Below are 144179 nucleotides of genomic sequence, written 5' to 3' on the forward strand. Positions count from 1 at the left end.
GGAGTCTCAGGATTGATCATTGAGCGCATCAGACAACTTACCCAACCAAGTCTTGTCGAGCAAAAACACTGGGCATCACCCCACCCAGTTCTTAGGCCCCCCTTAACGGACTGCACCCTGCCCACCCAACACTTTCTTCCAACTAATGTACACAAGGTGGTGGTTCTGTTAGAGCCTGTCTCCTTGTTATCTGCCAGCAAGCTAGACTTTCCCTCCTCCAGGTCTTTCTTCAAGCGTATCCCCCCAAGTCAGAAATGCTCCCCTTTCTTCTATCTGCTGAACTCTTTTGGTCAGAACAGGCTAGGCATCCAAACAACACCCGTGCTTCAGAGAATTATTGCCCTGTGGGTTTGTGTGAGATTTTACTCCTTACAGCTTCTTGGGGATCTGGTTTACACTGCACCATGAGAACACGGCCTCTTCAGGCCTCATGGCAGGGGAACAGAAACTTGAGAATTACACGTGGGTTTGTCACCACCTCGGCTCATGAGTGCTCCTCGTCACTTGTCCTATTTTATTGGCTAAAACTAGTCAGCTGGCCTGTCTTAGCTACAAAGGGCTGGGAAACTTTGGGGGAGCAGAGGGATATTTGGTGAGCCTCATTCTTGAGGGCCAAATAGTCTTACCTTTGCCCTTTGCTCCCTCAACATCATTCTCCAATATTCATTTTTGATTGTTATGACTGGAAGTCTGTGGGATGCCAGCATCTAGCAGCTAGAGGGGTGCTGTTAAACATCATCTAATTTACAGTCCCCACAACATAGGACTGCTCAGCCCAAAATGTCAGTAGTCCACGATGCTGTGTTAGATGTGGATAGGTCTTACGTTAGCCCAGCTAGATTGCAGCTGCATGGCAAAATTGGGGAGCAGCCCCTTAGGTAGGTTCCGTGACACTAGAAGAAATGAAGTGCAGAAGTGACCAGGTTATAGGCTATGGAGAAAGCAGGGAACCTGAGCAATGTACACAATCTCCTCTCCAGCCTCTGAAATATAGATGACAGCAAATCCAGTTGGGGCTTCTCCGGAATATTCCTCAAGTCACACATGGCTGAGGGCCTTAGCTCTCTGGAAGGAGGTGGGGGGCCCCAGCAATATGTGTACACGCACCTCTTGCAGCCTGAACCTCACTGTTTCTTTGGCACTGCTTGCTCCTGGTATGGGAGTTGAACTGAGGTGAAGGTAACCCCAGTTAGCAGGTCTGAGTCGTCATTCCTGCTCGTCCTATCAAGCAGACTGGCTGCTGTGATCTGGCTGTGCCCAGCACTGGTCTGAAATGAGACAAATTCTAATTCCAACTCTCTCATTTTCTGCTGTGACTTTAGGCAAGGCATTTAACCTCACTGGATTTTTTTTAACTTATTTTTTAAATTGTATAATAGAACATATATACAAAACAAAGAAAGAAAAAAGAAATAGTTTTCAAAGCACTCTTCAAAAAGTAGTTACAGGACAGGTTACTCCCTTCCCCCTTCCCGGGCCGGCTGGGAGAACTGGAGAGGTGGTCCCCTGAAACCAAGGCGACTGGCGCCCACACCACGCGCAGCCCCCGGATCAACTGAGAGAATTGGATCGGAAACCCCCAGGCCGCGGAGAACGGTGACCCCGTGACTCCCGGGGAACGTGCACTCTCTCGGGCGGGCCGCTGCCGCTGGCGCCCTCCCGCCACGCTTGTTGCCCAGGGCCGACTAGGAAATTCGGACGGGCTCTTTCCCTGGCTGCGGCGACCAGCAACCCTCCCTGCGTTTGGACCGAGGGCCGGCTCAAGCCGCTTCGGCTAGCGAACCCCCAGGACGGCGAGAGTTTTCCAAAGTTTAAGGTCCCACAGCACCTTTTACTGGTGGGACCCGCAGACAAACGGGTGCCACGAGCGCCACCTACTGGGCAGGATAAGAAAAACAGAACCCAGAGATTTCACAGAAAAATATTACAACCTTGCTGGGTCCAACACCAAGAGAAATCTGAATAAATGCCCAGACGCCAGCAGCAGAAGATAACTGTCCACGCTCAAAAGATTGAGAATATGGCTCAGTCAAAGGAACAAACCAATAGCTCAAATGAGACACAAGAGCTGAGACAACTAATGCTGAATATACGAACAGAAATGGAAAACCTCTTCAAAAACGAAATCGATAAATTGAGGGAGGACATGAAGAAGACATGGGCTGAACATAAAGAAGAAATAGAAAAACTGAAAAAACAAATCGCAGAACTTATGGAAGTGAAGGATAAAGTAGCAAACATAGAAAAAATAATGGATAGCTACAATGATAGATTTAAAGAGACAGAAGATAGAATTAGTGATTTGGAGGATGGAACATCTGAATTCCAAAAAGAAACAGAAACTATAGGGAAAAGAATGGAAAAATTTGAACAGGGTATCAGGGAACTCAAGGACAATATGAACCGCACAAATATACGTGTTGTGGGTGTCCCAGAAGGAGAAGAGAAGGGAAAAGGAGGAGAAAAACTAATGGAAGAAATTATCACTGAAAATTTCCCAACTCTTATGAAAGACCTAAAATTACAGATCCAAGAAGTGCAGCGCACCCCAAAGAGATTAGACCCAAATAGGCGTTCTCCAAGACACTTACTAGTTAGAATGTCAGAGGTCAAAGAGAAAGAGAAGATCTTGAAAGCAGCAAGAGAAAAACAATCCATTACATACAAGGGAAACCCAATAAGACTTTGTGTAGATTTCTCAGCAGAAACCATGGAAGCTAGAAGACAGTGGGATGATATATTTAAAATACTAAAAGAGAAAAACTGCCAACCAAGACTCCTATATCCAGCAAAATTATCCTTCAAAAATGAGGGAGAAATTAAAACATTCTCAGACAAAAAGTCACTGAAAGAATTTGTGACCAAGAGACCAGCTCTGCAAGAAATACTAAAGGGAGCACTAGAGTCAGATACAAAAAGACAGAAGAGAGAGATATGGAAAAGAGTGTAGAAAGAAGGAAAATCAGATATGATATATATAATACAAAAGGCAAAATGTTAGAGGAAAATATTATCCAAACAGTAATAACACTAAATGTCAATGGACTGAATTCCCCAATCAAAAGACATAGATTGGCAGAATGGATTAAAAAACAGGATCCTTCTATATGCTGTCTACAGGAAACACATCTTAGACCCAAAGATAAACATAGGTTGAAAGTGAAAGGTTGGGAAAAGATATTTCATGCAAATAACAACCAGAAAAGAGCAGGAGTGGCTATACTAATATCCAACAAAATAGACTTCAAATGTAAAACAGTTAAAAGAGACAAAGAAGGACACTATATACTAATAAAAGGAACAATTAAACAAGAAGACATAACAATCATAAATATTTACGCACCGAATCAGAATGCCCCAAAATACGTGAGGAATATATTGCAAACACTGAAAAGGGAAATAGACTCATATACCATAATAGTTGGAGACTTCAACTCACCACTCACATCAAGGGACAGAACATCTAGACAGAGGATCAACAAAGAAATAGAGAATCTGAATATTACTATAAATGAACTAGACTTAATAGACATTTATAGGACATTACATCCCACAACAGCAGGATACACCTTTTTCTCAAGTGCTCATGGATCATTCTCAAAGATAGACCATATGCTGGGTCACAAAGCAAGTCTTAACAAATTTAAAAAGATTGAAATCTTACACAACACTTTCTCGGACCATAAAGGAATGATGTTGGAAATCAATAATAGGCAGAGTGCCAGAAAATTCACAAATACGTGGAGGCTCAACAACACACTCCTAAACAACGACTGGGTCAAAGAAGAAATTGCAAGAGAAATTAGCAAATACCTCGAGGCGAATGAAAATGAAAACACAACATATCAAAACTTATGGGACGCAGCAAAGGCAGTGCTAAGAGGGAAATTTATTGCTCTAAATGCCTATATCAGAAAAGAAGAAAAGGCAAAAATTCAGGAATTAACTATCCATTTGGAAGAACTGGAGAAAGAACAGCAAGCTAACCCCAAAGCAAGCAAAAGGAAAGAAATAACAAAGATTAGAGCACAAATAAATGAAATTGAAAACATGAAAACAATAGAGAAAATCAATAAGGCCAGAAGTTGGTTCTATGAGAAAATCAATAAGATTGATGGGCCCTTAGCAAGATTGACAAAAAGAAGAAGAGAGAGGATGCAAATAAATAAGATCAGAAATGGAAGAGGAGACATAACTACTGACCTCACAGAAATAAAGGAGGTAATAACAGGATACTATGAACAACTTTACGCTAATAAATACAACAATTTAGAGGAAATGGACGGGTTCCTGGAAAGACATGAACAACCAACTTTGACTCAAGAAGACATAGATGACCTCAACAAACCAATCACAAGTAAAGAAATTGAATTAGTCATTCAAAAGCTTCCTAAAAAGAAAAGTCCAGGACCAGATGGCTTCACATGTGAATTCTACCAAACGTTCCAGAAAGAATTAGTACCAATTCTCTTCAAACTCTTCAAAAAAATCGAAGTGGAGGGAAAACTACCTAATTCATTCTATGAAGCCAACATCACCCTCATACCAAAACCAGGCAAAGATATTACAAAAAAAGAAAACTACAGACCAATCTCTCTAATGAATACAGATGCAAAAATCCTCAATAAAATTCTAGCAAATCGTATCCAACAACACATTAAAAGAATTATACATCATGACCAAGTAGGATTCATCCCAGGTATGCAAGGATGGTTCAACATAAGAAAATCAATTAATGTAATACACCATATCAACAAATCAAAGCAGAAAAATCACATGATCATCTCAATTGATGCAGAGAAGGCATTCGACAAGATTCAACATCCTTTCCTGTTGAAAACACTTCAAAAGATAGGAATACAAGGGAACTTCCTTAAAATGATAGAGGGAATATATGAAAAACCCACAGCTAATATCATCCTCAATGGGGAAAAATTGAAAACTTTCCCCCTAAGATCAGGAACAAGACAAGGATGTCCACTATCACCACTATTATTCAACATTGTGTTGGAGGTTCTAGCCAGAGCAATTAGACAAGAAAAAGAAATACAAGGCATCAAAATTGGAAAGGAAGAAGTAAAACTATCACTGTTTGCAGACGATATGATACTATACGTCGAAAACCCGGAAAAATCCACAACAAAACTACTAGAGCTAATAAATGAGTACAGCAAAGTAGCAGGTTACAAGATCAACATTCAAAAATCTGTAGCATTTCTATACACTAGTAATGAACAAGCTGAGGGGGAAATCAAGAAACGAATCCCATTTACAATTGCAACTAAAAGAATAAAATACCTAGGAATAAATTTAACTAAAGAGACAAAAAACCTATATAAAGAAAACTACAAAAAACTGCTAAAAGAAATCACAGAAGACCTAAATAGATGGAAGGGCATACCGTGTTCATGGATTGGAAGACTAAATATAGTTAAGATGTCAATCCTACCTAAATTGATTTACAGATTCAATGCAATACCAATCAAAATCCCAACAACTTATTTTTCAGAAGTAGAAAAACCAATAAGCAAATTTATCTGGAAGGGTAGGGTGCCCCAAATTGCTAAAAACATCTTGAGGAAAAAAAACGAAGCTGGAGGTCTCGCGCTGCCTGACTTTAAGGCATATTATGAAGCCACAGTGGTCAAAACAGCATGGTATTGGCATAAAGATAGATATATCGACCAATGGAATCGAATAGAGTGCTCAGATATAGACCCTCTCATCTATGGACATTTGATCTTTGATAAGGCAGTCAAGCCAACTCACCTGGGACAGAGCAGTCTCTTCAATAAATGGTGCCTAGAGAACTGGATATCCATATGCAAAAGAATGAAAGAAGACCCATCTCTCACACCCTATACAAAAGTTAACTCAAAATGGATCAAAGATCTAAACATTAGGTCTAAGACCATAAAACAGTTAGAGGAAAATGTTGGGAGATATCTTATGGATCTTACAACTGGAGGCGGTTTTATGGACCTTAAACCTAAAGCAAGAGCACTGAAGAAGGAAATAAATAAATGGGAACTCCTCAAAATTAAACACTTTTGTGCATCAAAGAACTTCATCAAGAAAGTAGAAAGACAGCCTTCACAATGGGAGACAATATTTGGAAATGATATATCAGATAAAGGTCTAGTATCCAGAATTTATAAAGAGATTGTTCATCTCAACAACAAAAAGACAGCCAACCCAATTACAAAATGGGAAAAAGACTTGAACAGACACCTCTCAGAAGAGGAAATACGGATGGCCAAGAGGCACATGAAGAGATGCTCAATGTCCCTGGCCATTAGAGAAATGCAAATCAAAACCACAATGAGATATCATCTCACACCCACCAGAATGGCCATTATCAACAAAACAGAAAATGACAAGTGCTGGAGAGGATGCGGAGAAAGAGGCACACTTATCCACTGTTGGTGGGAATGTCAAAGGGTGCAACCACTGTGGAAGGCAGTTTGGCGGTTCCTCAAAAAGCTGAATATAGAATTGCCATACGACCCAGCAATACCATTGCTAGGTATCTACTCAAAGGACTTAAGGGCAAAGACACAAACGGACATTTGCACACCAATGTTTATAGCAGCGTTATTTACAATTGCAAAGAGATGGAAGCAGCCAAAATCTCCATCAACAGAAGAGTGGCTAAACAAACTGTGGTATATACATACGATGGAATATTATGCAGCTTTAAGACAAGATAAACTTATGAACCATGTAATAACATGGATGGACCTAGAGAATATTATGCTGAGTGAATCCAGCCAAAAACTAAAGGACAAATACTGTATGGTCCCACTGATGTGAACGGACATTCGAGAATAAACTTGAAATATGTCATTGGTAACAGAGTTCAGCAGGAGTTAGAAACAGGGTAAGACAATGGGTAATTGAAGCTGAAGGGATACAGACTGTGCAACAGGACTAGATACAAAAACTCAAAAATGGACAGCACAATAATACCTAATTGTAAAGTAATCATGTTAAAACACTGAATGAAGCTGCATCTGAGCTATAGGTTTTTGTTTTGATTTTACTATTATTACTTTTATTTTTTTCTCTATATTAACATTCTATATCTTTTTCGGTTATGTTGCTAGTTCTTCTAAACCAATGCAAATGTACTAAGAAATGATGATCATGCATCTATGTGATGATGTTAAGAATTAATGATTGCATGTGTAGAATGGTATGATCTCTAAATGTTGGGTTAATTTCTTTTTTTCCGTTAATTAAAAAAAAAAAAAAAAAAAAGAGAAGGGATAATTGGAGATGAAGGGATACAGACTGTACAACGGGACTGGATATAAAAACTCAGAAATGGACAGCACAATACTACCCAATTGTAATGCAATTATGTTAAAACACTGAATGAAGCTGCATGTGAGGTATAGGTTTTTTGTTTTTGTTTTTTTTTGTTTTTTTTTCTTTCTATTATTGTTTTAATTCTTATTCTGTTGTCTTTTTTTTTCTTTTTCTAAATTGATGCAAATGTACTAAGAAATGATGAATATGCAACTATGTGATGTTATTAAGAATTACTGATTGTACATGTAGATTGGAATGATTTCTAATTGTTTTGTTAATTCTTTTTTTAATTAATAAAAAAAAGAAAAAAAAAAGAATTAATGATTGCATGTGTAGAGTGGTATGATCTCTAAATGTTGGGTTAATTTCTTTTTTTCCGTTAATTAAAAGAAAAAAAAAAAAAAAGAGAAGGGATAATTGGAAAAAAAAAAAAAAAGTAGTTACAGGACAGATCCCAGAGTTTGTCATGGGCTACCATACCATTATCTCATATTTTTCCTTCTAGTTGCTCCAGAACATTGGAGGCTAGAAGAAATATATGTATCTTTTATCATCACTTTTTTTGTGTGTGTGAAAAATAACACATGTACGAAAAAGCAATAAATTTCAAAGCACAGCCTAGTAATTATTTGTAGAAAAGATTTCAGAGTTTGGCATGGGTTACAGTTCCACAATTTTAGGTTTATTATCTAGCTGCTTTAAGATACTGGAGACTAAAAGAAATATCAATGTAATGATTCAGTAATCATACTCGTTTCTTAAACCCTACCTTCTCTGCATAACTCCACCATCACCTTTGATCTTTCTCCCACTCTGTAGGACTATTTGGGCTATGTTCATTATAACTTTTTCATGTTGGAAACAGCTGTCAGTCATAAGGGGTAGGGAGAGGGAACTAGCTATGTTCTGGAGAGGCTCAGCCCTCTAGGTTTCAGGACTTACCTGGTCCAGGGACCCATCTGGAGGTTGTAGGTTTCTGGAAAATTACCCTAATGCATGGAACCTTTATAGAATCTTATATATTGCCCTAGATGTTCTTTAGGATTGGCTGGAATGGTTTTGTTTGTGGTTCGGTAAGTTACAATAGGTAGCAATGTCTAACTGAAGTTTGCGTTAGAGCAAACTCCTAAGTAGCCCCTTGACTCTATATGAACTCTCTCAACCACTGATACCTAATTTGTTACACTTCTTTTCTCACTTTTGGTCAGGATGGCATGTTGATCACATGGTGCCAGGTCCAGACTCATCCCTAGGACCTCAATTTCTGATATCTACACCTGTAACATATATTTTCTCCCTAAATAGATAAAATATCTTCTCCCTAAAGTTTGTAGGTGCTCAGGACCCATTTTCTGTTCCTTTTGGCTTTAAAGCAGCAATGGCTGTTCATGTGCCCTGTCTACTGGAACAGCCTGCTCACCTAGCTCTGAGGGAAGGTTATCACGAAATGCCCTAAAGTCAGAAATTAAGAGACTTGGTACAAATTCCGAGAAATGATGGCATGTAGCAATGAGGAACAGGCTATCTTAGAGAAGACCATTCCTTTATTCATTCATTCAACAAATCTTTACAATACTCCACTGGGTCCCAGGCACTGCTGTCAGTACTGGGCATATAGAATGAATGCATCAAAGGGATCCCTGTCCTCACCAAGCCTCCATATCTCCCACTTCACTTGGCACTGGGGCAAGGACCCCATGTGCTCAATAGTTCTCTCTCAATAATTCATGGCAGAACTGGAAGTTATATCTCTCTTCTCCAAGAAAGTTGCTAAAGGAGTGAGCCACCCTCTGTCTTTTCTCATGGCATAGGGGAGGCAGGAGGCTGGTGTGTGGGGGAAAGAAGGGGCACAGAGAGTGTACATCACCATGTGACAGAGCACTGTGCAACTATCCAGAGCTGACTGTGCTGCATCTGGTGAATGCATGTGCCCTGGGCCTGGTTCAAAGGGAACTAACAATGTCTGAGAATAAAAGCTACTTTTTTTCTTGTCCCTCAGACTGTGGCAGAAGATGGAGCTGGTTAAAAAATGGCTCTGCCTTAATAAATTTCATCCTGGTATGTGTGGTGATTTGGCCTTGGGTACATGTTAGGATTTGAAAGCCCAACTCTGGACTGCACAGCCTGGGTCTTGACCTTGTCAGTTCCCACCTCCAAAAATTCTTTTCAAATCTGTAAATCATAAAATTAGAGCTCAGGGTTTGTGCCCTGATTCTAGCCAAGCCCTGAGGCTCCATTACCCAAACTCCTCTAGGTCCTGCCCCCCTGCCCACCCCGGGCCCGGGGCAGTGGTGCTATTGTAGAGGAGCCAACCCCCGGTAGCTCACGGCCTTCGGAGTCCTGGGACTCACAGCCTGCCCCTACCTAAGCTGTGTCAGCAAGGCAGATCCAGACACACCTGGAGGACAGGTGGCAGTGAAACCTGGCATGTGGCAACAAAGGAGCTTTTTCAAATTATGTATCAAATATGTGCTAAGAAACCAAATAAATCAAGCCCCTGCCTTCATGGAGTTTTTATTCTAGGAGAAGGAGATAAAGAATAAATGAACTACCCAGTGATAAGTGCTATGGAAAAAATATACCATGAGGCACATTGGAGAGGGAGTGCTAGAGTTGCCATTTTATAAGTGGGGGTCAGGGAACTGGGAAGGGAACACCTGAGCAGAGATCTGAAGAAGTGGTAGGAGGAGACAGGCAAACACCCAGAGGGATAAAGCCAGACAGAGAGGGTGACAGAAGTGCCCTGAGATGGGAAGGTTCATGACATGTTGAAGAAGCTGCTAGAAGGCCAGTGAAGGAGACAGGATCTCCCACAGAAAGGTAAGGCAAATCTACAAAATCGCCCCCCAAATTTGCAAGTGGATAGCCTTCTTAAAGAATAATAACAGAGTCTGGCCTGAACATACAGGCAGTGGGGTGGGGATGAGGTTGAGGTCTTTCAAGGCTTCTAAGAAGTTCATTAGCAAGCAGTTCACTGCAGTCTAGCTATAAGGTGGAAGGAGAGTTTGAGGGAGAAGCAGGAGGGAGGCTTGGTAGGAAGTGGGTGCTGTAATAAGGTCTGAGCCAGAGCAACAGGGATAGAAAGCTGATGAATATGGAATCTATGAAGAGGACTGAATGGAGGGTTTGGTGCCTTGTGCATGCAGTGTAAGGGAAAGAACTGGGGGCAAGTTTCAGGACCCTAGCTGGAAAGGAATTTATGTTTTACAACACCTATTATGGCCCAAGCGCTGGTGCTGGACATTCTACACAGATACCTTATGTGATTATATTGCCAAGCCTATGAGGTGGGTAGAAATATTCCCTTTTTTTAAAAAGGAAGTAACTGAGCTTTGAGATGAAGGGACTTGCTCAGTGTGGCAACAGGCACCAGACTGGCAACCAGGGCCATCTGGCTCTAAATTCACGTAGTTCCCACCGTGCCCTGTCTTCGCTTTCCCCAACAGGAGTGTGCACTGCTCTTCTCCAGTTCAGAGTAGGTGCAATCCCACCCATCCTTTCGTTAATGGCTGCAGGTCAGAAAGCTAGAATTTTCCATCTGAGCCCACATTTCCTTCTACCCACAATCACTCCTTTTTGCTATTTCTGCCTCTGCCCCAAGGCCCTAGACACAGTATTACTGTGGAGTACAGCTCATTGCTTTAAGACCTACGAGTCAACATCTCTCAAAATTACCTCTTTTCCTCTGGGAGGACTGATACAGTCAGCTGCAATAACTCTGGATGCCTCAGGAGTCTGTTTGGGCAAAACTCACTGGATGGGTGAAGTGGAAATGGAGATGGAGCTCTGACCTCAGGCAGGCTAGAATCAAGCTGACTCCAGTGAGAGGCTGGTCTGTTTCCTTCAGGCTAAGAAAGAGAGCTCAGGAAGTTAGTCCAGGGATATTGTCTCCTGTTTGGATGAACAGATAGACCAGCCAGTTAGGGGCCTGCACCCTTGGCTCCCCTCGGGGTCTGCCTGTCCTCTAACTTCCTGCCTGGGCCCCTGGGCCTCTAGAGCATGGTATCGGTTGATCATATATTTTTCCAACAACATAACTAGAGCTGGGACTGGATTAAAATATTCCCTGCACCACCCCTTAACTAGACAAAATGAAGGTATTACATACCATTTGGCATTTCCTGTTACTAACTTGGAAAGTGGTATCAGAAGTCCATATATTCAGTTCTTAAGAGAGATGGAGGGGGATCTTTCAAAGTCAGTTGCCAGTTTCCTCTTCCCCATCCCCTGCCAACTGGGTGAACTCAGTGACCCCAGGCAGCTTTTGGCTAAGGAGAGCAAGGGGGCAGTCAGGAATCCTCACCTTCCCAGATGACTCAGAACCAGGAAGAGATGAAGGGGCATGTGAAGGCAAGAGCCAGGAGTACTGTTGTCTGGATGGAGGCTGAAAAGGTTCGTAATTTGGGGCTGGTGTACCCTAACGCGCCTTGCCTCCTTTCATTGCTCGACAAAGTCAATGAAGTTGAGCTTGAAGTAGAACACATATTTTGTGCTGCTGCTTGCTTTATAATTTGCAGCATAATAATGTGTATTACATTCAAACAGCATATGCGTTTTGTCCTAACCTTATCGATTTCATAATATAAATGGCAAACCCGTAAATTACTGGAGTTTATTGAATAGCTTTTCAGTATAGTTACCAAATTGCATTTGCCATCTCCTTCAGTCTTTTCACGTGGATATCTGAAACAATTATTTAAATGAGTGATAACTTATTATCATTTTACATCTGTGGAAAGGGGTAAAGATGAGCTTTGAGGGCTGAAATGGTGCAAAAGCCCCTGCACCCCCTGGAGTGTTTGTGGCACCGGCAGGGCCAGTGAGATGCTGAAGGGTGCCCTGGGGGACACCTAGGGACAGGCATGGCCAAGGCTGGGGTTTTGGTGAGTGGGAACTGCATTTTAGTTCCCGTTTTTTTTTTTTTTGCAGGATTCTGAGTCTGGGGAACTGGGAAGGGAAAGTATTTGACCATCTAATTGAACTTTTCTATTTCTAATCTCATGCTGCATTTGTGCAAATAGAGAAGCATGAGAAATGCAAATGGCAGCTGCTTCAACATAAAAGGCACTGGGCTCAAGGAAGATGTTTAGAGTCTGAAAGTTAAAATGGGGTTTCTTAAAAGACACGTTGCATTTTTCTCTCTAGGACTACAAAGAATGCTAGGAGTAGAGGCTGGATCCCAGACTCTAAGATAACTTCCATGTCTGGCACAGACCAAATGGCCTTTCTGATCAGAGGCAGTGTTTTTCCCTGGGGTCTTGAGCACTAAGCCCTGGGGTCGAGTCCTTGGCCAGGCTGATCTTCAGGCCAGGCAGATATCTGGGTAACCTTTTCCTTCAAAACATGACATAACTGTTTATTTGGGCATGAAGGGTATGGAAGGTGCTTGGTAGGAAACAAAGACAAGTCCTAATTCATATTTTTCCTCATCTTCCTCTGCCCCCTAAAATCACAGCGTGTTGAAGTATGGCCAATGACAGCATCACTGTTTTTAATCCCTCAAACCGAAATTCTTGAAAAATAATCCACACCGAGGAAGATCAGGTCTATTCCTAGTCCTGCCTTGCAGCACAGTAAGGTGGACAAACTTTTTCGAAAGCATTTGGAGAGGGATCCTAATCATGGGTTTGCCTTTGAGTAGGTGCTTTAATCTTTGAGTCTTAGTTTTCTCATTTCTAAAATAAGGATAACACTTTTCCATAGAATTTTAAATTTAACTTATGAATGTGTACAGTACTGGGTCCTCAAATGTAAGTGGTCTCCCTGCCAGCATTAGCTCTTCAACAGAGCAGCAGTTATAAACTGGGAGGAAACGCTTGAGGAAAACAGTCACCCAATTTCACCTTACCTCTTCCCAGAAATGGACACGGCTCTCTGGAGCCTGCAGAGCACCTTATTGCTCTGTCCAGATGGACACTACAAGTGCTTACTGGAAGGGACCAATGTTAGGGGTATGTTGGATGGGAGGAGAAGAGGTGCAGCCAGGTTGGCTGAGGCTCACCCTTAGGTATAACAGTAGAGCTTAGAAGGGAGTCAGCAATGGACAAATTAACTGTGAGATTCAGTAATGTTTACTTTATTTATAATCATTTTTTTGTTGTTGTTATTCCATTTTCTTCCCTATCATGATACACAGAAAAACCTTTAAACCAAGAAGGTCCTAACTCTGGGGGTAACAAAAAAATGGGTTCATAGCCAGGCCTGTGTGGACAGAGGAACTTAAACTGACCAGGGAGAAAGGGCACCATTGTCCCTTTGCAGTGCGATAAAAGCATGTTCCTACAGTTAAGATTTTGACCACATTTGTGGAAAGAGAAGGGCTTGCTAACGGCACAGCCACTAGGATATATAGACCTCCACTTGCAAAATCTCTTGATAGCCTTTCTCAACTGATGCCTGAAGGTATGAAACAAATGAACTTCTCTAAGTTACGTATCTTCCTTTGGAAAATTGAGAAAACTCATTCAAACCACTTGTACTCTGTGGTTTGGACAAGGAATCCCAGTTGAGAAAGGCTTAAGATAATGAAGATTTTTGAGTTCCACCTAACAAATGTTAAAGACCCCACATACACCACAGGGTTACTTAAATGACATTTGGTCTGTACATAGCTCTAAGAACCTAGTAGATGCTTATTAAAATTCTGTTGCTTCAACATAAGAGGAAAAATCTAAGACAAAAGGAACCTAGTTCCGGCAGCGCACTGATGACAATCGCCCCATGGACACACACTTACTTGGCCATGTGTTATTTTACACAGGGTGCGGATATGTTGGACACACGTGTGCACTACGTGGGTAGGTTTATCACCAAGTAACCATGGGTTTCTTATCAAGACTGTCTACTTTCCACTCTCAAATTCTCTCTTGCTCTCATTCTTCATTTCCACCTGTGGGAAGGGAGGGCAGAGTGAGTTTCTCATATAGCACTGTTCTGTTTGAATCTAATGAGAGCCAATATGATTCTTAGCATGTTTTTCAACGTGCAGTCAGGAAGAGCTCATGGTTTTTCATCCACGCTGGGCAAACAAGAATGCAGCCTGGAGGATGGAAAAGATCTGAGTCCTCCCCAAAGGTGTGCAGGGCAGGGAAGGTCTCCGACCCTTAAACTTCTGCTCTGTTGTATAATGCTGAGGACTTGATGTCCTTTAAAGGTTAAGATCCTGAAGTAGATCGCTATCGTTGAATATATCCAATTACACTGACTGACAGAATTCAAACTCTTCCACAGCATAACTGCGTAGAGCTCCCTCCAGAAGGAAAGCTCTAATGAGAACATTAAAAAGTATTTGTGGGCTCTGCAACACTGGCAGAATTCTTGCCTGCCATGCCGGAGACCTGGGTTTGATTCCCGGTACCTGCCCGTGCGAAAAAAAAAGAACAAAAAAAACAAAACTATTTCTATGAAAAAGATCAAGTCATTTAAATAGCAAGTGTCATCACTTACTTAACACTTATAAGGAATCAGTATGTTCAAAGGGTTTTGCTTGTTTCAACTCATTGAATCTTAATAACCCTAGGAGATAGGGGCAACGATTACCTCCCTTTAGTTGTCTTGTCAATTTGGTACATCTAGGAAGGGTGGAGCAAGGACTCAGACCAAGTGAGTCTGTACTCTTAATCAGGAGGCTGGTGACAGGACCTAGAGAGGAATAAATTTTTTTTAAAAGGTTACTTTAAAAATCTTAAAAAAAAAAAAAAAAATCCAACGTTAAGATTTTTAAATATTTCTTAAAAATCCTTATAAAAGTCTTTAAAAATACCAAGATGAAGACTGTTGACTCTTAAGACAGCATCCAAGGCTGAGGTATGAATGCTAAAAAATAAGGTTTTTAACAAATGAGAGCCCCAACTATGTGTGTCTGATATATATATTTAATTCACCATTGCTTTTTTATACATCTTTCCCTTTTCCAAACATCATTTAACCCTTTAGGCAGGGGTATCAAGTTGGAAGAAACCAAGTACTAGTTCTATCAGGGGAGCCTCTGGCCATTCAATGCTTATTTTGGTTATGCTGAGCTCTCTGCCAACTACTGCTTAGCATCAACAGTCAAACCTGCTGACAAAAATAAATTGTCTAAATTCACAAGATCCCAATTAAACAGCTTAGGATAACTGAGTGGGAAAATGAATACCTGACAATGGCAAGTAGCAATTTTAGGATAAGATAACCTGAAAAGTAAAGGTTTAAAAAAGCAAAGAAAGGGGGAAATCTGCCCTATGATATCATAGTCTCTTAAACTATAATTTATATTTAATATAGTGTATTAAATCATGAAGACCATCACACCATTTTGGCACTGTGACCACATCTGAAATGAGTATTGTCAATTCCTAGGTAAGATGTGTAGGGACCTAGGAGTGGGGCACAAGCTTTTAGCAAGATAGAAAGCTGAATTTATGCAAGGAGAGATGCAGAAAACCAGAAAGATCTAAAACTCACAGGGCACAGGGGTGATGGTAGCAGCCTCAAGGCAAAAAAACAGAAAGAGGTTAACTATTGATAGCAAATTCTTAGGAAAATTGAATCAGGAAGACACTGTTTTCTAGAATAGTAGGGCTAAAGCAAATATTCTCGTTTTACTTCAGCTAGAACAAGGTGGCTACAGCACTGCTCAAATGTATTCATTTGCATCTGTCCTTGAATCAACGTCATCCTCACCACCACCACTGTTTATTTCTTCACAACAAACCTATCAGATATTAACACTATTTTCAACTGAGTTAGACTCTGAAAGATGCCCAAACTGTACTTATTGTGCATGTATATATACATATATCTATATGTAAGCCTGGAAGCTGACTGCAATCTCCTTCAAGTCTGTAGAGGTATTTTTCAGAAGTAAAGCAGTTCCTAACAGGGATGTAAGTTTTTCAAACTCAGCTATTTGAAGGGATAAAAATTTCCGTAACTATCCGTTCAATTGTTCAGTCTGTTTTAAACAACGTCCTTCTTATTCACGTGAGCATGCTGCCTTGTAGATTACAGCACAACTGCAGGGGGAGAGACAGACTTGCCCAGCCTTCCTGTGTGCCGGTGCCTGTCAGAACCACACACATCAGTGCGCAAACCAAGGTGGTAAAGCACAAAATTATTGTACGTACAGCCCCACTGATGCGAATCTTTTCCATACTTCCCCACTGCTGAGCAGCCATCATAATCAGAAAAGAGGTGCCAGTACCACCCAGCATTTCTTATAAACTCGCTGGAGAAGGCCCCTGTTAATCACTTTGCCTTAGAGGGCTCTATCGTCACTAGATCCAAAGAAAGAACTGAGGGACAGATTAGAAAGAAAACACTCTCACGATGTCTTAGGGTATGAATAATTGTCTCCATTTAATTTCAATTTTCATATGAAGTATTTCTGGCTCCAGCATTTACACCAAAACTGAACACATGCTTATCCTACAGAAAACCTCGTGTTATTAACCACTAAGTGCAGGCAAGCCTGGAACTAGAGGGAAAGATAACAGTTTTGCTTATTTATTTAGCACATGTGCTGCTGGCTCTAGGAAGTCAATTTCTTCCTGAAACAAAAGTCAACCACAATAAGAAAAGAAAATTTTGGGGGGTCTCATGGTCTGGGAATCCAATCTGTGTCTCTCACATGGAAGGCAAGTCTTCTACCACTTAACCATCTGTGCACCCCAAGAAAAATTAATTTTTAAATTTGTTTTCCTCAGTGGCAGAATCACATAGCTGTTCTGATATGGGTCTCCAGTAGGTCTAAAATACTGCTTTTGGAGCTGTAAAAATTCCATTACAGAAACACACAGAATGGACAAAGGATAAATAAAAATCATATCAGTTTATCAGATGGTTGCTTTAAACATATTCTTTGCTTTATTTTTCCTATAAGAAAAGCCTAAAGGATCAAAATCAAACAATCAGAACACAATTATTTTAATTGTTTGAAAGAACAAACCTAAAAGGTAAAGATAAAATCAGAAACCTGGTATACTTGCAATGCTGTGTGTTTCTGAAGAAATTGCATGTTTGGAGGTATTTTGTATTAGGTAGAAAATTTTAAATTTCAAGATTTTTTTTTCAAAAAAAAATCCAAAGAAAATTTTTTGTAAAAACAAACCATTGCTTTTCACTGTCTTTTTCCCATGGGACATAAACAACTTTGAAAGGGGCAAAAGCTATCATGGGCAATATTTTATTTTTCATCTGAAATACTTCCACAGAAAACTGGCAAATTTGGAACATGGTTTAAAAAGTGTAACTCTGCTAGCCTGCCATGCCAGAGACCCGGGTTCAATTCCTGGAGCCTGCCCATGCCAAAAATAAAAATAAAAATGTGTTTAACTCTGTATTGTACAGCTAGATTAAAACATGGACATTTTCCCACTGCCAAATGATCAAAGCCTTAAGTTGTTTTAAAATCTGAAATCTTAAATAGGGGAAAACCCATTTCTAATACATAACAGTATTAATATTACAGAAGTAATAAGCAGGTAAACAGGCAGCACTAAAGAAAAAATTAAGTAACCAGTTAAAAGAACAAAGACCATTAAAAGCCAGAGTTGTGTTCTAGTTTTTAAAGAGTATTAACTACTTAAGTGGATAGTATTGGTCAAAACTATTTAATATTCTTATGAAAATGTTATTGATGTAGCATATTATAAAGCACAATGAACATGCTCAGCAGTATTTCCTTTCAATGAATTTAAAATTACACATGATCATATTAAGAAGAGCATTCATCAAGGATGCTAAGGTGTCTAAAATATCTATACTAAAGATTTGGACAGAGAAAACAAGGATACACTTTGTTTCTTATAGAGAAAGTCACAATACAACAAATACACTCACATTATAGCTAAAATTATACTGATCACAATTTTTAATCTTATAGAATAAACCTGCAGTATGTAAAATTACAATGTATTTATCTTCTTCAAAGCCATTTATAAAGAACGGCAGTCTGTCATGTAATAGAAGCCAAAAACCAAAAGAAAAATGTAACTGATCAATGCAGTCTTTAAAATATTTTGTGGCAAATGAAGTATATGCTAATTTTCAAAATACAATAGAATTTTTGGTCCATAAAGACATTAAAAGTCAAAGAGTAGGTAAGGGATTCCCATCATTTGAAAGTAAAGTTCATGGAAAATTTCAACACTTGTTAAAACATCTTTTCACAGAATATTGTTTTTTGGTGGTTAAACACAAGAAATATCTCTAATAATTAATTAATAATGGTGTGACCAGGAAAAAAACACATAAATGGGTCAAGATGCTTTAATATGACTGCCTCACAATCTTCTTCTAAAAGCTACCAATAAGTAGCTTTAAGCAGGATTTTCTTACTGTGACAACTGAAATATAATGATTGTTTCTTATATCTGAATTGATGGCTTAATATGCCTGTTTTTCTCCTAGGGAAAGGGTCAGCAAACTGTGGCCCTCTGGCCAACTCTGGCCTGCTGTCTGTTTTTGTAAATGCAGTTTCATTGGAAAACTGCCAAGCCCATTTGTTTACAAATTGTCTATGGTTTCAGGCTATAATGGCAGAGATGAGGAGTTTCTGGAGACCAGATGATTCTCAAACAGTGAAAAAGCTACTATCTCATTCATTCTTTACAGAAAACTTTTGCAAACCCTTCCCCTAAAATCTAAAATGATGTATATATCCCTTTATTTTTATTAACATTTTGCTTTGTCTTATTCTAAAGAATGTATGTAATCCATCTTTTTAATACTTCATTTATTTGTTTTGTATAACTTGGGAGCTTAACATAAAAGCTGAGTTTTCACATTTACTATATATGGAACAGAAGCATTATCTCTGTTCATAACTTGTTTCATTTCAGGTCATTTGAGAAATTCTCCAGGAATTAGATGATCTCAACAAGGATGTAACATATCAATAGAATGTTCACAAGACTGTGCATCTTATTTTATCTTGAATAAAGAAGCTGGATTGGTGTTAGCAAAAAGAATAATCGGAAGTCAAATATACTTTAAACACCATTATAGCAGGGAAAAACAGCTTAAGTTTTCAAAACACATATGCACACATGTACACATGCCCACATATTCAGAATTTTTCCCCACCTATCACAAACTAATTGCTATAATATAATCAAAGCATATTTGTTTCATAAATATATTAATGTCTATATACATATCGATACATCCACAAAAGACATGTTAAATAATATCTGTATAATTGATACTACTTTGAGTTTTTTTAACATTACATATTCTATTAAAATTGTCAAAATAATTATTTAAAAATACCATAAATAAAACCAGTGAAGAGTTGCTTTCCATTTAAGTAGTCCTAAATCATATCATTCATCATTCAGACTCAAGATTTGGTCATCCACACTTCAGAGAAACACAGTTTGATCAGGTAAATGTTGCCCATCAAAAGCAACCCCCTGTTATTTAATACTTCATAACAAATATGTATGTGTGTGTGAGTGTGTATGTATATATATATATATATAAAACATTCTTTTCAATTATATTATATTTTATCATAAATGAATTTTCATAAAAACACAAAACTTAAGTTTCCACCAGCACCAACATTTTATACTGGTGTACATTTCTTTCAAATGTTTAGGTCAATGACAAATCTATCAGGATATAGAGACCATAAAAACGAGACTAAAAACTTATGTATTATGTGCAAGAAAGGAGGAAATACAAAGAGCCAATATTTGGCCATTTGGGTACTATTCCCTCTGTACTAAGACACAGAGACAATGGATGGGCTAATTACTGTGTAAAGTACAGTCAACTGTCAATTATTCTGGGGCAGAATATTCAAATCTAAATCCTTTTCCTTCCTTCAGTGGACCACTTCTGGGCAATTGCACTACTTAACAACAATAGCAAGTTTGGTAAAAGATATGATTAGGGAGATTTTGGCAAAAATGAAGGCTTGGGATCAGCTGTGGATTTAATTTACTATGGACTCCTTTTACTTATTGCTTTGGATAGTTAAGAATTTGCTGTACCTCGAATCTGCCAACTATCTCATTCTTAGGTTCTGAAAGCAATGTTGGTGTCTTAAAATAAAGGGACAGATTGTCCTCTTGACAAAAGAAAGCTGTTATTTCTTAAGTCACAGTTAGTCATTGCTGAAGGATTTCATAGGGGTAGTTCAGAGATCATCACTTCAGTACAGGAGGTGGCAGGCTACATTTTTTTTTTATTGTTTAAAATCAACGAGGCAATAACAAATAGTCAATTGGCTAAAACCGTTAGAAGGCCAAATTAAAAGTGTGATATATATTTCACTTAAGACCTCACTGAAATAAATTCAGTAAAGTTTGGCAGAACCTTTGAATAATTAAAACTCTATGAGTGAAGAAAATAGAAGTAAAACCTACATGTATAATTTCAAGGTATGATTTTGTACAAAAAAAAAATCTTAAAATATGACTCAAAATAAAAGCTACTATGCATTTGTAACCCTATTTTTGGCACTGGTGTAGCCTCTACATTTAAACTTGTTCTACAGATAGTGACCGACAAAATCAAGAACAATTTTCACAAGTGAGTAGGGTCGCTCTCAGACAGACACCACTAGGAATGGCTTGTGTGGCATCCCCCATATTATTTCTGGGTATGGATGAGTGCCACACTCACCTCAAAAACAACTGCAATAATTGTGTAGAACACCACTTTCCTGAATTAAGTTTGCTGAACACGGTTCAGATTATTGGATATGTCAATATGCATAATGCCTTTTAGAAGCATTTACTGTATACCCAAATCCTACTTCATGCAACACATGGTGTCACATAAGTAGTGAAAATGTTATCCTAGTCAAAGGTGCTTGGACATTATTTTCAGGCAGCATTTTACCTTTATTTTAAGTTCATACTAGATAAATTTTAGGAGAAAAAAGGCCAATAAATTTATTTAATATATTTGAATGTATTATATAAAACTAAGACAGACATTTTTATTTACCTAAGTTGTTACTTTTATTTTCTATGCTATTCTAGACCTCAATTTTACTTAAAAAATTTATATTTAAATAAGGGATAAAATGTTGCCCAAAAGTCTAATCATAGTTACACATTTGTGTTTTAACTAGATCTACAAATCAAAATAGTTCTTATAGTTAAAAAGATACAATTTGTATCAACAGTAAAAGGTACTTTCTGGTTTTTCAGGGCTTTCTTTCAAACTGTAGCAAGTAGAATAATCAGAATAACCAGGACATCTAGGCAGACTACAGAAACAGATCTGAATGATTCTGTTACACTAAGGAAAATTCAAAAACCCTCCAAGTATGTCAGTCACACAATTGTCTGCCATTCATTGCAAAAATCTATCTTTCAACCAACAGAAATGTATTCGCATCTAGCAAAACCCATGACTTTGAAACCAGAAATATCCCTTACTAATACCAGAACAGACTTTAGTCTGTATCTAAAACTACACTATTTGTGGCAAGAATCTGGCCTTAATAATACAGCAGGCCCAAAAAAACTACTGTCAAGAAAATGGAAAATATACAGTATCTTACAAAAATGTTTTAAGTTACCATTTACAATTCCTCCACCACCATCTCTATAGTGCAGTATCAATAAATGTTGCATATCCTCAACACATAAAACCACCTCAGGCCAGTCTTGATAAATAGCAGGAAAGCTGACGAGTATATTAAATATAAAAGTTGCATTGAGAATAATTAGATTCATTAAAAACAGGCAAGTACTGCGAAAGGGTCATTTTATCCAGTATTGTTGTGCCCCAAAACAAAAAAGACAGACACATTAAAAATACAGGTTAATGGAAATCTAGGAATTCAATTCCATTTCTACTGTCTAGAAGCACATAATAGCTGGATAACAAAGCTCTAAACTGTAAAGATACGGCTTTTGCCTTACTCATAAAAAAAGAAATGGAAACAATTTTTTCCATTGATTGCATCTGCTTTCCTTTAAATCAACCATATTAAATTAATGAATTACTTAACAAAAAAGATCCAAACAAAAATAAAACAATGAAAAGTGCCATACTGTAAAATCATTCTTATACTGTTACCCATTTCAACATAAACTGGTAACTTACATTTTGTTTAAAATATAAAGTCAGTGCTGTAGTATATTTTTGTTTCTATAAATAATGATTCTAGCACAAAGGAGCCCACTTTCCCTAAATAAAAAATAACTTAAAAAGCTGTAAAAGGTTCTAATTAAGCTCGGTTTGAAAAATAGTTCGCTAGGTCTAGTCAAATGTTCAACATTCTGAAGGTATTGTAATTGCTTGCAATTGATAGACAAACACCAAGTTAATAAAACACGAAACAAGGATAAAAAGTGCTGCATATAAACCCCTGATGCACCAAAGATTAATATCAAAGATCACAGATACATCTATTAAATCAAACTGGAAAAATTTCCAGCGAAGGATATAGCTTTAAAAAGGAAATGGTAAAAAAAAAAAAAAAAAAAAAAAAAAAAAAAAAGTTTGACTGTAAAGCAATCCCGTGATACTTCCATCATGTGGGGCTGTACATACAGATTCCATGATACAGTATTTCACATAAATGGATACTATATAACCTCCTTGCTGAGAAGGAGATCACATGTGCTATTGTAGCAAACCTCCTTCAGCATTTGTGCTGAACAAAAAACTACTAAACACCACAAAGATGCATCATCATCTTTCAATAACCCAGCTGTGATTTCTCCACTAAAATGGCTGCAGCCAGCTGCTGGGCATCTGTCATGTGAGGGTTCCTCTTCATGACAATTCTCACAAGATCGGGTGGGAAGATGTTGCACAGGTTGACATAAACCTTTTCTCGGTTGTCTTGATACCTTGGAGGATCTTGTGGCATTCCACAGTACGGTATTCGCCAAGTTGGCTCTTGCTGTTCAGGTAGGCTCTGGAAGGTGAATTGCTCGTAACATGGCTGAGAGGAGCTATCTGGCAAGGAGTAAGTCTGCCGATAGCCATATGCATCGATCCCGTAGCTCTGTCTATCCCAGCCTCCCAGCCCTTCTTGGCGGGAATAAGGCTTTCTCTGTCTTGAAGGAGAACTGTCATAGAGACGAGAATCGGAAATGCTGTCTATTCTTGTGGCCACTAAGGACCTCCCTAGGTGTGGTGCCTTAGCGTGTGCAGAACTTGGCGGAGAGGGGTAATCTCCAGGACAGCTGGACCGGGCACCCACAGTGGGGTGCTGCAGATGCATAGCCAAGTGTGGAAGAGGAGGCTTGTGATGGTACTTTGGTTCTTCATGACTGTAACTTTGCACTCTGGTTAAGGGGTCATGGAAATTCTGTAGGAAGGGCTGGGAATTAAGGCGGCTGTGAGGGTGCAGGTGTTGACACTTCAAATTCTCTTCTAGTTGTGGGTCAGGAGAACTGACGTAGGATCGGTCATTGTATCCCACATATGAATCACTGCTCCCACAGCTCATGCTCCCTTCACTGCTGCAGTCAGAAGCTACAGAACCTATCCTATAATCTGTGTCTAAGGAGAAACGCCTTTCAGGACTTCGTGGGCCTGAGATACTCAAATTTGAATATGCGTTCAACATGGAATAATATCCAATGTCAACAGGTGAGTCACATTTTGGATACTGTTCATAAGGCATTGGCGTTCCATGATTTTTGGTTGCCATCATCATTGGAGGATATTGTCCCTGTGGTCTTTGATCCTGAGGTGGGAAATGAATTCCAGATGGAAGGCCATTGCTTAAAGATGTAGTGCTTTGGGGTTTTGCAGTAGAAGTAGCCGGTATACTAACTAAAGAAGGTACAGACCTGGTTTCCAATTTGTTTTTGGTAGGAAGCTTTTCCTCTAGGTCTTGATAGACCTGAGTCCGTATGCTTGGATCCGACTGCCTCTTTGGAGCACCTCGCTTGCCATCCGAAGTGCTATCAGCCTTAGTGCTACAAGGTACACTGTTGCTTTTCACCAGTCCTCCTTCATTTGCAGTTTTGGCTGCTGTATTTCTAGACATGGCACGGAGTTCGTCAGCCACTGACCGCTGAGGCTGACTGCCCCTTTCGGGATGGTAATATTTGCACTTGTGTCCATAGGTGCACTTCTTTCCTATGAAGAGCAAAATTAATTAGGTAAAGAAGCACATTGCCAGATCCTGAAAATTCAGTTTGGCACAATTATTTTAACTCACGAAAGAAACAAAGACACAAATGGAAGACATGCTAAGGTTTACTCTATTGCTTATATTTGAGAAATACCACCGTTTAGTCTTCTTACTTCCTACCAAGAGCAGTAAGAAAGTTGGCCAAATGATTAATAATCTCCTCCAGAGTTTCTGACTAATACCCCATTGCCCCCAACACACACCCAACTCTTCTCTTCCAGAAGGACATTACGATCAGGTAGGACATTCTGCTTTGAAGAACATGCACTGCATTACATTACAATGTGATAAAACCATGCTCATCTGAATTGGAATTAGATGTAAGAACCCCAAATTGTCATCCACCTGAAACTAATTTCATGTAGAACTGAGTTTTTGAAATTGTGTTTCAATTCAGGGAACCCCAACTACGTAAAAATAATCCTTTTCCATGGTTACCCATTTTCTTAAATTTCCTCACAAGCAAAAGAACCACATTTAAATTCAAAATTTAAAATGTTTATTTTATTAAGAAAAGCATAGCAATGTAATTTGTTCTAAAGGCATCTATTAAATACTTATTAAGAAAGTTACCATATGGACAAGGCTGCTTTTTGTGTTCAGGAACAATAGGTTTCTTCCTCAGAAAATTATCCAGGCTTGGGCCATGTCTACCAAGAGGATCATCAGGGGGCATGAACCTGTCACAGATTCAAGACAAAAAGTATACCTAAGTAGGAGGATGATAATCTAATTCTAAAGACAAGAGTACAAAGACTTATTCATTCTAAGATGCTTTTTAGAAATTTTAATCCAAGTAGTTTGATTCAGCATTTACAGGGTTAAAAAAAGACATATCAGTAAAAAAAAGTTCAAAATTAAAACATTTCAAGCTGAACTTGTATTTGTGAGTCTAGCAGATTCTAATTATTTCTTCCTTTCATTTTACATGGCTTAAATCAAACAATAAATATAATTTTGTCTTAACATATATTTTCCCATGACCTTCACAATAATTCCAAACTGCTATATAATAGTCAACAAGGCAAGATATCACAATTTAATTGAGTTTTCTATTGTATGTTTAGTTTGCCCTTGACTTTTTTGCAATTATATACAATATAGTAATAAATATCTCTGGTTTTTCTTTCTTCTTTATTATATATTTTGAGAAATGGGATTATAGGGTAGGTCACAAATATTTTTAAGGCTTCTGATAAACCATGAAGCCAGTATAAGGCAAAAGGAAAAATGCTTTACAAATTAAATGGGTGAAAAATATACTCTTTGTAGATTTAATTTGCATTTTTGATTAGCAACAGGTGAATATTTTCCTACATATTTATAATTATACTTCTCATGGGACATGCTTGTTTATGTCATTTGTCCATTTATCAACTTGTACAGTCTTATACTGGTATAACTTAAAAAAAAAAACCATATTTAGTAAGCAAGCAATGCTCTAAACAGAGTTGCAAAGGCATTTCTGGCATGACTAGGCAGTTGTTCTGACTGCCTCTGAGAATTAGTTAAGAAATCAATTGTTAGACAAAACCTGACTTGGTCAGTGGCAAAAAAAGAGGGAATCTGTACCAGCTGCCAGTGATAATTATATTTTTTAGGGAAGCATTATTGTAAATGATTTTACTTACTTGTCATTGACAAAAGAATACATTAATAATCGCTCATCTATGAACTTCTTCCATTCTGGTTTTTCATTAGCCAGATCCCTGTAGTTATCATTGGATACAATTATGCCATCTGACTCAAAAGCCAGCTTCACGATGAACCTGTCGTCATAGCACACCACTCGTCTCCCTTGGACTCGTCGGGATGGTGTGAACACCAGGATTTTCTCTTTCTCTAGTTTACGTAAAATTTCTTGATCTAAAAGAAAAATAATAAACCCAGAATAAATTACCGTTATCATTTTGGCATGTTTCCTTCTAATCATTTTCTGTGTACTTTTCTCTTTCTATTGTTGCTATATGTATACATTTGCATACACACAATAAAAATTTGGCTTTTATGTAAAAGAGCACGTCCTCAGATCACTGAAAATTTTGCTTAAATATTTGAACACATACACTTTCATACTGATATATCCTAACTTATTGAACCATTCTTCTAATGATGACTATATAGTCTGTTTTTACCACAAATAACGCTGCACAAATGTCTTTGGACATAAATGTTTGCTTGTATCAGATTATCTTCTTGGAAATTGTCCCTAGAAGGGGAACTAGGAGATCTAAGGGTATTGATATTTTAAAGACCAAAGTGCTTTCCAGAAAGGTTTTAACAATTTACATTTCCATAGCAGTATATGAGTAACTTCCTCAAGGCACTGATTATTAACAGTTTAGTCTCTGCTAATTTGATGGGTGAAAAAACAGCAGATGCTTTAGTTCTCATTTTCTTTAATTACTAATGAGGTTGAATATTTTTTTCTTCATATTTGATACTTGGCCTGTGAGTTATCTGTTTGTGACATTTTATGCTGGAGAGAGCATTATGTTGGTTTTATCAATCTGTAGGAGTTCTTCCTATGTTAAGGACATGGATTCCCTATTTATTTACTGTATTTTCCCCCCTTAGGCAATGGTTGGTTTTCATTTTTAAGAAAGTTTCCCCAAACACAGAAGTTTACATTTTGATAGTAATCAAATCTATATTTTCCTTTGTAATTTATTCTAAAACTTTTTCTAACTCTTCAAGCCATCTGGAATTTACTACTTAACGGTGTAAGATAAGGATCTATATAAACATATTCTTTTCCAAAGTGTCATCCAGTGTTTTGGTACTGTTGGTTGAATTATGCCTACCTCTCCCACTTTGTATTTCTATATAGGCTTAGGTAGAATCTGATTCCATGAGGGTTGGACTTCTCCATTGCTAGCGAATCTATTCTTAGAATAGCTTAACAATTATTTAATTATTGTAGAAAAAGAGAATGATTAGACCAATTCTCCCTTCTCCCATTAGGCTTCTTTAGTTGTTCTTGCTTCTATCTTTCCAGATGATTCAGAATAATATTGTCAGGTATTAAAGAGAAGAAGAAACAAAAAATGAGTACAGAATTAGGTCAGAATAAACATCTTTATAACAGTCTTCCCCTTCCAATACAGTTCTTTTTAAAATAAAGAGATAAAGATCTTTTCTATTTTATCTTTTAAACTGAGGTGAAATTCGCATAACATAAAATTAACCATTTTAAAGTGAACAATTCAGTGGTGTTTAAATACATTCACAATGTTTTGCAACCACACCACCTCTGTCTCGGCTCAAATCTCCATTTTTTAAGAAGTTTATATTTTGAAATAATTTCAAACTTATAGGATGCTGCAAAACTAATACAAATTTCATACAGAGAACTCCAACATAACCCCACCCCCAATCCACCAACTTTATCATTTTGCCACCTTTGCTGCATTGTTCTATCTATCTCTCTGTTTGTCTGCCTAGCTATCTACCCATCCATCTTCTGAACATTTGAGAGCAGGCTGTACACCTCATACTCTTCACAAAACTTCATGTACATTCGCTAAGAAGAAGGATATTCACCTACATAATCACTTTAAATGCAGTTATTAAATGCAAGAACTTTAACATTGGTACAAACCTTACATTCTACATTCCAACTTTTTCTTATGATCCAATAATGTCTTTTTGAGCCTTTTCTCCTCCATTCTCAGATCCTATCCAGGACCATGTATTGCATTTGTCATTACCTCCTTCGTCTCTACTTCTTTTTTTCTTAAATTGTGGAAATCTATATATAACATAAACCTTCTCACCCTCTGCCAAGTACACTATCTGCTGGGGTGCACCATATTCACAGTCTTGCAGTGCCCTCACCACCACCAGAGCTTTCCCTTCACCCCAGACAGAAATCCCACACTCATTCTGCATTAACTACCCACGACCCCTGCCCCCACCCCACCCAGGTGTTCTTGCTGGTCGTCAAAGCTTCTGTGGGGAACAGAATCCTGAAATATCTCATTCCGCCATCTTGATCAGGGCAAATTCTTTCAGTGTCTTTACTTTTTTTTTCACACTGATTCCCAACAGATTTGTTAATGTTGAAGTGGGGAGAGGGGTAAGAAGGACCGGATGCTTGTTGAGAATCACTAAATTGGAACAAAATGGCAAGCAACAATAACTGGCAGCTATAGAGGACATCTTTGTCTGATATTTACAGATTACAAAATTAAGGGGAAATACTAACTATTCTACTGGGATGAAGTAATTTCCTTCTACTTCTACAGTCAGCCCACCCCAAGGTTTTACAGGTCTTTTTTAATCTGTAGTAATTAGAATTCAGCACTCACTTAGTCTACTTTCATTTCATATAGCAGATGAGAAAACTGGGGCCAAAGAGATTCAATTTCTTGTACAAAGTCCCATCGCTGGTAAATGTCAAAGCCAGAACATGAATTTAGACAACCTGACTCCTAGCCTGTCTCTAAAGATCAAAATTTTATGAAATGTGAAGTGAAAAGTGCCACACAAATGAAGAAAAACTGTCTTAGGTAGCAAGGATTAAAATTTAATTAATGAAATCAGGTACTTTTCAAACTTGAAAACGGTTTTAATGTCCTACCCCAGCCATGCCAGTGTTCCTTATAAACTGAGTAAACAGAAATGGATTAGCATATTCTTCAGCAGAATACCTGACAGTGCCAGGTATCTGCATAGGTATTATACAGAAGCTAAGAACAAACTGCTAACAGGGCTTACCTGTAATGAGAGCATCAGGTCGGGACTGCTCTTTTCTCCAAGCAGGAACAAAAACGGTAACATCTTTGTGGCCTCTGTCCAAAAACCAATCTACTGCCAGTTTTATTCCTCGGCAGGAAAATACTTCTTTGTTTCCATGGCTGAAAAATTATTTTAGTATACTTGAAACACAACAAAACCTAATTCAATGAATTCAAGTTTGTAAACAGAAATGATTGCACAGTTACGAGAATAACAGGAAACTTACAATTTAAGAAGGAGTTCAGAGAAACATTAAGTAACTTAGGAGATGAAACTCAAGATCAGCGGGGGGAAAAATGAGAAAATTGGAATGATTGGTGGAGAACAAAGAAAAGTGAGTCTTCAAATGTAAATTTGTCAAGTTTAACTAGTCACAAAGACACACTTTTTTAAAAAAATCAAGGCAGGAAAAAAAGGCTTTAACCACAGCAAGAAGAATTTCAGTCAAATGTGAAAAAGAAGTTGCACAGAAAATATTTAAAAACAGTAGAATGGAGTATTTATGGATTTCTAAAAACTGTTCCTCCTCAAGAGTTCCTAAGCCTATGGTCCAATCTGATGATTAAGTTACATACAAATTTTATTACGTAAATAACATACCACATATTCACTTAAAAAGCATGTTCACAATGCTCAGTCTTACACAAGAAACACTATCCATGTCTCTCAATAAAGAGACACCTAGTTTCTGTTCAACAGTATCGTGTTGGCAAGAATTAATAATGCAAAAGGGCACTCGAAATTGGATTAGCAGTTTTAGTGCCTAAAAGAAAATGCCCAACTCAGAGAGGAACATAATCATTCAAAAAGTGTTAATCTAGCACCAGGCTCTGCTTGTGCACTTTAACCTAACAATTAAAAAATAACTCAACCCAATGGCTTTAAGGAAAATGGTTTTGAATCCAGTAATTATGGTTTGTTTATTTTTTTCTCCTATAGTTTGAGCTCTAATGGCTCCATTTTCTTATCTAAAATGGACAGAGGTATTCTTGACTTCTTGAGGCTAAAACGGCTGAGTGACATAATACAGACAAATGCTTTGATAATTTTTAGCACAACTCACACATCATACATATAGTAACACTGTTCCAGCGGTCCCTGGGGAAGCACTAGAACCATCTGACGTATGTTAAACATTTTTGGACAAAAGAAGAAATAGAGCAACTGGTTCTGTAGATGTTAATGCTATAAGTGCAAACCATAGAAACTGTTCATAGCTTCACTGGCCTGTTTGAATAGTCCAGGATAATATTAAAGATAGACTCAGATGCTCTGGAAGTTTCAGAGGATAGATTTAGGAAAGTGAGAGCCTGAAGTCTCATTTCCTAACAGACTGGCTAGTGCCCCAGCAAAAGCTACTAAGTGATGTCAGGTTTTATAGAAAATACTGCACTTTGACCGGTTTTTGGCAAAACTGTGGATAATGATGGTATCCCAATCACTTCGATCTGAAATGATTATCATAAGTAGATAATCATAGGTAGAAAAAAGTAATGCCAGAAGAACAACTAACTGCAGAAAGCTAGCAGGGGTTAAACAGAAGCTACATAACCCAGTGGCCTCATTTCTGACACATGCTGACTATTTCAAAGGAATTAACTTATATAAGTATCATGCATATTAAACAAAATAAAACAAAATAAAAATGCCACAGGGAGAAGATATTTGCAACACATAAGAACTAACCAAAAGGGTGGTCCTCAGAATATATAAACTGCTCTTATATATTAAGAAGAGTATCCATGTCGTTTTATTTATTTAGTTTTTTAAAATTTATTTAGTTTTTTTTTTTTATTTAGTTTTTAAGGCAAAGAATATGAAGTCAATTCACAGAACAGGAAACACAAATGACCAATAAGCACATGAAAAGACGCTCAACAGTATAAAAATGCAAATTAAAGCCAAAATGAGACACTATTTCATATCCATCATATTGGAAAAAATGTCGTCTGCAAACACCAGATGTTGCCAAGCATGTGTGAAAGTAGGAATTTATACCTCACAGGTGGGAGTGTAAATGGGTGGAACTATTGGAGAGCAATTTGGCAAAACTTTCTAAAGTTGAAGGTACATCCTCTAAAATATAGCAATTCCATATCCAGGTATAATAAAACCCCTACACGTAACTTGAAATTAGATATAATGAAATAAACAATTGGGCTCTAGCCTCTGCCTGGCCTTATATCCAACATGGACGCAGGCTGATTTTCTTATCTTCCACAGGGAGAGGAAAAGGCAGACAATTTGGGATAAGGAGACTGGGTCCCTGAGTCGCCAATTCTTTCCCAGCCAATTTCTCCTTGCTGAGGCTAAATAAATGAATGAAAGCTAATTAGGAGATCCCTGGAATGGCTATTGTTGGATTGGAAGTCCTTGATAGCCACCCAAACTCACAATCATTCCCAGCAACATTTAAGCCTGAGCAGACTGTTACCAGGAGGCTTCAAACTGCAGATGGAATATTGGCAGTCCAGGAGAACTGTGGGAGACTGAACTTGAGCTAACTTCACTAAGTCATGTTGAAGGATCATATGTGCTAGATACACTGTAAGGGGCAACTGTAGGAGGTAATAAAGCATTATAAAAGAGTTTGTCAGAGTAAGCTCAATGTAACTTCTGATGCAAATTAATTATCTGCTGTTTACTAAACAGATGTTTAACTGCAGGTTTAATTCCATATAAATAGGGATGAAAATTCACTATAGCTTTGTAGTCATTTAGTTACCTATATGCATTTAAGTTTTTTCCCCTCAATAAAATTAGCTAATTCTTTATTTATGAATTGACATGTTTCTTTAGGTCTTGGTTTTTCCCTTCAAAAAAACTGGTAAAGAGGACTGGTACACCTCAAACGAGTCCTTCTGCAGGGAGAATTTGTAGGAGGATTTGTGATCACCTCTGATAGGTAAGAGACCCTAACTCTGCTAAGAAGTCTTCCTTCAACAACTTTGGCTTACTGGGATTGGTTCCCCAGGAAAAATTCCAAAGCCTCTGTAAAATTTTGAGTTACTACTGGGCAAAATGGATAATACTGGTTCTAAGCTTCCATCTGATGTGCCACTGGCTTTAATCGTAGAAAAATATAGGAAGCCCAGGATGTTGCCAGCGGGTCTCTTAGGTTTATTTTACTCTGTTATGTTTGGAATATGGAACAAAATTCACGTTTGGAATTGTGAACGTCCTGTTTTACAATGGAAGATCTATTTGAAGTAGACAAATTGGTGCACTTACAGAGATTTTTTTGAAAAATCCAACTCAAAACTAAAGGATCTCAGAAAATAAATAAAAGAATGAACTGGACAGCCGTAAAGAATGATTAAGAAAATGGAGGAAGAGATTAAGAAACTGAATCATCAGGTTCTCAACTGTTCTCTGTGGTTTGTTCTGCTGCTCCCTCTATTTCCCTTAACTCTTCTCTGCCTCAGTCTGGGACCTGGAAGAGAGCGGTGATGACCTCTTGGATGGATGTTTCCCAGTGGTTATGGGATCTACAGATGATTTCTGTTTAGGAGGGGGCGAATTGCCAGTCTTGTTTGAATGTCCTGTTATGGATCTCACCTCCAAAAATCCCCCTAAACTGGAAGATGGCAAAGGTGGAAGCTCCAGGAATCAGTTTCTCCACCACAACAGCTACCAAACAGACAAGAACTGTCTAAATCAACTATTCCAAAACTTTGAGGTCCAGTAGAACACTTCCTAGCATGCTTCCCAGTATCCAGGAAAGAACTACAGGAAAAGGGTGGTAAATTACGGTTAATACCAGTAAACTGCTCTTTCCACCCAAGGCTATCATATCCCAGCCCCAACTCTTATGGAAGGTAGCAGGGGGGTCCAGCTCCAGGCATCGCTTGCTGGTACATAAAAATCCACTTCCCCAAGATCTAAGAGTGGGGTAAGGGGTGGAAGTGGGGAGTCTGATTACTGATCACTGCTTTTGATTAGCTATTTGGATTGTTGGGAACCAGGTTCTGAGGGTGGTCACAGTTCCAACCCCTCCCAGAGAAAAACAGCAGAGGACACTTACAGACGGTACACTTCCTCAAAACTGCAGAGAACCGTTGAAGGGCTGAATTCACTAGTCAGGAGCCAACTCAGGGCAGGGGCCAAGTCAAGAAAGCACTTTGGGAGCTTTAGAAGAAAGTACCAGCACCCTTCCTGGCCCCTTCTTCATACTCTCCCCAGGGCAGTTTGGAGCTGGTGTTTTAGTTTGCTAATGCTGCCGAAATGCAATATACCAGAAATATATTAACTTTTATAAAGAGGATTAATTAAGTTTCAAGTTTGTAGTTCTAAGGCCTTAAAAAGTCCAAACTAAGCCATCCAGAGAAAGATACCCTGACTCTGAAGAAAGACCAAGGTCTGTCACAAGGGAAGGCAAGTAGCTGGCATCTGCTGATTCTTGCTCCTGGTTCCACTGCTTCTAGCTTCTGATTCCAGTGGCTTCCTCTTTAAGCATCTGTGGGTCCACACCTAGATACTCTGGGGCAAACCTTAGGGTTCCATCTCTCAGTTTAGTATCTCTCGGAGCTGGAGATTTCTTCTCTTCAGGTTCTAGCTATTTCTGTGTGTCTTTGCCTAGTACCCAGTCTATTTCTGTTCGGATCTCCAAACATCTCTGTTGTCACTCTAAGCATCTCCAAATGTCTGCATTTCTGTCAGAAACGATGAACAAAAGTTCATTCCCTTTCCATGAACTCCAGTAAAGTCATTAAGACCCACCTTGAATGGGCGGAGTTACATCTCCAACTAATCAAAAGGTCCAACCCACAACAGGGTGTGTCAAATCTCCATGGAAACAACCCAATCAAAGGTTTTCCACCCTAAACAATAGGTCTGCCCCAATAAAGATTGGATTAGGAAAAAAGAACATGGCTTTTCTAGGGTACATTAATAACTTCAAACCAGCACAGCTGGTCTGTGTTCCCTTTGTGGGTACCTGGCCTTGTTTTACCTGGGAAAGACTGACTTGAGAAACTCTTCTCTGACATGCCCTCTTCCAAAATTTGCCCTCCAGGCAAAAACAGCTTGACATGGGCAGCCTGGGGCAAAGGCTTACTTACTTTAAGTTCTGCAGTGAACTTAAACTTAAGTTCTGCAGGGAGAGAGAAAAGGTCTATATTCAGGGAAGCAGAGGGGGCACTTAAACTCCTATAAACAGGAGAACTTCTAAAGCCACAGTAAGCACAAGCAAAGGATAAGAAACAGGCCAGAAAGACAGGAAGGACCTTGCAACTTGCACTTGCTTTGGGCTAACCTTCCTGACAGAGGAGCTGAACTCTGATGGAGAGCACCAGCCACTGCAAAGCCAATTTACAAAGATGGTGGAAGCTGGGTTTTATTTATTTTTGCTTAGATTTGCTTGGTTTTGTTCACAATTTACAGTCAAGAAAACCTCTGTCACATCACAAGCTAGATACAAACTCAAGAAACAGACATCTCAGAAACAAATACCCAAGTTAACATTTTAAAATATTAAAACGCGTAGTGTGCAACAAAAGACTGAAAGACAAACAGGAAATGATGGCTCAGCAAAAGGAAGAAGATAAAAAAATTGACGAAATGTCAGTGGACAAATTAGGACCAGGAATTTAAAACAATGATCTTCAATATGTTCAAAGAGATGAAAGAAAATACAGAGAAAGAACTAAAGGATCATTCAGGAAGACAATGATTGAACAATATGAGAATCTCAATAAAAAGACAGAACATTTTAAAAAGGAATCAAATAAAGCTACTAGAGCTAAAGACTACAATAATGGATAATGAAAAATTCCCAGGAGGGTTTCAACAGCAGATTGGAGTTGGTAGAAGAAAGAAAGACAACTGAAATGAGTCATGTTGAGAAGCAGAAAGAAAAAAGACTTATAAAAAAGGAAAATAGCCTAAGAGAACTCTGGGACCTAAGGAATACTCAAAGAAATAATGATAGGAAACTTCCCAAACTTAACAAAAGAGGTGAATATACAAATCTAAGAAGGCCAGAGAACAATACAGGATAAATTTCAAGTATAATCAACTCATCATATACTGATTGAACTGTCATTTGCAAAAGATAAGGACAGAATTCTAAAATCTGCAAGAGAAAAGCAACATGTATGTACAAGGGAGTCCCAATGAGATCAAGTTCCAATTTCTCATCTCACTGCATGTGCTGGTTTGAAAGGATGTATGAATCTTAGAAAAGCCATGTTTTAATCAAAATCCCATTTTGTAAAGGCAGAATACTCCCTATTCAATACTGTATGTTTGAATCTGTTATTAGATCATCTCCCTGGAGATGTAACCCAATCAAGAGTGGTTGATAAACAGGATTAGGTGGAGACATGTCTCCACCCATTTGATGGGTCTTGATTAGTTTACTGGAATTCTATAAAAGAGAAAACATATCGGAGAATGTGAGAGATTCTGAGAGAGCAGAATGACATAGCCACAAGAAGCAGAGAGTCCACCAGCCAGCGACCTCTGGAAATGAAGAAGGAAAACGCCTTCCGGGTAGCTTCATGAAAGAAAGCCAAAAGGAAAACGCCTTCCGGGTAGCTTCATGAAAGAAAGCCAAGAGAGAAAGCTAGTAGATGACGCCAAGTTCACCACATGCCTTTCCAGGTGAGAGAGAAACCCTGACCCTGTTCATCATGTGCCTTCTCACTTGAGAGAGAAACCTTGAACTTCATCGGCCTTCTTGAGCCAAGGTATCTTTCCCCAGATGTCTTAGATGGACATTTCTATAGACTGTTTTAATTGGGACATTTTCTTGGCCTTAAAACTGTAAACTAACAACTTATTAAATTCCCCTTTTTAAAAAGCCATTCCATTTCTAGTATATTGCATTCCGGCAGTTAGCAAACTAGAACACTGTAATAAGACAATAGGTTGAAATACTTAAAGTGCTGAGAGAAAACATCTGCCAACCCAGAATTTTATATACAGTGAGACTTTTTTTCAAAAATGAAGGAGAAGGTGGTGTGATGGTGGCTCAGCGGTAGAATTCTCGCCTGCCATGACAAAGACCCGGGTTCGATATCAGGTGCCTGCTCAGGCAAAAAAAAAAAAAAAAAAAAATTAAAAAATGAGAGAGGGCAGTGCAATGGTGGCTCAGTGGCAGAATTCTTGCCTGCCATGCCAGAGACCAGAGTTCGATTCCTGGAGCCTGCCCATGCCAAAAAAAGAAGGAGAAATTAAAACATTTCCAGATAAACAAAAGCTGAGGGAGTTCATTACCACTAGACTTGACTAATATGAGAAACTAAAAGGAATTCTGCAAACTGGAAAGAAAGGACACTAGACAGTGGTTCAAAGTAACATAAAGAAATAAAGACTTCCATTTGGTTCATTTTAAACACCAGTAATACATATATTGTATTTTTTCAGTATGTAACTCCACTTCTTACTTCCTAAGTTGCTAAAATGCAAATGCATACAAAGTAATGATAAATCTTTGGTTTTCGACATATAATGTACAAAGACATAATTTGCAACAAGTACAGAATAAAGGTGGGGATACTGAGGGGTATCGTCTATGTATGTGTATGCTATTGAAGTCCAGTTGGTATCAACCCAAATATAATTGTTATACATTTAGGATGCTAAATTTTAATCCCATGGTAACCACAAGGAAAATACATGAATACTATACTGAGACAGGAATTAGAAAGGACTCAATATGGTACAATACAAAAAAATCAAATAATTACAAAAGTAGGCATTAACCAAAGAACTGAGGGGCAAAAAGGCATAAAACTTATGAAGACTAAATAGCAAAATGGTAGAAGAAAGACCTGCATTATCAGTAGTGACTTTAAATGTAAATGGATTAAACTCTCCATTCAAAAGTCAGAGATTGGCAGAATAGATTAAAAAGCACAACCCAACCACATGCTGTTTATAAGAGGGTCACCTTAAATTAAAAGAAATAAGTAAGTTGAAAGGATGGAAAAAAACATATCATGCAAGTAGTAACCAAAAGAGGGCTGGGATAGCTATAGTAATATCAGATAAAATAGGCTATAAGTCAAAAACGTAATATTACAAAGGCTAAAGATGGTCATTATATACGGATAAAGAGGTCAATTAAAAAAGAAGAAATAACGATTATAAATATATATATGCACCTAACAGTAGGGCTCCAAAATATCTGAAGCAAATACTAACAGATTTGAAGGGAGAAACAGACAGTGCTACATTAACATTAGGAGACTTTAATACACCAATTCCAATAATGGATAGGACATCTAGATAGGAGATCAATATGGAAATAAAAGACTTCAATGATGCTCTAAACCAACTAGACTTGCAATAAAAGGCCTCCCAACAAAGAAAAGCCCAGGACCAAATGGACTTTACTGGGGAATTTTACCAAACATTCCAAAAAGAACTAACACCAATTCTCCTCAACCTCTTCAAAAAAACTGAAGAGGAGAGAACATTCCCTAATTCATTCTACAAGGCCAACGTCACCTTCATAGCAAAGGCAGATCAAGATACCACAAGAAAAGTAAATTACAGCTCAATATCTCTTATGAATATAGATGTAAAAATCCTCCACAAATCCAACAGCATATTAAAACGATTATATACCATGATCAAGTAGGATTTATCTCTGGCATGCAAGGGTGGTTCAATACAAGAAGATAAACTAATGTAATACACCACATTAACAAATAGAAAGGGAAAAAGCCATGTGGTCATTTCAACTGATGCAGAAAAGGCATTTGTCAATATCTAGCACACCTTCTTTTATTCATATCTTTTTAAACTTTTTACTGAGAAATATCCACATACATACAGTCCAAACATATTATACAATGACTTACAATATCATCGCATAGTTGTGTATTCTTCACCATGATCATTTTTGGAACATTTGTATCACTCCAGAAAGAGAAATAAAAAGGATAAAAAAGAAATCATATATTCCATACCCATTACCCTCCCTCTCATTGAACCACCGTATTTCAATCTACCCAATTTTTGCCCTTTATCTCCCCCTATTACTTATTTTTTATCCTAATTTTTTATTTTACTCATCTGTCCATATCCTGGATAAAAGGAGCCTCAGACACAGGCTTTCACAATCACATAGTCACACTGTAAAAGCTATATAGTTATACAGCCATCTTCAAGAGTCAGGGCTACTGGAACGCAGCTCAACAGTTTCAGGTACTTCCCTCTAGCCACTTCAATACACCATAAACTAAAAAGGAATATCTATGTAATGTATAAGAATAACCTCCAGGATAACCTCTTGGCTCTGAACTCTCATTTCTCTCTTCCTCCTTTTGACCAGGAAGGCTTTCTTATTCCCATGATGCCAGGTCTGGGATCATTCCCGGGAGTAAGGTCCCGCGTTGCCAGGGAATTTACATCCCTGGGAGTCATGTCCCACATGGGGGCGAGGGCAACCTGCCAAGTTAGTTCAGAGAGAGAGGCCACATCTGAGCAACAAAGGAATCTCTCCGGGGGTGATTCTTAAGCATAATTTTTAGTAGACTTAGCCTCTCTCCTTTGCAGGACTAAGCTTCCTAGGGGTGAGCCCCAATGAGGGTTCAGCCTATGGAATTGGTCGTCCCCAATACCTGCAAGAATGTCAAGAATTTCCCAGATGGCGAAGTTGAATATTCCTTCTTTCTCCCAGTCCCCCAAGGGGACTGTGCAAATACTTTTTTATTCTCTGCCCAAATTACTCTGGGATATATCAGCACATTAACCTGTACGAATCAACAAGATCTCACACCCGATTTATGATTCCATGTAATTATCTAGAACCCCTTCTTGATAAAACACTTAGAAAACTAGGGTTAGAAGGAAACTTCCACAACATGATAAAAGGCATTTATGAAAAACCCACAGCTAACATGATGCTTAATGCTACAAGAATGAAAGTGTCCCTCCAAGATCAGGAACAAGACAAGGATGCCTACAATCATCATTGTTATTCAACACTGTACTGGAAGTTCTAGAGCAATTAGGCAAGAACAAAGAAATAAATGGCATCCAGACTGGAAAGAAAGAAGTAAAATTTTCCCTATTTGCAAATGACATGATTCTATATACCAGAAAATCCTGAAAAGCACACACAAAGCTCCTAGAGCTAATTAATGAATTTGGCAAGGAGGCAGGTTACAAAGAGCAACACTCAAAATCAGTATATGTTTCTATATACCAGTAATGAACAATAGGATGAAAAAATTGCATTTATAATATTGCAATACCTAGGAATGAATCTAAGGACATAAATGACTTGTATACAGAAAACTACAAAACATTGCTAAAAGAAATCAAATAAGGTCTAAGTAAACGGAAGGCCATTCCATGTCCATAGATGGAAAGATTAAATATTGTTAAGATGCAATTCTACACAAGGCAATTTGCAGATTCAATGCAATCCCAATCAAAATTCCAACAACTTTCTCTGCAGAAACGGAAAAGTCAATCATGAAATTACATGGAAGAGCAAAAGGCACTGAATGGCCAAAGCCATCTTGAAAAAGACCAAAGTTGGAGAACTCACACTTCCTGATCTCAAAACTTATTTCAAAGCTGCAATAATCAAATCAGCATGTACTGGCACAAAGACACACAATAAAGACAAATGGAATTGAACTAAGAATTCAGAAATCAACGCTCACATTTAGGTCCAACTGAATTTGACAAGGAGGCAGAGACAATTGGAGAAGAATAAACTCTTCAACAAACAATGCTGGGAGAACTGGATCTTTATATGATTCAACTCCAAATGGATCAAAGACCTAAATATAAGAGCCAGAACTATACATCTCCTAGAAGAAAACATGGGGACGCATCTTCAGGACGTGGTGTCACACAATGGTTTCTTAGACTTTACCCTCAAAGCACAAGCAATGAAAGAAAATATAGATACATGGGACCTCATCAAAATTCAAATTTTTGTGTAAAGAAACTTAAAATGAAAGAAAAATGACAGCCCATAGAATGTAGAAAATATTTGGAAACCACATATGTTACAAAGGTTCAATATTCAGAATAATTAAAGAAATTCTACATATCAACAAAAAAACAAACAACCCAATTAAAAAATGGGTAAAACTCAAATAGAATTTTCTCCCAAAAAGATACACAAATGACCAAAAAGCACATGAAAATTTCTCAACATTATTAGCCATTAGGGAAACACAAATCAAAACCACAATGAGATACCATTTTACACTTACTAGAATAGTTACTATTAAAGAAAAAAACAGTAAAATTACTAGCATTTGTGAGGATGTAGATAAACAGGAACTCTCCTTCACTCGTGGTGGGAATGTGAAAATAATGCAGCCAACGTAGCAGATAGTTTGATGGGTCCTCAGAAAACTAAGCATAGAATTACCATACGATCAGCAATCCCACTACTAGGTATATACCCCAAAATTGAAAACATGGACTCGAAAAGACATTTTTACACCAGTGTTCACAGCAGCATTATTCCCTGTCAAAAGAGGAAACTAGTACCCATCAAATGATGAAAGGATAAACAAAATGTGGTATATATACACAATGGAATGTTACTTAGCTGTAAAAAAAAAAAAGGAATGAGGTTCTGATACGTGTAACGGATGAAACCTGAAAACATCATTTTCAATGAAATAAGCCAGACACCAAAGGATAAACATTGTTATGATCTCACTGATATGAAATAATTAGAATAAGCAAACTCAGAGTCAAACTCTAGAATACAGGTTACTAGGTGATAGGGTGGGCATGGAGAATAGGGATTTAAAGCTTAAAATATATAGTTTCTGTTTGGGACAATGGAAAAAATTTGGTAGTAGGTGGTGGTGATGGTAGCACAATATTGTGACTGTAATTAACAGCACTGAATTATATATTTGAATGTGGTTAAAAGAAGGAAACTTCAGGTTGTATATACGTTTCTAGAATAAAAATTTTTAAACAATCCATGGAACTGCACAGCACAAACAGTGAATCCTAAGTCAAACCATGGACTATAGTTAATAGTGTAATTATAAAAATATGCTTTCATCAATTATAGCAAATATATCACACCAACGCAAGGTGTTAAAAAAAGGCTGGTATATAGGAACCCCTGTATTTTATTCATGATTTCTCTGTAAACCCACAATTTCCCTTAGGAAAAAAAAAAAAAGATTCCCCCTAAACTGAACATATAAAACTAGCTAGTAAAGCAGAAATGACTTAGCGGAAGGAACAAGGAATCTCAGAATCTGGATAAGAGACTGCGTCCTAGAATTAAGTCAGGTTGGTAAGTGGTTGCCCTGGAAGAAAGGGAAAATAAAAGGAATCAAACTACCACACAGGAAAACAAGAATGAAGTTTCAAACCAAGTTATTTTTCAACTCAACATGAAGAAAATCAGCTCTCCCCTTTTGGAGCTCTCATGATTCAAATGCTTCTAGGAAGTTATCTGGGGCTGCTCCCGCCCCAGCTGATATTACCCATTTTAAGATTATTTTCCAGCGCTCCAGAAAGATCTGCAAAATTTGTCAATGTGCACCACAGGACTGATCTAGGCCACTAACCAAAAAGAGGGACCCCTAATGAGAAGTCAGTATGTCACTAATGCCTGTAGCCAGGACAATAGAAAAAGGAATGCTGGAATGAATCTTACTATGAAGCTTTACTACCTCCTCTAGGAGACTATCTCCTCCAGGAAAACAGACAAGAAATAACTGGCAACTGGTACAAACAAATGAGCAAAATTGACATAATGTGGGAATCTTGGAACTGGGAACAGGAGAAACTCATGTGTCTGTTGTTGGTTGTTTTTTTTTTTCCCTCTGCCTTAAACTTTTCTGGTTCTTTCTTGGAGCATTCTGCAATTTCTACTGACCTATTTCATTTTGCCCAGAGCCAGAAAAAGAACCGAGTCATGGGCACTTCTGAACAAACTTTTACCTGTTCTTTCACCTCTGAGATACCTGAGCAAATAGGTTCTCTGTTATAGGAAGACGCTCCTCTTTTGTCACTTGATGCTGTTAATCTGCTGGGAAGATTCCTGTTGTGTAAACTAAGGGCTATGATACTCTGTACTCCAGGTAAGTGCTTTTGTAGCTCCTGGGAAGCAACACACTTAAGTTGTGAATATACGGATAGGTATAGTCTATCTATACCTGTACTATTCTATATCTATACTATTCTATCTGTATGTACAGTATCTATACAGAAGCTGGGGGCCTGTCATGTTATAGGCCAAATTTTGAAAAGCAGAGACTTTCTCATGCCAATGGGACCTAAAATATTACACGAGCAACTTTCCCAGCAGATTTCTGTAATCCATTCTACAACTCACGTATTTGCAGATCAAACCACGAAAAGGGCTACAGGGTTTGAACTGGGGAAACTGAAGTCACTGGGTAACTTTGGTCTCCATTTTTCTTCTAAGAGCCCAAGCCTCTTTTATAAATTTGTAAAAATTATCACTGAAGACAATGGGTGATGTGAAATTTAAGTAAAAATTAAAATACACCTATAAATCATGAGAATAAGATGGACTATTAAACTGCTGCGGTTGTTAGTGTTGTATGAAAAAAACTGAGATAACTAACTTTTCAATACATTAGTTACTACATCCTGGATTGGGAGATTGGCTATTTACTGTAACAATAAATATAATTTATTGAGCATATTTTACATGTCAGGCTCTTGGTATTATTTATCTCTAATCCTATAACAAGTCTCTAAGAGAACAATTCTCCTTTTTTTACAATTGTGGAGTCTGGGGCTGGAGAATTTAAACAACTTGCTCAGAATCACAAATGTAGTATGTACAGAATTAAAGATGCTTTTAAAAAGTCTATTTTGGTACTTTTAATGGAAATGTTTTACTTTCCTACTTTGAATTTAAATCTAAAGAATCATTTATACTAGGTTCTGCGACTAGCATTTAAATGAAACTAAAACATATTCATCTTGCATAGGAAATAACCTACCCGGGAAATCAGAAAGGAAATAAAATAGTACTCTATTCTCAACTAGTCCCTCACATTCATTAATTATATATAAATTATTACCATTCATATAAATGTATTACATATACACATACATATAATAAATTTGCTAAACTTATGCCTAAAAATTTATTTTAAAAGTAAAAGCATCTCAAAAAAAAAAAGGAAAAGCATCTCACATTTTAGGCAACTTGAACTGGGTGAAATACTTCTGCATTTTTGTTAAATTAAGATTTTGGACCTGAAATAACTTGGTATTTTTAAATGACTTTGCTACTGTCAAAGTTATGAACGTGGTATCACATTTTATTGTGACTGACAGTATAATGCTGTTATAATAAAAATTTCCTGTCAACTTGTTCTCTCCTGAAATGCCTGAGGCACTTCAGTTTAAGTGTCAGATTAAAATATAATGATGGAAAGAAGCATTGAATTTGCACTGTCCCATCTTTGTAACAAGGGAAACAGGACGGTGCCAAAACAATATTTGTTTTTTATGATTATATAAGAATGGGTTGTTTGAGGGAATGGACAGATGAATAAAAAAATAAGGAAAAATAAATAATGAGCAAGGGGATAAGGGGTAAAAAAGTTGGGTAGATTGAAATACTACTGGTCAATGAGAGGGAAGCGTAAGAGTATGGGATGTATGAGTGTTTTTTCTTTTTATTTCTTTTTCTGGAATGATGCAAATGTTACAAAAATTATCATAGTGACGAATACACAACTCTGTGATGATATTGTAAGCCATGGATTATATACTGTGGATGGACTGTACGTGTGTGACGATTCCTCAGTAAAACTAAGAAGGGGTTGTTTGAAATACCGTAAAGTTTTCCTGTGGATAAGTCTCACCATGTGAGATGAGTAAGATTTAGATTTTTTTTGTAAATTTTTAGTCATCCAAGTAACTTCGGTTTCAGTTGGGAGGTAGGTTTCAGTCATGTGAGTTGACATGAGACTGACCCAACTGTGACATCACTTACCTAAATGACATCCAGCTTAAAAATTCATCTCTATGGACTCTAAGTTTTATAAACCTTATGCTGCTTTCTCCCTCCAAAGGTCTGTTTTTGCCTATCTAAAAGTGTTTTTCCCTCCAATGCCCGATTCTCCACTTGTACCTTTCTGGTCTCCTCCTTTAGAACTTTGCTTTAAAAATTAAACACAAGGGTGGGCCACGGTGGCTCAGTGGCAGAGTTCTTGCCTGCCATGCTGGAGACCTGGGTTCGACTCCCAGTGCCTGATCACGTAAAAAAATTAAATGCAAGCTCTCTTTCTAGTGGTCTCTTTCTCTCCTACGGAGACTCCCTTTCTTCCCAGTTCTTCTTCTTCCTCTTTCTTCCCTTTCTCTATCACCTTTCTAGAATAATACTCTGTCTCTACTCTTTCATTTCTTAATCCCCTGTACCTGACTTTCTGCCTTCAGTACCACATAATATTCTGGAAGATCAGTGACTGCCTCTGGTCTTTTTCTAGTATTCTTCCTCAACTTCTCTACAAGATATTCTCTCCCTACAGACTTCTTTGCGTTTAATGACATTTGCGTGTCTTTTGGCTTTTCTAACATTCTGCTTTTTTCTAACACTAATGGTATGTACTTGGCTACTTCCCTTGATCATCATTTTCTTCTGTCTGTCTACCTGTAGATCTCAACATTTTCCACACCGAGCGGCTGTGCATCAGCAATGCACAACACTGGAATGCAGCACTGGAGAAAATTATGGTTCTGTGGGCTCTATCAAAGCCCCATTGAATCAGATTATCCAAGCGTAGGACCTGGGAAAACATTTTTTTTAAAAACTCCTCTCACAATTTTGGCATATAGTGATGGTTATAGGTATTCCTCAATTACCTTCCCCCACTACTCTCTCCCTTGGGAATTTCATGGAGTTTGACCTTAAGTATGATTACTCTGCTAAGGTAATTGTTCACTAGATCTGGATTATTATAGGAAAAAAAATCATTCTGTAGCCAAAGTTGAGAAAGAGGTTAGAGAGGTTATCTTACTGAAGGGTTTCTCAAACCCGAATGTACACTTCTTAAAACCTCTAAGACACTTGTTAAAGCCCTCTTTACTCCACTAGGAAGGGGTGCTTGTATCCAAATGATTTCTTTGCTTCTGGTTTCTCCTCTATTATCCCCATTATGAATCCCCGCCAGATTACCAATGTAAGGCACAACTCCAATGTGGATACTCCTATACCCAAAAACCTTCAACTTTTTTTGTATTACAGTGACTAGTTTAAATTCTCTAGTTTGGCATTCAAGGCTTGAAACTTTTCAATTTGCTTTTCTCTTTCATTATACAATAGAAGAGTATAGATTCTGAAGTAAGACATATTGGATTTGAATTGTTTTTTTTTTTTTGCATGGGCAGGCACCGGAAATCAAACCCGGGTCTCCAGCATGGTAGGCAAGAAGTCTGCCTGCTGAGCCACTGTGATCAGCCTTGAATTGTTTTTAAATTTTAAATATTTTTTTTTTACCTTTGATAAATAATTTAAATCCTGTAAGTTTCAGTTTGCATAAGGGTAATATTGCCTCACCCCGAAAATGTTATTTTGAGGAGTACACGTTGCTCCTTTTTTATACTCTATGCTGAAGAACTTGCTATCACAGTGGTTCTCAAATCTGTTATTACCATCTTTGTTAAAAAATGAGATGCCTGGGCTAGACCTTGAAGCTTGACTTAGTCGGTCTGTGTGAGGCTCTAGAACTCTACCTTCCAATATGATAGCCATTAGCCCCAGGGAGCTAGCTACTGAGCACTTGAAATGTGGCTAGTCTGACTTGAGATGTGCTATAAATGTAATGTCCACATTAGACTTCGAAGGTTTAACATGAAAAATATTGTAAAATATCTTGCTAATTTTTATTGGTTACATGTTGAAATAATATCTTGGAGATGTTAGCCTAAAACAAAGATATTAGCCTAAATAAAAATCAAATTAATTTTACCTGTTTCTTTTTACTTTTTTAGAAAATTTAAAATTAGATATGTGGCTCACATTATATTTTATTTGAACACTGCTGTTCTAAAATCTATATTTTTAACAAATTTCTCAGATGATTCTGTGTTAGGAATCATATCATCTTCTGAGAAAGAGCAGATAGAAAATCTAAGCTCTAGAAAAGAAGCAATACCTTTTTATATTCCTATGTCCCCAATGAATGTTGTGGGTAGTTAACTATGTACTGATTGAATATGGGTGCACTTTAAATTTTGAGCTATTACAAGTCATCAAAACAATATTTCAAAAGAAGCTTTGCTTTTAGTTCCAGTTCCTAAAGAATTTCTTTGAACTGCAGTTCATGAACAGAACAAAATATGAAAGTAGAGCTTTGACTGTTCCCAAATCAACAGAAATAGTTTGCTTTCTAAAATAATTAGGGTTTTTCCCTATAGTTATTTAACTTCATGAAGAACTAATTAGGTTATTTGAGTAGATTCTGACATTGCTGGATATTGTCATAATCAACTTTCTCATTTGCATCTGATGAGTAACACTAAACCAGGAACACACAGTAATTTTTATACCATGGCAATTTAGCCAGATGAAAGTAAAAAAAAAGAAATATATTTGGGGAAACAGTGTCTCTATTTAGCCAGGGATGGGGTGAGGATGCTGAGCACCCTGGAAGTGGAGCAGTAGAAGACTAAGAGAATCAATTAAAAAATATATATGTAAGCTATTGTTGAGGTGTGGAATAATCTCAACTTTAATGAGAGGAGAGAAATAGCTACACAACTGGAAATAACTTTTAAAGACTGTTGAGTGATAATTATCAGCAAACATTTTCCCACTTACCTCATTGCTACATTGCTGCCATCGATAACTATTGGTCTCAGATTTTCACCATCATCTGTTACAATCTCTTGCATTGGAGATTCAGACCTCTGAGATTCCAGGGAAGACGTTTCCCGTGTTACACTGTTAATTGTACCAACTGTTTGATCAGTCTCACTTTTATTTCCAAGTTTGACAAGTTCTCCCAAAATATCATTGATTAAAGCATCGGTACCAAGTTTGTTTAGCACAAGCTGAATTTGCTCTTCGGAATAACCTAACTTAAGTGCAAACTCCAGTTTTGTTTGGTATTCTCGTACCACATCAGGGGGTTTCTTCACTTCCTTGGGTATAGTCTGGGACTCTTCAGTTTTAAAGTCTTGCAAAATCTCATTGCGTTTGAGTATGTGAGGCTCTAAACAGGGGGACCTACATAGTTGCCTGTGAGTCTTGGTTAATAAGCATGGCTCTTCTGAAATGCTACACAATTGCTCTGACTCATTATCAGAATTTGTACTTTCTTCGGAGTCACCAGAGCTTGCTTTCTCTTCTGATACCTCTTTTTCTGTATCCTCCTTTGTCAAGCTGACTTTATCCATCGTTGGTTTTTCTATCATTGACCAAGAAACCGCTGTACTTAAATGTGGGTCAGGGCTCTCCATATAAAGGTGGCCGAGGTTATGCCCAAGACGATCCTTCAGGCCCATGAAGCTGTTACATGTACTTGACTCCACTTTGCTGCCTTTTCTGTATTCCTGGATGCAAAGCGCCCCATATTCCTAGAGAAAAAAAATGTAAGTCAGAGGAGAATGACCATACCACTGAATACCTACTTTGCATTTTGTCTGTCCCTCCCATCTGTCAAAACACCCTTGCTAGGACAGTATTATGCCCAATTTTTCAGATGATGAAGTTATGAATTAGGAAGTCCACGTAATTGCTCCAAGGCCACAAAGCAAATAAATAGTGGAATAGAATTTTAAACCAAATTTTGTCTGACTCCAAAACCCAACCTTTTTCCACTACACCATACTGCTTCTCAAACTAGATAGAAGAGAGTTTTCCACTTTTAGAAAAGAATATGCCTCTAGAGTGGCACATCAAACATCATCATAAGCCATATTTTAGATGTGCTATGACAGGTTACGTATATGTTCCCTAACGAAATTCATAAAATCTTAAAAATTCTTTAAAAGGGAAAGCCATGTGGAAAGAAAGGGAAGCATTAACTTACAATACTTGAAACATTATCATTAATTTCAGTCAAGATTAATAAAAATCTACAATATATAAGCTTCAAAATAATTTAGATACTGCAATGAAAGACCACATTTTCTAATATAACCAAAAAGGAATAATTACAAAGTGAACAGTGACTTATATCCCACTTAGATATGAAGACATGATGAACATAGTATTTGCCCACAAAATCATTATTTTGTGGCTATCACACATGGTGATGGAATGCAATTTTTAATGTTATGCCACCCTTACTATGTGTCAGAGACACTCTAGTCTGTTTTGTTCCAGAAACAAAACAAAACTCTTAGTCTACATACATTCATGGAAATTCAAGAAATTAAATAGCTTACTTAAAGTTAGCAGCAAATAAATACATTAAAATTATTTCTGAGTTTCTTGAATTTTATGGCAGAAAATATTTCTGTATTGCATCAGATTAGTCATTATCTGCATTTGGTTAGTTGTCTTTTCTCCTATTTTTTATACTCTAGGAATTATTTTATTGTTAAAATGCTTCTCTTGTTTTACTGTTTTCCTTAAAGTTTATTGGTAGTAATTATTAATCCTCTACCAATAACAGGTTAGCAAAATAAAATGATTTATTCTTATGCTGTATTGTAAGGACTATATCCACATTAGTAATTTATTTCTAAAGGCAGTTTCAGTGTTCCATCCAGGGATAAAATTAGCAACTCAGCGGTAGCTGAATTTGATACTGTCATAAAACAACTATTTAAATAATCTAAAAAAGAAAATTGGGAAAACATTTTATTCTGAAGCTCTCCAACATCTTATTTACACTAGAAAGGAGCTATTATATAAATGTTAAAAGAAAATGCTAAATTATTCTCTGAGAAGTCACAATCTGAATGTGTACTTGGTGAACCTGAGCGTGAGGTATTTCTACATAATGACATGAATTATACAAACTATGGTAAATACTAAAGATGAGAACATGGAATCTTTAGCTTGATAACAGTACACTTGAAATTCCTTCTGTGTAGAACTCCTACTCACTTCTAGGGGAGTTTCTTTAGGTTTTATTCCCTGAGAATGATAACTTCAATATCATTGTTCTACTAATTACACAGCATTCTTTGGTTTTAAAGAAACATCAAAATCTCCTAGCTCCTGACCGCATAACTGAAAAAGAAATGTCTCTTAGGAGAGGTCCATCCCTATACATCTGCTCCATTATGAAGCTGTATCATTTCAATTTTTTTCTATTAATATGTATGCATGAGCCCAATTATTTAGATTAAAGGAAGGAATTTTGAAAGCAAATCTTCACACTCAGTGATTTATTAACTACTGTAATATACTGACACCATAATGCAAGTAACAAATCACAACAGCATCGTTATAAAGGGATACAGTTAAAAGAAAAACCTGCACTGTGGCCTTCGTAGAGCACCCACCAAAAGTATCTTACACAAGGAAACCTATTGGAAGCTGGGCTGCCTGGCAACCAAAAGCTGGTTGCTAAGCTGCACTCCTTTAACATGCCATCATGAATGCTAGCACAGTGAAAGAATAATTTGGTATGAACAAAAGCCTATAAAAGAGACTGGGACTTAAGTGCGTCTGGTTTACCCTCTGAGAACAATGCAGCTGCCAAACCAATCTGGAAGCTCCGACATCATTGTTCTGTAAACCCCACAATCTGCTCTGACTGCAGGAAGTGTATTTAACAGGCAGCATTTTTGATCTCCCCTGAAAAGTTTGGGTTTTGCATAAGTGCTGCTGAGATAATTCTTCAAGATAAAGGATTATTGACCAAATTCCTGAATTGAACTAGGAAATATTATTTTAATATTAATCTGCAAGGCTTAATCTTTGGGACTGTATCAAAGAAGATGAATACCTTTTAGAAATATAGCTGGAGGGGAACACGAATGTTGCCTTAAAAGGATAAGTGAAATTATTCTTCATTTTCACATTTTTCAAAGAAACAAAACCAGGTGCCGCAAAATTTTTAAAATGAAAATTAACCGTTAAAAATATATATTTATATATTTCTAGATCACCTTCAGTATAAGATAAAAATATCAATAACATTACCTAAATCTGCTCTGCTATATACCTTTACCATGTAGCTATAATGATGAAATAGGGAGAAAAATGGGATTTTTCTCAAAAACACTGAACTGATTTCTAAATCAGTTGTTTGCTTTTTATGACATCAAACCAGATAAAACTCACATATATGCCAATATATTGAATGACAATCACACAATTTTGATCAGTGAAATTCACATAATTCACATAAAGTATTTAAATTAAAAGTTTTGAACCATTGGGCTAACATGATTTTTAATGCTAAGGATACGTGCAAACTTGACCTGCTTTATTTTTTAATTAACATCTAATTTTACTTAGACAAAACAATTTTTCTTTTAAAATATTCTAGTAAAACTTTCTAAATACTGACAAGTCTTTCTTCATCTTCTTTATTTCATTGGTTAGCTCAGAGAAAGTTATTTAATGTCACCTTATGCTAAACAAACAGTTAAATAAATTTTAGAACCTGTGAAGCAATAGGCAAAATGTGAACTAGAATAAGGACAAATGAGTTCAATTACTGGGCCTATAAGCTACATATATTTTCTCCATCACCTGATACCAATTTGATATAACCTGATTTGTACTGACAAATGGTAAAGATCTGGTTTTTAAAACTTAAATCTCTAAAATACTTTCTTACCAATTTATAACTAGCAAAAGACTGCCCTGACTTAATAGGGTAGTAAAAAATATTAGAATTTGGCAATATTTTGAAATCATTCGATAACAGATAAAGGCTAATCTAAGATTTAAAAGTGGATAAAAAATATTTTCATAGACTGTGGCACTTGTTAATGCAATGGAATGCATAAAACTTATAAGGGAATCATTAGTGATTTTAGGATAAAGAATGGCATTTGGCCTTTACTTTTGCTCAGCATCTTAAAAATTATCAACACAATTTTTAAAAAAGAAAATAAAGGATTCATAACATTAAAAAATTTGATTACTTCGTTAGGTAGAAAATAGCTTTTCCTCAACTTTTAAATCATGTATTAGACTTTTAGGCTGTTGCATTTACTCAAATGCAAACTTAGGTAAATCATTTTTAAATTAACAATCACCTAATGAGATTAATTTTCCTCATTTCATTTGAAGCAGCACAAAGTTTCACACGCAAGGTAGGTTAGAGTTTATTCTCCCTTAGATATCAAAAACTCCAAGAAATATGGCTTAACTTTTAAACTTTACATCAGGAACCCATTATAATTGGCCTTTATATTCTTGAACACAAGTAAGATTGGGCAAAATATAATGTCTGAAAACAGATTTCTATACTTAATAATCTATAGATTCTCCCCAGATATTGTATCTGAAACTCAAGTTTTCTTGCTAAGGGCCGTGTAAGTTTAAAAATTAAATAATACCATTTGTTGAAAACAAACTGAATTTTCATGCTTATTTTTTAAGTAATGATGAAGTGAAACTAATTTTTTTTTAACTGACAAAAAGGAACCCTTTATATTAGTTGAATGCAGTTTTATGATATAATGGCTATTTACTAGAAATTTATTGCATGCACTCAGATTTCCCCCATTTAGCGAGTAAGCAGATTTGCTGAAACTTCTCATGGCTAACTCCAGCTCACATAAGATAAAAAAAAATTTTTTTATATTCTAAAGAGTCTCATATTAATCAGGAATATTAGGCCATAAACTTGTTAAACCAATTTATTTGTGTGTAATGTAAAGTTACAAAGCCATGAAAATGGGTTGTTGTTGTTAGCCAAATGGTAACACTGAGAACAATGAAAATAAATAATGAATATGTAATAAATACCTATGGCTGTAGTCTCTATTTCTTTAATTACCATTGTATTTCAGTGAGTGCTGTTGTCTGCACCCCTCTAGCTAACAAAGGAAGGATGTCCCTTTGAACAGATTGGTTAATGCTCTGGGGCAACAGATGTCTACTGGAACTGCAGGAGACCAGCAACTGGTGGCCTGCCCATCTTCTGAAAACTTTCAATAGACTTATGCATATGTTCACACAATAGGGCATGTGGTAAAAATGAAAACCTCTTTTAACCCTTTAAGCTCCTTCTTTCCTTCCCCACTGATAGATGAAAGTCTTTGTCTCCTCTCTTCCCCAATACAGAACTCTTGAAAGTACTAGTTCTTGGAATGACATCTTCAATCTAATACCTGAAACTAACACAAGAAAAAAAAAGATGGAGAGAAAAAATTAGAAACTATACATTAATTTTTAAACTACTGATAAAGCAACTGAATGCTTAAATATCATATTTAAAACAAGCTATTTTGAAACACCTACCAATATTAATCCATATCCCCAAATTATTTACTTAAAACAATGGAAAAAATCTATCAAATGTTACCATCATTTTATGACACGTAGGTATAATGGTGACACCTTAAGAAACATAAAAATTTGACAAGATAAAATCTAAATTCACCATTTATCAAGATATCAGAACATTTGTTGTAACTTGTCTTTAAGTTCCAAATGATCACATGCCATCCTAAAGCCTTGTAAATGTTCACAGTGCTATAGCTAATTATACAACTCCAGAATATAAAAACACAAAAAATCTTCCTTATAGACCTATTTTACAGAAATAATTCAATTATCTGGATTTTTGGCATTGTACAATAATTTGTAGGCTTTTACTTGAGGTGCTTTATATCCTTAACAGTGTTCAGATGAACTCTGAATTTGGCGAAGTTTAACTTCGAAGGCACAAAAATAACATAGATACTCACGTTAGCAGGAAAATACAAAGACATTGGTTTCTGTAGCAGCTACAGCAGTAACTCCTTAACACAATTTTAGCTGCAGACTTCCAGGCAGGCAAGAAGAACAATGAATGGCTGAGCAGATGGAACGGCAATATCTTTGCTTAACCTATTACTGAGTGGAATAACAGCCAATCATAGGCCAGAAAGTGCACAATTAGTTGGCCAGGCAGATGCAAGACAACCTCAGCACCCTGCGTCAGGTTCTCGGAGGTTTCTAAGATAAGCAAGTTGATGTCATTCTCGGGGTCTGCCCCAGGCAGCCTGTGTATTAACGAGGGGTGTGCAGCAACAATAGCCCATACAAAGCCGACTGTAGGCAGCTGCTCTGCGAGAGCAGTCATTAGGGAGCAGGCTGCCAACAAGAAACACCTGGCCTAGGCAGACTTCAGTTTTTCCTACTTGTTTTTAATACAGGAAACAAAGAAACCAATTACATTTTAAAGCAGTAAAAGTTGCATGTTTCCAAAAAATTGAAGCTATATCCTAGACAATTAGCTTTCATTTCTACTTGAGAAATAAAGAAAATGAGGTGTGTCAAAGTAGTAATTAGCCACAGTGGTAATCCCTTTTCTTTAATAAATGAGTTACTAGTGAAATGAGACAGAAGGTTGTAGTAGAACTACATCCCTGGAAGTAGTAAAATATCTAAAAAGTATTTGTAAGTATTTATTAATCTGCTGCAAGATAATAAAACCAATAAAGGAGATGGAAATAAGAATGAGCAAAATAAAAAAATTTAAGGGTTTACAAATAGAACTGATTTTTAAAAAGTAATTCCACCAAAAGTTATAGTTAAAACAAAAGTTTGACCCAACCTGGCACCAAGAGTCATCTACCTTTACAGTTAAGTAAAACTATTTAACTCAAAATCAACAGAACAGTCCATCTTATGTATATCTAGTAGCAATGTCAAATTCTCTTATTATGTATAATAATTCATAAGTTATAACTATAATAATAGTTATGTAATTAAATAAAAGCAAAAATCTTTCGCTAAGCTTCTATATACAAAATTATTTTACACCTGTTAAAAGTATTTGTATTTCATACAATTTATAAGATGTACTACTCAACTTTCAGTTCAGGTACAAGTTAACTTTATTGGAAAGAAAAGTTGTGCTATTTTTAAAGGCTATACAGTATACAAAAAATAAGCCCCTTCAATAAGGAAGTCTGGCATTCCTGGTATATTTCAAAGTTCCAGGTTAAACAGCATTGGTAATACTACAGTCTATTTGCTTTCGACAGCTGCATAAATCATATCTGGAGTGGCCTCGGATTACGAAAAGAAAAAAAAATTCAATCCAAATTTAAATATCAGAAGGTATTGTAAGACTTTCTCTACTAAAGAAAAAGGAAATCTGTAACTGTCCTACTGTCTTTTTATGTAATGGAAACACCGACACACATAGACACATGCAGACACTTACAAAAGTATACCCTTTTTATTCCAGTGAAAATTAAAAGAATGAAGGCAAAGAGCTGCTCTTAATTTATAATTTTCTAATGGGCTGATTTATGTAGAGTGCCCACACTTCATTATGTGACCACGAACTCTAAAAATATAGAATTGGAACATGTCAAATATCTAAATCAATTTTTCTTTCACACAAATACAGAATTTACTCACAATTTGGCTCATTTGTGAATACCTGGAAAAAAGTAACACTGGTTTGGGTCTCTTAGCCATGTTCTTTCTTATTGTGCCTACTCAAATGCAAATAAGACCTTCTCTATTTACAAAATAGAAGGAAGACTGATTCTATATGGTTAAAAATTTTTCAATTTATCTCACTGAAAACATTCCTCAAGCCTACTGAACACATTTAAAAGTTATTACTACTTCAGAAAAGAAAACTAAAATATAAAATATTGTTGATCATCATTTGTCTATCGCTATCTTTCCCCCAAAAAAGCTTAATATTTTATGAAAGGATGCCATTCCAAAAACGTTAGAAAATTTTTAAAATGTGTGAAATATTTTCACACTAACACAATTATTACGCCCAAAAGGCCAAACTATTTTCTCAAAGAAGATCTATTCTTTTCTGCCAGTGGTTACAGTAATGTTACTGAAATAATTATGCCCATGGTCTTATTTCATAGGGCAGTTTAAACTCATTAAAAACCAAGATGTAGCATCTCTAGTATTATAATTTATTGCCAATTATAATGTGATTTACATAGAATTCAAATTTCTTGTCTTGGGTAAGCATATTAACATCACAAAAATTATTTACAATTTGTCTTTTCTTTTTGTGATAGTGGTGGTAGTTCTTTGAAATTTCATGAATAAAAGCTACAAACTCTGAATGGAATAAAAAGGATAAATCAAGACCATTGTTATGGCTAGTCAATTTAATTCTTCTAGTAAAACTTAGTTTTGAGTTCACATAAAAATGAAAAACAACATACATCCACTCAGAGTAGATACAACTAAATGGGATAAATTTAACAGCTATGCATTGACTAGAGAGAGACAGTCAGGTCAATATTTATGAATTCTTATTTTAAAATACTTTTTCTCTTCTGTTCACAAAAAGGAAACTTTTTAGCATTAATAGACAGTTTTCTCTTTTCCTTTCCTTGGGTTTTCTTCCTTCTCTTCATCTGTTGCTACTATAGTTACTACTTTAGAGCTTTAATTCAGGAGGGGGAATCTTCTCACTAATTCCTGCCACTGTGAACACAAAGAATGAGAGAAAACTACCCAAGAGCTCGGCAGGAAGCCTAATCTCCAGCACTGGATTAAGCTTTTTTTGCAAACAGCAAATAAAGGCAGTGATCTGAAAAAGCTAATCAGATCCTGCTGTGGTATTTAGACTATCTCAGTTGCTAGTACTGGATAATGTTAAGCACATTAAAACATCTGTAGGTGAAAAGACAGCCCTAGTCTGGTTTCCCTAGTTTTTCTCATCCACTTCCCTCCTCAGGGCAAAGAGAAACAGCTGTACAGGGCTGCTTGAATCATTGCAACAATGACTGAGCACAGTACCCCATTATGGCAGAAAAACAAAAAAAAACACAACAGTGTAGTTTTAGTATACTAAAATGTGTGAATGTCAAGAGTGGGTGTGACGTTGGAAACTTCAACCTTCTGAGGGGCTATATTTTTATTGAAGCATGAATATGAAACAAGTATGCTCTAGAATCAGGTCTCTTTGCCAGTGGTGATCCAGACTGATGAAATTTCTGGTACCTCCTTCCTAATATAGATTTGTCCCCCTTTAATATGTAATTTCTTTAAACATTAACAATAACAATGAAATTTTTGAATATCAAATTTACCCAGTTATCCCCCAAAGATTTAAAGAGTAAAATTTTATCCAAAAGCCAACCAAACAACCAATAAAACACACACACGTTCAGACCATGGAATAGAAGAATGGCACAAAATCAATCAGGCAACTTTAACTTCCAAGAGTTATTGTATAAGGAAGTCAGATGGGCCATAAGAGCTTTATTATAGAAAATTACTCTTTTCAGTGTTATTTGAAAGAGTTAAAGACTAACTTTAAACCACAAAATAATTCTAAGAATTTTGTCTATTGAAACCATTCTTGATGCAAATGTTCTAAGAAATGATCATGATGATGACTATACAACTATGTGATGAAAAAAAAAAGAATGTTCATATTGTATGTTGATTGGTTTTATTAATAAAAATTTAAAAAAAAGAATATTGCTTATATGAATTAAAGACAAATAAACTGCTGACTCTCTAGACAGAACCAGGTAAAAGAAAGTCGTAGGGGTCAAACGTATCAAGCCTGATGACACCATCCCTGTCATGCTGACTCAAGGACATTCTTTCGAACAATCTTTGACCTCTTAACGTCCTTCTGCCAATGAAAACCATGTCACTTTTCAGGTTTGTTTTTAACCTTGGCCCAAAGTTGGAACTTGCCCTGCATGTAAACCATCCAAAGGGCATTCTAGAAAAATGTATCTTTATATTTAATATTAACTGGAAGAAAAGAGACTTCCAACGATAATCAGGATCATATTTTTAAAATAAATCATCTATAAATGATTATATATTAAAATAAGTTCAGAAACTGGAAAGTATTCATATTAAGATCTAACAAAGGACACTAAATTTGAACTGATAATTTAAGAAAAAAAACAACCAAAAATCTATGAACATGGCACTAAAGGAGCATGCACTGAATATGAAAAAGTGCCAAACACTTGTTCTACTAAAACTTCATCCAAGGAGATGTCCATCTTTGCCATTTCTCACTGTTAACAAAAACAAAGTAGTGGGTAGGAGTGAGGAGTAGGTTAAAATTATCACCAAGATACAGCTATCCCTATGGTCATAACATCCTGTTTTAATAATGAGAAAACTCCATTTCCTATCCATGCCAAGTGAAACTATCAGAAATCATATTTTATCATAACTCATATTTGCTCCTAAAAATACTAAGCCATTATCAACAGGTGAAGAATGTTTAAAGGGAAAAAGAATAAGCTATAATGGATACATATCAAATCAATCCTTTTTTATTAGCAATAGAAACAGACTCTCAAAAAAAGGGGGTAGGAGATTAACTGGAGGAAGACTGGAAGAGTGCACAAAAATCAAAGGGAGAACTGGACACTCAAGCTTTGGAAAGCCAGGGACCAAGACTGAACTCTGGGTTTCAGCTGCAGAAACTTCTAGAATGCCCTCAGGGGATGATTCAGCACTACCTGCTCTCTCAGACCTTGTCCCAATAATGTTTTTTTTTTTTTTCACATGAGCAGGCACCAGGAATCGAACCTGGGTCTCCGGCATGGCAGGTGAGAATTCTGCCACTGAGCCACCGCAGCACTGCCCCCCAGTAATGTTTTTATTTCTCTTTTGAGAAAGGGTGAACTTAATCAAAGGGCCTCAGTTATAAATAAAGTTCCCACAGCTCTGATACTGCTGACTTCTTCCAGTGTTCAAGGAAGCTGTGGAACTGAGTGAGACTTTCTTTTCCCGAAAGTCTCCTCTGGCTTCAAGTTCCCAGCTTGAGCGGCAGTGAATGAGTAACACTGAGCCTGCCTCCTCACCGAGGCTGACTTTTTTGATGGGTGAGTGTGGGAAGAGGACCTGTGTGGGCAAAGCCCAGCCCCTCCTCTACCCATTTTTCTTGGGGATCTGCCCATATGCAGAGAGTGCTTTGCTCACCAGCACTGCCTGAGACCGGGTGGCAAAATCTTCCTAATTCTGGACTTCAGTGTTACTAAGCCCTTTATGCTTGTTCTGAAGTTATTCTCCAATAGTTCTATAAATTTTTGAAAGGTTGCTATTTTGATCTCCATCTCCCTGGCTCCTTTGTGTGCTTCAGTTGGTTCAGAGCTGGGGCAAGAAAAAGACCACCTGAAACTTCAACAATACTCAACAATAAAGATGACGATTTTGTTATAAAGAACTGTTAAAAGAAAAAGAGGGTAGTAAAAAGTCTAAATAAATTAACCCTGGTCAAGCTCTCTTGTAATACATATGAAGGGATAAATTAAAAAACAAGCAAAACCAAAAAAAGAAAAGAAAAAATTCATTAAGAAAGAAGAGAATGCTTCTTCTAAATCAAAGTTCTTTGGGTTGATTGTAAAAATCTTTCAGTGCCATGGCATGGAGAGCAGATATGCCTCAATTCTCTTTACAGTTCAGAGACAAATATAAAATAAATCCACAAAACACCTTTTTTCTTGGTAGTTGAAACATAAACTCTTCTGCAGTCATTTTAAATGGCAATATAATCTATATCCTAAGACTTCAGATACTTCCCGAGTATCAGCTCCCCATTTAGTATTTTTCGAAATCATAAGCAAATAAGTCTTTTTTAAAAAAGATGATTTTCAATTCCTATAAATCCTACAAATAATTAAGGAATAAAGGTTTTAGAAAAGTTCAGGGAATACAAATGACATCCAAAATGATGATGTAAAAGGTGACTAAAGCCCCTATGAATTGGGGGGGGGGGGAAGAGAAAACTCATAAGGAAAAAAGCGCACATACGATTTTAAAGGAAGCAGAAAGTACATGATATCATCCATGTTTACAAAACACGCTCGCAGTTTTATTAAGTACAGCTGAAATTCTAAGGAATAGCTGACCAAAAATGTATAATTTTATAGAAAATAAAATGCATAACCAAGACTTCCTTGGAATTAGATGGTGGTTAGATGTCACTGTACCTCTTACAAGGCAATGACAATATTTACAACAAACTGAAAATCAATCAAGGCCTGGACAAAACTCATCTCTCTTTGTGAAGCCACCATATGACTCTCTTATGGCATTCCCCATATGTATGATGTATGTTTGTATTCCTCATATGACCATGTATGTGGGCATCTGAGCACATCATAGTACCTCAGGCTGCATAGCTGAGGTCGGGGGAATGTATTGTTCTTCTTTAGGTGTAAAATTTCTACTTAAACTAATTCAAATCTGCTTGACCAAAAAGCATTGTTAAAAATGAAATTGACAGAGAGGCTATAAAGAATAATTATATCACATAGAATTAAAAGAGGTCTTTATCATCAAATCTATCTGTTGTCACTAATGGCCTGCTGTAACAGCATAATAAGTAGTGTATTAAATGATTGTGAGTGAACTTACGGAAAAAACATACTTCACAGCAAGCAAAACAAAAAGAACTGCAAACCAACTATGCCCTAATAAAAGGAATGTGTTAATTAGAACCCTGATCTAAATAAAAATTTTCATTAAGAAACAATGTGGAAGGCAGTTCCTTCTATATAAATCCTTATAAGATAGGAAAAATGAAATACTATGTTAGCACTTTCAATGGCCTCATACTCTGATTTAAAACAGCTTAATATTACTGATTTTAGACAACCGTTATGATGTGCAATAAAGTAAAAACACTGAAGAACTAAAAAGTTTGGTGATTGTGATAGAAAATGTTCAGTGAAATTATCATAAAAATTTATTTAAAAAGTTTTCTTTGTATAGAGTTCTACCCTCAGACCACAGGGTGATAAAATAATTTAGACTTAAATTAAGAATCCTGGGCATTCAAGACAAGATTCCTTCTAAATATAAATCATTATATACCATAATTAGTTAAACCTCAAACATGAATCATCCTAAAATAGCTGCCAGTGCAATTAGGCTGTAAGCTTCACAAGGACAGGGTTTTCTGTTCTGCATTCTGTCTCCAGCACCTAGTAGAATGTATGGCACACAGCAGTTACTTAATAATAGTGTTACATGAAGGCATCTTAATACCTGGGCCAAACTCTCTTAGCCAGATATGTATTTTCTTTACTTCTCTTCATAAAACCTATACTCCAGCCAAACTCAAGTATTTAAAGCAAGTTCTCTCAATTTTGGTTGCACACTGGAATCATATGGGGAGATTTAAAATATACTGGTACCCAGGTCCCATCCCTCAAGTTTTCTATTTAGTTAGGTAAAGCCTAGCCATAGGTATTTTAAAACTCCTCAGGTGATTCTAATGTGTAGCCAACTCTGAGAACACTGTTTAAAAGTTTTTTCTTCTAAAACATCTTTCTTCACAGCTTCAAATGTTAAAATCCTACTGTAATTACTGAAGATTCAGTTATTCCCCAAACTCTACCATGAATCTTCATTGCTAAACTTATCTTTGCATTATCTGAGTTTTGCACAGGACCTGGCATAAGGCTAGCACTTGACAAATGTTTGAATGGTGAATAATTCTGGGAGAGTGTCACACAGTACAAACTCAACAAATATTTATTGAAAGAATGATGTATTTTCTCCCTCTCTTCAAAAGTCTTAGCTGTTTCACCTGTAATTTTAAATAGCAGTTTCATTTAACAAATGGGCACCTGCCGGGTGCCAGGCACTGGGAACATAGCAAAGAATGAAGCTGATCCTCTTCTTTCATGAAGGCTATAATGGAGCATCTGTGTGGAGGGGAGAGGGAGAAAATGTAAACAATCAGCACATGACAGGCGATTGTAAGCCCTATAAAGATATTTTGGGTCAGGGAAAGTTCTCTGATAAGGTGATATTCATGCAAATACCTAAACGAAGTGAAAGGAAGTACTTACAAGGTAGAGGAAAGATTAAGCACAAAGCCCAGAGATAAGCATGTACATAGTATGTTTATGCAATGGGGCCAGTATGACTGATGGCAAGTGAGCAAGAGGAGGGGTCAGAAGATGAGGTCAGAAAAGTAAGGTCAAGGGAAACCAGATCATGTCGAGCCTTAAAAGACAATGCATCTCAAATTTTAAATTGCATTTGAATCACATGATGGTCTTGAAGATTTTGATTCAGGGGGTCTGGGGTGGGTTCTGAGATTCTGCATTCTAACAAGCTCATAGGTGATGCTATTGCTGCTGGTTCATGGATGACTCTTTGAGTTGCAAGATTAAGTCCCAATTTTATTCAGCTATGGGAAACCACTGGAGAATTTTGAACAGAGGAGACGTATGATCCAATTCATATTTTATACTAACTTGTCTTATAGACTTAAGCTTTCAATTGTGTTCCACGGATCTTTTTCTATTTCTGTGCCTGTACCACACACTGATAACTTAATATTTATAATATATTAGGTACCCTATATGGGATGTACTCTATCATTAAAGTTTTCTTCCTCATTTTCTGATTTTTATCCTGGCTATTTTTTCACATTCATGCTACCAGATGAACTTTAGAATTGTTTTGACAAGTTTCAACCAAAAAGTTGCTGGGAGTTTGATTGAGATTGTGCCACAGTAATACTTGCTTAAAAAGCACTGCTTCTTTATTATATTAAAATGTTCAATCAAGAACAATTTACTAAATTGGCAGATGGAAATACTAGTGGTCAATGAGAGGGAGGGGTATGGAGTATGGGACGTTGGGACGTTGGAGTTTTTTCTTTTTTCTTTTTTTGGAGTGATGCAAATGCTCTAAAAAATTATTATGGTAATGAATATACAACTATGTGATGATACTGTGAGCTAACAATTGTACACCATGTATGGAATGTATGTGCATGAAGATTTGTCAATAAAAATATTTTAAAAAGAACAATTTATTGGAATTTTCTTTATCTTTCAATAAGGTTGCCTATATTTCTTCATGGGAGACTTACACATTTCTTATGAAATTTACCTTAAAATATTTTGCTTTTGTTGTTGCTGCTATGAAAGGAGGTTCCCCCTTTACATTTTCTAAATGCTTAAAAAATACTTTTGTATAAAAAACTATAGTGAACTAGGTATCTCAGTCAACTCAATGTTTCTATTAAGTGTTTCAATGAGTCTTATGTTTTCTAGGCACATAATCATCAGATTGCCTCTTCCTTGACAATTTTTAGATCTCTTATTCCACGTTTTTGTCTAATTGCATTGTAATATTAAAAAATGGTTATATTGCATTGTTCCTAATATCATTGGGAATGTTCTGGTATTTTAGCATTAAGCATTATACATACACATATATAACATACAGGCACGACACCTTGGACAGTTTAATCTCCCCATAGCTCAGTTTTCTCAATTGTAAAAAAGAAAAAAGGGACAGCATACAGTTGTTTTGAAATTTAAATACATTAATAAGTATAAAACACTTAGAATAGTGCAGGCACATAGTAAACTCTCGTAAGCGTTAGCTGTATGTAATTATAGTTTACGTGTATCTATACCTATCCATACCACACTACATACAACCTTTAAAAAAATCATTTGGGGGCGGGCCGCGGTGGCTCAGCGGGCAAAGTGCTTGCCTGCTATGCCGGAGGACCTCGGTTCGATTCCCGGCCCCAGCCCATGTAACAAAAACGGAGAAACAGAATACAATAAAACAAGAAAATGTTTAAAAGATGTTTCCCTTTCTTCCTTCCTTCCTTCCTTCTATCCTTCCTTCCTTCTCTCTGTCTTTCCTTTAAAAAAAAAAAAAAAAAAAAAAAAAAAATCATTTGGGGTGGAGCAACGGTGGCTCGGTGGCAGGGTTCTTGTTTGCCATGTCAGAGACCCAGGTTTGATTACTGGAGCCTGCCCATGCCAAAAAAAAAACAAGTAAAAAAAAAATCATTTGAAGAAATATGTTTTTCTCCTACATGAGGATCTGGGGGAAAATCAGGAATGCCGGGTGGATTAAGATGATCTATAAAGATGATGACAATTTTTTTCTCTGACTTAATAATATTGTGAATTATATTAGTAGTTTGTGAAATATAGAACCATGGTTACAAGTTTGAGAGGGTTATATATGCTGACATTTCACTACAAATTCTTATATCAATAATCATAAAACCGACCTGTCATTTTCTTTAATTTGTTTTGTCACATTTGGGCACCACGATTTTGCTGACTTAGAAAAGGGACATGGTACTCCATCCAAAATGATTTCTCAATGGCACACCAACTAGTCAGTGCACCACAGGGAGCTAGCCCAGACCAGGCCACCTGTTCCCATATAGGAATCACTATTTCTATAAATCTGATTTACCGGTATTCTGCAACTTATTCCTGAACACTTACTGTAAATTCCAGGCTGGGGTTTACTCCAGCATGGCGTCCAAAGAAAAGAGGGCAAGCAAGAAAGCAAATTTATAGTTAACAGATACAAGAAGCAACACCATACCACATCAAATTACTTAACTCTTTCTGTGTCTCAACTTCCTCAATTCTAAGCTGGGGATATACTGACACCTATGGCACAGGATTGTTATGGAGATTAGAAGAGTTAATATACTTAGAATACTGCTTGTGACATAGAATACTAAGTGTTATCTCAAAAAAAATTACACTAAAATTGAAATTTCAGTAAAAAAAATAAGAAAACCTGATTTTCATTATTTTTATATTCTTATCAGTATAATTCTATAAAATCTCTCCTTATTACTAGGCAGGAAAGAATTCTATTCAGGCAAAGGCTACTATTGTGTCCTACTAGCTATTCTTACCATATATCTATATAACCAAGGAATCAAATAACGCCCTATTCTGGGTTTTTTATCATGATATCTTATCACATGTATTTTTTAAGATCAATAAAATTTAGAACAATAATTCTCAAAAAGGATGGGAATAATACATATTTTGGAAAAGCCAAACTCACCAAGTCATTTTTATAGGAGATATACTTATTCATTTTTGTAAGAAAAATCCTTGAAAATTAAATGCCATGGAACATTTTGGCTAATGAGAATAATCAGAAGATACTGTTAGAAAGTTTGGTAAGGGAAATGAGTGTAAAAATGGTTGGAGACCAGCGATTTCGAAGAAACACATAGAGTTGATGGAGGGCAGGAGTAAAGGGAAGAGGGAGAAAAGGGTAGCATAATTAGAGGAAAGTATGTATGACAAGCACCTGAAGGGAAACAAATATTTTTCTTCTAGAAAATGAGAAAACATTCATTTCGGTTTAAAGATATACATGATGGAGAGGAAAAATTAATTTTTAAAATAAATGGCTATTTGGGGGTGCAAGGGTAGTTCAAGTGGTAGAATTCTCGCCTGCCATGTGGGAGACCCAGGTTCAATTCCCGGTCCATGCACTTCCCAAAAAAGCAAACAAACAAGCAAAACAAACAAGAAAATCTAAATGAACAAAAATACAACAAATGGTGCTGCAATAATAGGGCAGTCACATGGAAAAATAATGAAACGTGACCCCACCATACAGCATACAAAGAAAAAAAAGAAAAGAAATTAAATGGCTATATATGAACTAAGATCACCTATACCCTCCCACTTCCCCCACAATATAATTTCATTAACATTTTACTTTCTGGTCACAGAATTTTCCTAATGTAATAAATTGCTACACTTTTCAGAGTTAGCTTTCTCCCAAGATCTATAAAATTTACTAACTCCTAAAAATTAAGCCATGATATATTTCCCCCCAAAATAATTGTACTTAACAGAGTCATTCCTATGAGTGAGTTTATTTTATTGATAGTAAATAATATCACTTCAATCTAAGTACCTTAGTTCTTAGAGTATTTTATAGATGTTATCTAGTTGACCAAATTTTAATTTAAAATTGGGTACAAATAATACATTTTAAAGGTAATCTTCTGATGAGAGAAAGGAAAATAGCGGTATAGTCTATGATAAGCTAGTCAAATTAAATGAGAGATTAAGATAATATTCAATGAATTCATTTACTCCTTCGAGAAACATCCAGATGCCTACTACGAGAAAAAGGTAATACTAACAAGATGGGACAGATTATAAAAGTGAAAACAATCGCTACCCTCAAGGAATATAAAACTTTACTATGGAAATCAGATAAATTAACACTTACATAAATCAGAACATGCCAAAATTAATGCTGTTAATGTAGATAGATATAGCATAAGGTATAAGAAAGAGATAATTAACTGCTTCTGATTTGGGAAATTCTGAGAGGCAATGTATAAGGCAAGAATAGAAAGATGTGATGATGTGTACTACACACACCATGAGAGAGAGAGAGAGAAGGAGGGAGAGAGAGAGGGAAAAAGGGGGAGAGAGGGGGGAGGGGAAAAGAGAGAGAGAGAGAGAGAGAATGTGTGTGTGTGTGTGTGTGTGTGTAGGGGGAGGGAAGCGAGGGAGTAGGATAAGGCAGGGGAAGAAAGGAATTCTGCTCAGAGAACAGGATCGAAAGTCCAGAGATGTGAGAGATGATAAGATGTATAGAACACTGTGTGATTAATAATAAAGAAGAAGGGGTTTTTAGAAAGTCAGGATGTGGCTTGTTCATGGAAAATCTTCAAGGCCTTATTAGAGAGTTTCAGCTTTGTAATAGGAAATTGTTGAAGCTTTTGAAAAAGGAAATGGCATATTTCTACTTAAATTTTAGAAAAGTAATAGGAACCACTGAAGGTTTATGTAAATGGGATGATATGCTTCCAACTATATTTTAGGATATCTCTAGTTGTATTAGCTCTTGGCAGGCAAGAAACTCAAAGACAAGTTAAAAAGTATTATAATAGTCCAAGCAAAAGATGGCTGATAGCTAGAGTTGTGCAGAAAAATAGAAAGGAAACAAATATGAGTTATTTTCTAAGATGGAGCCACTCAGTCCAGACAGAATTTGATACTAAAGATAAAAAAGGAGTGAGTCACTGACGGCATCAAATGATACAAAACAGTGCAGAACGACTAAGAAGAGGACTCTGGGTGAAGATGAGCAGTGACCAGTGAGGAAGCTGGATCTGTGAAATTAGAAGAGATGGAATGAACAGGTAGCTATTCTTACCCACGTCTTTAGGCCATGGACCCCTTTCTCAGTCTAACGAAGTCTATAAAATTCTTTTCAAAGCAATGTTCTTCAGTGCATAAAATGCACAGAATTGCATTACAAAGGAAGCCAATTAAACTATAATCATCAAAATAGTAAAAAAATAGTTGATGTAGTGATATATATGCTTGCTTATTAACACTTTAAATATGATGTAGAAGCAAATCTAATAACTACCATGATTTTGAAGTAGTTAACAGCAAATGATATTTCACGGTATTTGCTTCAACTGCAACACTGTAAGAAACAGTAGTGATTTATATGGGTGACAGTCATATGTACTCCTAATATATACTGCTTAAATTTATAGTTGTGGGAAATGCTAAATTTCAATTAGAGGATGTAAAATTAAAGATGCAATTTTTTTCCCAATCAAAATAAGAGAATCTACAGTTCTATTCATGAATCCTTTGGGGGTCTGTGGACCCCAGTTTTAATCCCCTTGGATAAGAAGTAAGTGCAGCTGGAGAAATGATGAGAATATATGTATTATTTTAATAAGTTTGGCAGGAAAGCAACAAGATACAGAAAGATATTTGGGAGGCGGGGGTGGGCAGGTATTATAGAATGTGTCAAAAGAAGGATTTTCTTTTCTTCTTGGGGGATAAGAACTTTAAACCAGGAGAAGGGACTCAGTGGAGCAAAAAAAAAAGTGAAAGCTATGTGGATGCACATCTGTGTATGACTGAATGAAAGGAGGACTAAGAATAACTGATAGCACAATAACTTAGAGAACATGAAAAGGAACAGTAGCAAAGTGGGGGAATGCAATAGACTTTAAACTGTAATTCTCTGTTGAAACTAACCAAATTTCCATCCTCAACTCTGCACTCCTCGGGGCAGGACTGACTGGGAACGGAGAGTGAGAGGCAAGGAAAAGGACTTTCGCCAGGGGCTGCCAGTCATCGAGGGCAGGAAATCCATCCATGCTGCTCTTCTGCCTCCTTGTCCAACCCTTCTCATAATCATTCAACTTTCAAGATCCCTAGAGGCTTGATGCCGCTTTTAAAGCGGTCTAAACACTCTCACAGTAGTTGCTTCTGCTTAGACTTCCCCCACCAAAAAAACAAATTTTCAAAAGAAAGATCAGCAAAGGTGTTAAGATACTTAAATTAAAGCAATTACATACTAAGTAAGAAAAAAATCTAAGGGGAAGGCAAAAGATATTATAAGGATAACCTGTTAAACCATATGACTATTTAGATAAAAGACTGATGAAATATTTTAAAATATATTAGGATACTCCTGGACTCCAGATCCCCTTAATTGCCACCTTTTCTCCTCTATGTTTGTGTGTTAATGTGTGTGTGTGTATGCACATGTGTGTGAGTACAGAGTGAAGAGGGTTATTTGGTGGTGGTGTTGAGGAACAGAATTGGCTCACCCCATTTCTCACCCATAGAAAAGATTTTCAACCCATTGGGTTTGGTAAACAAAAAGCTATTTTTGAGGGGGAACAAAGATTGGCAATTAAACAGTCTTCTTCAAAACCATTATTTCTAAAATAAGTAGCCATTTTATTCTGCCTTCTAATTTTATCTTTTAAAGAGATAATAAAAAGTTGCATAAGAGGCTATCACATGATTGAACAATGATACCGCTTTCACAATGTGACTCTGTGAATGTGAAAACCTTGTGTCTGACGCTCCTTTTATCTACCATAACAACAAAAGAGTAGAACATATGGGATAAAAATAAATAATAGGGGGAACAAATGTCAAAATAAATTTAGTTTGAAATGCTAGTGGTAAATGAAAGCGAGGGGTAAGGGGTATGGTATGTATAACTTTTTTTTCTCTATTATCGTTTTATTTCTTTTTCTGTTGTCTTTTTCTTTCTTTTTCTAAATCGATGCAAATGTTCTAAGAAATGATGAATATGAAACTGTGTGATGATATTAAGAATTACTGATTATATATGTAGAATGGAATGATATCTTATTGTTTGTTGTTAATTTTTTTAATTGAAAAAGATTAAAAAAAGAGGCTATCACATTGAGAATTATTAGAACTCTCTACACTATTGGTTTATAAAGGAAAATTATTTTAGGATTTTAATCTTACATAAATCTATGCTGAACTGTCCTTCTTACATTAGGTGTATATCATCAAATGAGCATACTGATTAAAATGCACATAAAAGTTTAGTCATTTGCTATCAAAGTAGGAAATAAACATTTATGATCTACCTGTTATTCTAAGGAATCCTCTGGCCCAACTCAGCACCTGGCAGCACCCTTGCCAAATGAGCATTCTGGCTTCTGACTGTCACTCAGGAGTTCCAAAGTGCTTTCTCCACCTGCCACTGGCTTCACTCAGGTGCTATCACAGCAGGGATAGTCTCGAAGCTAAACTACAACTGCCAAACTGGCACATGTAGGCCCACAGTAAAATCTCTCACCTAACAAACTCTCAAAATTAATTTTGTGAAGATTTTTCTTATAAGCAGATTCCTAATTTTTTTCTCAAAATCACACTTAACAAACACCATCTATCTTCTGAATCTAATCTCTCAGTACAGAAATCTTTTCTAGTTTGTGGAATCGGGTGGAATCAGGAGTCGACTTAGAACATTAGAGATCCTTCATACCCTGTTGTTCTTATTCAAAAGGTAAGAATGCAAGTCCATTAGGACCAATCAGAAGCTCTCTCTTTAATGCGATCAGAAGACCGGAAAGAGCATGGTAAAACAGGAATGTCACGGGAAATAAAAGGACAGTGATTTGAAGCATTTTATTCTTCAGGAAAAAAAAAGTAACTTTAAATTAAAATTTAAAAAAAAAATTTTCAGGAGTCACTACAACTGTCTCCCACTCTGCATTCTCAAGAATGTGCAATGATTTTGCTAATTCTGCTCCTTTTCTTGCCCAGTCTTCTTCATACCACCCATAAACAGAACTAGAAATCTCAACTGTTTTATGAGGAGTTAATTTCCATTTCCAAAGCTGTACAGTCTTGGGGGTGAGGGTGAGGAGTATTCAGAGCATGCTCCCCAAATACTACTACCAGATAAAGGGAATACAGGAGAGTTTGTGGAGAAACCACAGTGCTAGCTGAACTTTCAATCCTCAGGAAACTGTAACACACACATAAACAGGTGCACCCCAGAGCTAGGAGACATGGCAATCTACTAGCAGGAGAACCTCATTTAAGGAACCCAATTAATTTTAAAACAAACAGGGAAATCAGCGCATTTTATAAGTTACAACATCCTATCCTTAACCAAAGATGATAAAAAGTCCTGAAAATTCAAAGCATTTGATTTATTGACTTATTTCTCTTAAACCCCTTCTCCCCCATTCGCTAGGGCTAACTTTGCACTTGTAATAAAGTACAAAAAGCAGTGTTGTAAATTCAGACCATGTGATTCAAATGCTGTCTTTAGCACTTTGTGTCTTAAGCCTAGTTGCTTAAAATGTTCCAAGCCTCAATTTTCTCTTTAGTTAAATGGATTCATACCACTTGTCTTTCAGTGTTGCTATAAGAAAAATGAAAAGCACACAGAGAAGCAAAAATAGAACTGGCAACAGCAGATACTCAATAAATGCTAGCTACCTTCCCTAGAGGGTTCTCCACATATACCTCCACTCCACAACTAGTTAATGGCCTCTGGGTGAATCAAAACTAAAGAACTGCATGACAGGGCAGAACCACTAAAGCTCAGTTCACATATTTATCTCAAACAGTATGCGGAAGTACTTCACTTGACAGCCCAAGATCTCTGGAAAACAGTATTAGTTAATAATCTCACAAAATCATTCAACACTTTAAGTTTAAAAAAAAGTAAAATATATAAACTATGCTACATTGACAGCATAGAATACAATACAGTGACTATAGTTTTATGTAGGTCAGCTTTAATAAATAGAGTGGGAGAGAGTCTGTAATGTCAATTGCTATTTCTTTGATAAACAGAAGCTTTTACTCTTTGTGATCGGATTAAACTCCACAGTACATAGGTACTTAAACATTAAAAAATGACTCATCTCAAGCACTCACATAACTTCACTATGGGCTGTGTGACTTCAAAGCTGAGATGCAGACATTTACGCTAGATCAACATTTTTAAGGCATAAAGGGAAAACTCAAACCTAGAGTAGAAATACACTGACCATGCTAGACAAAGATGAGGTGTTGGCAAGAAATGGATAGTCAAAACACAATAAACAAAAAGACCCCCCAAAAAGCCAACTCTATCTATCTGTAAATTAAAACTCTCTTCCAAATAACTTTGTAGTTAAAGAAAAAAATAAAGTAAAATTATGTGCTATATAGAAGTGGATGACAATGACGTTACAACCTATGGGATGTCGCCAAACTGATACTTAAAGAAAATTTATAGCTTAAATGTATTTAATAGAAAACAAAACATGAAAGAATTAAACATTTAAACTGGGAAGGTTGAAAAAGAATAAAACAAACCAAAATAAAAAGAGATAAAGAAAATTAAAAGCAGAGATAAATGAATTAAGAAGCAAAATGTAGAACTGGTTAGTAAAATGAAGAGCTGGTTATAAATAAATAAATGGATAAGAAACATCCAAAAGTGTAACCAAGAGTTGTGAACTCCGCAAACGTATAACAATACAAATGCAGTGATGAAACACATGGATAAATGTAACATTTCTGCATAAAATCATTATGCCAAATGATTAAGAACATATAATAAAACTGGACTTAAATATAGGTTGCAAGTAGGAATAACCATGGAAGAAATAAAAACTGTTAAAGATTTATATCCTCTATTCCATTCCTGACAAAAGATGCTATAACCACAGATTTTATTGATGTGTTTCAACAAAACATCCAGGAATGTCTATATTAGTTTATTCCAGAGTACCAAAGATGATAAAAAACATATCAACTGGTTTATGAGGTTAGAAAAACTATGTTGACAAAATCCCACAAAAATGGCACTAAAACTAGTAAGAAAATATATACATAATATTTACATAAATATACACAATATTTACATAATATAATATTTACATAAATATTTACATAAATATTTACATAAATATTTACATAAATATAATAAATATTATGTATATAATATTTACATAATATATACATAAATAATTATACATATAATATTTATACAAGTAAATCTTACCTGTAGTATATTCAAGAGATCTAAATCTAAGTAACTCATGTAGTATATTCAGATAACTAATATACATTGACCAGGTAGGCATTATACTATGGTAACAGATTTTCTTATATTGAACAACCCTTGTTAATTCAACTCATTACATTTATTGGTTAAAGGCTCTTACTGTCCAACTGGGTATGGATGATGAAAGAGGGACATGAGGAATCAAGAGCTTCTAGGTTTTTCACTTGAGCAGCTAAGAAGAAGCTAGTAACACTGAACTGGGGAAGACTTGAGGAGGAACAGATTTGGAGGAATAAATGTTTTACTTTAGATACATTTTGTTTCAGATATCAATAGCTATCCATATGGAAATGTCCACAAAGGTACAAGAGGGAAGACAACATACACCTACTTCCTCACTCCCTCAGATACCCAGCTCCACTAATTTTAATATTTCGTCCTATCATTCTATCTATCAATTTATTCTATCCATCTATTTATCTATCCATCAATTCACTGTTTGAATACTGGCATGTACCTTGTATACTTCACGCTCCTTAAACACAACACTGCCATGCCCATTTCCTATGAACAAGGAAGGATATTCACTTATGTAATCTCACCTTAAATACACTTAAAAAGTTCAAGAAATTTAACACTGATATAAAGCTTATTGGTCTATATTCCAATTTTTTCACATATTCCAATAATGTCCCTTTGAGCCTTGTCTCCTCCCTTGCTACATCTCATCAAGGATCATGTATTGAATTTAATTGTCATCGTCTCTTTAGATGGTCTCTCTTTTTCTTTTTAAATTGTAGAAACATATATGCAACATAAACTTTCCCATCTCAACCTTTCCCTGAGATCAACCTTCCCAGAGATCTTGGGCTGTCAAGTGAAATACTTCCACATACTGTTTGAGATAAATATGTGAACTGAGCTTTAGTGGTTCTGCCCTGTCATGCAGTTCTTTAGTTTTGATTCACCCAGAGGCCGTTAACTAGTTGTGGAGTGGAGGTATATATTGTGAATGTGATTAACACCACTGAATGGGGTTAATCACATTCACAATATTGTGGTACCCTCACCACCTTCCATTACTAAAACTTTCCCACTTCCCCGAACAGAAACCTTATACCCATTAAGCATTAACTCTTCATTCTGTTTGTCTCTGCCCCAGCAACTTGTGCTCTAATTTCTCTCTCTATGAGCTTCTATATTCTCTCGTATTTTCTTTATAGTTAGCATGGACTTAAATTTAGCATCCTAATTCTGTAACAATGCCATTTGCTTTTATACCAACATAACTTCAATAATAAACACAAACTGTTCCTATATCCCTCCATCCCCTATCTTTTTTTTTTTTTTTTTTTTTTTTTTTTTTTTTTTTTTAAAGAGAGAGGGAGGAAGGGAAGGAAAGACAGAGAGAAGGAAGGAAGGATGGAAGGAAGGAAGAGAAACATTTTTAAACATTTTCTTGTTTTATTGTATTTTGTTTGTTCGTTTGTTTTTTACATGGGCTGGGGGCCGGGAATCGAACCGAGGTCCTTCGGCATGGCAGGCAAGCACTTTGCCCGCTGAGCCACCGCGGCCCGCCCTCCATCCCCTATCTTAATGGAATTCTTGTCACAAATGACATATTTATATATTATGAGTCTAAAACCACTGATTTTCCATTACATTTTATGTAATTGCTTCTAAGATCTTATAGGAAAAAGTAGAGTTAAAAACCAAAAATACAATAGTACTGGGGTTTACATTTACCCAGATCATTACCCTTCACCAGAGTTTATTCATATGGCTTCGATCTATTGTCTACTGTCCTTTCTTTTCAACCTACAGAACTCTCTTTTGCATCTTTTGTAGGACTGGTCTAGTGGTGACAAACTCCCTCAAGTTTCGTTTAGTTGGGAATATCTTAAACTCTGCCTCAATTTTGAAAGACAGTTTTGTTGGATATAGGATTCATGGTTGGCAATTTTCTTACTTTCAGCACTTTAGATTGTTATCCCACTGCCTTCCTGCTTCCAGGGTTTATGATAAAAAATTGGCACTTAATCTTATTGAGACTCTCTTGTAAGTGCAATGTTGTTCCGTGCAGCTTTCAGAATTCTTTTTATCTTTGGCATTCAACAGTTTGATTAAAATATGCCACAGTGTGGGTCTATTTGGGTTTATTCTCTTTGGAGTTCGCTGATCATCCCAGATGTGTATATTCATGCCTTTCATTAAATTTGGGAAGTTTTCACTCATTATTTCTTTGAATATTCTCTCTACCACTCTCTTTTTCCACTTCTTCTAGGACTCCCACTGTGTGTATTTTGCTGTGCCTGATGATTTCCCATTGGTTCCTCACACTCTGTTCACTTTTCTTCATTCTGCTTCTCAGATTGGATAGTTTCAATTGTATTGGCTTCAAGTTCTCTGATTCTTTCTTCTGCTAGTTCTAATGTGCTAGGGGACCCCCTCTATGTGTTTTTAATTTCTGTAATTGTGTTTTTCAGCTCTGGTTTTTAAAATTTCCAGTTGTCTATTGATATTTTCTTTCTGCTCATCTATTGTTTTCCTGATTTTCTTTAGTTAATTGTCCATGCTTTCCTTAAGCATATTTAGGATCGTTTCTTAAAAGTCTTTGGTATGTCCAGGTCTAGCTGTCCTCACTTAGGTTTGTAATGCATTAATGCATTAAATGCTTTAATGCTTTTAATGCATTAAAGCAATGGCCCTTGGCCTGCACCATTGCTTCCTGTTTCTTTGTATGTTTTATAATATTTTGTTGAAATCTGGGCATTTTGATATTTCAGTGTGTATCAATGGAATTTAGATTCTGAGGCATCTGTCTTAAGTTAAACTTGTATCTAGCTGGTGTTAAGACCGAGCATTCCTTGAACACAGAAGCTAATAAAAAATAAATAAATAAAAAGAAATATCTTTCCCAGTCCCTACAGATTGACTTGTGTGAGCATATCCATCAAAGCTTATTCATACAATGAGTTCAGAGAATAGCTGCAGGCCAAATTTCAGGGGTCTGCATGATCCTCTCTGCACATGCATCTTGTCTTAAGCAGTATATGTAGCCCTAGGAATCTCCTGTTAACTCAGTTTCCTCAAGGTCCTAATCACTGCACTCTATGTCCTACAGCTAGCAATCCCTTTCCTAGGCAGAATGATTTGACCACTCTCTCACTCCATTCTGTAGGAGAGTTCCATGAGCTGTCTTCTATATATAGGGCAAGTTCTGGGTCAGCCAGTCCCTCAGGCCTCTACCAGAAAAATTAGATCAGACACACATGCTCTCAAAATGTGTATAAGAGTTACTCTGCCCTGTCCAGAACCAAGACCAGGGATTCACACTAGAAATATGGGCTGGCTCCAACCAAGCCAGTGAGTTGGGGGAGGGGAAAGGAAGCCAGAGAACTACAAGATCCTACTGTTTTTAAGCAGTCTTTTCCTTGATTCAGCACTCGCCCCATTACAGCAGTCATTTAACTGTTTCCTGGAACATTGAGAAAGATGTCTCTGCCAGTTCTTGCTGATTGTTCAAAGCTTCTGTGAAGGGACCGACCCTGACATGTCTCTACCAATCTGATTCGGCCAGGCTACTTCATTTACTTTTACCCATATTTTATAAATATAGACAATAGTGAAGAGTAGGTTTCAAAGTTGACAAAACTGAGAAATGTTCTATCTAAGGATAGAATAGAATCATTAGGTGGGTTTAAGCAACAAAGTTTTAGCCTTACTGGATTTAAGGTGATTAAGTGAATATTCAATTTAAAAAGAAGAAAACCTATCTCCATCATTAAAAATACTCTGTTGGAGATGTGCCTAAAAGATACCTAGGGCTTTAATAATTTTAGAGAATCTCCCCATTACATGCTCCCCATAACAGTCTATTTTCAAGTTTCTCACATTTAACTTTTTCTACCTCTGGTTTTACTGAGATATAATCACATACCAAACAAACCATCTAAAGTATACAATCACTATTTATATATTACATAGATATTTAACTTTTTAAATATATTTTCTAGAACATGTATATAAAAGTGGGGGACACCTTTATTAGAAACGAATAGCCTCTTGGGCGGGCCACGGTGGTTCAGCAGGCAAGAACGCTTGCCTGGACCCGGGTTCGATTTCCGGTGCCTGCCCATGTAAAAAAAAAAAGAAAGAAACGAATAGCCATCCACATTTTTAAAAGTGGAATACCAAAGAGGAAGACCCATTAAAATAAGAAATAAGCCCTAAATACTGCTATTATTCAACACTATTCTTTGAGTTCAAGCAATGCAATAAGACAAGAAAAAGGTATGGTTGAAATATTGACAAAATTGACACTATATTTGGGTCATTATTATATACCCTGAAAATCAAAAGACTCAACTGAAAAAGTGTTGGAACTAAATCTTATAATTTATCTAACAATACATAAGAGTTCAGTTAGGTAGCCAGATGGTTATATAGAAATGAATAATTTTCCTTTATATTTGTCACTATCAGCATAAAACATAGTATTAATGAGGGGAAATCTCATTTATAATAAATACCAATAGCATGTGCCTCAGTTTACACTGGCAGTTATGCCCACAACCATACTCATACCATGATAATAAGTACTACAATCATCACTTGACAGAGAAACTGACAGGTGGGGGAGTAAGAAATTTGCTCGAGATCACACAACCAGTTAAGTGGTAGAACAGGATCTCAAACTCATTTTCTCTGACATTACAGAATGAGCTTCTTAGCACTATTATGCTCATTTGCCTATCAAATTAGCAGAAAGAGGGTAGTCAAGGAAACACTGATGGGTGCAAGGAAATGTATAACTATGCATTGCTGAAAGGAATTACAAATTGGTGCAACTTTTCTACAGGGCAATTTTACATGATCACATTTAAGAATTTGTTAAAAAAAATCCACCAATGTGCACAAAAATCTAATATACAGACATTTATCATACTGTTGTTTCAACAATAAAAAACTGATTACAATCTAAACATTCAACAATAGGATCTTGATTAAATTACAGTACATTCATATGTTGAATGTCATTCAGCCAATAAAAACCTTTTAAAAGGATATTTAATGGTGTGGGAAAAACTCACATATTAAATGAAAAAAGCAAGAAACAAATTACATATGCATACACATTTTTTAAAAGGATGAGTTTACAGTGATTAAAATACTATAAAAAATGAAGACTGACATCAAAATTTTGTTTCCTCTAAGTGATTTCTAGATGATATTCACTATCATTTTATACTTTATCTGCATGTTACAAATCTGATACAATAAATGTCAAAATATTAAACTCTTAACATTTAATTTTTTTTTTTTTTGTATGGGCAGATACCAGTAATCGAACCCAGGTCTCTGGTACAGCAGGCAAGAATTCTGCCACTGAGCCACTGTTGCACTGCCTAACATTTAATTTTAAAAGGTAAAGTGAACTAGCCAAAATAATACAAATGCAGTTTAGAAAACATTTCCCCCACTGTAACAACTATTTTTCTGGGCATGACATTGCTTTTCTAAAATATACTTTATGTTCATGATTTTTAATGCTTTTTAGGCATTTTTCCATCTTAGCAAAAACAGAAATATACCTAAAATGGATCATTTATTGCATACTTTCAGCCTTTTGAATCTGTGCTAGTAATTTAAAACTAAATCAAAAGTCCAGAAAGTATCTAGTTCTTAAGATCACCAACTCAGTGGGGCCAACTGTAGAAAATGATGACATAAAGATTTTTAAAAAGCGTTAAGTCAGTAATGAGGAGGCAGCCCCAGTTATATGGGAAACACTATCCCTGTATGAATACAACATAATAAAAATAAATTACAAAGTAAAAGCCAAGATTTAAAACAGATTAAGCCACGGAATAAGGATAAAATTAAGCCCACATAATTTTGAATAGGAAATGAGTACAGATGACTAAGAACAAAGAACAAAAACTAATTTTAGCTTCACCCTAAAAGACATGAATAGATTTGAAAGCCCTTTGAGAAAAAAAACCCTAACATATAAACTGACATATAAAAAGCAATAAAAGTAAACTTGATTTTATAGAAATTTTTTATCTGGCAAGCTCAATTACTCAGAACATAATTAAGAGCTGCGAATAAGTAGAGAGAAAAGCAAACAAATGAAATCTGTTCAATAAAATCAATGGATACTGAGCAATCATTTTATAATAATAAATAGCCCTCTACTGAGTGCCTTCTATGTGTCAGGCACTTGTACCTACGTTATCTTGAATCTCTAAAACAATTTTGCAAAGTAGATTGTGCTTGATGGATGAAAAAGCAAAGAGAAATTAAGAGTCTTGCCTATGGCCACAGCCAATAAATGGTAGAGCTGAGACTGAAATCCAGGTCTAGTTGATTTTGGAGGTCCCACCTGTTCTCTCCATATCTGGCAACCTTTCAGGTTTTCAAATTTAAACTATCCTATAGGCCTTTAGTCACTCCCTAAATACTTTCATTGTAGATGACAGCATGTTGTTATAAAGTTTCACAGTTCATAGCATTTATCTGCCACAAATTAGAGGGTGTGCCAACGTCAGCAAGAAAACAGCAGATATAAAGGAGACAAGACAGAAAACTCATACATCATTGATTTCTGATGTCCCCTCCCCAATAAATGAAAAGGGTTTTATCCATCAAAACCCTTCGGGCATTCTCTTTAATCATTACTGCTAATTATTCTTAATGTGCTAGGAATCCACACTAAGAGGAAAGATGTACAAAAAATTTTTACTAGGATATTCAACTGAAGCATTATGACATTAAAAACATTGGGAAAAAACAAATGTCTAATGCAAAAAGCATATGAAGTTTATCACTAGTTAGTTTAGGATAAATCTCAATATCCTTGGACAAATTACTTAACATCTCTCAGCATCAATTCCATCACCTGGAAGACAGGCAAAACAACAGTAGGTTCCTTACGGAGTTGTTGCAAAAGTCAATTAGTAATATAAGTCAAGTTTTTAGTACTGCACCTGGCATAGAATGAGCACCCTATGTTTGCGATTATTATCTTTTGAATACAGTGAAACTAAAGGTCATATTATTCAAAGGTAGTAAAATATAATACACTTATATAAATTCTTCCATTAAAAATAGTTAAAATTAGGGCAGGCCATGGTGGCTCAGTGGCAGAGTTCTTGCCTGCCATGCCGAAGATGCGGGTTCGTTTCCCGTTCCCTGCCCAAAAAAAAAAAAAAAGTTAAAATTAAAGTGCTTTGCTCTTTAAAGGCTTAGTCTGGAAACTTCATATGTATAATTTCCTTTCCCTGCTGAGTGGGATAAATAAGGTCTAATTATATTCTTAAATGGCAACTGTGTATGCACCCTCAAAAAATCGCATTAATAACATTCTAAGTTAATTTAAAAGTGCTTGGATGTCAGTTGTGTTATTTGTTCTGTATTGATTACTGTGGCCATCTCCTATCTCATCTACTGAACTCTGTTCATCCTACCAACTACCAGCAGATTCATCTATCAGCCTTTAACAGTAAAGACGCATTCAGGAAATATCTACTATGTGGCAAACCTGGCAGATGACTCTGGGGGTGAAATTATGTACGTCTCATAGTCCTTGCCTTCAGAGAGCTTAAAGACTACTAACAAGACAAAAAATATGAGGCATGGTACGATGTACTGTTCTCAGTACTTTGTATTACCAATTAATCCTTATAACAAATCTTTAAGGGAGGTAGTATTGTCTCCATTTTCCAGATGAAGAGTAGAGGCACAGAGAGTAGAAAAGAAATGAAGAAACAGTTAACTATCAAATAATGTGCAAGCATTATGGAAGAACATACAGTAAAATTTTGAAAACACATGGGAATAAGCAATCAAATTGCCGGAGGTTGGGTGATTAGGAAATGCTTGTGATATATTCTTAAGACTACAAGAACAAATTCTGCAAAACATTACTATAGGAATAAAAAAGAGTCTGGAGAATTTAGATTAAAATATCAACAGAGTTATTTTATTTCTGGGTAGGGAAATTTCAAGTGGCTTTAATTATCTCTATATTTTGCTTTTTCTTAATCAACTTGTACTATTTTAATAATTTAAAATATAAGTAGGAAAAAATCAGCTTTAAAAATTAGATACTAATGTTCATCTATCAAACTGTCAAGGATGGTAAAATACTTGGATGCTAATACTTAGAGCATTCTAACATTCAATGAAACCAGCACTCCTGATCTTTGCTAATGGGTATACACAAATCAATTCAGTTTTTTGTCCATCAAAACCCTTAAGGCATTCTCTTTGATCATTACTGCTAGGAATCCACCTTAACAGCAAACGTAGAAAATTTTTTTACTAGGATATTCAACTGAAGTATTATGATATCAAAACATTGGGGAAAAACACAAATGTCTAACTGAAACAGGAATGAGTAAATAAAATGACAACGTTAGGAAGAAAATATCTGAAATATTTTTAATGTCATGAGAAAATTCTTAGTACATAGTAAATGGTGGCAGAAAGGCAGGATACAAAGCTTCATATCTTTTATATATCTCTTCAACTACACAAAGATACATCTTTTTAAAACCAACACCCAAAAAAGATGATTCCATTATATTATATTAACCTCACAATAATAGACAAATCTATTAATATGTGTTCGGTTACAGAGACTTAAATATTGTAGCTAAGAGCAAGGGCTCTAGCCTAAGTCTGAACCCTGTCCCTGCCATTATTAACTGAGAGACCTCCAACAAGTTATTAAACCATTTTGTGGGTCAGTTTCCTCATCTGGAAAAGAGGTCTTGAAATACTTCTTTACAGGGGTGTGGGGAGGATTAAATGCATTAATACATGTAAAGTACTTAGAGTAATGCTTGGCATAATAAATGTTGCTTACTGCTATCAATCCTAAACCATAATGGACTGAACCAGATGATATCTAAGTTGAGACCTGAATAATGAGGTGTGAGCCAGTTAAAGGTGAGGGGTGGAATGGGGAGAAATGATCCAGGTAAGTAGGAAGATCTTGGGATTTTCTACTTATTCCCCATTCATAATTTAGGGATTTGATAGTTATCTTAAACGCAGAATGCTTTGAATGTTCAGACACCTGCTCTAGGCATTGCTTTAGGTTAGTTCACTGGGCATAAGAATTACTGTGACTACTATAACATAAAGTCATGTAAACTATTACTCTTTATGGGTGATTACTCTCTATTTTCACTTTAAGAAAGTAAAGTCGATGCATAGAAAAGTTAAATAGTTAAATAGTGAGAAATTCACATTAATGCTGAGTTATTTATCTCTAGATTATAGGATTATAGGTTATTTTTAAAAATCTCTGTGCTTTTCCTTATTTTCTAAATTTTCCACAATAAGCATATTCCATTTCTATAATCAGAAATAAGAGCTGTAAAAATCAATTGAAAAACCATTGAGATTTTCACCAAAATTGCTCTTTTCTGTGGACTACACTGCTGTTAAAACATGTGCCATGCTGGAACGAAACTGTGTACTGATCTCTCTTATTACGGGACCAAGGACCCCACTAAAAACACAGGCCTTGCCTTCCACCTAGCCAGTCCACCTAGGATTTCTGTATTGTCCTGTTACTGGAGTACTCTGTGGAGAAAAGCCTAACATATTTCCCTCATCTTCCATACCCATAATATTAATTGTATTTCTTAACTTTCAAATGATGTGTGTCCACACGTGAACACACATCCTGATGCATTTTTTAAAGCACCAACTAAAAACAGAATCATAGCGAGGCAGAACTGCTGAGTGGTTAAAAGGGCATGGGGTGTAGTGTTAGACTGCCTGGGTTCAAACTCCCTTCTAGGGCTTACTAGCTGTGTGACTTTGGACACTTATTTAAACTCCCTGAGTCTCAGTCTCCTCATCTATAGAATGAGAATAAAAGCAATGAATGCATTGGAGTGGTGGAGAGTAATACAAGATAATGTATACCATGGCACGTAATGGGCCTAGTATGCTGTCTGGTACATCAGTGTTCAATACAGACTAGCTATTATTGTCAGCTATATAAAAACAAAGATAGAGAATTGATAACTCCACCTCAAGGATCTAAAAGTTTTCTTTAAGATATCTGATCCGAAAAACTACTATGTGCTAGGCAGCATTTACTTTTCATATCGTGTCTTGGTTAATTTGCATAACCAGCCTCCAAAGTTGTTTTTTTTAATCATACTGGATAAATAAGAAATCCGAGACACAGATTTTAAAAAACCTGATTTAAAAAAATATGATCAGTTGTTCACCATTTCCCTGAACTGTTAATAGTGAAAGGGCAGCAATGATTATAACACTTTTTTGCTGTTGGTGGTGAATCTTGGCCTGAGCTTTTATATAGTGCAAGTCCATGAGGCATATTAGCACTTAAAACACAGATTTTTTTAGAACAGATTTGGTAGATTTGCGATCAAACTCCAGACTCTCAATTTATTTTAGGTTTAATTTGGAATCCTGATAAATAATTTTTTATTATTCATTAATCATTTTATTAATATTTTTCTTCCCAATAAACACTATACCCCAGACTACCTTTGCCACCTTAATCACTCACTACTATCATCTGCCACTTGAATCTGACACTCCCTGCTTTCCTGCAATGGTTCTTTGACTTAAACAGTACTCTTCCAGAAATCACTCCACCTGCTCAAATCCTATTTGAGGGCCTGGTCTGCAACTTTCCCCATGACCTGAATTTCTCACATCTTCCCTCATGGCACTCAGCACATTCACCTCGTATTATGTTCTATCTGCTTTTAATCTCTCTCTTCTTACAGGTCAGCACCTCAACTGATACTAAATAATCATTTGCTGAAAGAATGCAAGTATACAAGTCTCAAATGAGCAGTAACTACAGATTAGGTTATAATCCTACATTCCTGAATTTAAAGGATAAAAAATTTCCTAGTTAATATTTTATGTTTTTGTTTCCTTACAGACTGCTAAGAATCAAGTCAGAATGGAAATAAATTCTTCTGAATTTACGTGCAAAGACAACGAAGAACACTCAGAAGGTATAAAATTATAATAAGACTTGCATCTGTTATAGCAATTAAAATTAATGTAGAAATCACTGTGATCTGTTAGAATGAAATCAAGATAACCCAGTTGTAGAATGAGAAAAGGGCTTTAAAAATCTAACTTCTATTAACCACTTGCAGTCCAATGAAAACGTAGCTCCAGAAAGTCAGTTATACAAATTAGGATTTCATATTAGTCTAGTAATCTAATTAGTAAAAGGATATGACTAATAAAAACTCCCATTAGGACACAAACATTCCAAGTTTCTGTTTCCTAGTCTTTAATATTTTCCATTATACTAAAGTGGTCGCATTCATTACAGTTTCATTATTAAACCAAGGGTAAAAAAATACTGGTCTCTTTGTTGTTGTTGTTTTGTTTAAAAATTCGTTTTATTTTGGTTACGATGTTTAATTTATTTTGTGATGACCAGATGCTAAAACTTCTTCAGCTACCCCAGAGAGAACTGTAAATTACTTTGAAAGTAAAACCCATTCTTTAACTAAATAAAAATACTCAACAGAACATTTTGAATTATGGAGCAAGAGTCAATCACTAGACCATTCTGATATTTTATGATATCTTCAATTAAACACCTTCAAATAACTTAAAACTCCAAATTGGAAAAAACAAACAGGTGAACAGAGAGGCATTTCTGAAATAGGAATCTTCCTGGGCTTATCACAGGAATATAATTTTACAAATCTTTGGTAAAGCCATCCATATAGTCTAACATCAGAGAACACTATAATTTATAAATTACTATTAAAAGTAATTGCATATGCAAGTAATTAAATAAATGGAAGCCGCTCCCTCTAAGTCCTAAATACATTAAGATAAAAAAATAAAACTCACTGCTCCTAATTTGCTACTCTTGAAAAATTAAAAAAGTAAATGTATTTGAGCCAGATCCCTTGTTTTCTACGTATAAAATGATATGGGGGGGCGGGGAAGCTAAATGAGGAAAAAAGTCCAGAATTGATGAACGTCCCCAAATTTCTAAATATACAGTGCTTAGCCCCAAGTTGTTATCTCTGCATCTAGGCTAAGACGGTTTTTAAAAAAACATGTGAATCAATAACAGCCTGATGGGGTTGTGGATACTCCAACAGTCTTGCAACCAATAGGAAAACTTTCCCTAAATCTGGATTAGTATTTCATCTCTTCATCACAAAACACAGAACACAAACCAAGTTATTAACGGACGCCCACATGGAAAGAAAGCCGTTTAAAGTAATCAGACTTGGAAGCGAAGGTTGTTTTTAAAGACTTTAAGGGGTAATGACTGAGATAGTTTAGGGAAGAAAAGCAGGGTTCATTTCTCCAAGTTGCATTTCTAACACCTCTTCGTAGGGAAGTTAAAAACGTGAACTAGCCCAGTTAAAATGTATGCAGCGTATAAAAGAGAATTCGGCCGGAGACTGAGGGGTGGAGGAGGACTGGCCTGCAGAGTGGTGGCGGTCTGGATGGAGGGACGGATAATAAAAGCTAATGAGTGGGGCTGGATCCGAGATGTCAGATGACGCCTCACCCCACGAGCGCGCCAGGGTCTGAGTCGCAGGAGCAGGGCTGGGGAGTCGGTTTCCATCTGGGGCTCCTGAGTCCTCCTCCATGTCAGGGTGGGCGGGAGTGGACAGCTGCCTTAGGCCGCGGGGCCGGCGAGACCCGCCTCACCTCTCCCGAAACCCCGGCAGGGCCGGAGCTTCCCGCGGGGAGGATGCGCCCGGCGCTCCGCTCAGCCCTACAAGGGCCGCGGCTCCCACCTCGGGAGCTCAGCGACGCGACCTCCGGGAGCCCGACCCGCCTGGGCCTGGAGAGCACCCGGCCCGGCCATTCCGCCCGGCCCCTGAGCCCAGCGCTCGCGAGCGGCCTCCCGGCCCCGCGGCCCTCCCCCAGCCCGCTCCCCCAGGGCCATTCCCGCCGCCGTCGGCGCCCCCCACCCCTTCCCAAGCGACAAACCTGGGGGCCGCGACCCGGCATGGCGACCCCGCGAGGAAGGGCCGAGCCGGCGGCGGGGCCCGCGGCAACAGCGGCCACCTCGGCTCTCCCCGCGCAGAGCCCCAGCCCGCGACCGTCCGCGCGCCCGGGTTCCCGGCCCCTCTCCCCCGCTTGCACAACTTGCACCCCACGCGCGCGCAGCACGGATCTGTGACTCAACCTACCTGCAGCCCCTTCTCAGCAGCCATAGCTACATGCCCTGGAGGCCCGGGTAGTCCGGGGCCGTTCAGCGGCGGTCGCTGCCTCTCGCCTCAGCCCTGGGCCGTCGCGACCACCGCTAAGGCGCGGGGCGAGCGGGAGGCTCCCCCATGCCGCCCGCCGGCCGGGGCCCCGGCTCGGGGGCACCCGGGGCCTCGGCTCGGCCCGCCGCCCGCGCCGCTCCTCTGCCCGCGAGAGCGAGCCCGGCTCTCCCCGCTGCCGCCTCGCTCCTCGCCCGCCCGCAGCCGCCGCCGCCGCACCGCGCCGCTTCCTCCTCCCCTTCCCTCTTTCCCTTCTCCTCCTTCGCCTCCTCTGGAGCCGAGGTTGGCAAACCAGCACCTGCTGCTGGAGATCACCAAGAACTGAAACAGGAAACCCCGAGCTAAGGGGAAAACCCGGGAGGCGTGGATAGTGGTGAGGGGAGCCGTTGAAACCTGTCGGGCTCGACCTGGCCGCGGGTTTGCGCGGGGTCACGGCCTCCTCCCGGCATCCTGACCCCTTCCCGGACCCAACCTGCCAGGCTCCCGACCTGGCACCCCGCTCACACGGTCCTGACAAGGAGGATGTCTGTCCGGTGCCAACACCTTCTCCACCCAGCAATTACACGGTCACCCCCTGGGCAGTCAACGATATCGAAAGGCCACCTTTTTAGGGCAAGTTTCCCTAGGTTGTTTGCTTAATATCAATATTCCGTAATGGGGAAAAACCACACCCAGCATTAGCAAAACTAATAAGGGGACAAACAAATGAAGCTGTTGGGATTTCACCTAGAGGAAGGACTTCTTTCATCAAGGAAACTGGCTTTGGTTGGAAATGGTAATCAAGTCAAAACTGAGGTTAAGGCCAGGATAAATCCAGATCTTTTTCAGAAGTTTGGGAGGAAACAGTTCTCTGTAACGTGGTAAGGCTCCTGAGTTTCAACTGTGAAAAACGCTGAGAGCAAAGAGCCCTTCTATATCTGTGAATGATACAACACCCAGCAGAATCTCAGTCAACATTTCAGAAATGTTCAAATCAACGAATTCACCTGCTTGCGGAATTGGCACCAGGTGCCTCACTGCTAGCCTTGGGCAGGATGCCTTTGAAGTGAGAGGGAAGGGAACTTATGTGGACTGTGCCTCTATCATGTGGCATGGACTAGGCCGTCTGCTTTAAATGGATTATCTCATCATTGTCACCTCAACCATGCGAACTAGGTATTATAATCTCCTTTTTCCATCAAAAGACTGAGGTTACAAAATTCACCCTAAAGTACCCAGAGACTTACCAGTAAGAGGAGGGGCACAGAGAGTTGGGGCTCAATGTAGTGTACACACAGAGGGGAATCTGTGAAGGCTTTTGGACAGAAGACGTGGAGAATGTCCTATTTTAGAAGAACTTATTTGTTTTCCTAATAGGAATGGTTTGGAAAGGGGAGGGTTCAGAGCAGGACAAAAGGTTTGAAGGTCAATATGGGAGAACTGACGTGAAAAAAAAATGTAGATAGGGAGGAAAAGACTGGACAGATTAGGGGCATTGTGACTTTAGAATCACCAAGGCTTCATGAATGATTGGATACACTTCGTGGAGATGGACTTAAGAAAAGGAAGAAGTCCCAATTGACTGAGGGGGCATGAATAAGAAATCTAGTGTATTACTGACTGGAAAAAAATGGGGACGTTTAGGAGCAGGAGAGCTGCTTTTTTTGAGCAAATGTTTAAAATAGTGTGGTTTAAGCATGTATTTACTGTATTAGTGGGGCATGCACAGAGGACTGTTTTATAATATTATCTAGAAAAGGCAGATAGTTGGGTAAAGGAAGCCCTTAGTGCCGTTGAGAGAGTAAGCATGCAAATTGTAAATGGTCACTGTTAAAACCATAACCAGGCATGGCTGTTCATGTTAAATAAACCCAGAGTTGAAAGAAAATTTCTAACAAAAATAAAATGCTGCTACGGCTCTGAGTTAAATGGTCATTAGGGACCTCTTCTATTATCATTCATTTACTCCAAATTATATTTACTTAAAAGGAAACAAGAATATATATGGAAGAATTTTCATAAGTTCATAGACTCTTAGAATGAAGAAAGGAAACTGAGAAATCATTTAATCTGACCCCATTTTTTTAATCATTTGGCAAGTGGCAAAATTGAGAATCAAATTCTCAGCATCTAATATTAAAACTTAAAATTAAGGATGAGGCAAATATAACACTTTTATCTTTCACCAGTTCTGGATAGTCAGTTTGTATTTTTGTTATGAAATCAATTCTGGACTTCAAAATTGTGACTCTGAATTGCACATAAAGAATTCAACTGGCTGTGGTTCCATAGTAGGCAAGGGCTTGTTGCAATCTTATTAATTGAAACCAAATGCGTTAGAAAGCACAGGTAATGAGAATGGTTGCAAGGGTAGCCCTTGCTTTGTAAATATGACTCCCAGGTAGATTCCACACCCAGATTTACATCTGGTCCATAAATGGTAGAGTTTCAGGTCCCCATCACATCCCACCATGGCTGCCTCAGCCTAGAGCTTCCAATTGCACAGCAGCTTTATATAAGACCTCCAGGGGTTTTAAAAGTAATGGTCCAGAGGTCATTCCAAGGTTCAAAACTAGCACCCACTCTTGGCAACTGCTTCTAGTCCTGTCCAGAGATTTACTTGTGGTGTCCTCAGGAGTTTTTCATTGAAAATATGTGGACCCTGAGACTACAGTTGGGGTTGCCAAGATAATTATTTCTCCTTCGGTCATGTCTCATGTCCCTACCATTTCTGCCAAGACACTTACCTTATTTGAAACATTATTAATGCTCCTCCTCTAATGCAACTTCATCTCCAGCTCTTTGGCCAGCATTTGGTTTCCTCTTGTTGAAGAGCTTCACATGCGTAGCCAGTGACTGTTATGGTTTTTCAACCACAGTTTCTTTCATGTCTTTTAGAAAATTTCTGGTTAATTCCAACAAACTAGGCAACGTAAAACTTCACTTAGCATCACTACCCTAAATATCCATTTACTAAGTACATGTTATGTACAAGGCAGGCACAGCAGGATAAAGCAGATGCTTGCCCACAAGCTTCAGTGACTAGTCAGAGTTGCTTTTTAATATGGGTTCTACTTAGGGAAAGGAAACTAGAGGACATGAGATATGTGCTATTGACCAATCCCTGGGCTTCTTTCTTTTCTTGGTTTACCACAAAATTCCAAACCACCATCGTGGTTTTTTATTTTATTTTTTTCTTTTTTTGCCATTTATGGGAGGCTGATGATAAGGTAGTGAGAGAGCTGGAATAATAAGCTTTTGATACGCTGGTGTCATGCAGTCCTGTGCTTGATTTTCTACCTGAACTAGACAGTGAGGCTGTCCTACTTTCACCACATCTAGCCAAGGAGGGATTTTGAGAACAGTGAACACTTAATATAGAAAAAAAAAATGCGTCTAAGGTGGCACTTTGCCATCTTGACAAGAGTCACACCTGTCACTTCATTGCATTTCATTCTTTACACTTTAAGTTTTTGTACCATAAAGTTTTAAAATTTAAATTTCAACATGGAATTTCACATGCCAAAACATTTTTCCACCTCTGCAAGCATCTGTTGTTTTAAAAGGAAACTGATATACAAAATTGCAAATTTACAAAGTTGAGATAATTAGAAACATAGAACTTTGGAATTTTCAAGTTAGAGCACAACTTATGTTAAAAGGCTATATCTCAAGAATATTAATTGTGGCATTAATTTTCTTTTCTTTTTATGCATGGACAGGCACTAAGAATCGAACCCACGTCTCCAGCATGGAAGGCAAGAACTTTGCCTGCAAGCCACTGTGGCCCGCCTGCCTGTGGCATTAATTTAAAAGGCAAAAAATTAGACTCAACCTTAATGTCCCTTAATAGGGGACTGCTTAAATAAATTGTGGTACCTCCATATATTAGAATACTATTCTTCTATTCAAAAGAGTAAAGTGGCTTTATGGAGATGAAAAAACTTTGAGATATATTATTGTTAGGTGAAAAAGTAAGATTGAGACCAGTGTATATAATATCCGACCATTCGTGTGAAAGCAAACTGCATCTCTGTATTTGCTTATATATGCATATAACATTTCTAGAAGGACGCACAAGATGCTGGTAACAGTGGTTGTCCTTCGGCAGGGTAGGGAAAAGAGATGGGAGAGAGAGATATCTTTGATTCTATACCCTTTAGATTTTTTTTGACTGGGTTTTTGAATTAAGTATTCAAAAATATCTTTTTAAACTACATTTATTGGGAAAATGTGCTATTGTCCTCACCTTTCTATTTGTATCTATAAATAACCAAACCTCATTATTTTTTCAAAAAAGTAGCCTAGTCACAAGGAAGAGGAAGTTGAGGGAGTCCTGTGAGTTGCACGTGTCGAGTCCGGGGCTTCCCAGTCAAGGGAAATATTCCCAGGGTCCTGCGGAAGGGGAGATCCCATAATTGCTCAGGATTCCCAGCCAGCGTTAATGGGATTAGTCATTGTTTTTACAATTTAGTTTTCGAAAGTTCTGAACATATATTCTGTGAAGAACTTCAAAGGGAGCTGCTTTAACTAAGGGGTGCATTTAGGGAAGTTCTCATCAGCAAATATAGGAGGAAGTTCACAGAAGTTGGAGGCGTCACAGTAGGTCAGTAGGAGACATGGGGCAGATGGAGCATGTTTTCTCATAATACCCATTACCTAGAATTCTTTCTGTTTATTTGTTTGATTGTTTCTGTCTTGCTGCCTGTGATGTCTTCAATTTCCCTGTGCCTGAAATGTGGAAGGGACTCAGGACAGTGGGGGACAACTGGAACTAGGGACTTTCATACCCCGTGACTCTGCAATCTGTAGCTGCTTATTTAGACTTTTATCTGTTAGAAGATAGTAATGACACCGTCGTGGGAACTAGGACTCAGTACTAGGGCAATGTGCTGCTAAGTCAGAATTAAATTTCAAAGGAACAGGGGAATTAGTGAAATATTCAAGCGTGATGAGACAAAGCAAAGAACCAGCTATTGGACTAGCAGAACAAGGCAGGGTTTGGTTGTAAAAAAAAAAAAAAAGAAGAAGAAGAAGAAGAAAAGAAAACCACTATACAATAAACTAAAACAAATCAATCTTCAAACACACTGCAAATAGTAACAAAATAAAAGAGCAGAGAGAGTCCTATTATGACTTCTTGCAGTTTACAGGAAGAGCAAAATTATCAGTAAAGCTAATTTGCTGCTGAGTCACTGTGCCGCTGGCGACTCGGTGGTTAGAATAGGACAAGGCACCTAGACTTAGGGTCTAAGCTGGCTTCAGAGTATAGCAGGCAAGACAGGACAGGGTGAGTGAGGCTAACGGCTCAGATCAGAAAGGATACAGGGGAAACCACCAACCTAGATGGTTTCAAGTACTCACTTTCAATCTTAGTTAAGTGACATCTCCCAAATCACTCAGCAGAGCCAGGATTTAAATTCAAGCCTCTAGCTCCAGAGCCCATACTCGTAACCAATGGGCTCTCCTTCTTGCCCCATGAGGCTGTTAGCAGAATTATATGGGATAGTTTGTTAAAACTCTGACCTTTGGGATATGCTCAATAATTGTTTGCTGTAAATACAGACTCTATCTCTGCCCCTAAGAAGATTAGGTCCAATGAGGGAGCTAACAATCCAATAAAGAAATGAAGGAGTTGGAAGAAAGACATTTGAATACTAAGAAGACCCTTTACTATATTTTAAACGCCTTCTGTCCTCCACATCCCTTCTTGGTGAAGAAACTTGCTACTAAGTAACTGTGATAATGCCATTTTTTTTATGAAGAAAATATTAAAATAAGGGCAGATGTTGGGAAAAAGATGATGAATTCAGTTTTGGACATGTTGAACCTGAGGTGCTCTGGAATATTCAATTAGAGATAATCAGTAGGCTGGACAAATGGCAACACTATTCACCTTATTATTCAAGCACCCATCCTTGATTCTTCCCTTTTCTCATCCTCACATCTAATCCAGCAGCCAGGCCTTGGTGGTTCCACCTTCAAAATGTATCCATTATCTGCCCTCTTCTCTTCTTCTCTGCTACTACCCTAATCCAAAATACCACCATCACTCTGTGCCTTTCTTTCTTAAGCTGTAAAATGGGGATACTAACAGTGTTTACCTTATAGCATTGTTGTAAGCCTTAAGTAAGATAATATATGTAAAACACTTAGAATGGTACCTAGTGCATAGAGGAAGTAAAGAGAGGACCAAGATTGTGTAGGGTCATGGACTCCAAGGAAAATATGTTTTTAGATAAAAAGTAGTTATCAGAGGTTAAGAAGATTGGGAACTTCCAAACATGTAACGTACTGTTTGGACATGTTTACACAAGAGTGGTGAAACAGAAAGTTACATACAATCAGTTAATCAGATTAGTGTATACTACCATCATCTACAGAGAGGTTGAGTTAGTTGTATCTCTTGGTTAGAAGGAAGAAGACTTGGCCAGAATCTGGTTGACTCAGAATATCTCTGCTGAATGAGAACTTGTTGTGCCAGGCCATCTCATAGGCTGCTGACTAGCTTCTGGTTGGCTTCCTTTTGGGGTCAGTTGTCTAGTTCTGTTCAATCAGTGGAGGTCAGAGAGGGGCTGCCTTGTTAGCTAAAGCTCAAGATAGAGCAGCTTCCCTTGGGGGTGACTCTGAGCTTTTGGTGTGACAGGCACTAAGTATACTAGCGAGGTATGGTTACATAGAGAAAAAGTATGAGGTTTGAAGCCCAATACCTGGTTTTGAGTTCCAGCAATCCAGTTCCACTTTATGCCAGCTATATGATGCTGGAACAAGTTACTAAATTTCACTATCCCTAATTTTTCCTTTATTTAAGTGGATATGCACATAATTTTAGAGATAGTCCCTTTGGGAAGCATTATGTAAGTTGTAACCACCCTAAATCATCAGGTCCCAAACAACCTTTTTTGTTTAGTAAGAGAGACAGCTTTAAAATGAATTACTAAGTTAATTGCTGAAACTCTTTAAGATACTGCTTATAGTAGCACTACTCTCTGGAAATAGGACAAGGATTCAATTTCACAAAAGGCTTTCTCTTCTGTCAGAAATATAGGAAAAAGAAATTTCTTAGTAATGAGGGAAAATATGGAGGTAACATCAGCAGGAATAGTTTATTCCTGCATGAGTTTGCTGCAAAGATTTTGTCTCCTGAGGAATAGGATGAAATGGGATATGATAGCTAGTGAAGGCTTCTCTTTAAAGAAACAGAATAGTTTACTAAGGATATCTGACAAGAAAGTAGAAAGAGAATGAATAAAACTAGGGAAAATCCAAGGGAACAAGAAGGTTGACCTAGGATTTCAAAGATGTTCTCAATGGATGGGAATTCCTACCAAAGCCATGCACCAATGTGGGCCAGTCAGAGTGGAGAAAGGAAAGGCTAAAAGCCATAATATAATGTGAAAACTCTAGGACTGCTAAGTGTAAACAGTTAGATACTGATGCACATTGCCTGTCAATATACAATCATTGCCTCCTGGGAAATATCATCTGGAATTCAGTGAGTATGCTCCAAACTGCCAGCAAATGGCTGCCAGTTGCCATCTATGTGTTTCTATCGCCTCTCCCTTCTTAACCTAGAAAAAACTGCCCCACTCTCAAGGTATAATGTATAGCTGGAATAATGTATCCAAAATATCTATTTTAAAGTAAATAAACTGAAATAGTCAGGGTTCTGGTCTCATACAATGGAATTTATTAAAGAATATTGTCTATCCCACATAATCTCCAGAAGGACAGGAGAGCCAGGCTTAGGGGCCACAGAACCAGGTGCCATGTCAAAAATCATACTATAGAATTAAATGTGACGTTTTCAATGCTTCTGCTGATGGGCACAGATACCACAGCTTGCCCTACCTTTAGCCTGAAGCACCTGCTGCCTTTGAAAAATTAATGTGGCTTCTGTCTGGGGTATTGAACTCACCAGAATGTACTCTATTAGTCCCTGCTTCTTTGCTCACTAGTTCCTGGTTCAAAATCTGAAGTGAGTGCTTATGCCTATACCCTAACTGCAAAGGAAACAGGGAAAGTTCGGGCCTGGTGTTTTCAGCTTTTATAGTGGGAGGTGGGCACTGCCCCATAAGGTTTTTCACGCATAGCAAGGGATCCCAAAACAAAAAATATATATATACAAGGCCTGCCTTCTATGACTGCTTGCTTTTGGTAAATAAACCCTTGATTAAGTGAATTTTCAAGATATTTTGGTACACAACTCCCAATATCCTAGACATTTCTTTTTTGGCTCTCAGTTGTCTATGGAACTGCTGAGAAAGCCCCAAGAAAGTAAAGATGATACAGATTCTTCAGACCTTTTTACTTAAGTGCCTATCCTACTATGGAATGTTATAAATATATCTTTAGTTCAAACTTGTAAACATTTACTAGCAATAAAATCAAGATGTGTTTTTGTTGCACAAATTGTTAATGTATTGAATAAAAAATCATCCATAAAAATAATGAGTAAGTTGGAATAAAAGCTTATGTATTAGAAGATATTTTCACACTTAAGATATGCCAAGATTAGGTAACTTGAAAGGTATGTAATAATAATAATATATTAAACAAAGGTATAACACCCTAAGTATTTAATTTAATCTCCTATTTCATTAGAATTATGCCCAGACCTCTGACAGTATACAAATGCAATGAGGAACGTTCAATCTTTTTTTGTTGCCAGTGGAATATTTTTGTGGTCCAACTATCTAGACCATAAATAACAAGCTCTCTTATCAAAGCTATCGAATAGTCATTTCACAATGGACCTGCTATGTTAGCTGTGATGCAAAGGCTTGCTACATGTAAACAGCTCTAGTGTCTATGGTTCTTGTACGTTTCCTCCCAGCTTCTTGGGTAGCAAATTTAGAAGTTAGGACATTTATAAGACAGATGGGAATTAGACTGTCCTCAAAAGCCTGGGAGATTTTTGTCCGTGTGTTTGATTCTTCCATAGTGAGACCACATTTTCCCATGCGATGATAATGAAGGGATGAGTGGTCTTTCGTTTGTGCTTACTCAGTCTTTGTCTTTCCTGTGAGTCATTATTGTTTTTCAGCTAGATGCTGTGGACAGCCTTGCTTTCAATGTGTCATTTTCATTCATTTGGAAACTGACGAGCTGTGCTTTGCACCGCGTCCTTAATGTCAGCAAAGCCAGCCTAAAATGTGGAGACATGTTTGCAGCTAGTGCAAAGTGCAGCAGGCTGCCTGCGTCAGCAAAGTCTTTAAGAGGACCACGTTAAAGGCTCTGTTTAGAAAGTCTTGGGTGCTGGCTGCCTTGAGGCAGGCCAGTGGCAAGAGGCAATGAAGCTGCCTTTAACTTTGTGACCAGGAGGTACAGACTGCGGCATGTTGGGGAAGTGTGGGCTGGTAGAACTTGCTGTAAAATGGTGACATGTTCCTTACCCCAAGTCGCCTAGTGGATGGGCACCTTGTAAGAGATAAGTGAGCTAATATGTTTAAAGCACTTCGATCAGTGCTTGGTTATTTAAAACATCTAAGCTTTATATGTATTTTATCTCTTTTAATCTTTCACAAAAACTCTATTCAGTTGAAGAAACTAGGTCCTGAGATGTCCAGTAACTTGTCCAAAGTCATACAGCTGGTCAGTGGTGAAGCCAGAGGCAGTTCTGATATCCAAACTTTTAACATTTCCAATTACCTCAAATTCAACACCTAGAATTATATTCTGTTGCTGTAGTTTATATGGGGAGTCACAAGTGGGAATTAAAGAGAATTGCTCTAGAGTTTGCTCAGATAAAAGGAAGGAACCCCTACTATACATGAGAGTTTTAGAATGGAGTTACTCAAGCTATGGCCTAGAAGCCAATTAAATTCTGATGAGGGCTTCTGTTATCTATTACTCTCTTTTGTGTATTCACACCCTCTCCCAAATTACTTCACCACATAAATAAACCTCCAGGTGTGGGAAAATTGAGTTGTGATAATTGAGGGATGAAACAAAGAATTAAAAAGGCAAGATATGATAATCCTTGGGGTAGCGATAATGACCATAGTGCCCCAATAGGTAGGCAATAATTGCTTTATTAGCCAAAGAACTTGGAGGTATCAGTCATTTCTCTGACTCCAACACTTAGGGAGGGGCTCCCATGGCACGTTGTGGGTTATCCCACTGTGGCCTTTATGATGCAAGCTGGTGAACTTGTCTGCCTTTCCCACTAGAAGGGTGCAACTGCCGTATGCTCACTAAAGTATCTCCACTGCCTTGAACATCCCTCAGCACAAACTAAGACGCTTGAGAGATAATTGCTGAACAACTGAAGTGAAGCCAAATAGAGGTGGAAGGGGGAGCTTTAAAGAGGGCATAAGAGGAGAATGATCTCTAGTTGCAGTTAGTACAGTTGTCCACATGAGTTGTTCTTCAAAATTCCTTGTATTTGAATTATGACATACATATTTTATGCTTTGAGGAGATGGATTCAGATATTCATTTACTGTGCATTTACTGTACGCAGGGCCCTGTGCTAGGTCCTGATGAATAAGACATGATTCTCAGTCTGAGAGGTGCTGGTCTAGTTGTTTAGTGTGAACATGAAATAAATAACTACAGCCCAATGTGACATGATCAGTGGTAAAAGTGCTTACTGTGTGTCCAGCATTGTTCTAAGTACTTCACATTCTTTAATTCTAACAACCCCATGAGATAGCTACCAATATCACCCCCATTTTGCAGATCAGGAAACTGAGGCCTAGAAAGGTTAAATAAATTGTCCATGATTACATAGTTACTAAGTGTTAGAGCCAGAAATGAACCTAGATTTACTTAATTCGAAAGCCAAGCCAAACCCCACTGTATTATCCCGCTCCAGTACAGAAGGAGGAAGGATTACTTTAGGGAAGAAGGAGAGGAACAGGGAGGAGGAAGGAGGGAAAAGAGCTGGCACCAGGGAGGAGGTGTTTCTTAACCAGAGATTTGAATTGTAAATGGGAGTGTGCCAGATGGATGAGTTGGCAAAGGGTAAGAGGCAAAAACATTTGCAAATGCATGTTGAACTGAAAGACATTGTGTTCAGGTCAAGGGGTAGTTGATATCGATTAAGCACAGTATGCCAGTTAGGGAGGGAGCTGACCAGGTAAACGAGAATCATACCCTCAAGAGTCTGTAATCGCTGGCATAACCTGTCTCTTTGTTAAATTGCACAAATCTGGGGCAGATGATTACAAATGGGTAGAATGGAGATTTTCATTGTCCTGCTGCCCAGGTAGTTGATGCACACGAGTCTGGTAACTGACCACCGGACCAGAGGGGCCAATGTTGGGGTCTGGCTGAGTTGCAAAGAGCCTGGAGTTTTTGAGAGAGAGAGAAATGATGGGTTTGTAAAAGAGATCAACTTAACTCAGGATGAGTTGATTTCTAGTTTAGACTGCAAACTCCATGAGTGTTTCTGTCTTGTTCCCAATCTCAAGTACAGAGCACAAGACTGGCACATTGTGAATCCTCAATGTATTTTGTTGAATGAATGGATAAGAGAGAAAGACTGAGAATTGACCCCTAGGAAAGGTTTAAGCCTAAAGGACTGAGAGGAAAAGCAAGAAGATTTGAAGGAGACGGGCTTGTAAACTCAGAAACAGTGAGTAACGGCTGGAGTGGCCATATTAACCTGATAGTGGCTGAACAGAGATGCGTTTTTTCAGTTTGTTTTTTGTTTTTACTGTAAACAGGGTCTGAAGGATGCAGAGAATCAGCAGGTTAGACGTTTGCAGTTTTATCACACCTTATTGTAAAGGAGGAAGCACACAATTTCTTTCAGGGCAGCCAAGAATTTTCTAATCCTGTTTTAATTTTAATTCTTTAAAAAGAAATGTTGCATATGAGATTTTATGTAAGGGATGGCTACTAATGAGCTCAATGATTTCTTAAAACAGGAAATTATATAGCAAGTTTCATATGACTATTTCTTGCAGGTTTTGTTAATAAACATCTCATTTGATGGTTTGATTTGATTCAAGGCTATAGCATAGTAGCAAAATGAACAAGGGAATTGCAGGGTTTAAAAGATAATTTCTAAATAATGCCACTCTCAGCAAGTTTCCTGATAGAAGCTAGGTAGGAGGTAGATAATGCTGAGGTTACTTCCTGAGCAGGGCATGATGCGCCAGTGGCCTCTGTGGCCGGTCAAAATCAATTCGTGCTTTGAAAACCAGAAAAATAGTAGAGGTCAGGTTAATAATAGGATTATTATCCTATTATTAATATGTAAGATTGTTTGGTACACTCTTGGTTGATCATTTCTGCCGCCCCATGGAAATGGACCCGAAAATTCTAAGTATAACACCTGAGAGGACATGGAGGGAGGGTGAGGAAAACTCTCCTTTCCCCACTCAGCTGTTCAGAATTTTAAAAATTTCAATAGAACCATCAGAAATATACATAATCAGTTATATATGAGTTGTAAAACAGATCTCAGGGTTCTGTTTATTCTCTGATGCCATAAAAATTCATATTTTCCCTTCATTAAGATAGAAAATAATAATCAAAAACAATAACTACACAGTCATGACCCCCTTGGTATGAATCTATTTATAGCAATAGTTCTATGGCATCGTCTCTTCCTGGATGATATCCTCCGTGCCGGCCAGCATGGTGTTTCCTCAAAATATCACAGCCTTATATCAACAGGTGCAAAATTTTCTTCTCTTCTAACTTGTACAATGTTGGTTAGTTATAATTATTGTTTTTTTTTTTAAGATAATATATTTGAAGATGACATTAAGACCAAAGACTCTATTTTTTATCCTGGCAAAACCAGCAGCCACATTCTTTTTTATTCCCTTTCCTTTCTTTCTCTTGTCTCCCATCACACGCTCTTGTATTTCAGAATTTCTGAAGGATGGGCAGTGACCCCAGAAAAACAATTGTAACGTCTCTCAAAACATTGGTCCAAAACTAGAATACATGCTTCTCTTTCTTCTCTTTTTTTTATTTTTTTATTTTTTTATTTTTACATGGGCAGGCACCGGGAATCAAACCCGGGTCCTCAGGCATAGCAGGCAAGCATTCTTACCTGCTGAGCCACCGTGGCCTGCCCTCTTTCTTCTCTTTAACCAAAAAAAAAATCAGTGATATTAAATAACTAGGGTAGAATTACATATCCAAAAATAAAGTTGCAATTTTCCTAGGAATGCATTTTGGATCCACTCTAGCATTCATTCATTCTTTCATTTGTTTGTTAGTGCCTTCATTTGACAAATATTATGAGTTAATAATATGCTAGGAACAAGGCTTCCAGAAATTATGAAAGACAGTCCTCTTCTAAAAGGGTTTGTGGGGTAGTAGAAAAACTAATATAAAAACAGATGATTAGAGGGGGTGCAAGGGTAGTTCAGAGATAGAATTTTTGCCTGCCAGGTGGGAGATCCAGCTTTGATTGCTGGTCCATGCATTTCCCTCACAGAAAAACAAACAAGCAAGACAAACAAACAAAAAGAAAACAAACAAAAATTCAACAAATGGTGCTGCAATAACAGGATTCTCATATGGTAAAAATAATGAAATGTGACAATAACAACGACAAAAACAACAGATGATTAGAGCAATTATAGTGATATAAAAATAGATGATTATAATAAGGTTAGTAAAAAGCACTCTAAGACCATCAAGATGAAATGGTAAGCTCTGCTTATAGAAGTCAAGGAAAACTTTCTGGAGAAGAAACCAGTTATATTTAATTTTGAAGATTTGAGTCAGAATTCACTTGGTGAACAATACAGGAAAGAGCATTCTAGGAAGCAAGCTTAATCTCTCTAGCAGGCACACATGCCACAGTTTTAAAATTTTCTTTATGAGATGAGAAGCTATAACATAGTTCAGTGGCAGAGCAGAAGCTAAATTGTTCTGGGGCAAAAGATAGTCACCCTATCTTTTGGTGCAAAATTTATATTTTTGGTAGCACATTAATCTAATTTAACTTGTATGGTCAGTTTACTTGAACACCATAATTACATGGAATCTTGAAAAGGGCATAAGATCTTGTCGGTCTGTACAGGTTAGTGTGATGCCTCTATATATCCCAGAGTAATTTGGGCAGAGAATAAAAAATTATTTGCAAAGTTCCCTTGGGGGACTGGGGAGAAAGGAGGAAATATTATACTTCCCCATTCGGGGAATTTCTGATATTCTTACAAGTAGTGGAGACAACCAATTCAATAGGCTGAGCCTTCAATCTTGGGGTTCACCCCTAAGAAGCTTATTCCTGCAGAAGAGAGGCTAAGCCTACTAATAATTATGCCTAAGGGTCACCCTTGGAGAGCCTCTTTTGTTGCTTAGATGTAGCCTCTTTTTTTAAGCCAGCTTGGCAGGTGAACTCATTGCCCTCCCCACTACGTGGGGCATGACTCCCAGGGATGTAAATCTCCCTGGCAACATGGGACCTTACTCCTGGGGATAAGAGTCATGACCTGGCATCATTGGAATGAGAAGTCCTCCTTGACCAAAAGGGGAAGAAAGAAATGAGGCAAAATGTATTTTCAGTGGCTGAGCAAGTTCAAACAGAGTCAGGAGGTTATCCTGGAGGTCATTCTTATGCATTATATAGATGCCCTTTTTTAGTTTATGGTGTATTAGAGTGGCTAGAGGGAAGTTCCTACAACTGTTGAACTGTGTTCCAGTAGCCTTGATATTTGAAGAAGACTGTAAACTATATAGTTTTTACAGTGTGACTGTGCAATTGTGAAAACCTTGTGTCTGATGCTCCTTTTATCCAGGGAATGGACAGAAGAGTAAAAAATAAATAAATAAACAAGGATAGAAAATAAATAAATAATAGGGGGAGATAAAGAGTAAAAATTGGGTAGATTGAAGTGGTATGGGTCAATGAGAGGGAGGGATGGGGGTATGGGATGTATGAGTTCTTTCTTTTTCTTTTTCTTTCTTTTTCTGGAGTGATGCAAATCTTCTAAAAATGATCAGGATGATGAATACACAACTATGTGATTTTAGATTGTGAGCCATTGATTATATAATATAATTGGACTATACATGGGTGGATTTTTATTTCTCAATAAAAATTATTAAAAAAAAAGTTAGTCACTTTAAAATATATGATTTAAGAGGTTTATTCTGAAGAACTGCAAGACCAGTAACCAGGTCCAATATGAGAATGGCTTGGAATATACAAAACTTGAGGTGCTTGAGTCATGCAAAGACATTTTAGAATTATAAAAGTAGAAGTAATAAGCCTCCAGATATTAACCTGTGCTTTAAAAAGATTTCTCTGAAAAAAATAAAAAAATAAAAACTTTTCTCTGAAAGCTGGACAGTAGAAAGCTGTCAAAAAAAATTCCATCTTTATAACTAGTTCTACAAAACAAGGATAGGGCTTCCTACCTTGATTTATTAAATTTATTATAGGAAATATTTTTTATAAACTTAAATATAATATCTTCAGGGCTCACTCACATGTGTTCATTTGTCTCTTTCAACTTGCAAAAAAAAAAAAGATACATTCCAGTAACCCTAAGTTTTTGATAAGGATCCAGGGCCAGCTCTGTTCTCCTGCTCTGTTCACTTATTTCCTTTACCCCAACCTTCCCCTTCCCCTACCCCAGTTCATCGTGTTCTATATCTTTAACCTCCCCAGAGCGAGGGGACTCAGGCACGTGACGGGGTAGATTGGTTGTGGTGCTTCCAGGCCAGTTCAGCACATCACCGTGTGTTCCTGTCCACCCCTCTAACCAAGCTACGTTCATTCATGCTACCTGGCAGCCCGCCTCAAAGACGTGTGGCAAGGGCACAACATAACCATCCATCGGGAGGTAGGCACGGCCACGGGATTAAAGGATTAAGGTTCGGAAACTCTCCTAATTTAAAAAAGAAGACTTTTAGAATTAGAAATGCCCCTCCCATTTCTGTTTGATATAGGGCATGTATGTGTACAAATACATTTGGGAACAACTACTGTATTAAGGTAAGGGCTACGAGGAGCCCTTTGCACCATTCATTGGCCTACTTTTATTTGTTGATTGATTTATATATATATTTATTTATTTATTTGCCTTTTACACAGTTAAATAGCTTTATTTTTATAGAAAATATGAATTTTATCTAAAATATAAATTATATATTATAAAAATATATTTATGAATACCAAAAGATATATGTTGAGGTATACTTATGAAAAGAGAAAGTTAAGCCCATTTAAAATTTCACTATCCTTAGTTAGCCATCTTAACATTTTGGCGATCATTGTTTTCTTGTATCTTTTTAGGAGTGAAGCAAGGCAATTGTTCTTGACGGCCTTTGGGTTTCATAGCAGAACAGGCTGCTTAATTAAAATTGTAGTCTGTAAGTAATCCATCAAAAGTGCGGTTTTATATATATATATATAAACATTTATAAACATAGATATGGAAAATATACATAAATGAAATATATTTTATAAAATAAAATGTTAAGTATAGAGCAATGATATATAATAAATTTATATTTATAAAAAATATAAAAACTATATATAAACATAATCAGTTTATGTATGTAAATGAGTACATGTAATGAATATGTATGTATTTCATATGTATATGGAAAAACCAAACTAAAAGAAACAAAACCAAAATTCATACCCTAATAGGGATAATTTTTGCTGTAGGCCACTTTTCTTTGAAAGTTCAAACAAATAAGGGAGGTGGGTGATTTAGTCAAGAATAGAGGGTTTTTTTAATGTGGAACTTGGAAAAATGATTAATTCTATTAGTTATAGACAAATTGTGGGAGTTTGCATTTTGAAGGTTTGCTGTGCCTTCTTTTTAGGACAGTATAAGTTTTGAGATTCTCCTTATTAAAATAAGTTGGGAACATTATTTTTTGGTCCTCTCTGAAAGAAACCTGCCTCCTTCCATGCTATTTAGTGTTTTTCTGCAGGTCTTGTTCCTATCCCCTGGTTTTAAAGAGTTGAGATCATGGATTCTTTTTTTTTTTTTTTTTTTAAAGGAAAGACAGAGAGAAGGAAGGAAGGATAGAAGGAAGGAAGGAAGGAAGAAAGGGAAACATCTTTAAACATTTTCTTGTTTTATTGTATTCTGTTTCTCCGTATTTGTTACATGGGCTGGGGCCGGGAATCGAACCGAGGTCCTCCGGCATAGCAGGCAAGCACTTTGCCCGCTGAGCCACCGCGGCCCGCCCGAGATCATGGATTCTTGACTCTATAAATTCTAACAGAAGGACAATACAGATCACAGTATGAGAAACCAACACGATTCGAGATTGTAATTAGTTCCCAGCAATGCACTGCTTAAGGAGTCTTGATGGTGTGAGGCGGCCGATTCCACCCTAAAAAGTAGATCTCTCTAGCCCAGCCTGGTGCACCAACAGTCAGCCACAGGGCCTGGGGCATATGACCAAAGGTTGGGTTGGAGGACAGGTCTGCAGTCACCAAGGAAGGCCACAGGGAGAAGGCAGTGCATGATGCTTAAAAATGTTTCAAGTTTTAAAATATTTAACAGAACGATGTGAGACTGTGAGCTTTTAATTCACCTTAACCATATACATGATATACCAAGAAGTTATCTTACCCAGATGGTAAAATCCAGGAGTGAACTGAGTGCACCCTAAGCATGTTTCCTGCAGTGGCGTTGATAATGAGCTATTATCAGAAAACAGAGGGTTGAGAACTTCTGTGAAGTCCAGGTTCCCAAACAGAGGAGGAAAATGCTTCCTCTGAGGCCTTGGTTCAAGGGAGGCAACACAGAACTCAGAAAGGCAGCTGGTGGCAGGAAGTCAGCATGTGGCATCAGAAAGATCCCACAATCTCTTGGCCAGTGTTTCACATTTGACCAACTCTGGAAACATGCTTTACACTACAGTATTTACTTCCTAATATGGTGACCTAAATTTAAATGATAGTCAATAACAAAGAAGTATTTGCCTAATTCAAATCTCAGTAGAACTTAGGGAGTTGATTTATACTTTTCATTTCTTCATGGAAATGTGCCAAATCATGCCACTTGGTTTAAATATGTTGTTGTACTCAGGTGGTTTTACATGTGCTGTATGTATAAAAATATTTGTGGTCTTTCTTTTCTTGTAGAACCAAATCTACACCCAAGAGTTTAGTTTTATGTGTATTGTATTATGAAGTTTTCGATGGAATCATTTAAGGATGCATTCCTGTAGCTATGATTCTTTTCCCCTCAAATTTGCAGTACCTCCTGCCACAGTCTTATTCTCATTGATGATCTCACTTCCTACTTCACTGAAAAAATTCAGGCAAATGTGAAAGAAATAGTACATGGTCCCACCATCACATTTACCCAGTTATGTTCACCCATGCCCAAAACTCTGCCTTCCCTCCTTGACCACTGACAAACATCTATCTTCCTAGAGTCTCCACTTGGGTATTAGAGTCAGGTTCCTCCTGCTTCCTCAAGAATATTTCTCCAGCAATTATCCCTTCTTTTTCCTGCAGCATCAATTTTCCCCTTTCACTAGAGCATAACCATTAACATACAAACATGCTGTTATTTCGCCCATCTTTAAAAGCCCTCTTTGGACCCCACTTAGCTCTCCAGTTACTATATTATTTCTCTGCCATTCTACAGACTATTCTTAGCCCAGCAGCCAGAGTGAGCCTGTTAAAACTTAACATGACTTAAATCATGATACATCTTTGTTCAAAGCCTTCGCATGTTTTTTGTCCCAGTCAGAGCACAGGGCAAAGTCTTCAATGACCAAAAAGGCCCAGCACTAACCCCCACCCCCACCCCCGCCACACACACCTCATCTCATTTCTCCTTCTCATTTTCTCTGCTCCAGCCATATCGAGCTCCTGCTGTTTCTTGAACATGCCAGGAGCATTCCCAACTCAGACCCTTTACATTTTCTGCCTGGAATGTTCTTCCCCCAGGTTTCTTGCCCCTCTCCTCCTACAGGTCTTTGCTCAAATATCACTTTCTCTCTGAGGTCTAGCTCAACTACCCTATTTAAAAATGTGCCCTCCACCCATACTTTCTATCCCCTTTTCATGTTTCAATCCCTCCGCCCACCACAGGATTCATCACCTTCCTATATACAATATAAATTATTTTGTCATTTTTCACTTGTACTCCACTAGAGTGTAAATTCCATGGAGGCTGGAATTATTCTGTTCAATAATGTATAGTCAGTGCTCAGTAAAAGGCTTAGCACATAGTAGCTGCTCAGTAAATACTTGTCATTTGAATGAATGAACATGTGCGCTCCATAAGTGGAGGGGCATTGTTTGGCTTGTCCATTGTTCTCTCCCCAGTGAGTAGGGCACTGTGTGGCTCATAAAAAAAAAATCAGTAAGTTTTGGCAAATAAATGGCTAAGTGAATCACAACAGAAACTTAAAACTAAGAAACACTGGGAAGTCCCATCTCATTGCACCCTCAAAAGCAAATGCTTTTGCCTGCATTTGACAATGAACTTCTTAGAAATGAAAACATGATTAATTTGTGGTCTTCAGCTGAGCCCTCAAATATATCCAAAATATGGGACAGGCTTGGGGGTATGAGTGGGGGTTGGGCTGGTTAAGGGTGGGAGTTTGGGTTTGTAGGTACAGGGTCAGAAATTCTGCATTGATTCCATCAAATGGGTTGTGAGTTTATTTATTCTTTCAAGAACTACTCATAAAATTTCACCTATGTGCTGGACACAAGGTATATAATCCATTCATTCATTCTTGCACTCGGTAAAAAAGTTGCCTCTGTTCATGCAGCACCAGGTCATCTTCCAGTAGTGGTAAGTGTCCTGATGCAGGGAGTGGGACAGAGCCTTGGCCTCAAGACATGTTGAGGAACCTAATTATGATCCCCTCCTGGAGGAAGCAGGCAGTTGGTAGGTGCTCATTCAAATCAGGCTCCCCACCCGGCAGTCCTTTCTTGATCCACAGGATAGTTTGAGCCTAAAGGAAAGCAAAGCCCCAAATGCTCCTGTGTTTTAAGCCTTTTTTAAATTGGGATAGAAGAATTAGATCACAGATTCACCTGGTAGCAGTTTTTAACCCTTATTTTTGGTTGCCAGCATCTTATCTGATCTAAAAAAACTGGAAGACTATTGACCATCATTCTTCTACATTAAGAAGCTTTGCCTTTTTTAGCATTTATTCTCTTTCTGTTTGCTGGATTTATATTTATAGTCAGAAATAGATTTTGGACAAGAATCAATATCTAATATCTAAGACTTCTTTGTGCCTAGATATTTAGAAGCCTCTTCCTTCCTGCAATCATCATCTATCTCCATCTCTCTTTTTTAATTAGTGTTTCAATGTTCACTAGAAATCTATAAAAAATTGGCAAAAATCAATCAAACAGTAGGATATTGGGCTCCTTTCTTCTCTGGCATGAATAGAAAGTGAGTGTTGGAGATATAGGTTATTCTTTCCAAAAGTCTGATCATGAAAGGATGACAAAAGGGTAAAGCCAGAGAAGGACATAGAGTAAAGGGAGGACTTTTTAAATAGAATGAGAGCAACTTCACCATGTATATGGCCTGAAAGAATCAATTGAGAGGAGGTCTTTCAGAATATATAGAAGAGAAAGTATACAATTAACTGACGAATAAAGGAGTGAATTAATGTACTGGGAGTTGAGGGAGTGGAGTGTTAGTAGGGTAAGGAAGGAAGGGGACTTGAAGAGATTGAAGGCTTAGAACAATACTGTAAGTCAATAAATCAGAGGCTGACTGCAGGCAAAGTGTTGAGAGGACTGCTGGCCTACTGGGGATACCCTCAGATCCCCAGCAGCTTGGGGATAACAATACCACTGCACAGGCTTATGATGGAATTAGAAATGGTTCATGTAAAGGCATGGCCTGCTGCCTGGCACATAGAGGCACTTAGGGGCTATATAATTTGTTGCTATTATTGAATCCATGGATTACTTTGAGAGAAAATGTTTTTCTTTTTTAACTTAAAAAAAAAAATAAATGATTTCATACTTTAAAAAGTTGCAAAATAGTATAAAAATTCCTATCTATCCTTTACCCAGAATCACCAAATGCCAACATATTACCACATCTGCTTTATCATTCACTTTTCTCTTCTCTTTCTATGTAATTTTTTTGTGTGTAATTTTTTTTCTCTTAAGTTTGAGAGGAAGTTGTGATGTGATACCCCTTAACTCTAAAAACTTGAGTGTGTATTTTCTAAAAACAATGACATGCTCTTACAAAAGCACAGTGTAATTATCAAAATCAGGAAATTAATGTCAATATAATACTGTTATCTAACCTACAGACCTTATTCAAATATACCTTAGAGAAATTTTTAAAAAGGAATTATAATCTGCCATCTTTGAAAAAATCTGGTGCAGAGTTTTTTAAAACTAAGATTATGCATTCTTAGTAAATCAGTACAAAGATCATGAGAAAGAATGGTTTTTTTCTTATTTTTTTTTTCAATAACAAAGCTTTTAACAACCTTATATTCAATTAGGGGGAAAAGTGGACTGATTTTAAATTGTTTACAGTGGTTACAGGGAGAGGCTCAGTCTATTCAAATAAAATTGCTAATGGGCTTTTCCATAATGGGGGGCGGGGAAGAGAAAGAGAAAGAACAGAAGGAAAGAAAAGATGGAAGGAAGGGAGGGAGGAAGGGAGGAGAGAAAAAAATGAAAGACTTCAGGTCATTGTTTGCCACAAAACTCAGTATTATTTTAGAAAGTTCCTAATGGAGGCATGGAAATAGTGACTATCACATTTCTCAATGTTCCTTAGAAAATATGGAATGCGAAAATGTCAAGATGTGTCCAAAGAGGAATATGTGGTTATGAGACCATAGTCACATACAATAGTCAGGGTTCCAGAGATGAGGAAAAGCAGCAGGCACTGTCTTTCCAAAGCTGAGAAGTTTGCAAACCTCCAATAAATGGCAAAAAGGACTCTATGATGACTGGGCAACCGTTTTAAGGGAGAAATGACTGAGTATTACCCTGTGTTTGGAAAGCTTCTCATAAATTCTTAGAGTCATGGCTAATGCTGCCAATTTAACACACACACACATTTATTCTGGTTTTTCCCTTTTCTTATCCATTTAAAAAAAATTACACGGCAAATATACAGAAAATTCCGACTCAGTTTGAATTTTATGAAACTGTCATTTTTTGCAACTTCACAATAATTTTTTGTAATTTCCTATAACCCCATCTGACTAAAGACACTTCAGCCTAATAAAAGATTCAAATAATAGAAAAAAATCATAGTGCAAAATGTTAAAAGCTGTCTTCATTCTCATTTACTCCTGCTACTCTTTGCAGAGGAAATCTCTACTAAATTTTTGAAGTATCCTTCTTTCTAAATGTTCACACAATATATGAATATATTTAAACGGTTTAAATGGGTTCAAGTTATTATATATATTGTTAAATGGGTTTCAAATTATACTGCATATGTGAGATTTCTGCATGTTGGAAAATTTGGTCCGCCTCATTCTGGCAATAGTTGTGTAAATATTCCATATGATTGCATCATGTTTCATTTAAACATTCATTTATTAATTCCCTTACTATTCCCTTACTCTATATTTTTAGTTTTAAACAATACTGTAACGAACACCCTAATACATGTTTATTTGTGTGCGTAGGCAAAATTTCTGAAGGAGACACTCCTAACGTTGGAATAGCTGGGCCAGAGGTATTTGCGTTTAACGTTTTATTAAATATGGCAAATTCCCTTAAAAGAGTTTGCCAATTTATCCACTACTCGTGCCTATTTCCCTGCCTTCTTGCTTATACTAGAGATTATAAATCCTTTAAATTTTTGTTAAAGTGATGGGAAAAATAAAATATTAGGCTATATTAATCTACTTTTCCTTGATTCCTAGTGAGGTCAGACAATTTTTTGTAAGTTTTATTGGTTATTTATATTTCTGCTGTGAATTACTATTTTGTAATCTTTGATATAGATTTAACATTATGTGTTTCATATTCTAATATTTTCCACCAGTATTGTCTTAAAACAATTTATAATTAATTCCAAGAAGAAATTTTTAGTTTAATTTAATCAAATCTATCAATCTTTCTCCTCTTTTGCATTCGGGAGCTTTATTACTTACGAAAACCTTTTCAACACTAAAATTGCAATATTGATCTTTAGCATTTATTATAACTAAAATTTTTTTCTCCCTTATTTTAGTACATCTGCCATTTTTTGTGTGTGTATAAATCCTGATTTTTTTTTCCAAATCTGTATTTATCCTAACACCATTTGTTGAATGAGTACATCTATTCCTAACTGATTATAAAATGCCAACTTTATTGAATATATCAGATCCCTGTTTATGTATAGGTATCTTCTGGGCTCTCTATTCTGCTATATTGATCTCTATATTTCTGCATCCATATCACACTAATGTAATTACTATGGCTTCTATGTATTTTTTTTTAAATGGGAGAGCTATTTCTTATTCTTTTTTCTTTCATAAATCTTGACTACTCTTTCATATTTTCTTTACCACATGAAGTTTCAAATCAGCCTGAGATTCATAAAAAGCTTGTTGGGGCTTTATCTAGAATTACACTGAATTTATGGATTAATTGGGGAAGAACAGGTATCTTTACAACATTGACTTTTTCCATACAGAAACTCACTGTTTTTATATTTGGTTTTGTCTGTAAAAAATTCCTTAGTTCTTATTATGGTTTTCTTCACATGGATCTTTTGCTTTTCCTGGCAGGTTGATTTACTGGGGATTTTATAGTTTTGATACTATTGTGAATGAAATATTTTTCATTGTCTAATTATTAAAGGAAATAGAAATGAAATTGCTCTTTATATATGATGTTTGATAATCTTAGTAAAATTCATGCTAGTTCTAATTGTTTTTCAGTTGATTCTCTTTAATATTATGTATAGACAGTGATTTATAAATGGGAAATTTTTCTTTGTTATTCCAATAATTATAATTCTTCTTTCTTTATCACATTTTGACTAGTATTTCTTGGCTATGATCAATAGAGGTGGTAAGAAGAATCCTTATTGTATGTCTGAATTTAATGTGAATCCTTCTTTTTCTTCCTTATTGAGTTTGATGTTTTCTGGACGTTTCAGGAATATACCCTTTATCAAGTAAAGGGACTTTCCTTCCAATAGTATCTTAGCTTCCTAAGTTTTTTAAAAACCCCATATTAGTGACAGACCCTTCCAATATAAAAAATTTAGACTTGCCATAGTCCAAACAATCCCAAAGAGGGGTATGGAAAGATTAAAGGTGATGGTGGAATTATACATAGAAGATAGGACTTAATGAATATGAATGCTGAATCATTAAATTGATATCTTTTTTAGTCTCTAGTATTTTAGAGAAGCTCTAAGTAAAAGCCTAAAATGTGAAATTGTAACCCATATCAAAATCTGAAATATGTTTTACAACTAATTGTGGTGCTGTGCTTGGAAATTTAGAGCTTTTTTAAATATATGTTATTGTTCACAAAAAAAAAAAGAAGGAAAAAGAAGTCGATTGTGATGATAAAAAAGAAGTATTTAAACCCTCTAGCCTCCTATATTCTGGAGCAGCTAGAAGGAAAAACATGAGAGGATCATATGGTAGCCCATGAGAAATTCTGGATCTATCCTTTTTTGAAGAGTGCTTTGAAACCTATTGCTTTTTTATTTCTTTGCTTTGTATATATGTTATACTATACAATAAAAAAGTTTTAAAAAGTTAATATATGATCTACATAAACTAAATTGCACAAATCTTAAGTGTTTGGTTCATTGAGTCTTGACAATTTCATCTACCCATTTAACCACCACCCAAAGCAAGATAAAGAATATTACTATCAGCTCAGAAAATTCCCTCTTACTCCCTTCTAGTTGCTTCTTCTTATTCTGAGAGGCAATCACTTTCTGACTTTGATTAGCACTGATTAATTTTGCCTGTTCTTGGACTTGAATGGAACTACACAGTATTCCTTTGTAGTTGATTTCTTTTGCTGAACATAGTATCTGTGAGATTCCTACATGTTGGTGCATCTATCAGTGGTGCTCCTTTTTATTTCTGAATAATATTCTACTGTAAAAATATACCACGGTTTGTTTATCCATTCTCCCATTGATGGATATTTGGGATGGTTTCCAGTATTTGGTTATTATGTGAGGCTGCCATCAACATTCTTAAGTAAGCTTGCTTGTGAACATATGTTTCACTTCTCTTTGATAAACACCTAGGAATGGAATTATTGATTCATAGGTAAATATATGCTTAACTTTGTAAGTAATTGCCAAACAGTTCTTTAAAGTGGCCGTACCACTTTACACACTCAACAGCAATTATGGAGCATTCCAGGTGCTTCTCATCCTCGCCAATATTTGGCTTTGCTTGTTTTTTTTTTTCTTGCTTGTTTTTGATATTAGCCATTCTAGTGTGCATGAAATGCTGTCTCACTGTGGTTTTAATTTGCATTTCTCTGGTGATGCTGAACACCTTTTCATTGGTTATTCATATATCTTCTTCACGAAATGACTGTTCAATCTTTTGGTCTTTTATTCTTTTTATTGTTGATTTGTAGGGGTTATTTTTATATTCTGGATATAAATATATTGTTATCATACATTTATACTGTGCATATATATTTTCCTGGCTGTTGCTTACCTATTTATTTTCATACTGGTACTTTTGGAGAAGTAGAAATTTTAAATGTCAATGAAATCAAATTTATTAATATTTTATTAATGCATTTTGTGTCCTTAATAAACATTGGCATGTTCTTAAAGTCTTGAAGATATTTTCCTATATTTTTTCCTGGAAACTTTATACTTCTGGCTTTTATGGTTAGGTGTATGATCCATCTCAAATTAATTTTTGTATATAGAGTAAGATGGGATTGAAGTTAACTTTTTTCATGGTTAGTATCTGTTTGATTCTATTTTTAACACAAATTTGTTTAAAAAAAGCTTTCTTTAACCCATTGAATTGACTTGGTGCCTTAGAGAAAAATCATGTGAGCATATATGTAAGAAACTATTCTGGGGCTCTCTACTCTGTTCCACTGATTTGTCTACCCTAACTCCTATAACACTGTCCTGATTATTGTACCTTTATAGTACATCTTTAAAACAGGAAGTAACTTCTCAAGATTGTTTTGGCTGTTTTTGTTTCTCTGCATTTTCATATAACTTTTAGAGTCAGTTTGTCAATTTCTACACTCCTGCTGGAATTTTGATAGGGGTTATACTGAATTTATAAATCAATTTTGGAATAATGGATGTCTTAATAATGTTATCGTATGAATCCATAAATGCTTTGTATTTCTTTATTAATTTTTCTCAGCAATGTTTTGCAGTTTTCAGTTAGAGGTCTTCCATATTTTGTTTGATATTTTTCTAGGTTTTAATGTTTTTGATGCTATTTAAGTAGAATTTTAAATAAAATACATTGTCCAGCTTTTTTGTTGATTGAATTTATAATGCAATCTGACTTTTATATATCCCCACACTACTGATTCCACTTATTAATGCTTATAAGTTTTTTTTTAGCTTCAATAAGGTTTTCTATGTATTTCTATGTGCAGTACACAGTTATGACATCTGTGAATAACAGTTTCACTTTTTCCTTCCTGTATTTATACATTTTATCTTTTTTCTTGCTTTATTATATGGGCTAAGACTTTTCTTCTTTATATTTTTAGTAGTTTTGTGTTATATATTTTAGTTTATATCATAAAATTAGTAAAAATTCATGACTGGTGTGTCTTTCCTGTGTCTTCAAGTTGGATTATACCTTTTATCAGTATAAAGTATGTTTTTATTCTTTTCAGTGCATTTTTGCCTTTAATTCTACTTTTCCCGCTTCCTTACTTGTGCAGAAAGACAGTGGGTACAGTATGGTATGTATGGAAACTGTGGCAGCTAAAAAGGAGCAAGAGGCAGGCAAACAAGTGGTGAACAAACTCTGGTCAGAGTGGAGGTGTTAAGAAGTAAAGAAATAAATGACAGGCTAAAGTCAGGAAGAATTATCAGGATTTCTTTTTTGAGAGCCAAGCCCTCTTCCCTCAAAGATATTCTGAAATTCTGCATTTTCCCTGATAGATTGCAGCTTCCTGGGGAATTATGCTATAGGTTGAATTGTTTGAAGCAAAGACTACAACTTTGTCCCTAGTGGTTGAAAAGTCTCAGAGTTGAACACTGCCACATTTTCAGGGCATATGTCATGCCATTTGTACCATGACATAAGGATGGAATGAGGGAAATTATTGACAATAATAGAGAAATGAGAAAGCAGAATAGGTTTGAGGATGTTTAAGATATTTAAAATATTCAATAAATATCCAACATAAAATTTCCTGTTAGGCTAGACATTAAATAACCCTAGAGGTACAAATTCTAAGGCCAATCTTTAAAAAGGAAAGAAGTCTTGAATATAAGTTGAGTATTTCAATAAGTTTAATAAATTTAATAAACACATTCATTCCTTTAATCATTTAATTAGTATTAATTATATGGATACTATGTGCTTTTAACAAATATGATCATGTCTACCACTTTCTACTATGTGAAAAGATCCCCTTCCTTTTTCTCTATTTCTGACTTTGGATTCCCACTCATGAGGTGAGACTGACATTTGTGTCCTAGATTAGGTGGCTTTGGCAGGGCACATAAGACATGATCTTGGATAGAATCCAAAGCAGAGAGCCAACTGAGATAAAAAGGTAAAATCCATGAAGTTCAAGCAAATTTAAGACATTGGTTACCTTATTATAAAGAAGTGGCAATTTTCAAAGATGGAGAATTTAATTTTAAAGCAAATGTTACATTTAGCATAACTGATGTCCTGTTCTCTTTTTCTGCATATTTTTAGGAGATAAGTTTTCTTTGTAGATTACTGTTCAGTTTATTAGAGCTAAAATTTTGATGTGATCATAAAATAGCCAAACTATTACTCTTGTATTATTATACTATTCTTTTGACAATAATAAATATTTGGGAAATATGTATATAAATTTAGACCCTTGGATGTGGTCATCCCCTTGATGATCTCATCTAGTCCCTCAGCTTAAATACTATTCATATGTTTATTACTGCCACATTTACATCTCCACCCCACACACCTCTGTCCTCAACTCCAAATATTTTTTTAACTTTTTTTTTGTATAGTATAACATATATACAAAGCAAAGAAATAAAAAAGCAATAGTTTTCAAAGCATTCTTCAACAAGTAGTTACAAGACAGATCCCAGAGTTTGTCATGGGCTACCATACGATCCTCTTAGATTTTTCTTTCTCTAGCTGCTCCAGAATATAGGAGGCCAGAGGGCTTAAATATTTTTTTATCATCACAATTGACTTTTTTCCCTTCTTTTTTTGTGAAAAATAACATATATTAAAAAAAAGCTCTTAATTTCAAAGCACAGCACCACAATTAGTTGTAGAAATTATTTCAGAGTTTGACATGGGTTACAATTTCACAATTTTAGGTTTATACTGCTAGCTGTTCTAAAATAATGGAGACTAAAAGAGATAATTTAATGATTCAGCATTCATATTCATTTGTTAAATCCTATCTTCTCTGTATAACTCCACCATCACCTTTGATCTTTCCATCCCTCTCTTTAGGGGTGTTTGGGCTATGGCAATTCTAAATTTTTCATATTGCAAGGCCCTGTCACTAATATGGGGTAGGGAGATGGAATATCTGATGTTCTGGAGAGGCTATGGCCTCTGGGTTTCAGGACTTATCTGGACCAGGGACCCATCTGGAGGTGGCAGGTTTCCGGAAAGTTACTCTAGTGCCTGGAACCCTTGTGGAATCTTATATATTACCCTAGGTATTCTTTAGAATTGGCTGGAATGGTCCTGGTGGAGGGTTGGCAGGTTATGATAGGTAGCAAGGTCTAACTGAAGTTTGCATAAGAGCAACCTCCAGAGTAACCTCTCGACTCTATTTGAACTCTCTCTGCCACTGATACTTTATTAATTACACTTCTTTTCCCCCTTTTGGTCAGGATAAAATTGTTGATTCCATGGTTCCAGGTCTGGATTTATCCTTGGGAGTCATCTCCCACATCACTGGGGAGACTTTCACCCCTGGATATCATGTCCTGTATGGGGGGAGGGCAGTGATTTCACTTCCAGAGTTGGGCTTAGAGAGAGTGAGTCCACATCTGAGCAACAAAAGAGGTCCTCCAGAAATAATTCTTAGGCATGCCTATAGGTATTCTAAGCTTCTCTGTTACTTACATAAGCTTCACAAGAGTAAGCCTCATGATCGAGGGCATGGCTTATTGATTTGGGTCTCCCTAAAGTTTGACACAGTATCAGGGGATTCCCTGATGGTAAGGTTTAATAGTTCCATATTCTTTCTCCCATTCCTCAGGGGACTTTGCCAATACTCTGGGATATATACTCAAGAATGTATCCAGGCATTACAATGATCTATATAGGATTAAAGGACCTCTTTCTTATTCTGGGCTCCCTGTGTTTCAATTGTTCAAATGAGCTATATAGATAGGTTGAGTTAGATTATGCACTACAGAAGATTCCAGTTCCAGACCAAATAACCTTTCTTCCATTGGTCCTATCAAATATTTAAAGGCCGATTTGAGGGCAGGCCACATCGTCTCAGTGGCAGAGTTCTTGCCTGCCATGCTGGAGACCTGGGTTTGATTCCCGGTGCTTGCCCATGCAAAAAAAACCACAAAAAACCCACTTGGATGTCCAGTAGATGCATCAAACTCAGCATGTTTAAAACTGAACTAGTCTTTGCTCCAACCCTGCCTAAAATCTTCTACATCGATTACCTTCTCTGTGTCTCTCACTTGATGGTAACTCCATTTTTCCTGTTGCTCAGGCCCAAAGCACTGAAATTCTTATTGAGTGCCCTTAGATCCGTGGGAATTATTTATTCCCCTTTGCCATTGGACTTACTACATTATAAAAGCTTGAGAAGCACTGAAGGAGAGCAAAAATACCAAAACAGGTGTCCTTTCCCCATCATTGTTGACCTTGGACATGTTATTAAATTCATCATGTTCCTCACCTATAATATAAGGAGGTTGATTACATGATTTTTAGTTAGGCTTCTTTTAGCTTTCAGTAATACCCTCAGGCTTCTTCTCTTTTTCTTTCTCTCCCAACATCTCTTTTTTTTTTATAGGTCTGTTCCATTCCCCTCTCTCTACCATTTGCCTTCCTCTCTGTCCTCTTGAGTTTTTATTTCCTCAAAACTTTGAGCTTTACCTGGTCCACCATGATTGCCCCATGTCTTCCTACTCCATGACAAGTCTTTGTAACATATCTTTTTAGCTTCTGCCTCTGCTGCCAATTGCTCAGTCTGTCAGTTTCCATTTAATTTCTTATAGTTGAAAAGGAATCTGATTGACCCAGCTCATCTTTTTGAAACAGGTCACACAGTTGGTAGATTGTTGGCCAACCAAATAGTCAAAGTACTCTATGATATCGGCTTCCTACCCCCTACAATCAGCTATAGTCAGTGAGTGATAGTGTTCTATGATAGAAAAAACATGGCTCCTATTCCTTAGCAGAGCTACAGAGAAGCTGTATTCCCTTAGAAGGGAATGTAATTAACATGAATCATAAATAAAAAAACATCAGGCTTAATCTGAAACCTCTTCTCACTCTAGTGATCTATAATTCTAAGAGAAATAAGACACTGAGTCTCATAACATAGTTTCACTATTACTATCATTTTATACTTAGGACATTGTTTCCTGCCTGTTAATTGGCTTTATAATATTTATATATAAAAAGAAATTCCCAAAAATGGACATAATATTTCTAAAGGTTTTTAAGATCATTGCATATGTAAGGTTCAGTAAATTGCAAATTAACTCCCTATAGGTTTCCCTTCATTCAGTTCGACAAATATTTATCGAATGCCAGTTCTAGAACAGGCCCTGTTCTAAGTATTGGGGATACAGCAGGGAGCAAAACAGAAAATATCTTTCCCCATGTGGAGCTCACAGTTTAGAGAAATCTAAAGATTTTGTTTGTTTGTTTCTTCTTTTTAAAAACATTTTAAGTGTGGAGCATAATACAATGAAAACTCATATAACGACCACCCTGTTAGTCAGATTTTAACATCGTACCATTATTTATTTATTTTTGAGAAATAAAACATTATAGACAGAGTTGAAGTCCTCTGTGTGACCTCCAGTTTCATTTCCCTTTATCTCACCTTCCCTGAAGTAAGCATCATTCTGAATTTGGTGTTTATAACCCCAAGAATGATTCACATTCTTTGCACGTTTATGCGGATACAAGAACAATAACTATGTAGTTTTCTGGGCAAGTTTTAAAACATTAAGTGGTATCATGCTCTACATATGTTACATATTCTATAAAAGTGGTTCTTAGGCATTTTCATCACAGACCCTTTGAAAGTTATGGCCAATTTCCCCCCAAAAAATTATGCCACATATTTTCCATACAACTTCAGACAATTCATAAGCCATAAAGACCAGTCATGAATCCCTGATTAGGAACATTTGCTCCAATTATAATTATTCTACAGAATCATTTATCCTATAATATCACAAGATTCCTAGTTATCTAGAAATAAAGTAGATCATTTTCATTTTTCCATGCTTACTAAAAATTGACTGTGGACTCACACATTCTAGAGAGATATTTATAAAAATTGGGGATAAAAATGTTTTCTTCTTGTTTCAACCAGAAAATTAAATTAACTACTCATCCCATTTCAAGTTATCTGAATCATTGAGACTAAGGAGCATAGAATCACACAGGGGGGATATTGGATTGGTAAGAGCACTATTGAAGTTAATAAATATGAGGCTTCATTTGACATAATGGAAAGATTTTAACTATTAAAAATAAATAGAACTGAAAAAAAATACTGCTCTTGTAATTCAGTACATTGATTGCTATGGCTAAATAGCATGCCTTATTTTGTTCCCCTGTAAAATGTGAGGACACTTATCTATCTCCCTGGGAAATTGGAAAGCAAGAAATTTTGTAAAATCCCGGTGTGAAGTTTCTTGGAATGGATGCCCGGCATAAGGATATAATTGTTTTTTGGCATGCTGGCTAGTGCCTCTGTACTGCACTTTGACAGAATACTGTGAAAGACATTCAAGGCCAAATGAACATTTACGGATGAATTGCCCCCTGCCATGAACACAGAAAGAAATATTGATGTTAAATAGAATCATTTGAGAACTCAAGTAGAGGAAAAGAGTGTGGAACCAATTGAGATCTGATGAGCTTGGCCAAGTTCTTGAAAAGCAAGGTTAAACTTCCCAGCAATGAATAGCATAGGTTTGCAAGGAAGTGGGGCATCATCTGAGAATTACATTCTTGTTTTTGTTAAAATCAGCTTAACTTTATCAAGGAGCACAAGGAGCTATGAAAGAGACATTCAGAGATCAATTCTGGAGCAAATATCTCATAGACAGAAAGAAGAGAAAAAGTCTTAACCATTGCAAAGATGAGAAACAGGAGATAGCATATTTAAAGTAAGAGAGACAAAACTCCATGAACAGTAAAAGTAAGTGAGAACAAAGATAACTTTTAGTTTTGGGGGGACATAAAGAGAACAAAGTGATGGATGGAAGCAGAGACACTGATGTGGCTGAGTTGCTAGTATTTGCAAGGAGAGATGGGCATTTCTAACATTATTCTAACACGTGGTTACTGGATTAGACAGAGCAGAACTGAGGACCAGCATCCACCTTTGATTTTGTGCACACACATATTTCTCCCTCTTGTAGGGTATAGGAGAAGAGGTAATAATAAGATCCAAAAGGAGGGAGACAGAGTGAAAACTAGGATAACCACAATTGACTGTCTCCCTCTATGACCAGTCTTCCCTTCTAATGCTATTGTAGATTGAAAAATGGTCCCCCCAAAGATATCCATGTCCTAATCCTTGGAATCTGTGGATGTTACCTTATATGGCCAAAGAAGGGGGTCTTTGTAGACGTGAATAAATTAAAGATGTTGAGATGGAGAGATTATTCTGGATTATCTGGGTGAGTCCTAAATGCAATAACATGCATCCTTGTAGGAGTAAGGCAGAGAGAGATTTGACACACACAAGAGAGGAGAATGCAATGTGATCACCATGGTAGAGATTTGAGTGATGTGGCCACAGGCCAAGAAATGCCGGCAGTCACTGGAAACTGGAAGAGGCAGGGAACAGATTATCCTCTCGAGTCTCCAGAGAGAGTATGCCCCTACTGACCCCCTGATTTTGGTTCATTGAAACTGATTTTGGACTTCTGGCTTCTCCAACGGTGAGAGAATACATTTATGCTGTTTTAAGCCACCAAGTTCATGGTAATTTGTTACAGCAGCCCTAGAAAATTAATATAGAGATCAAGCAGGAAATAAGCAGCAGAGAATCACATAGCACGGATATAAAAGATCATATAGAAGAAGATTCTTTAAATGAGGGTTTTGAGAGTTACAGATCCTCTCGGGCTCTCCTCACGTTGTTCTCTTTGAGGTCTAAGCGATGTTACCATGTAAGTGTACTCAAAGAAGAAGGTGCATGGAGAAAAAAATTAGGCGTTTATCCTATTTTCAGTACAATTGCATTTAAAATAATCCCATTGGTCAGGGAAAGCACTTCCTTAATACAGGGTAGAAGGAATTCTAGAATACGCAAATCACCAATTTGCAAACCCTAATGAAAAACTGGAATCTGGCAAGGTTTTAATGCTAAAACCATTAGATCAGTGGTTCTTAAATTTGACTCCTCACTGGAATCACTTAGGATTTTGAAGACTACTGATGCTTGTACTTGAAATTCTGATATAATTAGTCTGGATAGGAGTCTGGGCTTCAAGATTTTCAGAAGTACCCCAGGAGATTTTTGATGAGCAACCAAGGTTACAAACCACTGTATTAGGTGAAAAGAACTGGATTTTCACAAGCTGCCAAACTATCCCTCTACAATTTTTTTTTGCTAACCATAGAGGAAGAAACGATCTTTACAAGGGAGCAATCTAGCTGTCATCAACTTAACCCAGTGAGCATCGTGGAGAGTAGAAATACTATTATATACCTTTTGATGTGATGCAATATACAATCATATAATGAAGAATACAAAATAGATACTGTCCTTATATATATGAAATTCCATGTAAAGTTAAGAATTACAACAGGGCTGAGTTCTATGAAGGAAAACTACATAGTCCCTTGAGAGGCCAGACTTAGGAAGAGGGCCAGGACCATGGCATCCTGAGTGACACATGCAATAGCGACATTCATTCAGCTATTCCTTGGCTCACTCCTACAAGAGTGAGCCTCAAACATCCTCTCTCTGGTTCAAGGTAGGTTCTTGGAAGAATGGGAAGCTTATCCTAGAGACCCCAAGTAAGTACCCAACAGCTTCTTCCTTCTTCAGTGCTTCCTCCTACGGCAATAGAGGCCCAAAGGAGACCCCCTGTTCCTACCAATGTCCCCACTGCTCCTGGAGGGTACTGTCACCAGAATGCCTTCCATTGCCACTCTGCCCTGAACTCAACCCAGCTCCTGATTAACTGTGTGGAGATGCAGCAGACTGGGAGGAGCACTGCCTTTGACATTCAGCAATCCTGTGTTTGAATGCCATCTCTGCCCCGTAGCAGCTCAGTTACCTTGGACAAGTCATATAACTTGCCCTCTGAGTCTCAATTTTTCTCATCTGTAAAATATGAACAATAATACCTACCTTTCAGGTAATATCATGAGTGCAACGTATGTAGGAAAGGATCTGGCACACAGGAGGTCCTCGAGGAAAGGTAGCCATCTGTCTTAGGCTCTGTCTGCCCGTCAAGGCTGGTGGAATTAATGACCTTCTCCTGCCAATGGGGCAGGCTGCCTTGTGCCCTCAGGTGCACATTATTATTTGATTCCTTGTCTTTGAGGGCCTCTCCAAAGTCCAAAATCCAATTTGCTCAGATGAGAGGATAATATCAGTGTTCGTGCACAGGTTACAGCCTGTGGAAGTTAGGTTCAGGTGTCAACTTGGCCAGATGATGGTGCCTAGTTCTATTGCTGTGATCGTGAATCATTAGCATGTGAAACTCATCTATGGCTGATTACATCTGCAGTTGGCAAAGGGAAGTACCTTCCACAAGGAGCGATGTTTAATTTAATTCGCTGGAGGCTTAAAAGAGAGAGGTCAGAAGAGAGGTCAACACAGCATAGCCCAAGAAGCTCAGCATACCTCATCTCAGCACTAGCAGCTCAGCCCAGACATTTGGAGATGCAGAAAAAGAATTGCCCCAGGGAAGGTCGTTGGCACCCAGAAGCCAGGAGAGAAGGCCAGCAGATGCTGCCCTGTGCCTTCCCGTGTAACAGAGAACCTCAGACAAAAGTTAGCTGCCTTTCCTCTGAAGAATTATAAATTTTTAACTTAGTAAATCCCCTCTTATTAAAAGCCTAGCCATCTCTGGTGTGTTGCATTCTGGCAGCTTTGGCAGACTAAAACAGGCCTGTGATCATCACTGAGTTCTGACCCCATGCCAACCTGTGAATCTCCATTGAGTGAATTTCTTCCCCACCCATGTAAAGCCTTGCTCCACATCATCCTTCTTCATTCATTGATCATCTATTGAGCACTTTAGCATTATTTTGAACACTGAAGTAACAGTGCAATGGGCACAATGCCTGTGCTCACAGAGTTTACACCAGTAGAGGAGACATGGGAAACTCAAAAGCAAATAAACATGTAGTATAATTTCAGACGGTGATAAGTGCTGTGCAGAAAATAAAGTGGGATGGAGTGAGGAAGGGCAAGGAACTGTTTTCTTTAGCTAGGATGGTCAGAGGATTATTTGTTTATTTATTTATCTTTGCAGAGGAGCCACTCCAGCTGAAGAGAATAAAAAAAGAGAAGAGGCAGTCACACAAAGATCAGGGGAAAGAGCTTTCCAGATGGAGGCAACAGCTGGTGAAAAGAGTGAGGGTAGCATGAGCTGGGGATGTCTGAAGAATTGAAATAGGGTCCGTGTGACTGGAACAGGAGTGTTGAGAGATGAGGTCAGCAAGGGAGGCAGGGGTCAGATCAAGCAGGGCCACAGTAAGAGTCAGGATATTTTTCTATTGGAATGGAAAGCCATTGGAGGACTTTAACACAGAGCAAAGGCTTTGATTTTTGCCTGAGAAAGATCACTTTGGCTGCTGTGTGGGTAATGGACTTTATTGAGATAACTATGGAGGTAGCCAGATTTAAGGGAGGTTATTACAGTTGACTAGGAGAGATAATGGCCTTCAGTCTAGGGCTACAGCAATGAAGATGGTAGGCACTAGTAGGATGTGTGATATGCTTTAGAGTTGAGCATCTGAACTTACTAATTGCGTATGGGTATAAGAGAAGGATAAGCATCAAGAATAACCACCAGATCCTCAGCCTAAGCAATGGGGTGACCGGTAGTGCCTTTTTGTTAGACAGAAAAGACTTTGGGGGAGAGGATTTTGGAAAAGTAAGAAAGAATTTTGTTTTGGCCATGTGCAGTTTAAAAAATATCTATTAGATGAGCAATTAGAAATGACAAGCAAATGATGGCAGTACAAGTCTGGAACTCAGGAAGAAGCTGGCTTGAGATATAAACTTGAGAACCTATAGATAGTATAGAAGCCACGGGAAGGAGTATAGATGGAGAGGAAAATGTCCAAGGGTAGAACCCTGATGCACTCAACATTGAGCATGATAAGTGCCACAATCGAGGCCTAGTATTCTCACCTCCTGGGCTCCTTATCTAATGCCACCCACCCTTCTGGCCTGATCAAAGCCGGAGACTCTCCCTGGTTTCCCTAGTCAACACTGATTTTGCCTTTATCTCAATCCCAGCTGCTCTTACAATCTGGGCCCCTCATGGTGGCACTTAATCACATGTGGCCTTGCTTGATGACTTTATCTCTTTGGTGTGCATTAGTCTTGTCACCCCAGCTAGCCTGTCGCCTCCTGGAAGATGGTGAAGTTATCTAAAATATCTCCTGTATCACCTTCAAAATCCAGCAGAGAACTATTAAGTGCTCAGAAATGCATGTTGATTGATCGGGGAAGGCTGCACAGGAAATAGGCTGTGCTGGCATTGCTCTTTATGACCTACATGTCCTCTGACACATACCCTTCCATGTTGGTACCACCTGGGCAGGGATAAATCATTCCATCCATAATGGAGGTTAAATGAGCCCAGAAAATCTCCCAGCAAGGCAGGTAGGGGAAGCTAAGCACAAAGAGGTGACATTTACTGACTTAGGAAATAAACAAAAAACCGGACAAACAAAACAAAAACATCATGACAGAACACAAAAAAACTCCAAAATCCATTAGAAGGGAAGAGGTATTCCGCACCCACTCTGGGAGCCCGACCACAAGATGATCTATTTGTTGAATAAGGCAAGTCAATTTGAACACTCAAATGAGTTAGACCCTATTACATTTGTAGAAAACCCACATTACTGGAAAGGTTGTGGCAGAGCATTTTCTCTGTGCTTCCCTTTCTCACTTGAAGGGCTGTTGGATCATCGTTAGCTGTGCCCAGAATGCTGACTCCCCACAGCCTCCTCAAAGCCTGTGCAGCATCTGATCAGCAGCACAATAGACAGAGAGGCTGGCAGGAAAGGGGCAGGGAGGGAGAGAGGAAAATGGAAGGGAAACCATGCATTGAAGCCAGGAGAACAAAAAAGGAAACTGGTAGCAGCAGATGTCAGTGAGGAAGAATACGAAAATGCTGATGAATAGAAAGGAGTTGGAACTATCAGAAACAAAGAGAAAGTAAGAATATTAGAAAAGGAACACAAAAGCACAACATGGAACATGAATCAGAGGAGAGAAATGAATGTAAAAGTTAGGAAAAAATAAATGAAGGGCAGGGTAAGTGAGAAAATTGTACTCTAAAAAAGAAAAAAATAATAACTCCTTTTAGGGCATACTTTGGAACACTTTAGGGCCTTTGAAATACTCTGGCTGAGAATGAAGAAAAATAATGTCTTTAATGAAATTATATATAATACCTTATTAATTAATTTTACGAGTATAGCACATCATTGAATTTATTTGGAAAATCAGAAAAATTTTAAAATATATAAGGTGTATAATTCATAAAATTCACAGGGAAGGAATTGCTTTCGATTACTATCATTAAAACATTTTTACTAACATGTAGGCAGTTAGGGCAATCAGTAAGTTTTCATTAATATTTCTACTAGCCATAAGCCTGAGATACAGATCATGTAGTGTACCAAAACTAGTAACAAAATGCATAAAAGAAAGAAGTGATGTCTTTCTGAGGCCTTGTGAATTGTGAAAAGACTACTTTATTACTTACTGTACTCACATCCACAAAACTGTAGGATATAAAGTTGGAAAGTATGAATCCAGTGTGTCCATTCCCTCTGGCTCTAAATGCAGATCCTAAGACCTGAAAATAGTTGAGAAGAATTGACCATGGTCAAAATAGGGTTACAAAAGTTGAAATGCCTTACCACTACTACTAAGAGCTTGGCCAAGTTTTAGTGCCAGATAAAAAACCCTGTTTAGATCATCAATCTAGGAAACTACAGGCCCTCCTTAGTCTTACCCAAGGAGCATCTGGACTCATGAGCATGGCAAATCCTCTTGCTGTTTTCTGGGTGAATTGCATGAAGGGTGGTGGGGACAAGACAGGCCACAAACCAGTTGGTTCTTTTGTTTCATCCAAATATTACTCTCGATCCTTGCTGGCACAGCTGGAATTTAAAAAATATATCATAAAAAGAATTAGAACTGAGATTTAAGAATGGCTAGTTATAAAATATCACAGTGGCTTGTGCAGTGGTCACTTTTGGACTCCATGGTACACCCATACGAGGCCCTGGGTACTCCTTTTAGGTGTTCATGTTAGGGTCACTGTAGACTCTGCTGGTAAGGCCACTCTAAAATGTGGGGAAATTGGCCATAGGCTGGACTTATTTAGGAAGCCCCAAGTTTCCCTGGGGAGAGGGAGTTGGTAAAGGTGTTGTGAGTGGATTATAATCTCTGGGATTTACTCCCTCAGTAACTCTGGACCAGGTTTTGGCTTAGAACAACGAGAGACCCGAGAGCGAGGTTTCAGCAAATGTGGGGTTCCTGTGCTCTCCCAAACAGCTGTGACCATGACCATGGCCAGTTGCTAGGGTAAATTATTTGGGTCTGAAAGGCTGCATATTTCCTTCTTAGAATTCGAGAAGCAGCAGATCTAAGATAGAGAAAACAATATGTGTAAATGCAAGAGCATAGTAGAGGGCCTGTGTTGCATCCTTCCACTTTTTGGTCAGAGACCAGCACATTGAACTACAGAGGGACGAAGGGACTTACTTAAGTTTGCAGCCAAACAGAGATGAAGTATCACTCTCATCCATCCAACAAAACTTCATTCCTTATGAAATATTCCTTCACCAGAAATATTTCATGTCTTTGTAGGACAAAAAGGAACCAATAAGATAATGACCCTAAACTCAATCTTTGACCCTTACCTAGTGGCCCCTCTATCTTGCACTTTATTACAACTTCTCTTTTCAGAAGCAGCCTCCTGTCTGTCTCCCAGGGCATTAGTCAGTGAATGCAATGCTCCCTATAGAGACTGAGCAGCCCAGCCAAGCTTTTCATCAGAGCGCAGGCAGGCTGTGTTTGAAATGGCTCCACACTTGCCTTAATAGGCACAACCTTATTCCTTGGACACATTTTTCACTGTCACATCTGCCTTGTAGCCTGAATCAAGACAGTGATTCATTTGAGTTTTTCACATTCTCTCTTTCATTACTAGAAGAACCCTTGGGTCATTTATAGCTTGGACCTTGGCCCCTCTCATCCTAAATTTATAAAAAGCATGAACACTTTCCCTGTTCATAGGGAGGTCTGGTTCACTTTCACCCCACTTCCTTTTGTTTAGAGGGCCAGTATTTTAGTCTTTGCTTCTCACATAGATTATTTTTACATATCCTATGAAAACGAAGCTCAAAGATGACCTTTAAGTACCCCTGCCACACTATGGTTTGTTGAATTTTTCATAATTTAGTCCTTTGCCTACCACCTCTCATGTGTCCTAGATATTTTTCTATGATAAATACAACTACAGGGAGTGGATTTTGGCTCAGTATCAAGAGGAACCAATAGCAGTTAAAAGTGCCTGATTGGACTGTCTTCAGAAGTGGTGAACTTCCTGGCCTTGGAGCAATGGCCATGTGTCAGAGATAACTTTAGAGGGGATTCATGCATTAGAGTGAGAAGTGGCTCAGTAAAAAAAACATTTGAGTGTTTTTTATGCTAGGGATTATGAAAACAAACACAAATAAGTTAGTCTAGTAGGTTTAGATTGGAAGGTTCCTCAGGTTCCTTTCAGTATATATCTTACCCACCTCTATCTACTCTATCTTTGTATCTATCCATCCATCCATCCATCCATCCACCCATCCATCCATCCACATACCTACCTATCCATCTTTGTCTGTCTTTATTATCTATCTGCCATCTATCATTTTATGGCAGTACAAAAAGAGGTACTCACTGAGACCTCCAAAAAAGTTTTAGATGCACCATATTTCTAAGAGTTCTTGACCTGGATTGATCTTTAGAGCTCATTTTTTTGTTGAACCTATTTTTTAATAGAAGTATGTATTTTTCAAGATCACACAGCTAATTATTGTTTTCTTTTCTTATTTTTTTTTTTAAAGACATGCTTCATTGATTACGGAGTAGGGAGAACACTTAAGGAATGAGAGTTTTCTAAATTTCCTGTCTGACTGGGGTTGGAAATTACACTTCTCCAGCCTTAACCATAGATGCAGTTTAGGAAAGTGCCTGATTTTGCCCTTGATTCATGAGACATAGGAGAAGAAAGTGGTGGTGGTAGGGGGTGGGTTTCTGTTAAGATTTCAGAAGCATCACCCAAGTGCAAGTAGGATAGCAATAAGCAGAAAGGTTTGTTGCCATGGTATGATTTAAAGGGATACCATGGTTACCACCCCACATATTATTGTCAGTCATCTTCCTATAAGAATAGTTTCATTGCCTGGGGCCTCAAAGACATTTTCAGTCTTAAAGAGTTCTGTATTTAAATTTACAGTTAATGTATCAAACTCTTACCAGTTAATACCTTAGTTAACCACTGACACTTTGAATATCTCTTGTGTGTCAGGTCCATAATAACCTCATGTAATTCACTAACTGACAGAAACCCAGGAAAGCTCGATAGGGTAAGGCATACAAACTAGGTGCCTTGAGGTTGAGTATCAGGATGGTTAAGAGGATGAGCTTTGGACTCAGATAGCACTGGGCTCTAACATGAGCTTAGCCATTTATTAGTACCAGGACACTGGGCAAATTAGCTAGTTTTATATACAAAAACCCAAGTTTCCTTATTTGTAAAAATGGGGGGTATTAACAATAACACCTCAGGGTGATTTTGGAAATTGGTTATATAATATCTGTAGAGCACTTGAGAGAATGTCAGTAACATGAAAATCATCCTATAAATATTAGGTATTTCTGCCATTATACCAGAATTGGAAAAGGACTTGGACTGGATAGTTAGAAAATACCAAAGAAAAAAATGCTTCTACAAAACAGGTTTATCCAAGGTCAACTTTATCCAGGCCATCTTATCTAGAGAGGGAAGAATGTATCACAGAATAAAAGCCAAGGCATGAAGCAGCTGTGCAAACTGTGTTGTAAGGTCTCCTAGCTCTTATGGATGTGAGTGTGTGTTGTTCACCTTTGCCTAGTGCCTGGCATTTTCAGTGTGCTCATTTTTCTTCCTGCACCTCAATCTCCAGCTATTTGGGATTCTTCCTCTCCAGACATTATGTTTCTCCTGCCTGGAAGAGCATTCCACTCAACTGGCCTGGAATATTCTGCCTTAAACATCAGGTCTCAACTCGGACTTCAGGGAACACCCTCACCCAGCAACCCACTACGCTGAGCTGAGTGCCCTACTTTGTATGCTTCCCTTCAGCATCCTGCTAGAGAACTTACGGCATTTATTATAATTGCTTGTATGCAGGTATTTTCCCCATTAGTTTGTAAATTCAGTGAGGGCAGGGACTTCATCTAGTTGACTCACCATAGAATCCAGCTCCTAGCATGATACCTGGTCATAAAGAGGTACTCAATAAATACGTATTCAACAAATGAGTGAATAAATGAACTATATGCTGAAGTTTGGGGGAGGTGATATTCCTTTGGATTTATCCTAATATTTCAGCCTTATATGTCAATTCTGATCTGAAAAGATTCTTCCTTGGATAATTTCGTTATTTTTCTTCTTTTCCCTTGTAGAAACTGCCCACAGATAAAACATGGAGGGCTTTTCATATAGTTAAAAATAGTGCATGTAAAGACCACATCTGCTTACCTAGCTGTGATTTGACCAGGATCTTGGTGGTATATCAGATGAAAAATATATGTCAGATACAATTGTATGTGGGGATGTCTTCCAACTCATTTTTAAAACATAGCGTAAAACCACTGTGAAAAGAAAACAAAATTGGGTTTCTTCTCAGTCGAAAACTATTTGTATTATTTTGGATACAAAAACTCTCAATTACTTTCCCCTACTTTGTGATTTTTCCAATTTAGCATATGACTTACTCTCAATTGGTAGTTCAATGTAGGGTGACCAAACATGAGTCATTCAAACAGAGGCATTTTTGGCTCCAGTCTGTGACCAAGGCCTGGGGACAGTTCCTCTTTAGAATGTGCTCAGCTTTTGAGAGAGGAATCACAAGCCTGATCTAGACAGAGGGATTGGAAGAGGTCACTAACTAATATGTGACTTTAAGATGTATATGGGGCTAAAAACCTTAGCCCAGTTACTACGCAATAGTGCTTTTGAATGGAAGAGAAACAACACATGGTGGTGTTGGTTTTATTTTTCCATTATAGAAAGAATTCAGTTTGAAATGATTTCAAACAAACAGAAATAAACAGAAAACCTGAAAGTCAAATACAAAGAATTCCCAGATCCTCTTCACCCAGATTAATATTTCACTACATTCGTTGCATGTCTCTTTCTCTCTGGATTGTGTGTTTTATAAAGAAGAGGGGAAAGTCCATTCTTGTTTTTAAAGGCTTGGTAGCAGTATCTGTAGGGGGACTTGGGAAACAAAGTATTTCTGTAAGGATCCTCCATGCAGGCCACTGTGTTAAGTGCTTTGCCTTGTCCCAGGGATCCAGAGGTAAGCATTCTCTTTCTTCTGTCATTAAGGATCCCACATTGGGGAAGTTGAGATGCAGTGATATTTAAGGAATATAACACAGTGTCTTATATACAGTATGTGCTAAAAATATAGCTATTATTGTTCCTACTGTGATATCAAATTCATCCTTCTTTTTCTATATTTCCAAACCTTAACCCTAACTCTTCCCATATTGTTTTGTTTCTTTACCATAGGACTTATCTCTGCCTTAGTCACCAAGTAAAGGTAATGCAACCTTATCTCATTTATTCTGAATCTATTCCATGGTTTCGAATCTACCATTGATTGTGAACCTCATTGATTCTGAATCCATTCCTTGGGGAGACAGAATAGCTCTAAAGTCTTAAACACATGACAAATAGGAGACGACAGCTTGCCTATCCCTCCTGAGACTTTTTTTCTCCTACTACACATGTCTATTTCCTTCAACTCTTCTTCAAATATTATGATTTAAAATTTTTTTAACTGTCCTGGTCCTTTCTTGGAACATACTCTGGTTTGTCTATGTCTGTTTCAGTGAGTGATCCTAGGAATGTATTCAGTAGTGCTAAGACTGCTCCTTATTTTCTGTTATGCACCTTCCTCAAAAGGCTGATCAGCCTCAAGAGGGGCATATAAAGTCATCTCCATCTTACTGAAATTGTTCATAAGTGTTAATTGGAAAGTGTGACCTAACCTATTAAACTGCTAAAATTATTTGGCTGTTTGGCATTCATTTTCTGTTTTCTAAATGCAATCTGATTTCCTTTTGAGGAAGTATCTCTTCCTGTCTGATATTCTATGCTGGGACTGTTAACTAGGGGTCCTGTTTACTCCTCCCCAAGGACTGGGCAATAACAAAAGCTAGGCCAATCTGCTGTCCCCTCCCTGAAATTTGGATCTTGAGCAGAAGGATGTTGAAAATAGTTGGATATTCCATCCCATCCCATCTTGTCAGGGCTCTTAGATCAGACTTTCTTGCTACCAGCCCTTGTTGTAGTTCCTGTTTTCTGACCTTCTATTGGTTCTCTGAACTGTACTTCCTTCCAATAAATCATTTTTGATGAAGTTCGCCAGAGTTGCTATCTATTGTTTCCAACCAAAACATCCTAACATGCTGAGTGTACATTCTAATGTACCTATAACCTATATAAATACATCTAAAGCATCTCTCCCTAAAGAATTCCACAATACTTATTCATAAAATTTTAATTATGAGTAATCCCCCACCTTTTATTTTACCATAATGCAATATTTGCCTTTATTTTTCAGGAAGCTAAATCTCTGGTAGAAAAACATGGACTTATCTCTCCTTACTACAATATGGTTCAAACACTTTTACTTAAAGAGGTCAATTAATAAAGCATATAGTATTAACTGAATATGAATGATTAGTGCTCTCATGAAAAGACAACTGGTCTTTTAAATGAGAAGGGATCAGTTTAGTTGGAGTGTTGCATGGGGCACAATGCTTGCATTCTCTTCCAGGAGAAACTCGGGAGAAGGAAGCATTTGCATCTGCCAAAATGCTTTTGGAAGTATTCTGCAATTAAGTCAGATTTTATCCTCTTATTGGTGTTGAGAAGACAAAAGGAAACGCAGATGTCTTGACATAAGATTAAAATCAGTACTTTAGAGAAGATGAAAGCTATGTCGATGAAGTGGCAAAGCAACTTGAGGCAAATTTCTCTAATGCTAGTGAGGCAGTATAGCCTCTCATAAGCCTCTCATCTTTGATAGGCACCTTTCTCTGACAGATTAGACCTGGGCTCATCAACTTCAGTTCAGATTTGTGAAACTAGAGCTTCATGCTCCGTTCTTCCTGGTGAGATCTCAGCCAGATATTTGACTGTGTCTGTTGGGTCTCTTGGGAAGTCGATGCTGAGATAGAGTTAGCAGTAGGAAGTTTATTGGGTATGTGCATGGGGCTGGGTAGGGGTAGGGAAACTGTTGTGAAAGAAAAAGGGGAGAGGAAGAAGAATTCAGCAGGAAAAGCCTCAGACTGAAAAAGGTGATCAGCCACCTGTGCAAGGAAAGGGGAGAAGGAGCAGGACGGGAAAGGGGAGCCTCAGACCACCAAGCAGACCTGACTGAGAAATTTAATGAATTCCTTCTTGAAGGGGAATCTGAGCAGTGACTCCCATGGCTGCTGTTGGCCCTTTGAATTGCACCCTAAATTCATTCCTGCATAACTGCTCAGTACAAGAACTCTGGCGCCAGATAGTCCAGGTTTGAATTCCAGCTCCAACATTTGGTCACTATGTGACCTTAGAAAATATATTAAACCCCTCTGTGCCTCAGACTCCTCATTTTCAAATGGAAATAATATCATTAATAACCTTATTGTGAGGATCACGATTACATGTAAAGCACCTGGAAAAATGCATGACACATTGCAAGAGCACAATCTATGTTTGTTATTATTTATTTATTCATTGAAGGTCGACTCTGTGTCAGCCCCTGTTGACCTATCTTGTAGAGATATTCAGACTACTTTCCTGAATTAGCACATTTATCTGGGAAGCAATGATTACAATTTACCTTTTATTGAAGTTTACTGGGATTTGGGAGACACTAACAATGTCCTAATTACAAATCAAGGCAGTGACATAACTGTGATCAAGGGCTTGGCTCATGCTTTGAGTGCAGACTTTGTCGTTTCTGGATTTTATTTTTCCTTAAGAGATTATTTTTATTTTAATTTTCCTTAAGAGATTGACTTTGGCCCCAGAGGTTAACTGCAATGTGGGACCTTTCAGCTTTAAGCATCAGGTTTCCATTTGTTGATGTGTTGAGGTGGAATGGAAAAGCTCTCTTTAAATCCTCAAATTGAGTAAGCTGATCCATATGCTGCACTTTTGGGGCCATGGAAAAAGAAGTTCCCCAAAAGAAGTCCCCTAAATGCTGTCAGGGAGTTAATTTTATGTATTAGCAAACTCTTATGTAGTACTTAGAAATCGCAGACATCATTCTAAGTGCTTTTCAAATATCAACTAATTTAATCCTTACAACCACTATGATATGAGTACTTTATGAACATACCATTGATAACCCCATTTTATATCCATGGTAACTGAGGAACAGTGAGATTAAATACAGTCAATCTTCATTAGCCATAGATTCTGTATTTGCAATTTGCCTACTCACTGAAATTCATTTGTAGTGCCGACATCCATGCTCACAGCAATTCCGTGTTCATTTGTGGGTATGTGCAGAGCTGTGAAAAACTTGTGTTGTCTGATATGCTGGTTCCCAGCTGAGGTCGAACAAGGCAGCACTCTGCCTCCTTGTTTTAACATGCATACTATAAACAAGTGTCCTTTTTGTAGTATATTTAATACCAGTTTTTCTGCATTTTTGTACTGTTTGTTGGTGATTCACCATTTAAAATGGCCTCCAAGTGTAATGCTGAAGTGCTGTCTGGTGTTCCTAAGCTCAACGAGACCACGATGTACCTTATGAAGAAAATACGGGTGCTAGATAAGCATCATTAAAACATGAGTTATCATGCTGTTGGCTGTGAGTTTGATGCTATTGAATCATAATACATATAAAATATCTTTACACATAAAAAAAGATTATGTATTGATCAGTTGATAAAAATGTGACCAGAGGCTCACAGGAACCTAACCCTGTATTTCCCCTAGGAGCAATGGTTCCTGATTTGCTAATTCAGTGCTCATGGCGACTTTGTAGGAATTGACCATAGGCTGGAACTTTCCCATGGACAGAAACACAGAGTTGGAATTTGAACCCAGGAAGAGTTTGTCTCCAAGGTTTGTGCTCTTACCCATCATATATACTGTCCCCTAAGGGCTCATCTTTAAGACGCATTCTTTGTTTCCTTCCCATCACCCTATGGTAGGGACATGAGCACAAATCCCTGAATGGAAGGTTCTGGCTTATTTAGGAGCTGAGGATACATCTGTCTTGATTTTGGGAAGAGCTCTTGAATTATGGTTCTGAGTTTATGTTACTTTGAAAGCTTCCACTGGGGCCTACCTCACCTCTAGTGGTTCCTGGTATAGCGCTGCCTAGCTATTAACTGCCTGGCAAAGTACTGGGGGAAAGTTGCCAATAATGAAGCCACATATAAGGTGCTATAATAATGTTTGCTAGTTGACAAGGATGATATATCCCCATGAAAGATTTTGGATTCAGAAGTATCACTTTGCCTTAGGTTTATTATCATTCAAAATTGTTCAAAACAATTTTTTTTCTGACTAACAAGGCTATTTTGAAAAATTTATTGTAGTGACATACACGTTACATAAAATTAGCCATTTTAACCATTCTTAAATGAACAATTCAGTGGCATTAAGTACACTTAAAATTTGTGCTATCTCCTTAAAAATAGGGGACACACCTGTTTCCTCCCCCCCTCTCCTTCCTGCTGAAATGTAGACACAATAGCTGGAGATGGAGCAACCATCTTGGGTCACGGGGTGGACAGTCTCATTTTGTGAGTGGCAGAGAAATAAGGGAAAGACTGTCTGAGTTCAATCTGGGGAATGTAAAAGCCCTGAACTGCCTATCTGAATTTCTAATTGAGAGAGAAATGAACTTCTATCTTACTTAAGTGTTACTATTGTGTCTTTTCTGTTCTTCCTAGCCTACCTGAATCATTATCAATACAATGCTTTTTTAGCAGCACCCATAACTGTTTCCAGTAATATAGCATTTGAGATGCAGTGATTCCGCAAATACACATGTGAGGTCTGAGTTCCTTTTTCTCTATGTAGTAGTTAAGCTATTATTAGAGGTGCTAATGAGCCCACTCTTCCAGATGCTGCTGCTGCATAAAAAATCACTCCAAAACTCAGCGATATAAAACAACCACAAATAAAACGTTCACAAATTCCTTGGGACAGGAAAAAAAAATTTAGTGCTATCATTACCGCTGTCCATTACCCAAATTTTTCATCATCCCAAACAGAAACCGCATACCTAATTAAGCAATAACTTCCCATTCCCTTTTCTGCTAGGTCCCTGTAAACCTCTAATTTAGTTTCTGTTTCTATGAGTTTTCTTTTTCTAGATATTTCATACGTGTGGAATCATAAAAATATTTATCGTTTTGTGTTTGGCTTATTTCATTCAACATGTTTTTAAGGTTCATCTATATTGTGCCATATATACAAACCTCATGCCTTTTTATGGCTGAATAATATTCCATCATTCGGACATGCCACATTTTGTTTATGCATTCATCTGTTCATGAACAGATGCATTGTTTACACCTTCTTGCTATTGTGAATAACGTTATTATGAACATCGGTGTACAAGTAGCTGTTTGAGTTCCTGTTTTCAGCTCGTTGAAGTGTATACCTACGAGTAGAATAGTTGGGTCATATCGCAATTCTGTTTTTAGGTTTTGGGGAACTGCCCAACTGTTTTCCACAGCGGTTGCAACATTTTACATTCCCACTTACAATGCACTCAAGTTCTAATTTCTCCACATGTCCCCTGCCCCCAACGCTTGTTATTTTCTATTTTTTAGAAAATAGCCATCCTAGTGGGTGTGAAGTGAGATCTCACTGTGGTTTTGATGTGCATTTTCCTAATGACCTATGAAGGCTATTTTTTGGTGTGTGGATTTGTGTGTGTTTTCTGTATTTCACCTTTCATACACAGATAGAATAATTGGAAAATTGCAATACAGCAGAATAAAAGCATTCGATTTTTCTATCAGGCTGTCATGATTTACAGAAGATTTCAAAAACAAAACATCCTAAAAAGAAAAACAGAAGGAAGACATGCATAAATTCTTACAAAAAAGAAGAGAAGCTTAAGGATCAGGTAAAATTTAATATTGCTGAACCGAGAGTTAGATAATCTGAATTCTAACCTCAGCTCTTCCACAATTTGAGTATGAACTTGGGCAAGAAAGACATTTAATTTCTTTGGGCCTTAGTTTGTTCATCAATGATTTCTACAGTAATTTCAACCACAATAAGTTATAGCATTTTGAGGAAAAGAAAATGGTATAGCATTCTGGAGGGGAGTAAATAAAGCATCGTTTATTACATTGATTCCTTTTTACCCCTACATGTTGAAAAGCTGATTATGCTTCTGTCTAATCAGTGTGAGACAAATTACCTTATCGGACCATTTACAATGGGAAATGAAGTAGATGGTAACTCACTGATTGAATTTTATCTAAATAAATGATTGTAATAATTTTATTTCCAATGACATTCTCAATGCAGTTCTGGAGGCAGTATGAACAGGTGAAGTCATGGGAGATTGTATTGATCTAGGCAGGCTCACGATAATCTTTTATAATAGAGGGCTAGTAGTCACCGTTAGAATTCTTCTTCTTTTTTTTTTTTTTGGCATGTGCAGGCTCCAGGAATCGAACCTGGATCTCTGGCATGACAGGCGAGAATTCTAATGCTGAGCTACCCCTGCACCACCCCAGAATTACTTTTTCATTCATCAAGCTTATTATCTTTCTTCCCTTCTCTTTTCTTCTCCCATTGGTTTTTGTCACTTTCTGTAATAGGGTGGGTCTGCACATAAACCAAGCTTTCTGTTTCTTCTCTTAAAAAAAGAAACCGAGGACAATTACAAAAGAATATTGTTGTAAAATTTAATTTTATAAAAGCCAGAGCAGAGAGAAATTAACGTTTTACTTTAACAACATGATTCTTCCAGCCAACCACTGTTTCTTGGGCACTTATTATGTGACTGGGCACGATGCCAGGTGCTGCTGAGGCAATGGTGCAAAAAATACATCTTACAGTCCAGGAGGGAATCAGACAACAATAAAACAATTCCACAAGAACAGAAACTGTGGTGCAAATGATAAAGGAAAAGTACAGGCAGCTACGAGAATGAATGCCTGGAGGTGGCTGCTCAAGTCTGGGACAAGAGGTCAGGGAGCCTTTTCCTGAGGAATTAACTTTTGAGTTCAGAAATTAAACAAAAGCACAGTCTGTCCTGCTACTACGATGCATGTGTCTTTAAGTCAAACGGTCTCACACATGATTAGTAAGTTGGGGAATGGTATCAGTATAAAGTGAAAGACACATTATTTGATGTAAAATTTCCTCTTGGTTTCTCAAACCAAGCAGTAGCAGTTGCAGGTAAAGTCCAGTAGCAGGGCTGGACATAGCCAGCTGCAGGGGCATCCAATATTGAACATGTTGCCCATTTATTCTGATTCACTCTGTTATCCTTTTCCTCTGTCTGGACCCACGCTCGTTATTGGTGCTTCTTCCTGACCTCTGGGCATTAATACTTGTCTCTCTGTGAAACAGAAGCATCTTCAACCCCTTTCATCATGCAGACTTCACCTTTAGAAGGATTCCAATATTATTGTAGCATTCCTTTAATTATCAGGAATATGTATTTTTAACGAGGCTAGTATTATCAGATTGTTAGGCTTGTTATTGTTTTGTTGTTGCTCAGATTAAAACGTTGCATTGGTTTTGCGTTGTTTGTCTCAAACTTAATTTTCTTTTAAAGCTTTTATAAGTGAGATTTTCAGGTACATTTATTTTAAAGCAAACTCATAATTTAAAAGTACATGCAGCAACTATAATTTTTTTGCAATGAAACACTTTTCGAAGAGTTCAATGTAGGTATAATAAATTTCCTTTAGCTTTGTAGTATAGTCAAAACTTAAGAATATAGCTTATACTTCACCTTTCTAAATAATTTGGACTTAGGGTTATTTGACTTATTCAAGATCATAAACTAATTTCAGCTGAATACTCTTTCCCAGGTGGTATATTTCTTTTGCCTTATGAATTACTTTTATTTCCTCACACATTCTCTCAGACATATACTAGCCATGCGATAAGGCCAAAGTATTTTAAAAATAAAATGTATTAAAGTATAACTTGTATACAGTAAAAGGCACACATTTTAAGTGTATGGTTGGATGTGCTCTGACAAATGTAGCCACCACCCCAAATGGTTCCCTTATGCCCCTTCCCAGCTAATCCCTATCCCCAGTCCCAAAAACCATTGATCTACTTTTGATCACTATAGGTTAGATTAGTCTTTTCTAGAGTTTCATATGTCAGATAGTTGAGCAGTTCCCGAAGCTGCAGCCACAGCTGCATGGGCTAGGCTGGCTGACCACACTCCCATAAGACCTGGCCATAAGGAGACCAGCCCAAATGGATTTACATATTTTATTATTCATGAACTCATGTTTGCAATGATTCCTCTTGCCCTGTGAAACGCATGGGCATGATATGGAGGCAGGCCCAGACAAATGCTATACACACAGTGGGTCTGTTCATGGCTGAAGAACACTGAGCCCAAGAAACTCCTAATCTTATAATGGGATTGCTAGCAAACCTGTCCCTCCTCTCCTCTGTCGAGAGACATTATCTTTATTGTCCTGATCAAATTTCAAATGAAGCTCTGATACATTTCAAAACAAATCTATCTTCTGACTCAGAGGGGACACTATCTTTATCACCCTGGAATGTCTCCAGGGAGAAGAGGAGACTCTAACTTTATGACTTCGGAATGTAAGCAAATCTATTTCCTACTCTGGAGCAGCTTTGCAAACACCCTTGAATAAAACTGTCAATGTCCTTTGCTCAGAACATGTGCAAAAATGCCAGAATTATCTCCCGACATCATATAAATGGACACGTATTGCTCTTTTCGTATGGCGTTTTTCACTCTGCATAATGTTTTGGAAATTAATCTTTTTATTGCTGACTGGTATTTCATTGTATAGATATGCTACAATTTATTTATCCGTTCACTGGTGATGGACTTGGGGTTGTTTGAATCTTGGCTATTATGAAGAAGCCACCCATGAATATTCATATACAAGTTTTCGTATGAACGTACTTTTCATTTCTCTGGGGGTACTTATCTAGGCATTGTAAATATAAGTTTACTAAGGAATGGTAAGTGTATGGTAAATGTATATTTAACTTTTTAAGAAACTCCCAAACTGTTTTCCAAAGTATTTGTACCATTTTACATTTCCACTAGCAGTATATGAGAATTCTAGTTGCTTCACATCCTCACTCACACTTTATGTGGTCAGTATTTTTAATTTTATGCATTGTGAATTTGTCCTATTTTTTTCCTTTCCATTCTGTAGATTTTTGCTTCATCTACACTGAAATTTGCTGTTTGGTGCATACATATTGAAGATTGTTGTGTCTTACTGATGAACTGACTCTTTAATCATTATGAAATGTACCATTTCATTTTACATAATATTCCTTCTTCTGAAGTTTACTTTGAAATTTTGAATGGTTGTCCTAGTGTTTAGAACATATGTATTTATCACAAACCAACTTCATATAATATGATACTTCAAATACAACATAAAAATTGGAAAACAATACATTTTCATCTTCTCCTCCCATTCTTTGTACTATTGCTGTCTTAATTTAATGTCTAGATATATTACAAACCCTAATACATTATTATCATTTTTGTTTTAAAATGCCATTATCTTTTACATAAATTTAAACTTGAAATAAGGAAATTGTACATTTACCCACATATTTACTATTTATGGCACTCTTTATTCCTTTAGGCAGATTCAAGTGTTCATCTGGTACAACTTTCCTTATGTCAGATGCATTTACATTAATATTTTGTATAGTTTAGGTCCGCAGTTGGCATCTCCCCCAGCTTTTGTTTGATAGATTTTTTATTTGGCCTTAGTCTTTGAAAAATATGAATGCTCTTTTTTTCCCCAAGGATTTAAAAAATTCCATTGTTCCATTGCCGTAGTGGCCAGATTCCAAGCTGACCTCCAATGGTTCTCACCTCCCAGGATTCGTGCCTCTGTATAATCCTGTCCCACCTGAATCAGGGCTAATCCATGTGACCAATAGAACATGGTTGAAATTACACTGTCTCCTGAGGCTGTTTCATGAAGCCATTGTAGTTCCCCCCTTGGTCCCTTGGAACACACTCTCTAGACACAGCCAATTACCTCAAGTCCTAAGGACACTCAATCAATCTCATGAAGTCACCCATGTGGAGAGAAGAAACCTGCCAGTACGAACCTGTTACCCAAAAGAGAGTGAGTCATCTTGAAAGTCAATCCTCCACCCCCAGTCAAGAAACCTCATGAGAGACACCTAACCAGAACTAGCTGAGCACCTTCCGAATTCCTGAACCACAAAAATTGTGAGAGAGAGTGTGCTATTGTTGTGGTTTTAAGTCACTAGTTTTGGGGTAGTTTGTTACATTGCCGTAGATAGTTAATGCAATTTTTTTTCTGGTTTGCATAGTTTTTGCAGAAAATTTTACAGCCATTCTTACCTTTGTTCTACTGCATGCAATGTGCCTTTTAGGATCTTCACTTTGCCATCAATTTCCCCCAACTCCCACCTCTTCCTCTGATTCAGCAATACTTCTGGGCTCTGCTTAGGTCTCCCCTATCCCCTAGTGTCCTCTAGAAATTGTCCTGTCTGAAAGCTGAGGCAAGTTAAGGGCTCATCTCATTTGTCCCCCTTCTCTCAGAAATCACAATGCTGAACAACCTGTTGTTTAATATCTGAAAACTTTTTTTGCGTGTGTCCACACTTCTCATTGTTTATGGTAGGAGGGTAATTCCAGAGCTTTCTACTCCCTCATGGACAGAAGTGGAAGTTCCAATCAACAAGTTTTGATTAAGAAAAGCTTAAGAATATATCACTCTTTTTTTTTTAAGAATGAAAGAGGGTCCCTACCTTACACCCTATACAAAAATTAATTCAAAATGGATTAAAGACCTAAATGTAAGACCTAAAACTTATAGAAGAAAATACAGGAAACATCTCTAAGATCTAGTAATAGGAGGTAGCTTCTTAAACTTTACACCTAAAGTATAGGCAGCAAAAGAAAAAATAGACAAATGGGAACTCTTTAAGATCAAGAGCATGTATGCTTCAAAGGACTTTGTTAAAAAGGTAAAGAGGCAGCCAACTCAATGGGAGAAAATATTTTGAAACCGCATATCAGATAAGGTTTGATATCCTGTGTACATAAAGAAATTTTACAGCTCAACAGTAAAAGAACAAACAATCCCATTACAAAATGGGCAGAAAATATAACTGGACACTTTTCTGAAGGGCAAATACAGATGGCTAAAAAGCACATGAAGAGCTGCTCATCTTCATTGGCTATAAAGGAGATGAAAATTAAGACAACAATGAGATATTACCTCATACTTGTAAGAATGGCTGCTATTAAACAAACAGGAAACTACAAATGTTGGGAGAGGATGTGGAGAAATTGGAACACTTATTCACTGATGGTGGGAATGTATAATAGTGCAGCTGCTGTGGAAGACAGCTTGGCAATTCCTCAGAAAACTAAATATTGAGTTATCCTATGACCTGGCAATACCAATACTCAATATGTACCCAGAAGAGCTGAGGACGGTAACACGAACAGACATTTGCACACTGATGTTCATAGCAGCACTATCTACAATTGCCAAGAGATGGAAACAATCCAAGTACCCATCAACAGACAAGTAGATAAACAAAATGAGATATGTACATATGATGGAATATTATGCAGCAGTAAGACAAAATGATGTCCCAAAACACATGACCATGTGGATGGACCTTGAGGACATAATATTGAGTGAAATAAGTCAGACATAAAAGGATAGATACTGTATGATTTCGTTATTATGACTCTGGTAAAGGTAATTTCAGAGGTTATACTGTAGAATATAACAGACCTACAGATACACAGAAGCTAGAAGAGATGGAGGTGAGGCTACTCAAAGAGAGTGAATCTAAACTCAAGGGAACGCATAGAAGTGATGATAACTAATTAGTGGGTTTATAAGAACATTGCCATATTGAAAGTGAATATGACTGAAAGGGGATGTATAGTGCCATGTATCCCAATAATTAAATTTATGATTATAGGTAAATTCTCACATGAACTATTTCAATGGTTTGATAATGGACACGGAGTCAATGGTAGAAGGATGTAGAGGGAAAACTAAAAATGCATGCTATGGCCAATAGTTAGCAGGCAGTTAGAAAGGGTTAATGGTCATAGTTTGCTAACCCCCAATCAACATCACTCCTGTTGTCTCTCAAAAGCACCTGGGGTTTGAACTGAGACTCTATAAAGGTTTCATACACTAGATTTGCCTTCCTGGAACATATAATTCCCAGAGGATTCCTAGGCCAGATGAATTCTGAAACCCAGAGGGACCAGTCTCTCCAGGATTATCAGTTGATTGCATTCCCCTGTCCTTCGTGTGGACAACCCTTCTCAGTATGAAAGAGTCGGAATGGGCATTCCCTAAGGATCCCTATAGAGTGAGAATGGAAATAAAGGAGAAGGAGGAGGCATAACAGAGAAAATGGGATTTGACAAATAAATTTGGCCGCTGAATCACTATATTAATAGTCCTTGTAGCCTCCAGTGTTTTGGAGTAGCTAGAAGGAAAAATCTGAGATGATGGAATGGTTCTCTCATGACAAACTCCGGAATCTGTTCTGTAGTTGCTTGCTGAAATGTGCTTTGAAAATGGCCACTTTTTCCTTTCTTTGCTTTGTATATATGTTATATTTTGCCACAAAAAAGTTTAGAAAAACGAAAAAGTTCTTAAGGTACTATTATAAGAAGTTAATAATAGAGGGGTATATGGGAAAAAATGTACCTATTGCAAACTATGGACTATAGTTAACAGTAATATTTTTAATACTTTTTCATCAACAATAACAAATGTACTGCACCGACACTATGGGCCAATAACATGCGTGAATAAGGAGTATGGGCGGATTAGGGTTTTCTTTTTTGTTTTTATTTCTTTTCTGGAGTAATGAAAATTTGATCAAGGGGCTATATGTACAAACATGAGATGATACTGTGAGTCAGCGATGGCACACTTTGGATGGTTTCTATGCCGTGTGACTATATCTCAATAAAATTGCATTAAAAAAGTTAAAAAAAAAAAGAGAACTTATCACTTTTTTTACATAATATTTCTACAATCACCCCCATCCCCACCCCAGGCCAACACATGTTTAATAATTTCAAGGAATTTACTTGCAAACCTTTCCAGAGAAAGCTTATTCTTCATGGGCCTACAAAGACATCACATCTCTGATGTGGAAGAAGATCAACCACTTCCAACTCAACGAGATGACACCTCCTACCAGACCTGTGGGCTGAGTCTCATTTCCAGAGCTCATCTCGGAGGCCAGGTTGGTCAGATTCTTGGGTTTATGACAGAATTTAGGTTCTAGGGATGTGTGTCATCGATTATGCTGAATCCAAGGTTACTAGTTCTCTCTCTCTCTCTCTCTTTTTTTTTTTTTTTTTTGGCATGGGTAGGCATCAGGAAGATTACTATATCTTTTAAGGAAAAGTTCATGCGCCTTTTATGTTTTGTTGCACTTTAGATGCTATTTCAGTTTGATTTTGCCCTTAGCCTAGTGACAGTGCAGCATGTTCTTCCCTTTTCTTACTTTAGGAAAAGAAAGACTTGGCAGCCACCTGGAAATAGTTTCTAGTTTAGACACAATTGTTTTTGAGAAAGATGGAAATTACTCTTTTTCCTAATAATGAACTTAAGAATAATAATCAAAATGTAACAATAGTTTACTAGCAATAAGAATAATAAATAAACATAATGATGGCGCACATAAGTTGAATGATTGTACTAATCAACAGATCTTATAACTGATATTCAATGGATACTTCAGTATGAAGGATGATAAAATTACTGTTTCTACAAGATTTAATCCTTTTCTGTTTCTGAATATCTCTTCACTAGTCTAGGATGGTCCTTCTTACTGGATCCACTTCACTGTCTGATAAGATGTTTTAGTGCTTAACTTGTCAAGTACCTGCATATATGTATTTCTAGCTTCAATTAGGAGCATTTCCCTCTCATTTCTAGTTGGTGAAAAATTAAAGCTCTTCCTAGAAATAAAAGATAATGAAGTTAGAGAATAAGTTTCTTAATTTTGATTTCTTATTTGTTCATTTGCCTAGAATTTTTTCCCCTTAATTTTGGAGGTTTGCACTATCTAGTTTCAGAGAAATTTCCTGTTTTGGGAAATAAAAATCCCAGACGATTAACTCACTCATACAGCTGAAGACTGTTTTCCTTTAAGCATTATTCAAAAAAAACTAATTATCTTTAGAGTGCTAGGAAAATTTGCAATGACCTCTCAGGCAGAATTTGTAGTGGTTTCATAGGAAGATTCTTGATTGCTAAGCTGTACTCATCTGATTTCTAATTTTAATAATTTTCTGTAAAATATTAAAATAAGATACATTTCAAAACATCATTGCAGCTGCTCCTTACTTTTCTGCAATTGGTATCAGAGCCTGATGTTGCTTTTAACATCTATTGGTTCCATTTATTTGGACATATGGTAAGCAGCCTTGTTCATTCTCTGTTATCAGAAATTGGAAAATTATAATTGAATATCAACTGGAAGGGAAACATTGGATTACATCAAGTTCAAAGATGACAATTTTAACAAGGTTAGTTCTTTCTAGTAGTTTTAGAGGACAGAAGCTAAGAGCTGTCCTGGGATGGTCCCTGAGAGATATGATAATACATAATGTGAAAATAGAGGACACACAAGTTCTGAAACAATAAGGACCTTCTGATTATCCTGATGTGTTTCTCTGGGCAATCATTTGTTTATCAGATAAAAAAGGATCACTTACCTTTATAAATTGGAATTGGGGAGAATAAAAAAAATTGAATACTAATTAATTCAGCATTGGGAAAGATGCTAACACTGGGGCAACAAAGTGTATTATCAGCTTGTTGTGAGGAATAAACGAATTAACACATGAAAAGTGCTTATAACAGTGCCTGGCACATAGTGAATACTCCATAAGGGTGTACCGTTATTACCTGTTGTTACTGATTGGCTGTATCAATCCCTGCTTGCCTCCAAAGTCAGCCATTCATTAAGAACTGGTGCAACTTATCCACTGTTGGTGGGAATGTAAAATGGTACAACCACTCTGGAAGGCAGTTTGGCAGTTCCTCAGGAAGCTAAGTAGAGAAATTCCATATGATCCAGCAATACCATTGCTAGGTATCTACTCAGAGGACATGAGGGCAAGGACACAAGCGGACGCACACCAATGTTTATAGCAACATTATTTACAGTTGCCAAGACATGGAAACAGCCCAAATGTCCATCAACAGACAAGCAGCCAAACAAGCTGTGGTATATACATATGATGGAATATTATGCAACTGTAAGACAGAATAAACTTATGAAGTATGTAACAACATGGATGGACCTTGAGGACATTATGTTTAGAAACAAAAGGATAAATACCGTATGGTCTCACTGATATGAACTAACATTCATGAATGAACTTGGAGAGGAAATAGAGTAGATATTGGATAACTGGAGCTGAAGGGATACAGATTGTGCAACAGGACTGATTGTAAAAATTCAGAAATGGATAGCACAATACTACCTAATTATAGCACAATAATGTTAGTACACTGAATGAAGCTGAATGTGAAAATGATAGAAGGAGGAGGGCTGGGGGCACAAATGAAATCGGAAGGAAAGATAGATGATGAAGACTGAGATGGTATAATCTAGGAACGCCTAGTATGTTCAAGGATAGTGATTAAAGGTATAAATTAAAAAATGTTTTGTAAGAGGAAGAACAAAGGAATGTCAGTATTGCAGGGTGTTGAAAATAAATGGTAATTCATATTTTAAAACTTTAACTTATGTATGAGACTAAAGTAAAAGGTGTTTATTTGGTACAAGATTTGTATTTTGACTAGTGCATTTCCTAATATAATTTATATGGACAGTTTAATTGAACACCATAAGTACATGGAACCTTGAGATTTTATAGGTTTGTCCAGAGTCCAGAGTGATGCCCTGATAAGTCCCAGAGTGATTTGAACAGTGAAAAAAAAGTATGTGCAAAGTCCCCTTGGGGGAATTGTGAGAAAGAGGGAAAATTCAACTTCCCCATTGTGTTGGTTTGAAAGGATGTATGTCCCCTAGAAAAGCCATGTTTTAATCAAAATCTCATTTCATAAAGTAGAATAATCCCTTATTCAATACTGTATGTTTGAAACTGTAATCAGATCATCTCCCTGGAGATGTGATTTAATCAAGAGTGGTTGTTAAACTGGATTAGATGACAACATGTCTCCACCCATTTGGGGGGGTCTTAAGAAGTTTCTGGAGTCCTATAAAAGAGGAAACATTTTGGAGAATGAAGGTGATTCAGAGAGAGCAGAGCAGAACAACATAGCCACAAGAAACACCAGCCAGCGACCTTTGGAGATTAAGAAGGAAAATGCCCTCCAGGGGAGCTTCATGAAACAGGAAGCCAGGAGAAGCTAGCAGATGATGCCATGTTTGCCATGTGCCCTTCCACTTGAGAAAGAAGCCGTGTACTTCATCGGCCTTCTTGAACCAAGGTATCTTTCCCTGGATTCCTTAGATTGGACATTTCTATAGACTTGTTTTAATTGGAACATTTTATTGGCCTTAGAAGTGTAAACTAGCAACTTATTAAATTCCCCTTTTTAAAAGTCATTCTGTTTCTGGTATATTGCATTGCAGCGGTTAGAAAACTAGAACACCCATATAGAGAAGGCCTGATATTCTTGCAAGTAGTG

At 37.2% G+C, this 144179-nt stretch overlaps 1 protein-coding gene and 1 long non-coding RNA gene across 8 annotated transcripts; one reads left to right on the top strand and one right to left on the bottom strand.

The window, feature by feature from the left end:
- Positions 1 to 9673: 9673 nt before the first annotated feature.
- ZC3H12C (zinc finger CCCH-type containing 12C) lies at positions 9674 to 87588 on the bottom strand. Of its 7 annotated transcripts, XR_013156580.1 has the most exons (10): positions 84476 to 84601; positions 46914 to 47671; positions 29135 to 29274; positions 26047 to 26281; positions 24989 to 25095; positions 23118 to 24360; positions 14854 to 14955; positions 14051 to 14203; positions 11447 to 11582; positions 9674 to 11162 (listed from the first exon to the last, which is right to left on the bottom strand). XR_013156580.1 is itself a non-coding variant. In XM_077113036.1 (7 exons), the coding sequence occupies exons 1-7, from the start codon at positions 84497 to 84499 to the stop codon at positions 14931 to 14933; spliced, it is 2532 nt and encodes an 843-aa protein (XP_076969151.1). In that variant the 5' UTR covers positions 84500 to 84601; the 3' UTR covers positions 14817 to 14930. The 7 variants fall into 7 exon arrangements, 6 of the variants coding, with proteins under 6 accessions (XP_076969151.1, XP_076969148.1, XP_076969150.1 ...); XM_077113036.1 differs by lacking the exons at positions 9674 to 11162; positions 11447 to 11582; positions 14051 to 14203 and having other exon boundaries at positions 14817 to 14955; XM_077113033.1 differs by lacking the exons at positions 9674 to 11162; positions 11447 to 11582; positions 14051 to 14203; positions 14854 to 14955; positions 84476 to 84601 and adding an exon at positions 87277 to 87588 and having other exon boundaries at positions 22746 to 24360.
- Positions 87589 to 127487: 39899 nt separating this feature from the next.
- On the top strand, positions 127488 to 133398 carry LOC143643324 (uncharacterized). Its single transcript, XR_013156218.1, has 3 exons — positions 127488 to 127594; positions 131242 to 131370; positions 133287 to 133398. It is a non-coding gene; the product is annotated as an uncharacterized LOC143643324 (long non-coding RNA).
- The last annotated feature ends 10781 nt before the right edge of the window (positions 133399 to 144179 follow it).

Source organism: Tamandua tetradactyla, chromosome 8, assembly GCF_023851605.1.
Source record: "Tamandua tetradactyla isolate mTamTet1 chromosome 8, mTamTet1.pri, whole genome shotgun sequence".
NCBI lineage: Eukaryota > Metazoa > Chordata > Mammalia > Pilosa > Myrmecophagidae > Tamandua > Tamandua tetradactyla.

Bases quoted from the DNA above. Each gene is read 5' to 3' on its own strand.
- ZC3H12C (XM_077113031.1), bottom strand. From the start codon at position 84,499: ATGGCTGCTGAGAAGGGGCTGCAG. The intron at 47,672-84,475 runs GTAGGTTGAGTC...TTTTTTCTCTAG, and splicing joins CTGCTGAGAAGGGGCTGCAG to GAATATGGGGCGCTTTGCAT. The intron at 24,361-24,988 runs GTAACTTTCTTA...TGCTCTTCATAG, and splicing joins AAAGCAGCCTTGTCCATATG to GAAAGAAGTGCACCTATGGA.